The sequence below is a fragment of the Heloderma suspectum genome, chromosome 1, assembly GCF_057233095.1.
Source record: "Heloderma suspectum isolate Gila_16-S chromosome 1, 16-S_ref, whole genome shotgun sequence".
NCBI classification, from domain to species: Eukaryota; Metazoa; Chordata; class Lepidosauria; order Squamata; family Helodermatidae; genus Heloderma; species Heloderma suspectum.
Genome location: NC_139458.1, coordinates 133,392,639 through 133,520,879, shown reverse-complemented (window position 1 = coordinate 133,520,879; position 128,241 = coordinate 133,392,639). Strand labels below are relative to the sequence as shown.

The following is a 128,241-nucleotide window of genomic DNA, read 5'->3' as shown; positions in this document are numbered from 1 at the left end:
GAGACACAAGAAGGCCTTCTTAAATGAACAATGCAAAGAAATCGAGGAAAACAATAGAATGGGAAAGACTAGAGATCTCTTCAAGAAAATCGGAGATCTCAAGGGAACGTTTTGTGCAAAGACGGGCATGATAAAGGACAAAGAAGGCAGGGACCTAACAGAAGCAGATGAGATTAAGAAGAGGTGGAAAGAATACACAGAAGAACTATACAGGAAAGATCTTTATGTCCCTGATAGCCATGATAGTGCGGTCACTGAACTTGAGCCGGACATCCTCGAGAGTGAAATCAAGTGGGCCTTAGGAAGCATTACTAACAACAAAGCTAGCGGAGATTACAGTATTCCAGATGAGCTATTTAAAATCCTAAAAGATGATGCTGTTAAAGTGCTACACTCAATATGCCAACGAATTTGGAACACTCAACAGTGGCCACAAGACTGGAAAAGGTCAGTTTGCATTCCAGTTCCAAAGAAGGGCAATGCCAAAGAGTGTTCAAGCTACCGTACAATTGTGCTCATTTCACATGCCAGCAAGGTTATGCTCAAAATACTACAAGCTAAGCTTCAGCAGTATGTGAACCTAGAACTACCGGAAGTACAAGCTGGGTTCTGAAGAGGCAGAGGAACTAGAGATCAAATCGCCAACATTTGCTGGATCAATTTAAAAGCAAGAGAAAGAAAGCAAGAGAATTCCAGAAAAAATTCTATTTCTGCTTCATTGACTACGCTAAAGCCTTTGATTGTGTGGATCACAACAAACTCTGGCAAATTCTTAAAGAGATGGGAGTACCAGACCACCTTACTTGTCTCCTGAGAAACCTGTACGAGGGTCAAGAAGCAACAGTAAGAACCAGACATGGAACAACCAATGGGTTCAAAATTGGGAAAGGAGTACAACAAGGCTGTATATTGTTGCCCTGCTTATTTAATTTATATGCAGAGTACTTCATGAGAAATGCCAGGTTGGATGAATCACAGGTTGGAATTAAGATTGCCAGGAGAATTATCAACAACCTCAGATACGCAGATGATACCACCCTAATGGCAGAAAGCAAAGAGGATCTAAAGAGCCTCTTGTTGAGGGTGAAAGTGGAGAGTGTAAAAGCTGGTTTGAAACTCAGCATTAAAAAAATGAAGATCATGGCATCTGGCCCTATCACTTCCTGGCATATAGAAGGGGAAGAAATGGAAGCAGTGACAGATTTTATTTTCTTGGGCTCCAAGATCACCGCAGACAGTGACTGTAGCCATGAAATTAAAAGACGCTTGCTCCTTGGGAGGAAAGCTATGGCAAACCTATACAGCACAGTAAGAAACAGAGACATCACCTTTCTGACAAAGATTCATATAATCAAAGCTATGGTTTTCCCAGTAGCAACGTATGGCTGTGAGAGCTGGACTATAAGGAAGGCTGGGCACAGAAGAATTGATGCCTTCGAACTGTGGTGCTGGAGAAGACTCTTACGAGTCCCCTGGACTGCAAGGAGGTCAAATCAGTCCATCCTAAAGGAAGTCAACCCTGAGTGCTCATTGGAAGGACAGATACTGAAGCTGAAGCTCAAATATTTTGGCCACCTAATGCAAAGAGAAAAGTCAGTGGAAAAGACCCTGATGCTGGGAAAGATTGAAGGCAAAAGAAGAAGGGGACGGCAGAGGATGAGATGGCTAGATAGCATCATCGATGCAATGAATATGAATTTGAGCACACTCCGGGAGAGAGCGCAGGACAGGAAGGCCTGGCATGCTATGGTCCATGGGGTCACGAAGAGTCAGACACGACTTAACGACTGAACAACAACAACAACAACAAAACATTCAGGAAATGCCTCCTTAGAAAGCAGCAAATAAAAGGTGGGCAGATGGTGAAGAAGAGCCTCAGACCTTACAAGGCTTTCAAAGGCTTTGAGAAGCATATCGACAACAGGACAGAGAGCTGTGGTAAGTCAAATGGCTGCAGAGGCCTAACTAGCAATAGGGCTAGCCCAACAATAGCTAACAGCTGCTAGTTCACTGATAGTTAGTTAGTTGCTAGTCCAGTTGCATAGTTGCTAGTCCACCAAAAGTTGGGCAGCTGCTAGTCCAGCAATAGATGGATAGTTGGATAGTTGCTGGTCCAGTTGGATAGTTGCTGGTCCAGCAAAAGTTGGACAAGAGAGCGGTGGTAAGTCAAATGGCCTAACTAGCAGTAGGATGCCATGTTTACTCTTTACGGACAGAAATTTTGTCTCCTTTCCATGGGCACCGTAGCTTTGTGCTTACAATCCTAGCTATGTATGCAGGGAGGAGAAATTGGGTTCATAGCCGGTGGCTTCACCCTGAACCTCCATACATTGATGGGAACTAAAGAGGCCTACACATGTACTCCCTAACAGACATGGGCTCAACATAAAACCTCTACTTCCCATTTTTGCAGGGTATTTCATTTATTTATTGTATGTAATGCAGGGATGGGGAACTTCCACAGGCCAAAAATTGGCTTCCTTGGCCTCCAAGCCGTGCCCCCTAGGGAATCCCTGCTATTATTTCTGATCTCAGATTGGGGGGGGTCAGCACATGGGGGAACCCCCACTGTTATCTTCAATCTCAGAGTGGATGTGGTCGGCGGGGGAATTGGACAGTGCTGGGATAAGAAGGTCCTCCTGGCACTGCCTGAATCAATTCTCGCATTGCGCATCACCCAAACCGAGGACTTGCCCACATTGTGCCTTCCTCCACTGGGGGATTTTATATTTTCAAAAATGGAGGATTCAACATTTCCTCTGTTCTTTCTCCCAGCAGCCCTAGGGGCAGCTGCAAGTCCAACCAGTAACCACCACATGACCTGTAGTCTAATTTGCATGTCTGCAGACCCCTCCCCCCATTCCATCTTGGGACTCTGAACATGCTGACACTGACTTCACCATCTAGTAAATTTTCCCCCTCCTCTACCCTCCCATACTTCTTATAATATCTTGCCTAATGAAGAGATCTGAAGATCTCAAAAAGATGCACATTTTGGTGATGTTTTGGTTGGCCTGATAAAGGTGTTACACTAATGTGGGTTTTCCTCTACCTTTGCTTTCTGTATCAAATCTGCATTGATGACCCTCAACTATATATCTATATGTGTGTGTGTGTGTGTGTCCTGATTTGTGTTCCTCACCCTTTCCTTTCTTTTCTTTTCCTTTCCTTTCCCAGTTTGTTTCCTCTTGTTTCCCTATGGATTTTCTCAAGCTTAATTTGGCTAACAGTTTCTCACTTTGTCTTTTGTTCACACTTTGCCAGCTCCCCCATTTCATTGTCTGCTTTTGGTATTTCTGTTTCTTCCTTCTGCTCTGCTATAAATAGAGTGTGTGTTTTTGTTATTCTCTTTCTTTCTTTCTTTTCTCTCATGCGTAAGCACTGAATGTGCAATCTGCACCCTGTTAATTTGGACAATAAAGATCTTAGATATTATTTCTTAAATTGTAAGCTTTCAGACAAAGCCATGTTTTTAAAATAATTGAATCAAGTTATGAGATGATGATGATTTAATAATAATAATAATACATAAAATTCCCACTAGTTATCAGCTCTTTTTAACCTGCTCCAGTGTTTTTGATACCACTTCCAACTGCACACATTAGCACACATAATGCTTATGTCCATGCTTTGTGTCTGGCTTCACCTGCTAATTTCTGGAGCTGAAGTTCCTGATTAAAAGCACAGGAGCAGGACAAACTGGTTTTTGTTTGGTCAGTTGGCACCCTTAATTCCTACTGGTGGCTCAGTCTTCAAGGAGGATAAATAGGCTGAATGACTGTCCAGTATTGCACACTCATTGGATTATCAACATCTATAATGAATATTACATAAAGACCATCATGCATCTCAGTCAAACAGGAAACCTCCTCAGTAGGGACTAGGAGACCCACAATCCTCTGGTCGCCTTTGTCCCCCATGCCAGCTTACTTTGCTGCTCAGCCTCCTGCTATCTCTAGTGCATTACCGGCAAGTGCTTAAGGACAGGGACTACCACTGATAAGAGGCTGACAATATTTGGGCAACCTGGTGAGAGGGACTGCAATAAAGTATACACAGTTGAATGAGATTACTTTGCACCTTAGAAGTGAGTGAGGCATGGGGATCTCTGAATCCAATCTCATGAATGCAATCTGACCTAGCAAATGACCCAGGAGATCACAGAGAAGGAAACATGAAAGGGAGGGGACCTGGAGCCACGAGCAGTTCAGAAAGTTTCTTACAGGTCAGAAAGTAACATTGGAATCAGGATGGCAAGATCTCAGCTGAACGTCTCCAACCCAATGAGGCTTCCTGTGCGGCTGAGATACAATTATGGCCTTGTGGTCATGATGGAAGGGCTGCAGCTCAGCAGTAGAGCACATGCTTTGCATGCAGATGGTCCCATGTTCAATACCTGACATATCTCCAGGTAGTAAGGCTGGGAAAAGCCTCTGTCTGAAACCCTGGAGAGCTGCTGCTGGTTAGGGCTGAACAGACAATACCAAGTGAGATGGATTCCATATAAAGCAGTTTCCATTGATTTCATATTATGTCCATTACAGCAGCCTTCCCCAACATGGTACCCTCCAGATTTTTTGGACTACAACTCCGATTAGCCCCAGCCAGTATGGCCAGTGGTTAGGGATGATGTGAGTTGTGGTCCAAAATATCTGGAGGGTACTAGGTTGCCTACCCCTGCCTTAAGAGAATTGTGTGGCTGCATGATCTAAAGCAGGGCCCCCCAACCTCTTTGGATCTGTGGGTACATTTGGGAATTTGAGACCATGCTGTAGGCACCCCCAACAAAATACATAGTCAGTGGATTGCCACTTTGGTGTCTACCTGTCACGTCTATCGATATTAGGTTATGTCTTATTCAGCAAAAACGTTGGTTTCATATCTATTGGACACTGCAATTCTTTAATAAGGGGTTGTCTAATTTGTCTAATTGCTGGTGGTGCAATATAGCTAATGCTTCTTTTAAACTTATGTTTTGGCAATGCCCAGTAGTTGCTTCTTTTTTATGGGGAGATTATTACACAGAAAAATGTTGTCTTGGAACACTCTTTAATATTCACTAGCATACACGCTGTTTTAAATTATTTACCTGCTTCATGGAAATTAACAAACGGTCAGTGTAAATGGATTGTCTGTGTCCTTTTGACAGCTAAAAGACTGAAGGGTAAACGCTCGCCTTCTATAATGCACTGGATAGAGGACCTTACAACACTCTCAATATTTGAATGGGTGGCATATAGACGCCACCTTCGAATGGATACTTATTTGGATACTTGGTCTGCTTTTGTTGAACCCCATCTATAATTGCTAGAAAATTTTATGCACTTCATACAAATCCATGTATGTATAATAGAAAAATTGAAAAACAAAAATTGAAACAATTCGGGTGCCCACGGGTACCATGTTGGGGGACCATTCATGGGCACCATTGGAGGTGCCCATGGGTGTGGTGGCACCTGCAGGTGCCATGTTGGGGACCCCTGATCTAAAGAATATCATTATTTCTCGGCAGAATTGGAAGAATATTGCAGGCATACTTGCCCCTTCTGAGGGGATCAAGCTTGCCAAGTTTCAGATTTTATTGATTGATTTATTATTACATTTATATCTCGCCCTTTTTCCTCTTGAGGAACCCAAGGCGGCATACATAGTCCTCCTCCGTTTTATCCTCACAACAACAACCCTGTGAGGTGGGTCGGGCTGAGAGTCTGTGACTGGCCCAAAGTCACCCATGGCCGAGTGGGGACTAGAATCTGGATCTCCCGACTCCCAGTCCAACTCTCTAGCAACTACACCATGCTGGCTCTCGAATAGATGAATAGTTTAGTGGTGGGGGATTGCAAGAGCAGCTTTTACAGTTTGGGGATTTCCCAAAAAGGATGTGCTTGTCCCCATACATTCTTTGTGGGCTATCTTTATGAAAATGGCAGACACCATAGAGGTGTCCCTATGCAGGAAAATTGCAAAATTTCAGGATAGGCGCAGGGCTTTGGGAGTTACGATTAATGAAAACAGTTTAAGGCTTTATTGTTTTCTGCTCCATTGGCTCCAAAGTCACAGAAAGTGCAAGAGGACAGGGGTGGACGATGGATGTGGAGCATACAGTAGCAGCAGCAGAAGGACTTGACCATCCAACATTTTCCAAGCAAGCACCCAATGCTGCATCTTCCCAGGTCCCATGGACTCCAGCAAACCTCTTTCAATGTTCCTGCTCCTGGGAGAGAGAACTAGCAAAGAGCACTGAACACTGGATCAGACCTGTGATATATTACTTCAACATCCCTCCCACAAAGCACTGGGAATGGAGAGCCCTGCTAAAACCATTCACTGTGATTAGAAACTAGAGCCACCAGTCACAAAACTACAGCCCCTCCTCTCCCTCCTCCCTCTTTCCACCCTGGTATTTTCCTTATATATAGACCTTGGGGTGAAACGTATCAATCTCTGCAGACACACTGTCTGTGTCTCTGTGTCCCTACAAATCTCTAACAACGCTTGAGATGGGTTCAGATTCAGATTTGGTCCACTTTGGAGGAGCCCCACTTTAATTTGGTCATCTCCTGAATCTTTCCGAATCAGTTCAGTTTGGGTTTCATAAGAACATAAGAAGAGCCATGGAACAGACCAAGGGTCCATCTAGTCCCGCATTCTGTTCATACAGTGGCCAACCAGTGGCCCATAGGAAACCCATAAACAGGACATGAGTGCAACAGCACCCTCCTGCCCATGTTCCCCAGCAACTGGTTTACATAGGCATACTGTCCCTGATATTGGAGGTATCATATAGCCATCATGACCAGTAGCCACTGAGAGCCTTCTCCTCCATGAATTTGTCCAATCCCCTTTTAAAGCCATCCAAATTGGTGGTTATCACTACATCTTCTGGAAGTGAATTCCATAGTTTAATTATGCGCTGCATGAAGAAGTACTTCCTTTTATCTGTCCTGAATCTCCAACCAATCAATTTCACAGGATGACCCCAGATTCGAGTATTATGAGGAAGGAAGAAAAATGGCTCCCTACCCACATTCTCCACATCATGCATAATTTTGTATACCTTTGTCACGTCCCCCCTTACTTGGCTTTATTCTAAGCTAAACAATCCCAGATGTTGTTACCTTTCCTCATAGGGGAGTTGCCCCAGCCCCTTGATCATTTTAGTTGCCCTTTTCTGCCCCTTTTCCAACTCCACAGTATCCTTTTTTAGGTCCCTGGACCAGAACTGCACACAGTATTCCAGGTATGGTCACACCACAGATTTGTACAATGGGAGTATGATCTTGGCAGTTTTATTTTCAAATTCTTTTCTAATTATGCTCCAACATGGAATTTGCCACACATTGGGTTGAGATCTTCACTGAACTCTCCACCACAACCCCAAGATCTTTTTCTTAGTCACTCACAACTAGCTCAGATCCCATCAGTTTATTCTTGAAGTTGGGATTTTTTTGCTCCAACGTGTTTCATTTTACACTTGCTCACACTGAGCCACATTAATCTGGCGTTGTCAGCAGCACTTCACTGCTCACTCCTAATTCCAGATTATTTTTGATTCAGCCGAATCCAAAGCTGGCCCCACCCTGTTCTTTTGTCTCCTGGTTTTCTTTTCTTCATGCTTCTTTTCTTTTCTTTTCTTTTCTTTTCTTTTCTACTCCCCTCCCCTTTTTTTTTAGACTCTCCGGTGAGCTCTCTTCTAGAAACATTGGTTTCAGCATCTTATCTTTTCAGTACATACATCGCATTTTTAAATTATCCACGTTCATGTGCATATTTTAATTATGCATAAAATTAAGTTTCACATCAAGGGACTGATTGACCATTGTTGCCACTATTAACCTGTGTGTGTGTTCATTCCGCAGCACTCTGCAGTGGCTTTCCCAGTCCAAGTGATGGTACCTGGACTTGTGCCAATCTTGATTGCATCACTGCTCTCCTCCCACACCCATCTCACCCACCCAGGTAACCTACACTGTATTATTAATGCATTTGAGAGCTATATGTTCATATTGTTGCACTCCCCTCAATTCTCCAAGAAGTGAGAAATTTCAGGGTTTACCCAGTTTTGGTTTCCTTTGGAATGAGATCAGTGGAGGTTTATTGGTAATAAACCATGTGGGTTTGGGGTGGTTTGCTAATCATCTCAGCAAGCCACCCTCACTGGGTTTGGCTGAATCAAGAAGCCACACCTGGTGAAGATAATTATGTAAACTGGACCATCATGTCACCCTCACCTGCAGGTTAGTTAACAAGCCATCATGGCTCATTAACCACCCTCATCTCTTGCAAACTGGTCTGTGCCTCTTTCAGTCTCTTTCTGTCTGACTCAAACTGCCCATCTATTTTTCTTTACACAGACTACTCCTTACTTAAATCAACTCCAGCTTGAAGCAGGGAAGAAGAGGCAGCCCGTCTTTCTAGAACAATTTTTGCAGGGTTTTTTTTGCAGTTTTTGCCCATTCCTAATCACTATGGGCGATTTACCTGCAATCTCCATAACAAAGGAGATAGTCCTCAAGACCATTAATCTCCACCAGTCCTAATGGCTTGGCCAGTTTAGCAGATTCTACTCTTACATCACAGAATCACAGGGTTGGAAAGGATCCCAAAAGGCCATCCAGCCCAACCCACCAAACTCACAGCAACGTTCACCTCCAATCAAATACCCTGTGTTTTTTTTCAGATGCCCGTGTCAAATACCTGCAGTCCACTTCGATAACTGATAGGGCTGTGCAGGGACCCCGATTGCCTGGGCCCGATTGAGCCCAGGCAGATTCGGGGGACCCCGACCCGACTCAGCCCTGCAGTGGGATTCGGATGTTGAACCCCGTTTTGGGTCCCCACCTGATGCCCCTGCGCAAACCCCCTTACCTTGCCACCACCGCCTCCTCCACCGCCATCACCATCCTCGCCACCGCTGCTGCCGCCATCCTCGCTGTTGCAAACTCCTGAGGCCTGGACACGCGTGCCAACTCTTATTGCAGGGAGTCACCATTTTTGAAATGTCAACTTCCAGGAACTTCCTGGCAGCTGTGAGGGCGGTGGCAGCGGCGGACATGGCGGTGAGGGCGGTGGTGACAAGGATAGTGATGGTGGCGGTGGCGCTAGCGACGGAGGCGTCGTCGGAGGCTCAGGTAAGCACCTGGCGCAGCTGGGGCAGGGGTGTCAATGCTCCAAAGTACAGCGAGTACTTCAGAGAGCCCCTGACCTGCTCTGGGTTGCTTCGTGCCCCCTCCGCTTTGCTTCGGGGTTTAGGCCTCAGGCCGAAGCAGTGCACAGCCCTAATAACTGATACCCTGCAAAGATTTAGCACTGTTGGAACATTATTGTGGTTTATTTTTATGCAGCAGTTAAAAACAAAATTAATACACACACACACATATACACACACACATACAAAGCCCCCCCCCAACACACACACACAGTTTGTTTTTTTTAAAAGCCAGTCCAAAGATCCAAATCAGGAAAGGGCACAAGTCAAACGCAACCAGGGCTCAAATGCAAATAAGAGACTAAATCAAATGCAGATGGTAAAGGCCCATTGGGATTGAGTGGAACAATTAATTGTTAAAGTTCTGACAGAATAAAGTTCCGTTCAGTAGCCATCAGAAAATGGTGAGAAATGAAGCACAACAAGCCTCAAAAGAGAGGGAGTTCCAGGGTCTTGGCACCACTATCAAGAAGGCCCTGTCCATGTACCCACCTGCTTCACGTCAGCTGGTGATGGGCTGTGGAGCACAGTCTCCTGCAATGCCCTCAAAAGGGAGGCAGATTCATCTGGGAGTAAGCCGTCCTTCAGGTATCCTGAACCCAACTCGTGAAGTGCTTTAAAAGTAATAGCCAGCACCTTGATTTCGGCCCAGAAGCAGAATGTTTTGAATTAGGCCCTGGAAACACACATGGATGTCTTTTCATTTGGGGACTACTATTATTTTTTCCTCACCCTCAGAAAATGACAGCGAACCTGAAAGCCTATTGGTGAATGAGGCTCTGTCTGGCACGGGACAAGCAGCTGGTCTCCTTAGCTTACAATCGCTCTCGCAGCAGGTACGGATCCCCGGCGATGCAAGTGGCAGTGAGCGCCATGCAGTTTCCTTTCCCTGCTCGTGCACTTGCTGGGCGTGCTGTCTGTTCCTGCCCCCTACAACTGGGCCTGTGTCCCGGCCGGGCCTCATGGGATTTTTCGGCCTCTTGGTTTCAGCCATGCTCATCTTTCATTCTGTAAAACCACAGAGGGAAAACAGTGCTGACCAAGGGATCACTGAGTGCCAGTGACCTGCTGAGCCTGCTTAAGCACCCCGAGGCAGAGACCAATGTAGCTGTTCATGCAGCTGAGTTGATTGATGGACGCGGCGGTTGAGCTTGTCCGGCAGCTTGCTTACAGGCAGGAGAAGCGGCATGGCAACGTGTCAGGTGTTTGTCACATTCCCACCCCTCTGCAAACACAGTCCCAGTCTTCCGCTCCTGACTGCCTTGAGCAGCTCCTTTCCCCCTTTTCTTCTGCAAGGGGTCCTCAGTGGTCACGACCTCTCCGCCTTGGTGGACGTAACTGGCTGTTCTGCTCAGCTCCGGCCCATTGAATGCCCAGACACCTGTTTGACTGACAAGTACAGATCCATAGATGGGACATGCAACAACAGGTAATTCTGGCCCAGTCCTTGGACTTGTCGTGGGTAAAAACACTGGCCTTATTATATGGGGACTTCCAGAAGCCCCATTCGCCTGCCAGCTGCAAAGAAACGCAACCATATTTGGCAGCACCTTCTTTGCAACAGACCTAGCCGCTATGTAGTGCAGTAACTAGATAGAGCATAGAGATGGTTTCACATTCCCTGCCTTCTGCTAGCAACAGGAAGTTCCGGGGCATCTTTACACGGGCAAAACAGCACCTTCAACTTGTGCCACCTTCAAGACTAACACATTTATTGTGCTACAAGCTTTCATGGACCGCAGTCTTTTTCATCAGATGTATAGACTGTTACCCTCAGTTGGCAGGATCAACTGAGTGTACAGCGATGGTGGAGAACAGACAGCTGGGGGCCACATGTTGTCCATGGCCAACTCTCATATGGCCCATGTTGTTATCTGGAGCCATTCCTGAGCGGGGAAAGCAGAACACTTTGAAAGCAGGTTCTAACATTGGTTTGGGAGAGGAGAGGGAAAGGGCAGTAGCACAGAGAGAGAGAGAGAGAGAGAGAGAGCTGGCAGAAAGACAAAGAGCAGGGGTGGCAGAGAGGGAGGGAGGGGTGGCAGAAAGACAGAGAGCAGGGGTGAGTGAGAGAGAGAGGGGGCTGGCAGAAAGACAGAGGGAGGGAAGGAGGGAGGGAGGGGTGGCAGAAAGACAGAGAGCAGGGGTGGCAGAGGGAGGGGGTTGGTGGAAAGACAGAGATCAAGGGTGGCAGAGAGGGAGAGAGAGAAAAGGTTGGCAGAAAGACAGAAAGCAGCGGTGGCAGAGAGAGGGGGGGTTGGCAGAAAGACGGAGAGCAGGGGTGGCAGAGAGAAAGAGAGAGAGAGAGAGATGGGGCGGCTGCGGTTGCTGTCTTTTCCTGATGGTTATTGTCCCTTCATAGACAAAAGATTCTCTACCTCTGGTGTGGAGAAAATGTTATCAGTGAGTTCAGAGTGAAATAACAAGCTCAAATGTAAAAATAATTACTGCCAGCATTTACAAAGATAACACAAACATCCTGGCACTGGTAAGCTAATTAACACCTGTAGTCGATAAGAACCCACTATCTCGATTCAAAATACAGATGATAGAATTGAATTTCCTGCATTTTTCCCCACTGGTAAATGTTTACAGGGTCAGTTTCTTGGTAAAGAGAGAATACTGGAAACTCCTGGCATTTTTGTAATACCTGTTTATATACAAATAAGTACAGGTTGAGAAAAGGAGCAAGAGAGGACACAGACAGATAGTTTTGTGCTAATTTTAAAGCAGCATCAGACTCCAAAAGCAACAGCAGCAATCTTGCAACCAGATCCTGGTGCAAAAGACATGCCCTTAGAATTAAAGAATTCTCAGCCCAGGAATTTGTTCTGAGTATCAGAACTGAACAGAGTTCACAGTCCTTTGACACAAAAATCCCCTCCCGGTTACCCAGAGCATTCTTCACTTCAGGGGTATAATTTGAGGTGGGAGGGAAGAGTCATGTTGTTGTTGCTATAGGCAGCAAATGGATACAGTACAGCAAGGGTGGGGAACCAGATTGGTGCCGGGGGCCAGATTGCCTCCTGGGACCAGTCTGGAGAGCTGGATGACAACAGGGGGTGAGCCTCACACCTGGCATCTGCCACCCCCATTTTCTGGGCAGAGGGAGCCACAGAGCACAGAGGCACTCTCTGCACAGAGAAAAGGACCCTATAGAGTGACACTGGTTGAACGGGAGAGTCACTTCTCCAACTAGGGAAGGGGAAGGAGGAGTGAAACAGACTCAGACAGCTCCTGAAGGCAAGGGAGGAGCGACGCAGACTGAGCTGTGGCTTAGAGCTTCTCTACATTAAGGAAAAATCCCGCAAACTTACTGGGGCTTTGTCTTCTGGAGTGTTCGTGGGTTTACAATGGGCACAATACACACGCTTCCCCCCTTCCTTTGTTTTTCCTGGTCCCTTTGTGGGCACGTTCCATATGTTTCATTTATTCAAGCAGTAGATGGTGCTACAAGATTTCTAAAATATCGTGTGATTCTTTAATTACATCACCTCTTTGATGAGTTTTTTTATGTGTGTGTGGGGGGGTTGTTACTGCATTTTGGGTTTTTTTTTTAATGAACCCCCCAAAAATGAGGGAGGCACCAGAGGTTGATGACATCATGAAAAGGACCCGTGAACTTCCATGAGTGAACAATCATGAGCGCACAATAAATGCCTCTTGTAAAAACGCCCTTAGAACAGGGGTGGGCTGAAAGTAGATCTCCAGATGTTTTGGACTTCAGCTCCCAGTCTTCTTGACCATTGGCCATGCTGGCAGGGGCTTCAGGGAGTCTCAGACATCTGGAAATCTACTTTCTGCTCATCCCTATGCTAGAGAAACGCCCCTGAGGCTGTGGCACAGTTGCTCCCACCCCCTCTCCCTCCTCGGGGGCAGGGGCTCAGGGTTGGGGCTTCACCTGAGACCCTGCAAGCCAGAGGTTCCCCATCCCTGCACTACAGGAAGGTGTCTATTTGCTGTTATTTAGAAAACTCTCTATATCAAATGATACACTTGCCCTGCCTCTCCACTTAGGGTGAGTTCACACAGAAGTGGTGGTAAAACTGCTCCAGACCAGGACAGCTCCACTTGAGACTGGAAATGGGGGATGTCAGGGCTGAAAGTTTTCCCATTTAAAATAAATAAAAAAGAAAACGCCGCACATACAAAATAGAATATCAGGGTAAAGGCTAGAATCTTTTTTCTCCTTGGCATGTATATTTTCTATGAGTGGGAAGTTTTCGATATGGAGGACTATTCACTCATATGATACAACTCACCTGCACTCTCAAGTGGTATAATCAGTCATTTTTCTTCTTCACCCATTATTTATGTGAATTAAAATGCTATTTCCCCATTTTCTCCTGTTTCAGCTTATGAGATAATATTTTCCCCTTGCAGGAAAAACCCTCTTTGGGGAGCAGCAAACACAGCTTACACCTGCTGGCTCCCTGCAGACTATGAAGATGGGTTCTCTGTACCTAAAGGATGGAATGAATCAAAGACCTAAGATGGCTTCCCGTTCCCTTTGGTATGTGATAGTGCAGGGACACAGAACTCAGGAACATGGGCCAAATCTGGCCTGCCTGTAGTCCCAATCCAGTTCTCTAGGGTTCCCCAGATGGCCACGCTCCTTCCCTTGGCACCATCCCCTTTACCCTGATGGCTGGGGGGGGGGGGTTGTGCAGGGCTTGTTTTCCTTTCTCAAAGTTGAAATACCTCTTGCAAGGCTTAGTTACTGCTAGTAAAAGTGTTGAACTAAAGTATGCAGGTATATTTCATATTTTTGGCTCTTTCTGTTTTGCCTTTGGCTCCACTCACCACTGGAATGTGGTTCCAAGAGCTTCTCCAAAACTGAATTTGGCCCTTGGGCTGAAAGAGGTTCAACACCCCTGTGATAATGGGTAAGACACAGCCTTCTCTTGTGAATGGAGGTGATGGGGTTCAGACTGGGTTTAAGCGCACACCTACCTACCTACCTACCTAGAGAGTCTAATTACGCCAAAGCTTTCCTTTTCAAAGGAAAATTTAACACTGCATGAGCAGAACTTCTCCCCTTGAAGCCCCCACCATGTCTTCCCAACATCTTTGACCTGGCAACGGTCCTGTGGAGTAAGCCACTCGTGTTTTCATTTCACGTTTGGAGCACAGAATCTCCACAATAATATACTTCGATCCAGCACTGGGATCCATGGGCACCTGTGTTGGGAATAGCTTCCCCATTCATTTCAACTGAGGAAGCCAGCCCATTTGCTCATGCAGATAGGATTCCTCCATTAACATAGATGGGGGTTACCCGCATATACAGAGAGGGATCTCCCCAAAGTCACCCAGCAAGAGCTGGTCTATATGTTACAACCACACAGATGCCACTGGAAACAGCCTCCCTGCGCTTGCTGCAACATGAAATGCAACACACTAGTGCCGTGCCTAAAATTTCTCCCAATTTTTTTTCAACCATCCTCATTCAATTTGATAGGAAAAAAACTGCTTTTGAAAAGAAACTCAAAGGAGGAGAAAATTTCAGGTTATTGTGCTAACTTTACTTATGAGGTGGCTGAGGCATGTGAGCAAGGGCCCTGCCTTTCATTGGACAATCATCTCTCCAGCAAACAGTAGCCTCCTTGGCTTCCCGCACTTCAATTAAAGCCCAGGGGAAGACAAGAGGCAATTCCTCTCAGGGTGCTTTTTCATGTCAGAAAGTGCAGGCATCGTGGGAGGCTCCAGAGCAACGGAGAGACGTGTAATACAAAGAAAACACACAGCACCCTTGGCCACCTCGCAGTGATTAGATAAGCTCAAAAACACCAACAAAGTGTCATCAGTGTCATCAATATGTGGATGACACGCAGCTCTACCTCTCATTCAAATCTTCACCAAGGTTGGCCGTAGAATCCCTGTCCAAATGTCTGGAGACGGTGAGTGGCTGGATGGGGAGGAATAAGCTGAAGCTGAACCCTGACAAGACCGAGGTACTTTTGGTGGGAGACAAGAGGAGGCTGGGGGATGTTGACCTGGTGTTGAATGGGGTACGGCTACCCTTGAAAGGCCAGGTCCACAGCCTGGGGGTCATTTTGGACTCCCAGCTGTCCATGGAGGCTCAGGTGTCAGCTGTGAGCCAGACAGCGCTGTATCAACTCCATCTGATACGGCGGCTGCACCCCTTCCTTCCCGACCATCTGCTCCCATTGGTAGTACATGCCCTGGTCTCCTCTCATTTAGACTACTGTAATGCGCTCTACGTGGGGTTACCCTTGAAGACGGTTCGGAAGCTGCAGCTGGTACAGAACGTGGCGGCTCGCCTGATTAAAGGCAGCCACCGGCGAGATCACATCACTCCAGTGCTGAAGGAGTTGCACTGGTTACCAGTTGTTTTCAGGGCTAAATTCAAGGTGTTGGTTTTGACCTTTAAAACCCTATATGGTTCTGGCCCAGCCTATCTTAAGGAGCGCCTCCAGCAACACCAGACAGGCTGCTTAACAAGATCAGCCTCGGATGGCCTTCTCTCTGTCCCATCAGCCAGGACAGCTAGACTGGTGGGGACGAGGGAGAGGGCCTTTTCTGTGGTGGCCCCCACTCTGTGGAACTCCCTCCCTAGGGAACTCCGTCATGCCCCCTCTTTAATGAGCTTCCGTCGTGCATTAAAAACGTGGTTGTTCAGGCAGGCATTTGGGGTGGGTTAGGGTACTTTTAAAAAAAAATTATGGTAGAATTTTATTGTTTTAAATTGTTTTATGGTGTGTTGTACATCGCCCAGAGTGGCTGGGTGACCAGCCAGATGGGCGATTAATAAATTTAATAATAAATAAATAATAAAATAAACAAAAGAAATGTAAAATAAATTATAAAGCACCCTGAGATTGGGACAGAACAATGGAAGCCCCTTTCATGGGGGAGGAAAATTTTCAGGAAACTGGAGGACAGATTTTGGCACAGTACTAACTCCACCTCTTCCCAGAAGCTGGACACACAACAGTCCCCCCTCACACTTGCTAATGGGCTTTCAGAGAAGTGGCAGTAATATCAGTATCTGCATCAGAGACAAATTGTATCCACAATCACCCCCCAGAAATGTAAACTTTGGAAGACTCTGGGGAAGGTGCTGAACAATGATGACTAGAGCCAAGCAAAAATTTCTCAGAAGACATATTTCTCAGAGTTCTGAGATTTTTCTTTTCTTACCTTCCTAGAAATAAAAGGCCACTTTGCAGAATTTTCTCCAATTTTTCTTCACCATTTTTTTCCTAGTAGCCATCTTCCTCCCCCTCCCCCTCCAAAATGCCCCAGAATGATGCTAGCTATGGGGCATTGTGGAGGATGCAAAATCAGGGGCCCAAGTTGCCAACACAGTTGCTGTGGTTGCCACTTGCAGTGGCAGCACAATCCCCTCCCGTCCCGCCCCCAAATCCTCTTAGGAGTTAGGAAAAAAGCAAGAAGCTGTGCAACATGCCCTGCCAATGGGGAGCCCTACCTGTGAGAAACTGTTGGAGATTTTCTCCTCCCCAGGAGAAATTTGTTGAAATTGTCCCCCGCCCCGCCCCGTTTCTCTGCCCACAAGTAAAGTGGAGAATTAACTTCAATTGTTAAGTGAAGTGCAGGTGGAAATCACCTGGCAATATGCAATGCAGGCTTTTAAAATCCCACGATGCTTATGCCTGCACTCTGCTGTTCATTTCAGGGTTTTGTACTTGTTTTACTTTCCCTTCTCTTCTTACTGAGTTGAAGTGATGCATGAACATGGCTGATTCATTCCAATTAGCTCAAGCTGACTGAGATTGAATGCATACAAAGCCACGGCCGTGACTTGTCGCCTGTGCTCAAAGTACACCTTAGAAATGGTCCAGGCCTCTGATCACCATCACCTCTCTTCTTCAAGGTACACCAGGTATCCCATGAAATCTTGCACACATGGAATGAGAACATCTCCCTGGACAGTTCCTACACCCACATGCTGGTGGAGTGGGGCCAGTGGATTGACCACGACATGGATCTCACACCCCAGAGTGGCAGCACCATTTCCTTCATGGGTGGAGCAGAGTGCTCCCAAACTTGCAGCAACCAAAGCCTGTGCTTCCCCATCCAGGTAACAAAATGAAGCTGGAGGTCAACAAAGAAGAACTTATCCTTCAGCTAGGAAGCATATGAGAGCCAGTGTGGTCTAATGGTTAGAGTGTTGGACTAGGACCTGGGAGATCCAGGTTCTAGTCCCCACTCGTCCATGAAGCTTTGGGCCAGTCACTGACTCTCAGCCTAACCTACCTCACAGGATTGTTGTGAGGAGAAAATGGAGAGGAGGAGGAGAACCATGTAACCTGCCTTGGGTTCCTTGGAGGAAAACAGGCAGGATATAAACGTAGTAATAAATACATACATACATACATACATACTCATCAGGCAGTATCCAACGGGGCCACTCTGCCTCCATGGGTTCCATTGTGCTTATGGGATGCACCACTCGGTTGATGGGGAAGTGGCACTTCTAAAGAATAACCCTGGAAGTGAGTGGGAATGCTAGTTTCCAGAATGGGGCTGATCAGCAGAGCTCCCTTCTGCAAGCTCTGCAAGCTCTGCTAATCTGCATCCTTCTGGAAACAAACATTATGGCTAATTTCCAATGGCTTTGGGAACTCCTAGGCTCCCACTGCACTAACGGGAGGTTCTGCTAGTATGCAAGCAGCATTGGCTGCTGCCCATCATATTCAGCCTGGTTTATAGTAAGGGTTGTTGCCTCTTCCTTTGCCCAGTGGGCCTGCGGCCCGTAGAACAAGATGAAGCACATGGACTCCTGGGTAGACTGGGCTCACACCCAAGGGTGTTTCCAGATGAGGCTTTTATTGTGCAATCACCCTGCTTCATTCAAGGAACATTACGGGAGTTCCAGATAATGACTTCTTCCATTTGTAGCCCCCCTTTGTTTTCCCACTGCTTCTTCCACCTTTTTTTCTTGCCGGAGAAAAACAACGAATGGCTAAGGCAGAAAAGATGGAATAGCTGTACAGCCCCCTCCAGCTGGAAGGCAAGTGGTTGGTGAAATAGCTGCACAATGCCTTCCATCAACCCTCCATTTGGAGGCACTGCCAAATTGCACCGGAGGGGCCGTAGCTCGGTGTGATGGAGCACACGCTTTGCATGCAGACAGTCCCAGGTTCGGTCCCCGGCTTCTCCAGGTAGGGCAAGGGAAGAATCCCACCTGGAACCCTGGAGAGCCGCTGCTGCCAGTCAGTGTCGACAGCATTGGACTAGATGGGCCGGTGGTCTGACTCAGTGCAAGGCAGCTTCCTAGGCTCCAAATAGTTTGTTTCTGTGCACATGCCCCAGTTCTTGTGATGTCTCTCACACATTTTCAAGCTTGTAGAACTGAGGCATCAGCATATAGACAAAGAACCGAGAGGCACCAGCACAAATGCCCCCCTCCCCCAGGAGCCTGGCCATAAGCCTGGCTGGGGTAGGATGGGGGTGGGGTGCCTGGCCTCTGTCCTTGTTCCACCTCTGGCATAGTTTCAGTAATGGACGGGGGCCAGGGTGTGCATGCATTGGGGCTATGTGGCAGAGAAGCAGAAAAACGGCATGATTAGTCTAGGATGGGAGTGTGGCTGGTGAAAGGACTGGAAGTCTCCACCCCTTCCCTCTCTCTTACCTGTCACACACCTGACAGGCCTTGGTGAGCTAGTGATGTGGGAGCAGCAGCTGTGGGGCTCTCTTTGCTAGAGCTAAAAGCCCCAAGTCCAGGTCAGCCTCCAAACATGTTATCCCCCAAAGAATGGCCTTGGGGGAACATGACGAGGGCAGTAAGAAGCACCTTTGCTGTGCAAAACATTGAACAGAGCATCAGTAGGAGATGGGAAAACGGGCAATGAGTTGTCCACACCCAGTCCACCCCACCCCACCTCCCTCCTCCCTGAATGGAAATTTTGTTTAAAGGGAAAGATTCTAACCCATAGCTGCAATGTTGGAAGTCGGGACTTGCAGATGAATGGGATGGCAAGATATGGAGCATAGTCAATCACCCGTAGTCAGTCACCCCATGACCCCCTAGTTGCAATTTCAGCAGATTTCCATAGCTGCCAAATCTATACATTCTGCACAGTTTTTATCCTTATTTGCTCACTACATGCACCAGTTGCTGATGTTGAATTATTGGCCCCCGGGGTATGAGCCTTGGGCAAAAGACTGGGCTGCTATACTCAAGTGCCAGCTCTCTTGGGTTAGCAGAACCATTTGGAAGAAGGTGAACATAACAGCATAAGTAACCTTAATTGGCTTATTTCCAAACACTGGGCCTGGAGAAAGCAGTGGAGGCTGGTGGCTCCGATTTCAGTGGGGCTGTGAATCCATTCTGGGTTTCAGTCAGAACCAGCCAGAACTCTAAAGGAGCTAGCCAAGGTGCTGAGCCAAACTAGATCACCAAACTAGGTTCAGCACCTTGGACAGCTCCTTTAGAGTTCTGACTGAAACCCAGAATGGATCCACAGCCCCACTGATATCGGAGTCACCAGCCTCCACTGGGAGAAAGATAGTAGGTTTGAAGAAAACTGAAAGTGACCTGGGCATTTCCAGATGAGGCTTTTATCATGCAGTCACCCTCCCTCACTCATGGAATACCTTGCAAGAGGCCTGGAAGATATCACCCTCATCTCGTGACCCTCCCATGTTTCCCACCACTTCTCCCCTCTTTATTTCTTTCCACAAAAAAAGGTGTTACGGAGGAAAAGATGGAATAACTGCACAATGCCCTTTGACTGGTAGTGCTAAGAAGCACTCTGGAAGCACTCTGTCTGGAAGCACTCCTGATAAGGCCTTTATTTCCCATGGTTTGTCTACACCTGCCTTCTCCAACCTGGTGCCGTCCATCTGTTTTGGACTACAACTCCCAGCATTCCTTCCTGGCTTTTGGCATGCTGGCTGGGGTGATGGGAGCTCTGGTCCAAAACATCTGGAGAGCAGCTGGTTGGAAAAGACTGGTTTACACACTCATTTCTTTTGTCCCTCTGTCATTTCTGGGCAAACAGGTTTGATAGCTGTGGTGTAGTGGAGGCAGGGCTCGCAGGGACATAGCACCACCACTTTTTGGTCAGCAGGGATGGTGATGTCATCTGCCCCTCCCCTTAGGCTCCCCTGTTTCCCTCTGAGCTTAGCTACAATCCTCACACTAGCTGGGGGGGGGGGGGATTAATTTTCCCAGCAACAATATATTGTTCCTTGTAATGCAAAGGATTGTGGGGCGGCTTGGTCTTGAATGGGCCATTAAGACCCATGAGCTTTACCAAAGACCTGCTCCTGGTGGAGATGAAAAGTGCTACAAGTGGTTTGTTGATCTAGACCAACCCAGCTGCCTGCATTTTTTGATTCTCCTTGAGGGTGTGGCTATGGGGACTGTCATGACAAGCACCTGCACTTCACAATTTACCACTACACCCCTGTCTGACAGGCTTTTGAAGCACCGCAAAATTCTCTGGAGAAGGTAGTGGGCAGAGAGGTGCCAAGCACATCGTTGGCACCTGTCTATCAGGCCACCTTCAACTCTCGGGCAGGGCAGGGCGGTGGGGGACACACAACTACACTTGTTTGTCTTCAGCTTGTGATTCTATATCATCATCGCTTTGTCTTCAGCTTGTGATTCTATATGATAAGCTGCAGGAACGGGATAAAAGAACTTGATCTGTCACCTCCTCTCAATACGGAACAGGTTGTTTGGTCCCTCCTAGCATCTCTCTACACAGGCTTAGGCACCCGGACATCCAGCACTGTGCTTCTTCTGTGTGCCAGCAGATCCCTGCTGGTGACGTTGAGCTTTCCTCTGGGGCGGCTGGAGCCCCGGGAGCAGCTGAACAGTCTCACCTCCTTTGTGGATGGCAGCATGATCTATGGCAGCACCGCCTCCCTTGCCAGGAAACTCCGCAATTTCACCCAGGAGCTGGGGCTCCTGGCTGTCATCCAGGAGTTCTCCGATGGTGGCCTCCCCATCCTGCCCTTTGCCGTGAAGAGGTTCCCCAACCCGTGTGCTTTGACAAGGAATTCCTGTCTTGCCAATGCGCCTGACGTGCCCTGTTTTGTGGCAGGTAAGGGGAAGGTGTCTCAGGTGTGTTGGGAGAGATCCCCCCACTGGCTTTGCTGCATACTGTGACCAGGTGAAAAAGAAGACAGAGCGCGGATCCTTATTTAGCCATACTTAGAGCAGACCCATTGAAATCAATGGGACCTGCATTTGTCATGACTAAATCAACTCCTATTGATTCCAGTGGGTGTACTTTAGGTATGACTAAATGGATCCAGCCCCTGCACTCCTGTTTCTTTAACAGCAGGGAAGAATTTTGACATTGGTCGCTTTCCTTTCCCCTCTATGACGAGTTGTGCTTGCCAAAATTCTCCTCTGCTTTTTATTTATGTACTATTTACATCACTTGTACACAGGCCAATTAAATGTCCCCTGGTCAGTTAACAGCAAAAGCTAAAAATGATAAAAACAATCAACAGGAGCAAGCGTGATCAAGCGGAGGCAAACCAACCGCAGCATAAAACTAAACAGATAAATGAAACCAGCAACAGCAAAAACATGACATTTGCACAGCAGAGCTTTTTCTACGCAGCTATGAAAGATACAACAGCCCTGTCCAACTTTGAAATGGGTCCTCCTAGCTTTTTCTAAGGCTCTGTGTGATAACCGGTGGGACTGACCTGAACGGACCTCCTAGTGCAGACGGTTTCAGATCTGGGGTTCAGTGGTGTCACTAAGCCCCAGAGGGAGTTCATATTTTCTGTACTCTAGTCTAATAAATCAAATAGTGCCACCTAGTGGCTATGGCTGTAGAGGGTTTTTTTCCCCTTCAGCATTGACTCCAGCGTTGCCTACAAGGGAGTTTTGGAGGTAAATTGTCAGGATGCCTGGCACTGGTAATAAGGTGATAGAAAGGGCTGAGAAGAAGGGTGGCTTCTGCCTCAGGGCAAGAGGGAAACAACTGGAACCAAAGCAAAGCCAAAATCTCATCAGTGGGAAAGTATAATCTAAACATCCAGCAATGTCTCCTGGGCCCCATCCACATGGCACTGCTTTCCCCCTTCACCCCGTCGCAACTGCTCAGCATTTCAGCTTCGAATTAGCTTCTGCTGGGATACACTCGCGATTTACTGAGGGCTTCCCTAACAGACTCCACTGTGCCCTTTTCTCTTTTTTGCCATTATACTTTAATGCGCAGCTGTGCAGTCCCGTGGGGGTGCAACACTTCAGCTGCTGTATTTTAAGGGTTCTGTTGTGTCTTTCTGTCCCTTGTTAGGTAAAAAGTGGGTGTTCTGTGCTCCTTCATTTCCACACCATCTGTTTGTCAGTTCCCCAGCCTGAGACTCTCATGATGGTTCGTGCTCACCTACCCACCGCTCTGAAATGGTGGCCAGAGCAAAGCTGGTCCTCCTCCAAGACACACACACACCCCGACCCTTGGGCACTGAGTCCAAAAGCAACTGTTGCAAAGATACAAAGCTGCAAAAATGTGCAAAAGTGTGATTAAATAGATGAAAACGCCTCTCTGTGCCTCTGTAACTGCGCAGCTGTGAAGGGATGGGGGCATAAAGGGGTGTCACAGAGTGACACTACGCACACTTACAACATGCCCACTGCAAAATGCGAAGTCAGTTTCGCAATTGCGGGGAAGCCTGCAGCAAACGAGAAACATTGCAGCAAAATGCCTCCTTGGAAATCCGCATTTTCTGGGAGAAAACCATGGATGGCTGCGAAGTGGCAACTATGTCGTCTGTCCTGAGGGACCTCAACTTGAAGCTGCCCTGGAGTAAAAGGCACATGTAGACAGGGCCCCACTATGTCTCACTGCACTGAACGTGGGAAATCTTTTTTAAATGTTGAAGAACAATTAAGGTCTGCCAAAAGATTGTGGGTTTTCTCTCATTTATTCTGTCTTTTCCTTTCCAGGAGACTCACGGTTGAATGAGCATTTAGGGATACAAGCTTTGCATACAGTGTTCCTGAGGGAGAGCAACAGAATTGCTGCCACTCTCCACCAGCTCAACCCACAATGGAGCAGCGAAATTCTGTATCAGGAGACACGTAAAATCATTGGTGCATACCTCCAGGTCAGGGCATCAAGCATGGCATTGGTTCATTCCTGGAACCAAGGGCTCTCTTTCCCTCCAAGGGACAAACTATAATGATGTGGAAAGTGCATGCCTCCCACTGAAAATGGCAGCCATGTGTTTGGCTCTCCTCTCCCTTATGTAATATCTGGTTGAATACATTTTATTTATTTATTATTTTATTTTATTATTTTATTTCTATACCACCTAATAGCCAAAGATCTCTGGGTGATTTACAAAAGTTAGAAAACATAATATGAAAACTTTAACATACAAAATGTAAACAATTTTAACAGCTAGAAACAGTTACAATGAGATACTGGGATGAAACAACTGACATTACAATCCCATCATATGCCATCAAATGCTTGGGAGTAAAGCACAGTCTTAACCTGGTGCTGAAAAGATGCTAATGTTGGCTCCAGGCAGATGCAGTGGGGAGATCGGTCCACAATTGGGGGTCTACCACTGATAAGGCCCCTTCCCTTGTTGCCACTCTCCGAGCCTCCTGACACCATGACATTCTGCGTTCCCCACCAGTAGCCAATGATATGGAGCAGGGATGGGGAAGTACCCAACGGTTGTGATGTCAGGATATGAGTAAGTTTTACGACATGTTACGGAGAGGAAAAGGACCTAAACAAGCAGCTGGTGTTTTCTGCAGCAACCATGTGTTCCGTGTGACATCTGCTTTGACTCACACTGTGCTGCCTTGCTTTCCTTTGTGGAACCTGCTCTTATCGAATAAGAGCTGGTCATGCTGAAAACACTCAGCAGTGCTAATACACACAGAGGTGTTTGTACAAGAGCAGCTCCAATCTCTGGAGGCCTCTTGTGAAGATACGCAAGAACCGCAAGCTAGTGCCAGGGCCAGAGTGCAGCTGGCGAGAAGGCAGAAAAGCTCTCTAGCTTGCAAAGCACAGAACGCCCCGCTGGGGCTCCAGCGTCCTTCTGTGGGGACTGCAGCCGCTCAATATGAGGAATGGGGGACAGTGCAGTACGCCAAATATGACAGACTTCAAAGAGCTTAATGCTCTTAAAGCTTAAAACTCTTAAATTTGACAGAACCTAAAGAGCTTAAGGGAGCAATCCTGTGTCCACTAGATACTGTCTAGAGGGCCAAAGGATATGCTGTTTTCTGGGAACCGACCTCAGAACCCACGCTCCGAGGTCAGTTCCCGGAAAACTGACCTCCCCCCACGTCTGCGCTGCCTCGGAAGCAGCGCGGCGAAGCCCCATCCTCCATGCTTGGAAGAGGAGCACAGAGTGACTGAAAAGGGGTGGGGGTGCTCCAGGGAGGGGGGAGCGGACCTGCGTGTACGACACATCCTATGTGTCATACAGCCGCCTCCTCTCCTGGTCAGCCCCCCCCCCCCATGGCTAGACAGCCGAAAATGGCTGTCTAGCGGAAAATAGCAGGGCAAGAGAGGTGTGGAAGGAACGATTCTCCCCCCCCCCCCGCTTGCCTCTCCTGCCTTGCTTTTGATAGGCGGTCGCCTCCAAGTTCGGAGGCGGCTGCCTATCTTGATAGGATTGCGCCCTTAAGCTCTTAAAGCTTACCTTCAAAGAAGCATTTCAGCCTTTTAGAATGGGGAAGAACCTACACAAAAGCCAGGAAAACACACCATGATTGGTGGTTGCGGGAAAGGGGTGGGGTGGGGTCAGGGCCAGAGGAACCCCAGAAGGCTGGGTTGGGACCCCAAGAGGGCCAGATCTGGCCCCCAGGCTTGAATCCCCATCAATATGACATGTTATTATTTGAACAGTTCTACATCATCCTTCATCCCAGCAGATTCCGAGCCAATGCTGTAGAACAATAACACAACAGAGTAAAAGCAACATATCCTCAGACATAAAATCGAGAGACAACGGAACCATAAAACTCTAGACAGAGGCAATTAAACCAGTTTAAAATGCCTGGGCATAGAAGAATGTCTTGACCTGGGACCAAAAAGATTGCAATTGGTGCCAGTTGAACTTCCTTAGGGAAGGTATTGCTGAGTGCATTGCACTGGCTGAGGGGGCCCTTTACCCAATGTGCAATTTTCCAGCAAACCTCCATCTCTCATGGCACAACTCTGCACGTGAGCTGCCCTTTGGGGCTGCTCCTCTCCCACTTTAGCCTAAGCACAAATGAAGGGATTACTTGTTTGGCTGTTGCTATGGTTGAGCATCTGTGCCTAGCCCTCTTGACTGAGATTCTTGCTCTGACAACCGTCAGATCGGTAGCAGTGGGGCTGTGCTCAGGAAGGGACTCAAACTGGATATGCACAACTGTCTCACCACAGATCTGCACAGGTTGTGTGGTAATACTCTTGAAACAGGCACGCATTTTACCAAGCTGCTACATGTCATCCCTTACCTGCACCCAGAGAGTATGTTTGCACATCATGACAGCCCACCATGGCTTAATTTACCTGTGGGGGCTGTCGCATCATGCCAGATGCGTGTGGGCGCCATTTTTGCATGGCACCTGAGGGCGCCCGGCTTGCCACGACTTGTTGTGTCGTGTGAACCCAGGTGGCAGGGGTTGTTTGAGGGTTAGACGACGAGCTGCAGAAATGGCGCCCGCAGGCACCTGTCATGACGCTACGGCTCCTGTGGGTAAATCAAGACACGGTGGGCTGTTGTGTCATGCGAGCCAGCTCACTGTGGCAGAGAAGCCTTCTTTTTCCTTCATCTTCCCCATGCAGTGCTCTCTCACCTAATTTTTCAGCACAGTGCCAAGCAGGCTGAACTAGCTTTCATTGGTTTCACTGAATCAAGCCCACTGAACACAAACGATGGAATTCACTACTACAAGATGTAGTGATGGCCACCAATTTGGCGTTAAAAGAGGATTACACAAATTCATGGAGGATAAGGCTATCAACGGCTACTAGTCCTGATGGCTTCATATTACCTCCAGGATCAGAAGCAGTATCCCTGTGTACACCAGTTGCTGGGGAACATGGGTGGGAGGAGCCATGTCCTCCTTGTGGGTTTCCCACAGGCAGCTGGTTGACCACTGTGTGAACAGAATGCTGGACTAAACAGGCTTTTGGTCTGATCTGGCTTGGTTCTTCTTATTTTCTTAAGTATATTTCTCCTTTTTATGTTTGTTTGGTGTAGATTATAAAGTGGAGGGATTATGTCCCAAAGATCCTTGGCCCAGAAGCCACCAAGGCCTACCTGCCTCCATACTGTGGTTACAACGAGTCTGTTGACCCCCGTATCTCCCGTGTCTTTGCCACAGCTGCGTTTCGCTTTGCCCAGGTCACCATCAACCCTTCACCCTCCCGCCTGGGTGAAAACTATGAGGAGAATCCCCATGATCACCCTAGTCTCTCCCTTCATCAGTCATTCTTCTCCCCCTGGAGGATCACTGAGGAAGGTACAGAGCTGGCAACTTGGCTGGGGGGAGGGTGGGTGGGAAGGGCATGTCGACCTCAGTAACAGCAACTGACTGTTATCCAGGTTACCCTGTGTTACCCCCACTGAAACCAGTCGTACCCCAATGACCAGCAGCGCCTAAGAACTGTCACACAGAGATAGTGCTGTACTGCAGCCGTTTTTCAAATGCATCAATTCCAGAAAAGTAGCTGTATCATCTACTGCAGCAAAATCAACAAAGAGGTCCTGTAGATCTTAATAGTAATACATTTATTGAGACTTCAGTTCTTGCAGGCTAATTTACAGCTGATGTACAGCCAGTGGTGGCTGGTGGCTCCAATTTCAGTGGGACTGTCATTCCATTCTGGGTTTCGGTCAGAACGCTAAAGGAGCTTTTCAAGGTTGGTTCTGGCTGGCTCTGACTGAAATCCAGAATGGAATAACAGCCCCACCAAAATCAGACCCACCAGCCTCCACTGTGTACAGCTATGCTCAGGGCTAAGTGTCCAAGTGCCCTCCAGATGTTTTGAACTACAATTCCCACATTCCCTGACTGCTGACCATGCTGGCTGGGGTTTATAAGAGTTGTAATCTATAGCATGTGGAAGGTGCCAGGTGACCTACCCACTGCTATGGAAGCGCACGCCACAATGCATTTGTTAGTCATTAAGATCCCAGAGAAACACATTTTTGAACAGTTACCAGAGACCCACCACATGATAGGAGCCTGGCAAGTGTGTCACAAGGCTGTCATTCCACTTTTGTTTTCATTTCTGGGGAAAACAACAGCCCAAAGGAATAAGCGATTTAAATAGAGTCTGGGTATTTTTTTCATATATATATATATATATATATATATATATATATATATATATATATAAATAAATAAAAATAAAAAAGCCTCAGCTGTTGTTGTGGAGGAAAATGCAGCCCAGCCTGAGGAAAAGCTGTCAGGGCGCATGGGATTCCTGTCACAGGGCAGGACTGAGTATAAGCATACGCTGTGATAAAGACTCATTCCCGGGAATAGTACTTCGGAGAGGGTTGAGAGATCCCCCCAGCCCCGCCCCAGGTTACAACATTCAGGGATGATGTGAGGAAATGCGCACCGTCTGTGTCAGACGTTGACATCGCCAGGGATTCCACCTGCAGCCGAGCTGCTTCTGAATTCTGTGGGTGAATAGAGCCAACCATTTACCACGTGAGGCGTTCCCATGGTGTGCATTTCTGCCTAGGCCCCTTTCTCATGTCGCTGTAGTGTGGCTCCTCCCTGCACAGCAGCGGTCATGGCAAAGGCCTTGTGGGAGGAGCCCATGCTTGCGCCACCCTGTGGCTCCTCCCCATGTGACCGGTGTTCCTTCTAGAAACTGGGGCAAGTGGACATAGATTAAGGCCCTTACCTGGTAAGACGCTCATCATTCATGTCCTACCTTCAGACACAGCAGGCCACAAAACATCTGCAGGCTGTATCTGTCTGCTGCTGAGAAGGTGTAACAACGGATGCGGTAGACATTTGCTCTATCTGTTTTGTACCACGATAGCTGTGTCAGAATACCAAATGTTTTGTGAGAAGTCACTCTATGTTCTAGAGCAGACTTCCCCAACCTGGGGCTCTCCAGATGTGTTGGACTGCCAATCCCATCATCCATATCCAGCATACCAGTGCTGAGTGGAGATAATGGGAGTTGTAGTCCAACACATCCAGGGGCCCCCAGCTTAGGGAATGCTGTTGGAGAGCTTTGTCTCAATGATTGCCTCCAGCTCTGTTTTCACCGACTTCGGAGTTCCCTATCTCCCACTTTAGGAGGGATTGATCCTATCCTGCAGGGAGGGATCTTCAGCCTGGCCAAGATCCAAACGCCCACTCAGATGATGCCAGCTGAGCTGACAGAGAAGCTCTTTCATCCCAGGCAGGCTCTCTCCCTTGACCTGGCTGCTCTGAAGCTGCTGCAAAGAGGCCGGGACCATGGGTTGCAAGGTGTGTAACAGTGCCGGTGGGGTGGGGATGGGGGTATCACTGGCAGTGGCCACCACTCCCTAGAACTGACACTTGAGATGTCTTCAAAGGCCATTTTCTGGTGCAGGTTACAACTCCTGGAGGAGATTCTGTGGTCTCCCAGAGGCTCACACGTTCTCTGACTTACAGCACATCCTCAACAGCAGCTACCTGGCTCGCAAACTGCTCAAGCTGTATGGGACGCCTGAGAACATCGATGTCTGGATTGGTGCCATAGCGGAACCTCTCCCGCCTAGTGCCCGGGTGGGGGAACTGCTTGCTTGCCTGCTGGGAAGGCAGCTGCAGGCCCTGCGAGATGGCGACAGGTAGGGAGCCTGAGGGACCTGGTCTTTGCGAGTTCCTGTATGAGCATGCTTGGACTGCATCTCCCGGACTAATGTACAGATCAGAACTTAGTTATCCATTAACTCCGGCACTTCTTGAATGTTCCAGCACAATTCTCTGCTCAAGAGGGTATCAAAATATGTTTAGCAATACATTTGGGGGTGGTGGGGGTGGGATATGTTTAGAAATGCATATTTTAGTACATGTTTAAATGCAGATTTTTGAGCAGTTTGTTTATGTAAAAAAAAAAAAGAGCAAAAAACCAAAGCAGATTAATGAGGACACAGTGTGGAATGGACTTATGGGTGGTGAACACATGGGGAAGGGGCATGGATTGCAAATACAACTCATTGGCCCATCCCTAATGCCAGGTAGGGAAGAATGCAGTTGCCGAAAGTGGTTCCCCTGAAGTGACGGTTGTCAGGTCTGCCTTCAAACAGTTTACTGCTTTGCAAAGTAGTCTGGCCATTTGAAGCGGGGGTGCAGAAACTCAGGCCCAGGGGCCAAATCTGGCCCTCCTGGGATGCCAGTCTGGCTCTGTGGGGTTCCCCCAATGGTTCCACCCCTTTCCCCCTGACCACCGATTGTTTGGTGGTTTCCTGGCTTTCGTGCAGCTCCCCCCACCCACCCCCTTCTAGTAGGTTGAAATGCGCAGTTACTGGCAGTAAGCGCTTCAAGCTACAATAGGGTGGTATATTTGGCCCCGCCCCTTTTACCTTTGGCCCTGCCCACCACTGGAATGCAGCCCCCGAAAGCTTCTCCGAAATGGCATGCAGCCCTCGGGATGAAAGAGGTTCTGCGCTCCCTGGCATATTTGCTTGAAGGTGCTGGTATTGCGCTGGTTTGTTGCCTGACCTTGGCAGAGCACACCACAGAAAGGGGTCTCCGGAGCACGCCCACTTTACAATCCACAAGACTGACTTCCCAGCTCCAGAACGGAGGGGGCGAGGGAAAGGCCCTTCCCTATACGCTTCCCTCAACTTCTGCTATAGTGTAACAGCACTAAGCAGACAGTATGGAAAGCTGGCGCCACGGGGGGGCAGCAAGTAAGTACATTTGCCCAGGGGATGCGTTTGCGAACAGGCTCTTGTTTCCCGGTGGGTGTGTTTTCTTTTCTTCTGCATATTCTGGTGGGAGAATGAAGGAGTATTCATCCCTCGACAGAGAGGCGAGCTAGCAAAGGTGACCCTGTTCCGGATCCTCTGTGAGAACACCCGCCTCCAATGCCTGCCCGCAGACGTCTTCTCGACCAGTCACTTCCCGGACAACTTCGCACCCTGCAAGAGCCCCCAAATTCCAAGTGTGGATCTGACTGCGTGGAAGGAGGACCCAACAGGTAGCACCTGAAGTTCTTAGTTTGTGAACTAGAGGGAAAAGCCAATTCCCAGCAATATTCAGGCACTTGAGGGGTGTCTTGGAGGCAGGGAGGGGAGTGAAGGTAACCTAACATAATGTTGTAATTTTTTTTTAATTTTCTTTTATATAAACTGTCCTGGGGATTTTTAAGGAAGGGTGATATAAAAATATTTATAATAAACAACTTATGCCAGTCCAAGGACTTTTGTCAGTCAGTTTTTGTAAAGAATAATTTGGAAAAACTATTTTTTTAACAGTTGCCTTCAAACAAAGGCAGCGATTTTAAGTTTTTTGAATTGGCCACCAATTTGGATGGCTTTAAAAGGGGGTTAGACAATTTTCTGGAGGAGAAGGCTATCAATGGCTGCTAGTCCTGATGGCTACATGGCACCTCCAGTACCAGAGGCAGTGAGCCTATGTACACCAGTTGCTGGGGAACATGGGCTGGAGGGTGCTGTTGCACTCGTGTCCTGCTTGTGAGTTTCCCACAGGCAGCTGTTTGGCCACTGTGTCAGCAGAATGCTGGATGAGATGGACCGTTGGTCTCATCCAGCATGGCTTCTCTTATATTCTTATGGAGACACCTGTATGCCCTGCCTTCATCCCCCCGCCCCACCCTTCTTTCTTAATAGATTCAGCCATTCCCATTTCTGAACATATAACATAAGAAGCAAGCCTGCATTTGGGAATTAGTTCCAACACAGTGCAGCTTTCAAAGTGATGCATTTCCTGGTAAACCCCTTGGCCGTGTCCTTCTTTCTCCCCAGACACACCCTGTGGGCCCATCCCTCTGGTCGAGGGGCCCTACTTCGTCCACTGCAAGCCCTCCGTGTTCCTTGAGTGTTGGCCTGGCTGTGTGCTGGAGAGCCCTTCCTCTATAACCTGCCATGCCGATGGCAGAGAGTGGAGAACCTTGTTGCCTGTTTGCCAAGGTGAGGCCTGCTACAAGGAGAGCCTTGAGGGCCATCCATAAGGCATGTCACGCTTCTGAACACACTTCTGATTGGGTGGCCCCCCAATTATGGAATGATCTCCCCGACAAGGCCCACCAGGTGCCAACATTGTCATCTTTTCAGCACCAGGTTAGAACTGCCCTCTTCTCTCAGGGATTTGGCAGCATATAATGAGTTTTTAAATCAGGTCCTGGGTTGTTGTTTAAATTTTTTTTAGATATATGCTATCTCTGTGTGTGCTGCTGTTTATATGTTTTATGTAAATGGTTTTGCGTGTCATATAATGTATTTTAATGGTTTTTAATCTTTGTGAAACACTCAGAGAGCTTTGGCTATGTGGCTGTATAGAAATAAATATAATAAATCCACCCACAGTCCTTGCCCCTTTCCCATTCTTGCTTACTGTTTTGCTATCCCCTCCCCAGCACCCCTTGATGCCTTACCGACATTAGGGCAGCCCCCCCACCTAGTGTCTCCCAGATGTTTGGACTTCAACTCCCATCTGCCCCAGCCAGCATGACCAGTGGTCAGGAATGCTGCAAGTTGTCATCCAAAACATCTGGAAGGCACCAGGTTGGGGAAGGCTGGTTTAGGGACACGCTTCTTATCAAGAAAATGTAATGTAATGAGGAGATGGATGGGTGCTTTTGCAGTTGTGGGCCGCAGAGATGTTCTATTGGTGTAGCTTCTGCCCTTGCTGGAGCCTCCATCCAGCTCCTCCATGTCACACAGCTGTGAAAAATGCAGGAGTCCTCCTTTGGGGATGGTAGCAATCAAAAAGGCTCCAGCAATGCTATTCCAAGTCAGGAACTTTGGAGCTCTCCTTCCTTTTCATTTGGGCTGCCTTGCTTTTTATCAGCGCTCTGTGGCTTCCTCTCTGCCACCCACTCTGTCGTTTCAGACATTGATGAATGTGAGCCCAGCCGGGCAAATCCATGCCCCTCATTGCAGATTTGCATGGACCTGCCAGGGAGCTTTGAATGTGCTTGTGAGGGTTCTCTTACCCTGTCTCAGGATGGCACCACCTGCATGAGTAGGTCAGGGGGTCAAGGGGCCAGGCTGTGGGTAAGCCGGAAGGTTTTGCAAATGGGCCACCCTAACAGAACCCTAAACCTCGTTTTCTCAACCCGGGATGCCAGTTGGAAGGATTTGGATGTCGACATACTTAGTCAAGCTCTTCTTTCTGTTCCTTCTTTATTTGTGACATAACACTCCACGCCAGTGCTGCTCAAGACAACCATACTCTTGGCTCTGTAAAGGGCATCAGCAGTCAGCCATGCCTCACCATTGGTAGGACCTGCACTGCAAGAATTGCTAGACTGGTTGGTGGTTCAGCACTGACTGTTATGAAAACCTACAGCTAGAGAACGGCTTCACGCATTCACTTTGGGCTTATTTTGTCTCTGTGTGGAACATCTACAAAATAGGACACCAGGTTTATATTTATCAACATATTAACTTTTTATAATACCAGGGCTGAATCTACAAATAGCAGTTATACCGTTCTCATACCGTTCTCATAACTATTGGTGCCCACTGGTGTCATGTGTACCAATAGTTATGATAACGGTATAACTGCTATGTGTAGATTCAGCCCGGAAAGAAGTAGTGGTTGGGGCTTTGGTGGCAGGAGTTGTAATATTTATATTTCACCTTTCTGTCCTTTCAAACACCCAACATGACTCTCAGGAAATAAATTATATAGTATAAAAACATTTCCCAAATAGCCACGGATTATTTATTTATTTATTTATTTATTTATTTTACTGAGGATGACGCTACTGAAATTGGCACTGAAGGGCCTGCTACAACAGTAGTCATCACTGCCCTTCTAAGTGCAATTGTCTTAGAAGGCTGGTCCACAGTATGGGCCCTGCAATCAAAAAGGCCCTAACTCTTGTGCACTTCAGATGGTGGGATGATGGTGGACACAGAGAAAGGCCTCAGTAGCAGAGCAGGGTTGTCAGGCAAGCTCATATGGGACATGGCGGTTTCTGAAGTTCTATGGTCCCAGGCCCTTTAGGGCTTTAAATATCATGATCAGCACTTCATCATCATCATCCCAAATGTATATATATATATACCACTTTCCAACAAAATTATCAAACCAGTTAACATATCATAACAACAAAATATAATAAAATAATCCCTGCTCAGCATAACATTAAAAAAAAATGTTTTAACTCTTTTAACCACTGTTTTATTTTTTTATCATGTTGTTCACCGCTCTGAAATCTTCTGATATAGAAATATTGTAAGTAAGTAAGTAAGTAAGTAAAAAAATAAAAAATAAACTTTACTAGCTGCGCCACACCTCAGGGAAAGCCTGCATAAAGAGGTAGGTTTGAGCCCAGAACTGAACCCTTGAACTGAGCCCAGAAGCAGACTAACCAGTGAAGCTGAGAAAGGATTTTCTTAATATGATTCAAACTCCTGGCCCCAGACATAATTCTGGCAGCCACATTCTGGATCAATTGAAGCTTCCAGACTGTCTTCAAGGGGGTCACAACATAAACCATAAAACGGTAGTCCAACTTTGAGGTAGCCAGAGCATGAATGACTGAGGCTACATCTGATATTTCTACATAAGGAGGCAGCAGGCATACTACATGAATGGGTAAAGAACACCCTGGGTGTGCATCCAGGACCAAGGCCAAGTCTAGAAGAAATCCCACGCTACAGAGCTGCTGCTTCAGGGTGAGTGTAACCTCATCTAGAACAGGTTGTATCTACCCAAATGGTCCAGTCCACCAAAGAACAGTACCTCTGACTTATCTAGATGAAGCTTCAGTTTGCTCACCCTTGTCCAGTCCCAAACCACCCTCAAACAAGGATTCAGAGTTTCCACTGGCTCTCTAGGACTGCACAATGAGAGCTGGGTATCGTACTGATGGCACCCTAGCCCATTTTGCTTGGTAATTTCACCCAATGTAAACACCCCATATACCCGGGATGCAGAACAATTTGAGGGCGGGAGGCCAAACAGCCTCCTACCTGGCTGTAAATGGGCTGGCTGACATCAGTAACCACAACAACTAATGCCATCGCCACCAAGCTTTGCCCGTTGTACCTTTCTCTGTGCTGGTAGAGGTGCAAAGTTCCATGCCACCCTCAGCACAGAGAAAGGGTCGTGGCTGGTGCTGGGAGGAGCAGCCCCTCCTCCCAGTGCTGGCCGAGTCCCTGGCTTCATGCAGCACACATTCTCCATGTGGAGGCACTGCACCCAAGGACTCGGCCAGGCCCTGCCCCCTGGAGTAATCCAAGCAGGCCAGATGCAGAAACTCTGTGGGCCAGATTAGGCCCACAAGCAGGAGGTTTCACATCCCTGTCATATACTAAAAGCCATGGGCTGGAGTTGCAGTCCCCCAGCGCTTTTGAGCCCTATCCCTCCTAAAGGTCCAGAAGCACCATCAAGCAGCGCTCAGGTGCTTCCCAAGCCCAACCTGGAAGGATACCGTGGTCAGTGGTATCAAAAGCTGCTGGAGAGGTCCTCAATTGAATCAGCAGGGTTGTACTCCTCTGATCCATTGTCCAGCACAAGCCATCTACCAGGCAACCTGCTGGGTTGCTTTGTAGACTAAAGGTACTTTCAGTCAGATCCAACTCTACCAATCAGAAGTTATTGTGCAGCTATTCTCTTTCCCTCCTTAATGGCTATCTTATGGTAAGAAAAAGGGTGGAAGAAGCAGTGGGAAAGCACGAGAGGGTTACAAATGGAAGACACTGTCTAGACACACACACACACACACACACACACACACACACCCCAATAAAATTCCATGAATGAGGCAGGGCAATTGCGCAATAAAAGTCTTGTCTGGAAACATGTGATAGAGGAAATCTGTCTTTAGATGCACTATAAAAGGATCAACAGCTCTTTTAGGAACCCACTTTTCAATCAAGTGTAAACTCCCAGTATACCTCCACTATCTTTCTTGCAGTGACCTTAGGCTTACAGTAGGACAATGATATGTATACAACAGGACCCTTGGGGGTCCTAGCTGTTCCTGGATGTTTTTTTTTTTCTTTTGTATCTTGTGGACCTACAAAAAGTGCATCAGATCTGCCCTAAAAGTTCTGCTGTTCTCTGTTCTAGGGGGTAAAGTTTTCACTGCCACATCATTGGCTATATCTGCAGCTGTTGTAGCTGGAGCCCTTTCTCTCATCTCTGTACCTGTGACAGTACACCAACGGTATGATTGAATTTACCTCCGGAAATGTCTTCTCTTCTAAAAATTGTAGGTAGTCCTGTTGGTCCATTTGAAGAAGTCCAAAAGCCACAGCAGAAAACTACCCTTATTAGGGCCAACTTTGTGACACTTTAGATAATAAAGGTAATACAGGCAAATAAATGCCTACTGTAGCTTTTGAATTTCTTCTCTCTTACTCCTTCAGCCACTTCTTGCTCCAGTGACTTTCCTAGTGGAATCGACGGGCCTTGTCTGATGCTGCAGGGAACATGTGGGGTTTGTGCTTCCTCTCAGCTCCCTCAAAGGAAGAAATGTTGCCCCCACTGTGCATAAAGCCCAGGGCAGAGACGGGAAATGAATATTTCTGCAAAATGCATGCCCTTACATTGAGTCTTAAATCTTTTCCCAAAGTCGCACGGATGTCAGTGGGATGCATGTTTAACATGTTGCAACAGTCAGTCCAAATGTTACGAGGAACATGTCGCCGCCACATCTCCTCCCAGTCATCTTCCTGGTAACATTTACTTAGAGGAGACAGTTTCTACTATACCCCTGCTCCCTTTCATTGGCCGCTTCTTGCAAGAAATGGGGAAACTCTTGGCACAATGACACCATGTGCCTTTAATTTAATGGTATCATGGAGACATGGGGAGGAGTTGCAAGCCTCCTGCATGTTCCTCCTAACCTGCCGTTTGGACCAAAAAGAGAGAGGAGCAGAAATTGTATTTAGAAAGCCTCTGAATGTGACATCAGGAAGTTCTCTGGACTAACACAACATCATGCAGTGATGGTTCTGCTCCTGACACAGTGGAGTTCTTGTAATACTGCCAACAGGGGCAAACGTTAAGACATGCCACTGCTAATTCTTCCCTTACTTAAGCTGTGTAATGCAGAGCGACTCAAGTCAGTGGCTCACTATCAGAGCATTCCTTGCTTTGCATGAATACTTTTCCGATTCGGAAAATGGTGTGCTTGTATTGATGTTGCTGTTGGTTCTAAGTCATTGTTTCGATTTAATTTGATTTGTTTCCAGTCATTTATAGTGAGCTTTAACACTGCAAACTGCTTTACAATCCTGTACATGATTCCTCAGTAATAAGTTCCATTAATTTCAGCAAGATTTCCAAAAAAGTAATCCAATATATAGGATTGCAGCCCTAGGCTGGTTTTGCCCCTAATCCAACATCAACATGAAGGCCATTACTACTGTCTTTCCCTATGAGGAATGAATGGCCAATTCCCCCCTGCCCATCCACTTAGCACACGATAGGCACAAGAAAGCAGACTATGCCAGCTTCAGCCCATGGCAAGTTGCCCTGATTGCAGCATGCATTCGTGAGCTTAGTGCCTGACAAATTTCATGCAGGGACCTCCCAGAGTTTCTCTATTCAATCACTTACGGTTGAGTTTTTACAATCATGTATTTTCTCCCTTTGTGAGAAACTGTGTTTTGCAGTAGGCTACTTGAGCTGCCCTAAATCTGTAGTTGAGCTAGGGATTGAACAGAAATCCTGTTATTAGATCTCCAGGCCCCGTGCTACTCAAGCAGCCATCCCTCCCTTGCCCCTTCAGCACACAGGATAACTCACTTCACAATTTGTTTCCTAGGTGCTTCCGGAGCAGCAAGAAGAATGTGGCCTTTTCCAGAGAGAGTCGCTGTCCTCGGAGTTGCTCTAGCAAAGCCCAGAAGCCTGACTCAAGTTAACTTCCACTACATTGTCTTCCAGCTGCAACCTCTCAGGATTCTCGGAGGCCACCATTGCTCTGCATCTCGGATATCTATTTTTAAATTTTTTTAAAGAAACCTTAAATGTAGAGCTCCCATGTTTCTATATGGTTGCAAACAAGATTGGATAAACCTATGATCAGTTGTATACAAGAATAAATCAGATGGGTTGCAGGAACTCCCATATTATACCAGAAGTCTCTAAGTTTAGTAACGAGAGGAGATAAAATGGCAGGCTTTTCCAAGGAAGAACAGCTGTTCCCCATACATCACACTTCTTTCTTTCAAACTCAGCAGCTTGGACAACTACTCAGACAGAAAATAAGAAATAACCCTGGATGGGCTCATAAATGGTCAGAAGGAAAAAGGAGACACTAGCAACTAGGGAGGCAGAGATGGCTTTATTTTTAGTCCGCTTTGCATGTGTTCATTTATAAGTCCATTCGGTCCCATTTCTGCATTAATCTGTGATTTATTTCCTTTTAACCTACATGAAAAACCATATTGAAATATGCATTGAACTGTGTATTTGGGAACACATTTTCCTCACAAAATATGTATTTCTGAGCTTACTCTGTCTCAAAGGTACATATTTCTAAATGAATTTTATACTAAAAATTTTTTTTCATGTCCAACCATGGACTAAGCAAGGCAGAGGGCTCTGTTTGCAAGTTATGGACCCAACATGACTCTGATCTCCCCACTTGAGCCTGGCACAGCCCCTTCCCTTGGTTACTTGCTGCCTACTCAAGTCAAGCCCTAGGTGACACATAATCCAGACACCCAATGGGGATCTCAGCACATTGTGTGCTCAAGTGAATTCTGGCCACATCTCTGCTCTACAGGACACTAAATTCAAGTCTGAGGATTAATCCCTGCAAGGGGGGGTGGTATGAATATACAACAAATTCTGCTTTGAAAATGTGCTGTTTATTTTACAGCCAGAATACATGCAGGCTTCAAAAGGAATAAAACAGCCCAAAGGCAATAAGAACCAGCCTCACTGTCAGAACTGGAGTCTATTTATTAAATAGAGATCAGTATATTTTATTAAAATAGGAACATACAAGGAGGAGATAGTAGTAATGCACCCAAGAGAACAGCTTAACAGTTGCCCCTTCCACATCAGAGATAAAAAAGCAACACAAAGGAAGAGTAGTTGTGGGTGTTGATAGATGACTTAGAACGGGGAGGCAACCAGGTGCCCTCCAGATGTTTTGGACTATGAGTCCCACAATCCCAAGACAGAATGGCCAATGGTAAGGGATTACGGGAGCTGTAGATCAAAATATCTGGAGAGCACCAGCTAGCCCAGCCCTGGGAAAGCTAGTTCCTTGAGCAAATGTATCATTATTATACTTATTGACTGGACTCCTGCTTGCACTATCCGATTCACTCAATTGTGGCTGAAGATTAGAAATCTCTCCATTTTTCCTCCTGCGCTACCTGTCCAAACACTAATCTTACTGAACAAGGTTAGCCTTAAACATGCCCCATTTACCATTGGGAATTTTTTATTCCCATTCCAGCTCAAACACTGTCTGTAGTTGGTTTGATTTTGCTTGGGGGGGTGTCATTTCAGAAACTGCATTAGTGTGCTCACTTGTGCGCTGGGATTGCCATTCTTCAGGTTTCAACCCCTTCTCTGTCTCTCTTCAAGTTAAATCTCCAAGCAGACCTAGAAGCATTTGATCGCAGATACACAGGCACATCAGTGCAGGCACACGAGCTCTAAGGCATCACGTAGCCCTGCATGCAGCCTGCCATTTCACAAGCTGCAACCAGCAAGGCCATTTTGAACTATGAATTTTGGACATATCCGATCAGACCAGCTGTTAGTTGATTAAATGCAGCACACGGACTGCAGCCAAGAGCCTTCAGCCACGCATGATGGTGCTGGGGACCCTTGGGCACTGTACTTTGGAGTGAGAATAGGGTTATTGTTACAAGCACACAAAAGTGCCTGTTTTCCATCTGTGAGGTGTCAGAGCGCACACTCTTATTCAGAATCGTTAATTCGAGACTGAAAGGGATCCTAAATCCCTTGCTACTGGATAGGATACCTGTCCACAGGAACTGGAGGTACTTATTAAAATAAAGTCTCCCTCATCTACGTAGACTAGCTGTTCAAGTGGAACCCCATTGCCTTTCTTTTGTGGAGAGTCCCTTGCATTTGTTTTCTGAAGCAGTACCCCAATAGAGCCCTTGCTAGAATGGCTTTGGGCACCATAAACGGATCAGTTCTTATACCACCCTGCAGGCATCAAAACAGATGCCTGCTCACCAATGACAGCGTGACGACTAGGATTTCAAACCACCCCTGCCAATTTCCCCATGAAGTATTTACAAGATTCTGCTGCATGGGTGGGCGTCTCTTGTAGCGCTTCAGCAGCCTCCCTGAACCTGACACCCTCCAGATGTGTTGGACTACAACTCCTATCACCCCCAGCTATGAGGACGGGCGTTACGGTGTGCACACATGTGCCCTACAAATGCTCCTTCACACTCCCACACAAACCTAGCCTTAGTTCTAGGGATGCAATGAGAGAAAGGGCATAGTTACAGGCATCCTCTCTAAATGAAACAATTCTAAAGGACCTAGAATTTATTTTTCCATCGAAACCAACTGCAGAAAATTAAAAACCAAAGCAAACCAGCATTCCACCCAGGAAATTCAGAAATAGCACCTCAGCCTAAGGATTCTGTGATTTAAACATCTGCTGAACATTAACCAGCTGAGGACTTTGTCATCCCTGCAAGGGGGAGGAACAGAGCAGGAGTGGAGCCAGGATCCGCTTGGATTCCTATTGTCCTTTCACATACAGTAAGCCATGTTCAAAGCAGGAAGAGGCAAGTGTTGTTACAGCATGTTCTCCTGTAAGCGTATTTCCAATAATATTTTCTCCCAGATACACCCTTGGGGAGAAAAGCTTCTATTTTGTCTGTGTGTATATATATATATAGATAGATATACTATAATCCTTAGCATGCAAGTGCTACTACAAGTCATCAGGATGACACCAAGCCCTGGGGCAGCAGCCAGGGCTGCTGAGCAGCAAAGCAGCAGGGAGCCCACAATTCCCCTCCATCAAGTGGGCTCCCGCAAGACCGCCACGTACCTGTAATGCTAAGGAGAGACGTCCAAAAGAGTCATTGACTTCAAAACTACCCCAAAGTGTTCTCCATTGCACACAATCCCACTGTAGTACCAAAGGCGGGCAATTCTTTCCTATGAGAGAGAACGCCACTCCTCCAGGGAGTGGCACTGGGAATGCCAAGGGGCAGAGATTACACAGAACCAGGCCTATGGTGCAGGTGTCAAGAGACAAAGCCACAGACAATGCCAAGAGGCAGAGATTACACAGAGAATGCCAAGAGGCAGAGATTACACAGAACCAGGCCTATGGTGCAGGCGTCAAGAGACAAAGCCAGAGGTTTTTGCCCAGTGGAGCCAGAGGAGATGATAGTGGCTGAGATGGTTTAGTATAACTCATTCTACTGGGAGGCTTTGGCCATGGCTGTGCCAACATTCTCAGGGTTTACTGTCAAAGCCCTGCTCCCACTGCTAGAGCGCATCCCTGGAAGATGAAGTTGCAAGTGCTTTAGAGCATGTGCAGCGTGCTTACCCCTCACCACCAAGAAGCCACCAACCAGCCCCCCCCCCCAATTTGAGAATGCATGGGGGAATGGCTCACAGGGCAGAGGAGATGACTTCCAGATAAAGGCCAGAGCCAGCCCCTCTCATTTCAGAAGTCAAGCACAGTGTCCGAAAGTTTTTAAAACTTCCAGATCAGCATCTTTTCCACTTTTGACAGCCTTCGGCAGGGCTTCCAGATCTGCCATTTACAAATTCAGAATTGAGTCCAATTCCTCTTTATAGTACCCAAACCCGCTAATTTAGGGGCCAAAGTTTAGTTTTACCAATGAAATCTAACTCACTCCTACTTTTAAAAAATGCAACATTTACTCAAGGCTGACCATCTTGCCGGAAAATTCAAGATTTGAGGTCCATCTTGGCTCTGACGCGAACAAAGCAAGAAGAGTGAATGCCTAGCACTAGAGTTCGTCACGTTCTGCAGCGGTGTGGGAAGCAGAGCCAAAACATGTTGCACAGGACACTTCAGGAACATCATGGAAGTCAATCTCCAGCTGGTGCTTCCATTGCAGCAAAGCCCATGGGGAGGAGATGCTAGTTGTGGAGAGCCACTCCCTAGAGCAGCTCTCCCCAACCTGGTGCCCTCCAGATGATTTGTAGTCTAACACATCTGGAGGGCACCAGGTTGGGGAAGGCTGCCCAAGGGGGCTCTCTGTAATGTGTGGGTGGGGGAAACACCGACTTTGGGCTGCTGGCCTTGGCACAGTTGTGGGCCCCATTCAGTTATGTGATTTCCCCATCCTTGCATCATGACCGAGGTGCCAAGCCAAGAGTTTGGGCCTGGAATCCATGCCTGCCTTCATGGGGTGAGGGCCAGAATCTGTGCAACTCAACCAAAAGACAAACTCCTGAGCTAGAAACAGAATCAAAAGCAGTCTTTATGACCTAGCCTCCCTTGGCTGACTCTTTCAGGCTCCCCAGGAGGAGAGCTGCCTGGGGAATACTGGAAGAACATACCCTTTGCAGCTATCAAGCAAGGCCATTGTGTGGTGCTGGCATTTGGACAGCAAACCCCCCCCCCCAGTCCCCCAATAACTGCCAGAGCCAGCAGCTGGGCGGTGGAGTTCACATCCCTCTCTGTTGTGCAGAAATGCCCAGTTACGTTTCTGTTTCACAGCAGCAAGCAGATAATGATCCCAAGGGCCTGCCGAGGTCTCAGAACCTGCATAAGCAGATCTCTTAAGAATACTTGATGGATATGTGTGTATATACTGGCTGTGGAATGCATAGAGAAAAAGGAAGGAGTCCAGAGCTGTCCCCACAGGTGGGCCCTGGGCAAACAGCATAGGCCCTGTCCAGAAGTGCAGCAAATAATCCGAGGGGGAAAATCTGTGCTTCTGATCCCTCTAGTTTATATCAGGCAGCTTTCATCAAGCCCTCCGTGTGCCTGGCGGGTTAATCGTAGCGCATGAGCCCTGCAGAGCACCAGTCTCCAGCTACATCTCGCTGGGACAGAACCCCAGTTTAGCCATAGCCATTTCCTTTCTGAGCCGCATGATTTCCCAGTACATCAATTCCACTGCAAGGCAAAGAAAGAGACAGAGAGAGAGGCAAGTGAGAGACCCATGGGGCAAAAACAAAGCAAAAGCAAAAAACCCCAAGCCAGCTGGTGCTCTCCTGATGTGTTGGACTACAGCTCCCATCAGCCCTAGCCAACATGGCCAATGCTCAGGGATGACAGGGGCTGCAATCCAACAACATCCTGAGGACACCAGGTTTGGAAGGAGGTGCTCTACATCCTCCCTTTGGAAAAGCCATCGCATAATCCAACAGGAATTCTTCAGCCTAGGAGAGCCACAGGGTGGGCAGTCAACTAATCTTCTGTTGCTGCAGTGTCCCATTAACATGCAAAGCAGCACTGGCCAGACATAACTCCTGCCCCAGAGCTAATGAAGGAAAGTTACTTCCCTCAGGATCAGCTCTGTGAGGCCGCCTTTGCCTAACCATATGTTTTTCCATTTCTGCCACATCCTCACCCATTCACTGATCTGGAACTGACAGCAATTTTGATTAATAAATGTTCTTGGCTACAAATGGCCCCAATTCTATCACGATCAATACAGTGGACCGCCAATCTTTTCACCTGCACTTCCACCTCATCATCTCATTTGGACTATTCTCTCCACCACCACCACCTCACCCCTTCCATTCCATCTCACACTTTTTCATTCGGCTAGATTGGAAACATCATTCTTCTCCACCCTGTTGTGGGTTGGGATGTGCAACACCAGGAATTCCGTTCTAAGCCCAACTGGATTCTGGAGTGTTTCCATTCCTTAAGCAGTAGTGGACTGTAGCAGATGGTTGTTTTTTTTTTTTCAGATTCTGGTAATGTTCCTATTTTTTTGCGCACATTAAACAAATAGAAGCATTTTTTTCCAGGTCCCATGATTTGTGCAAATCGGATCGTGGGATTTACAATTATTTTTCAGGTCTTTACATTTGCCCAAATGGGATCATGGTTTGTTGTTTAATATTATTTTTCGGGTCTTTAAATTTGCGCAAATGGGGTTGTAATTTTAAAAAATATTTTCTTAATCCATGGCCTTTCGCAAGTCCACTTTTCTGTTATGTAGTCCCATGGCCAATATCCTTGTCAGTTTCATCCTCTCCACACACTACTTCATCAGCAGAGCCATATTTTGTACTTGTCAAAGAACATGTCAATTTCATCCCCCCACTTTGGCGCTGCCCCCTCCCCGCCCGCCTTCACTGGCAAAGTCACTGAATTAAAAGCTGTGAGCTCTGCTCCAATTCAGCAGCCCTCCACTACAGGCAATGGGTTCGTTTTGCAGCCTTTTGGGCTAGCTAATACAGAGCAGCCAAGCTCCCACATCCAAAAAGCAGAAGACCAATGGATTACTTACCATCTTGCCTCACCAGTCCCTGCTGGATGTAGCGTATATAAGTGAAGAAGTTGCATACTGCTGTAATCTGAAAGAGAAAAAGCCTTCTAGAGTATTTACACATATATTTATAAATACGTTTATAAATAAATATTTACAATATAGTGTGTGTGTGTGTGTGTGTGTGTGTGTGAGAGAGAGAGAGAGAGAGAGAGAGAGAGAGAGAGAGAGAGAGAGATTGAGATTTATGGAGCCTTTCCACTGACCGGGCTCAATACAGGGAGGAAGAGAAAGAGAGAGAATATAGGCAGGAAAGGGAGGCAAATCCTGCCCGACCAAGAAAGTTTCATGATGTTTAAAACAAAATGAAAAATATTTTAGAGAGACTCAGAGTTATGTTTTGGGGGAGAAACATTAACTATACATTTGTATAGTTGTTGTTGTTTTTTTTAAAAAAAGACAACTTCAAAAAGTTTCAGAGTTTTGGTCTTCAGAAGTGCGTTGTTTTTGTGCACTCTAAGTGAGGAACAGCATGCTCCCTGGCTTGTGTTTTATGCAAATATTCTAGTAAATGTTGTTAATGAAATATGGGGGCTGGGATTAGCAGGAAGACGAGTATCTCCTCAGGAAAAATTCACAGACTTCCACTGAAAAGGTAACAGAATCCAACATTAAAGAAGCCATTTATTTTATTATTTGCAACCAAATAATGAATTCCTTAAATGAATAAAGTGACGGTATGTATGCACAGTCTCTCTAACAGCAAACTCAGATGGTTAGTACGATAGAAATGGAGCAAAAAAGGGGCTACTGAGAAACAAATGGGAGGTACCAGCAAGCTCAGGGGAAACCCACAGTTTGCAGTAGCGTGTATACGTATATAAACGAAGGGGGCAAAGAACAGCCCCAAGAGGACCAAGAATGCTCAGAAATCACAGAATGCTGAGGATCACATGAGTACTAGAAAACTGGCCATGGGAGGGGAGTGCAATTCCATGCTTGAGCTCCTTACGGGTTAGAGAAGCCTCCTCCAACCTGATGTCCTCCAGAAGTTTTAGACTACAACACCCATAATTCCCAGCCAGCATGGCCAATGCTCAGGGATTGTGGGAGCTGTAGTCCAAAACATCTGGAGGGTTGCCAGTTTGGGGAAGGCTGGCTTAGAGTACCGTGGAGGAGGGTGTGACTGGCTGGCAGGAACAGGAGCGCCCTGTTCAGTTTCATTATTGTTTAATGTTTTATGTAGTTTAACATTCTATTGTAGACTTCACATTTTTATGCATACCACCCCAAGATCCATTTTTAGATCAGGTGTGGCTTATGCATCCTTAGTAACAAAATCAATACAGATTGCAACATTCAGTTGCAAGTCCCACTTGTATAATATCTAGGGTTGGCGGAGAATTTCTCCCCGAAACTTCGGGGGGCTGAGCGCCAACGTGTTCGGCCCCCCAAAGAAGTTTCAGGGAGAAATTCTCCGCACCCCCCGCACCCCGCACACACCCCCCGGGACGGGACTTACCTTTCCCGAATGTCCCTCCCGGCGGTGGGTCCCGGCGGCGGTTCGTCGGGTCTTCGTCAGGGGCGGGGGCGGCAGCCAATCTTTCGACCGGCTGCCGCCGTCGCCATTCCAATAAAACTAAAAAAACACAAACGCCCCCGTGATAGCCTACGTGACGATTAACGTAGCCTATCACGGCTAGATTTGCAAAGTCAGCCGTGATAGGCTACGTAAATCGTCACGTAGCCTATCACAGGTGACTTAAAAAAAAAAAGTGCGTACGGCTAATGGCGGCTCCCATAGGGAGCCGCCATTCGTGTTCCTTATTTGGTCGCTGTAGTCTACGTAAAGATTACGTAGACTACGGCGAAAATAAGGGCAACGCTATTTGCGTTGCCCTTATTTTCGCCGTAGTCTACATAAAGATTTACATAGACTACAGCGACCAAATAAGGAACGCGAATGGCGGCTCCCTATGGGGGCCTCCATTTGCGTACGCGCTTTTTTTTTTTTTAAGTCACCCGTGATAGGCTACGTGACGATTTACGTAGCCTATCATGGCTGACTTTGCAGATGTAGCCGTGATAGGCTACGTTAATCGTCACGTAGCCTATCACGGGGGCGTCTTTCTTTTTTTTTTTAACTTTTTATTTCGCGGCCGGGCGAGGCGAGGCGCCTCCTCCCCGGCCTGAATTTCAGCCGGGTGAGGCGGGAAGCCTCCCCCCCGGCCTGAATTTCGGCCGGGCGAGGCGGGAAGCCTCCCCCCCCCCGGCCTGAACTTCAGGAGGAGAGCAGCGAAGCGCCTCCCCCCCACCGCGAAAAGCTGCGAGACCAGGTAAGTGACTTTCGTGCACCCCTAATAATATCCAGTATCTTCGCTGCCTACTTAATGCATCTTGTGAAGTAAACTCTTGCCTAGAAAAAGCTCATGCTACAATAAACTTGTCAGTCTTCAAGATGCTACAGGACCTGTTGTTGTTTTTAGATGAGAGGTATGCACAAAGGCATGGGGTGCTGGAGAAGTCGCACCAGGACACCGCAGTCCAAGCCAAATGAAAGGCAGCCAAGCTGAACGTATCCCCAGCGCAAGCGTTAACTTCCACAGAGCCATGCTGAGGGTCGGACAGGTTCACTTGTGAGCCGCTACTCCTGCCCCTATGGAAATGTTCCCAAGCCTTCTGGAGACTTACCCTGGCCCTGCAGGAAGGTGAAATGTAGTAATAATTCCCAGAGTCCCCCAGTTTGATACGATGCCTGCAAGCTCGAGACAGGCCACTCAGAGCGCATTTCCTGTAAAAGGGGAGGTGAGAGTGGACAAAGCAGAGCCACACATCATCAGAAGACAGCGCCTCAGAAGAGAGGACAGGATGAAACCAAGCTATGCTGGCTACTCCAAGCCAAACCAAGAGCAAAGGCCTTCCCTTCCCAGTTTTAAGAAAAGAGTAAGCGATATTTTAGAGAATTTGTGTATAGAATTTCAGACTTGTTTTTCAAGATATATCATAGGCTGGTATTTCAGCCTCTTTCAGTTATGCATTGCACAAAGGGGATTATGCCTAGAAAAAAGAGGGGGAAATATATAAAGACAGCAATGCTAAGCACACTTATTAGAGAAGAAGTTCCACTCAACTCAGTAGGGCTTACTTCTGAGTAAACATGCTTAGGTTCAGTTTGTGTGTGACATGAAGGCTTTCCAGGCCGCTTGCAGTATCCAAGATTAGAAACTAAAAAAAGTTAGTGAAGCTTTAGCTATCGTTTGGGAAGTGACCAGCAACTTTGAAAGCCAAGGGAACTTAATGTCCCAGAAGAACGTTAAACATTATTAACCACAGAGGCCTCTCCAGGCTTTTATATCCAGCATCACAGAACGTCAGGCCATTGAAGGTTACAGATTGTGCCTTCAATGGGGTAACCATTAGAATTTTTATGGAGTTACTTGCTAGCTCCAACTTCAAAGCCATTAGTAACTAGGTGAGTTAGTGACTTATTAGGGGAGCAAACATCCTTTCATCATTGGCTTAAAAGGAACAACTTACGTTACAATTGGGGACCGGAACCCACTGCGAGAAAAAACAAGAGCAGGAAACCAATATCAGGATAAAAATGCAAGTTTCATTATTCTTGGGAAGAGGCTGGCATGCATGCAGAAAGCATGGCTGATACCAAAGAGAGATTAGGCTGAGTAATTTAGGCTGCTATCTGTTTTCCTGGGACTAAACCCCACTGAAATCTATGAGACTTACTTTTGAGACTTGCCTATACTGTCTATGTATAGGATTGCACTGTTACCAGCTTTCTTCTTTCTTTCCTTTCTTTTTTAATGTGAAGGGGAATCTACCATCTTTCAGACATGTCCTTGTATTGCAACACCATGGAAGGCAAGTTTTTAGCAGCATAAACTGTTGCCCAGAAATTGGAAAATTCATCCGGCCTTCTCCCAAAGTTTGGGATCAGTATCGGAGGCCCTGATCTCCATCCTGATGTTATGCAAGATCAGACAAGTAGGCACAAGCAACAGGGCCTTTTAGGTAGGGATGTACAGATTTTAAAAAAATCTGTTCCATCTGCATAAAAGTCATTCTGTCATCTGCTCATTGGCGGAATTGGGTTTTTTCCAATTTCCTGAATTTGTACAAATTTGCAACTGCACAAATTCACATTTGTGAAAATGTGCAACACCCCCAAAGGGGCAAATCCTTCCCAAAATTTTCATGCTTTAGCCTATGGGGGAAATGCACATTTTTGGCTGGTGGTTTTTTTGTTATTTTTTTTTTCTATGACATTCTAAAACACTTGCGTAATGTTTTAGAAAGAAAAAACTGGTCTGCAAGTCCACAGAATCCATGGGTCCTGGGAAAAGCCGGTCTACTGAGGAATCCATGGGTCAGATTCAAAGAAATCCAAACTCATTTGATTCCACTGCGGATTTCTCCAACATCCCTACTTTTCAGGAGTGACACCAACACCCTGGAATGCTCTCCCAGTGGAGATCTGGCAAGCTCCCTTGTTTTCTGTTTGGGGACATGTACTAAAGACATGTACGAATGTTGAATATTCTGTATTTATGTCTTGCTACTTATAGTTGGATATGTGATTTTAGTGCTATGATGACGACGACGGATATCATTTAAGAGCACGTCTTCTCCCTTACCACCCTGCCCAGTCACTGAGGTCCCTGGATGAGGTGCTCCTGGTGGTTCCTCATGCACCTGAAGTCCATCTAGAGCCCAATCAGAGTCAAGCTTTAAGTGTATTGGCTCCCTTTCTGTGGAATTCCCTGCTAGTTGATGGCAGGCAGGTGATGACATTGCTTTGTTTTTGGTGTCTACTAAAAGTATGTTTATTTAAACAAGCTTTTCCTGAGTGACCACCCATGGTTTGGTACAACTAAATTTTAAATATTTTTATTCTTTTGTATTTTTATTCTTTTTTCTTTAATGCTTACTGCTCAGGAACCATTCTGGGATCAGCACCTTGGATAGAACCTTTGGAGTTCTGGTTGGTTCTGACTAAAACCCACAGTGGAATCACTGCCCCTCCAAAACTGTCTACTCAGAAGTAAGTTCCATTGAATTCAATCAGACTTACACCTAAGTAAGTATGTATAGGGTTGTACCACAAGAGGGCCTTAAAACGTTTTATTTGTACTACAGAATTTCTTTAAGATAGACTAGGCACCAGGATGCTGGCATAGCCAATGGTCAAGGATTATGGGAGTTGTAATCCAAAACATCTGGAGGGCACCAGGTTTGCTACCCCTGGCTTAGGTCAACACCTTGTTTTAAGTGTCTTGGCCTTCTGAAGGTATGCTAGAGGAAGTGCAGAGCTTCCTCTGTGGTGGCACCATCCTTGAGGACCAGGGATGCCAGAGAAACCCGCAATGGAATCAGATGAGTTCAGTTTTTTATGAATCCAACCTATGGATTCCGTAGCGGACCGGCTTTTCATGAGTTGCAAGGATTGTGTGGACTTGTGGACAAGTTTTCCAAGTTTCCAGAATTGTGTGCAAATTTAGTAATAGAAAAATATGTTTAAAAACCCCTCCAGCTGAAAATGTACATTCCCCCACAGGCTATGGGGGAAATGTACATTTTGTGTTAAATGTGAAAATGTGCATTTTGGGGGGATTCGCGACTTTTCACAAGAGCAAATTTTCACAAACACGAATGTGTGCAATTGCGAATTCATGCAAATTCAGAAACTCAAAGAAAATCTGATTCTGTTGATGAGCAGAAGACAGAACAAAAGGCGCCTGACAATCTGCAAAACGGAACGGATCTTACACAGTTTGTACATCCCTATTTAGGACTCCCAGCAGGTTTGCTTATTTCATTGCCAATTTATTGACTTAGTTCCAATAACATCTTTATGTTTGTGCACCGTTGAGATTTTGTCTCCTCCCACTCCCCACTCCCTCCCCTTCCTTCCCCCTCCCACCAGTTATTGGGGTCTTCCCTTCTTTGGTTCCTCCATTTTGTTTTGTGAGCTGCACAGTACAAGCTGAAAGCCAGGACATAAAATGAATGAGTAGAACAATTGTGCTCCATGAACAGGCAAGTAGAAGGAATTGCCTCAGAAAGCAACTGCCACTGTAGCAGTGAAGGAGGCCAGATGTGCCTCTGTGGAGTTAAGAAGGGAGGGGAAGATGCAGAGACAGCTGATATGTCCTTACTTTGGTCCACCGCATTCAATGGCTGACACCTTCACTACAGGCAGTGCCTGGGTAGCCACTGGTTCAATGGTAAGTGTGTTCTGCTCCACAGCTGCCTGAACCAGTTCTGAGAGCTGCAGCAAACAAAAGAAATAGGTAAGAAACCCAAGTTAACCAGGCAAGGTGAGAAGGAAGGAACAGATGTTAGAACTAGAACTAGGCCTGCCATATCAAGTCTCTGAAATCTCAGCACAGCCCTTTTTAAAAACTCACCTCATGCTTGGTGAAGTCCAGACAAGGCCCCACATCTTCTTGGTAAATCCTCTCAAGGAAAGAACAGGATTTATCCAAAGTTGGCGACTCCTTCCAAGCCTGGAATTCTGCAAACAATATGGAATCTACCTGCAGTGACAGAGAAACATGAGATGGAGGCAGCAGAAGGTAAAAGGAAAACCCCCCACAAATTAGGCAGCAAGAGGTTACCTCAGAATAAGCAGTATTCATGGTACAACCTGTGAGGCGAACAAGCAGAGTAAGCGTGACCTGTGGGCCAAACACTGGAAAGACTCCAGACGTATAGCAGTTACTACAGAAGAAGAGAGGTCTGCGGCCGGGAGAACAGTGTCAGGAGACAGTGCATCTTCTATCCATTTTAACACCAGATTAATTTGAGCAAAGTCATTAGCCTGTGAAATGCCCAAAGCTAGTAGGAATCCACATACCATAAGGCATGTGCAAAATTAATTCCTTCTGTCATTAATTCCCAAATGAAAGACAGAAGAACGACAGTCAGAAAATGTGTGATTTCCACTGCCATCCCAAGAAAGGAAAGTGAGTGCCAGTCCATTGCCAGTTTAGTTGCCACCCGGCTTCACCAGAGAGAGTCCACTTCCCATCCCAGCAAACAAGGGTCACCTCACCAGAGTCCAGAAAAGAAACAAAAACATTTCATAAAAATCCTGTGAATATTCAGCGTACTGATCTCGGGCCCAGTTCCCCCAATTCCAGAACAATCCACAGCTGAAGCATTCTAGGTTTTGAAGATTATGCGACTTGAATGTCACCAGGCATACTGGGACAGAAAAGCAGGATGCAAGGAGACCTTATCACCCTTGAAGAACTTTTATGGGACATTTCAGCAAGGAATACAGGGACCAGGCTCACAAGACCAGATACCCATGGCTTGCACTTGCAGAGGAACAGAGAAGACATCCTTACTTGACTTTTGTGTGTATCCCATAAAAAGCATAAAAAGAGCCATACTGGATCAGATCAAAGACATGTCTAAGTTCAGTATCCTGCTGCCCACACTGGCCAACCAGATGCCTATGGGAAGCCCACAAGCAGGACATGAGCACAATAGCACCTTCCCACCCATGTTCCCCAGCAAATTATGTACATAGGGATACTGCCTCTGTTACTTGGAGGTAGCATACAGCCATCAGGACTAGTAGCCATTGATAAGCCTTATCCTCCATTAATTTGTCTAATCCCCTTTTAAAGCCAGACAAACTGGTGGCCATCACTCCATCTTGTGGTGGCAAATTCCATCGTTTGTGTTCAGTGAACTTGATCCAGTGGAACCAATGAAAGGTATTTCAGCTTGCTTGGTACTGTGCTGAAAATTAGGTGAGAGAGTCGGTGGCCATCACTACATCTTGTCATAAAATCTGTTCTCCATTTTGGTTTCTGGTTTCTGAGCTCTTACGCCTTTGCTCTGCAGAACTGTCATGTTCACAGCCATTTTTAAAATAGAAATTTCAAGATCCACATTCTTTCTCTTCAGACAGAAAGCCACCAACCTGCTTTCCTCAACTGTTCCCAGCATGCCCTGCTCTAAAAGACTTATGCCAGGTTTAGGAAATCCCAGAATAGGAGGCATCCTTCCCAGCAGCAGCAGCAACCAAGCTGTGCTGTATCCAGGTGCACCTTTAAAAAGGAGTGAGCAGGCTCCAAAATGGAATATTTAACAAGGAGGTGGGATGTTAACTCCTCCCCTGCTTCCACCATATTTTTCACACACACATACACACACACACACACTCACACACAGAGAGAGAGAGAGAGAGAGAGAACGCAACAGCGAATGAAGCTGCCCAGCCCCCAAGGAAAAGTCTGGACTGACAGCATACAAGCGCTATGCTACAGAGACTGCTCACCTGATACCAGGAGACAACTTCAGAGCCACAATATGGGAAACAAAAACAATTAGAGAAACAAAAACAAAAAAATGGGTATTAGTATTAAAGAAAGAACTAAAAGGGTGGGAGGTGTAAGAGGCTACTGCATCCAAACCTTACTGCTTTTCCCCACCTCAGTACCTCAACACCATCTAGGATGACCCAATGTGAAGGCGGACAGAGCCCTTTAGTGTCTGTGTACAAGAGTTTTCCTGATCCTGGCATGACCTACCCAGTCGAGGCTGGTGGTTCCGATGCGAAGCACCTTGGATAGCTCCTTGGGAGTTCTGACTGGTTGTGACGGAAACCTGGAGCGGGTTCAATGCCCCACTGACATCAGAGCCACCAGCCTCTGCTGGAACTACCAAAACCATCTCTTCAACACCGCTCATAAAAGGTACGTGAGCCCTGCCCTGGTAAGCACTGAGTCACGCTCTCGCCACCCCAAACTGAGAGAGATTACCTGCCGCGAGAGAGAAGAGGAGAAGGCAGAGTCTGTTGCCAGGGTCTGCCAACCTGGCTCATAGGTGATGTGGATGGCCTTCGCAGGGACGATACAGAGGAGCAGGGAGAGGAGGGTGGGCACCCCAGACTTTGAGGAACGGGAGGGTCAGACAGATTGGAGACGGGGAGGTAGAGAGACAGAAAAGACAAGGAGAGAAAGCAAAATGGTGTGAGAGGGAGAGAAGTTTTGGAAGAGGAAGACCTTGTTCATACTGGGCACGGAGCCCCTCCTAAGAAACTTTATAAAGGTGGCCTCAGCAAATAATGAAATCTTTCAGGTGCCTGCCTGCACTTCTGCTTAAGGTCCTCTCACCCACCCTCATGGTGTGCTTGCTGCTGATTCTACTGACTGGGTTTGCACCCTTAGCTGTCCTGTTTTCACGGGTTGCATGAGCCTGGCCAGGTTCCTTTGCTGCACCAGGCCAGAGTCAATGGGGCTGTTCACACAGTAATGGAGGGCAGGAAATAAACCATGGTGGCTTATTTCCCCTGCCACATATACTGGGGGTGGGGGGGATCTACAGAATTACCCTTGTGCGTAAGCATGTTCTGCAAACCCAGAGAGGGTGGGCGCATTGCTTTGGTTACCAAGCCACCCAGAACCCATGGGCTTCTTTCACTCTCCATGATCATGTGAATGGGCCCACTGACTCCGGCCTGGTGCAGCAAAGGAACCCGGCCAGGTTCACGCAACCAACGGAAACAGAGCAGTTAACGATGCCGCAGCGTTTTCTGTAATGGAGCAGCGAGCACGTTCAAGATCAAGGGAGCTTCCCCTCCAGCCCCTGATCTCATCCTGCCCCCGCACACAGGGAGGATGCCGGGGGTGGTCCACAGCCCCTCCTCCCAAGACGCCAAGGTCAAATGCCAGCCCGCACACTTCACCCACCTCTTTGAACTCGCTGCTGGCGGGCTCCGCGGGGGCGCGCGGGCTGGCGGCGGCGACAGTGCTGCTGGTGCTCTTGTTGCGCCCGTGCCCTTTCCTGAAGACAGCTTTGGTGGGGCTCTGGAGCTGTGGGTGCAGCTCCCGGTTGGGAGAGGAAGGAGTCGATGTGATCACCAGGGTCTTCAGGGCTGTCACCTCAGCCTGCAGCATGTCAATCTGGAGGGCAGGACACGAGGGAGGAGTCACCGATGATGCCATCCTCTGCATCAGAGCTGTGGAGCCTCTTTCAGCCCAAGGGCCAAATTCCATTTCAGACAAGATCTTGGTGGTGGGCGGGGCCAAAGGCAAGGGGCATGGCCAAAATACCAGCATGTTTTAGCTTCAAGCTCTTACAGATAGTAACTGAGCATTGCAACTTTAAAAGGGGGTGGGGGGAAGCCGGGAAACCACCAAACTGTCTGTGGTCAGGGAAATGGGGTGGGACCAGGGGAAAGGGGTGTAGCCATCTGGGGAACACCAGAGGAATGAGCTAGAATCCCAGGAGGGCTGGATTTGGCCCCTGGGCCTGAGCTTCTGAGCCCCTGCTCTGGACTCCATGCAGGAAGCTGATGCTCTGGATGTGATCCAGAGACTCATCTGACCACAGCTGTATCCTGGAGAACATTTAATAGTTCACCCAAACCCACTCAGTTCTCATCTCTCTGAGAGATCTGACTGAAGGGGTCAGGAGCTTCTAACTCTGCACTCCAAGCTTCTTGTTCCCATGTAGATGCAGAAATATATAATTGACAATGGATCCAGCATCTAGAGAATCCCATCGTTTATCTTTCTGAGACACATGTTTCTAGTCCTTATGGTCACATGCATGGTACTGCAAGTGCATGAGCAATGCTTGGCACAGTCTCATCTGCCAGAAATGGGTCAGGGCAAGGTTTGCAAAGGTCAGGTGCAATAGGCCTCAGTGACAAACCTCTTCACCCTACTCCATGACTAGCAGGAGCGGTGATAAATGAAACTCAGATACAGATTTGCAGCATGCATACTGGCTGCAAAAACATGCAGGCCTTCTGGGTCCAGAATTTTTATTTGTGAGGTGTATTCACAGCACTGCAAAATGGGATTTGCAGGGGAGGATGCACTTAGTCCTTCCTCCCTCCCATAAGGGATTAAGCAGCTACTCTTCACTGAGCTTTAAAATACTGAAAATAACTTGATAAGAAAGCTCTGTCTTCCAGCTGCCTAGTTTCCTGTCCTCCATCAACCATGTAGCACCTATACAGCCACAGCAAACTAATTTACAGGCTACCTTCCACAGGAACAGTCAAACCTATCTGCAGAGGCAGGAAAGTACACCTGCAAGACTAGTCAAAGTAGCCCATTGCCTACAAAAGCTCACGTCAGCCAGAGGCAGGCAGAAGTCAATCGGGATTTCCTGGTCAATCTCCAGGTGATTTGTAAGAGATCAGCAAGGGTTTCCAACTCTCAAAGATTTAACAGCAGTGACTATGTATGTATGTATGTAAAATGATTTCTAGGCTGTCTTTAAAGGCGGGAAGCTCCCAAGGCAGTGTACAAGATAAAAACCGGACAAAATAGGTACCATAAAAATTCAATAAATATGTAATCAGCAAAAGTTCCATAAAAAGAGTGACAACAAAGACTTTCCCCCGCCCCTCCTGAATTAGGCTGCTGAAATCAAGAAAGGCTGAGAATACGATTTGCATAGGAAAAGATCTGTGTGTGATCTCCAGTCGCGGTACTGAAAACAAATTCCTCAGCTGGGCATGTGCTCAGAAGAACCCTTGATCCTATTGCCTGCCTTCCAGAGCCACTATTTTGCACCTGGCTACAGTTGGTGAATCTCGGGATTCTGAAGAAAAAAAAAGTCGATCCTGCCAGCCTCACCCAGCCCTGATGTAAGCAAAGCATCCAGTTTTAGCTTCTCGTGGGTATCACAGCCCAAGTTGCCTCCTGCTGCTTTCACCTGAACTGACAACTCCACGGTGAATGTAGAGGTTTCTGTTTGGGTGAAACATCCAAGGAATTTCAGGGCAAGCAGAAAGAGTTCCTCCATAAGGCTACTAAGAGCTCCACACATCCCAACCCAGGACACACAGAAAATATTAACGTAGGGTGTAGTTAGTCAAGCTGTGGTGTTGGTGCTGCCATCTGCCTCTCACCAGCACTGGATGTGCTGTTAGAGGAGTCCAGGACTGGTAAAGAAACTCGCCATGCAATTTATTAGTCTTGGGTCCACAGCAGGCATCACATTTTGCCTACAGCACAGTTTCAAGGCAATGCTGGAGATGAATTCTGAAGGAAGCAAAAATAATGTAAGTGCGACTAGCAAAATGTATCTAGGACAAAGTCAGCTTACAAAAAAATCTAGTCAGTTCTGTGTCCAAGATAGTGGGAGCTAGTGGGATCCTGCCTCCCCGCCCCCCAGGAAAGATTAAAATGTCAAATAGCTCAAATGGGGCCATTCTCATGAGTCTGACTGAACGACTGAGTGAATACACCCCACAGTTCAGTTGTGTGAAGAGACACCTTTTGGGTGCTTTGCTTTAGCCCTATCAACAGATGGTGCTGGAGCCACATTACACTGGGATCTTTTTGTCACATTCTGGACTACTAGCTGTGGATGGGGGTGTACGAAAATTTCGACCGAGTTCACAAATCATTCAGACTTGCCTCACTCACAATCACAAACATGAACAGCAGTGTATTTTTCCAGGAAAAGTTTGCAAATTCCCACAATTATGATCGCATTTGGAAAATGTGTATTTTGAAAAATGTGCATTTAAAAAAGAAAATACACATTTTCATGCTTTAGTCAATGAGGGAAAAGTGCACACTTACACTTTTGAAAAACGTGCACAAAGATGCATTTCCATTTCAGAGTATGCACTTTTCCTGTTCGAATGAAAAGAAAAACTGGTCGCAAACGGGAATGGGAGCAAGATGAACCAAGCTACATAGTGGAATTTGGGGAATCTTAGCAAACTCAAGCAGCTCTGGCTCTCCCATCCCCAGCTACAGATCCCTTTCAGAAACCCTTATGCACCACCTCTGAGTTTTTGGACATATGAGAAGTTCTAGATAAGCTGATCCTACCCATTTTAGAATCAAGAAATGGATTGCAGAGACGGTTGTCTGAGCTAGGAATCTAGGAATTGCTAATCTTCAATGCCCACTCTCGCACACAAACTGGTTAGGCAAGACTCTTCAAATTCCTCAAGGGTTGTAACATGGAAGAGGGCAAAATACGTGTTCTTTGCTGCTCCAGCAGGCAGGACTAGATCTAAAGGGCTTAAGTTACAGGAAGGTAGGTTTCAGTTGAACATTAGGAGAAACCTCTTGACGGTAATGGTAGTTTAACAATGGGACCAATTACATAGAGGGGTCAGTGGGGGGGGGTCTCCCTTGCTGGAAGTTCTTCAAGCAGAGGCTGGGCAGCCACCTATTGAGGATGCTCGAGTGCTGAGCTTCCTGCACTGAGCAGGGGGTTGGTCTAGATGGCCTCCAAACACCCCTCCAGCTCTATGATTCTATGAGACCATGTCCCACAGCATTCACTTGTTTTTCACTTCTTGTGTGCACACATAGTTATCCACACAGTCCAAAGTTTAAGACAGGGATCTGGCATGCGCATTAGAGTGGAACCACTCTGTTATATTACTATTGTATTTTTATTATTAACACTGATGTACAGCTTTATTTGCTAAAAAGCCATCAAGGCACTGTACAACAATTTGAAGCAATAAAACCTTAAAACAATTACAACCAACACTGCTCAAGAACACTGAAACATTTAAACTACATCATTTAAAAGGCTCCCTTAAAAAGATGCACCTTCACATTCTGTCTAAAAGCCAAGAGAGTGAGGACCAATTGTCATTCTTGGGGAAGCACATTCCACAGTTTGGGAGTGACGTAGGGGAGTCATTCAGTCTCTGTATGTCCCACCCAGTATGCTCTGCAACCTCATCTCCATTTTAGCAAAAAAACATTTGCTGCCTTACACATGCTCTGTGCATCCTGACTGGAACTGAGACACAGAGATGCACCTCAGTTATTGGCCTTGCTTCATAGCTATTAAACGGCTTCCATCCTGGTTCCAAAAAGCCACTTGGAACTATGATTAAGGGCCAAACGAAATGTTCATGTAATCACGCATAGTTTACTTTCTTACTCTGCTGCATGTGCGCATGGCCCTGATTCAGATCAGGACTATGGAGCTCTGGGAAGTGGGGTTTTAAGCCTTCCCCATCCCTGCTTTTGGTCCTGAAATTCTACCCCTCACCCATAGGGATGTTTAAAAAATGGGGAGGACGACTCCATTGGAATCATGTCCATCAGGGCAGGACTTTGGGGCAGAAGTCCAAGGCCCCACTCAGTGGAATAAGCAGGGGGGCCCCCAAAGCAGCAGCAGCAGGGTTGGCTGGCCACATTTTGAAGGAAGTGAAGTAATAGACATTGCCATCTACAGAGAGGGTCCCCATATAGACCTTAAGTCCAGAGTCCAAAATTACCTACCTGTACCATTGAAGGTGACTTATGAAAAAGGCTATACCAGCCTTCCCCAACCTGGTGCCCTCCAGATGTATTGAACTACAATTCCCAGCATTCCTGGCCATTGGCTATGCTGGCTGAGCTGATGGGAATCAAAGCCCAAAACATCGTGAGGGGGCCAGTTTGCATAAGGCCGGGCTCTACTATGAAGGCGGTCAGGACTCACCTTCCCTCGGGCCTCCCTCAACTGTTTCTCGGACGCTGCCTGTTTGGTGTTTGCCTCCCGCACCATCTTATGGGCTTCCTGCGGCAGAGAGAAATACACCTTTAGACATGGCAGCCAGCCTCTCAAAATGACGTAATAAAAATGCTCCAAGCCCTAAGCTGCCAAAAACGTTACACAGAACAATTAAAAAGAAAGAAAAGAATAAAAGTCCAATTATTTAAACACCACAGTAGTCCTATTTCAAAACATTCACCAATATGGAAATATCAATCCGGGGGGGGGGGGGTTACATTTTACAAAGGTCAGCAGCATTAAGATAAGACTTTTTGGTAGTCTATGGCTATTTTTCTTTGATGGAAATATCTGCCATATGTTCTCAAGTGACATTCCCCCACCCCTTCTGTAGGGTGGGGTTTGGCTTATTATGGGGTTTGGCATCATCATCATTATGTATTTAGTTTTTAATTGTTTTTCTGAAACATTTTTTAAAACTCCCCTGAGAATATGATTAAAAGATGTGATAAAACTACTTAAAACAAATGAATAAACAGTGTTGACCACCTAGCATTTGGCTGAGCCCACACAGACGATCAAATGACCCCCTGGGTGAGCGCTCTAACCTTGGAGAGATTGCCAAAAGATAAGGAGAATTACCACCACACATCAGGTGCAGATGTGTGGTAAAACTGTTATCTGTAGTCACCCAGGGTCTCCTGCAGAGGGCAACACCACAACTCTCAAGCTTCCAAGGCTCCACACCAAAATAAATGTTGCATCTCCCTCTAACCCAGACCCGTGGAAAGGCAGCACTAGCGCATACTCATCCGAAGGATAGTCTTTCTAAAGAAGAATGGGACCCATCATAGCAACAAATACAAATAAGATATTCTCTATTAAGGCAGAGGTGGGCAACGTGTGGCCGTCCAGATGTCTTGGCCTACAACTCCCATCATGCCTCACCATTGACTATGCTTGCTAGGGCTGATGGGAGTTATAGGCCCAAACATCTGGAAGGCCACAAGTTTCTCACCACTGTATGAATGGAAGGAACCATGGTCACCATGCTAGCTGTGGAAGACAGATCTTCCTTCTGCAGAGTTCCTGTCAGAGCTGAGCTACACGATCACAAGAACAACACAGCACAGCTCTTCCTGGACTTGACCGCTTCATGACGGTTGGGAAATGCATGTTTCAGTGCTCTCACATTTAAAAAAAAAAATTGGACATAGAAAACTATGATGCCAGGAAGATATCTAGATTAGAATGTCTCCCTAACATGCTAGTTGTCTATATGCAGGGAATTTATTATGACAAAGCATTAAAGCATGTGATGCCCACACCTGTAGTCTGAAGTGGTGCAGTCCAGCAAGAGCTGCACTGTGCAGTTCTGCTGTTTGTGTAAACTTGGATCTCAGAAGTCTATCCTAGCACGGTTTGAGGGTGAAAAGGGATATGTGTACAGATGTGCACCTACAGACACACACCCCACGTGCAGGTGGATCACTTAAGGCCTTGAACTTGATTCCTAAAGTTCTATCACACCACCTTTGGGGTTCAAGCACAGATTTCAGCTTACGTACCTCAAACAAGCTTGCTGTTAACTCCTCCAGTTCCTGCTCCAGCTGCTCTCTGACTTTTGAAAGTCTCTCACATTCCTCATCTTTCAATTTCAACTCCTGCAGAGGGGGACACATGAGAAAGTGAAAGTTGCAGGCACGGGGCAAATGCTCCCCACAAACACTGTAGTCCACACATATAAGGAGCTGCCCAGGACCAAATCACAGCAATGGCCCATCCGCCCCAGTACTCTCCAGTCTAACTGGCAGCAGCCTTCCACAGCCTCAGCAAAAAAAGGTTTTTAGTGGGCCTGCTAAACAAAGACCTTCTTAACTGGAAGAAACCCAAGGACAGATCCTGCAATTTTATACATGGATGAGAAAGACTGTGTTCCGCCATGGAGCTCTGGCTAGGGATGTATGGATTTTGTAAGATCTGTTCTTACTGCATTTTGCAGATTGTCAGGTGCCTTTCATTCCATTATCTGTTCATTGATGGAACTGGATTTTTCCCAATTTCTCAAATTTGCACAAATTTGGACTTGTGCAAATTCGCAAATCCTCCCAAAACGTGCATTTTCATGCTTACCATATGGGTGAAATGTGCATTTTTGTCTGGTCTTAAAAAAATAAAAATACGTATTTTTCTACTCATAGAAAAATACTTGTGTAAACCTCTGGAAAGTTTTTTTTTTTTTAAGGTACACAAGTCCACAGAATCTGTGTGACTCAGGAAAAGCCAGTCTACTGTGGAATCCATGGGTCGGATTCATAGAAATCCAAACTCATTTGATTCCATTGTGGATTTCTCTGACATCCCTAGCTGTGGCCCCTCAACCCTACCACAACTAGGAACATAGGTATGCACATTCAGAGCTTATATGGAACAGAGGAAGCTGCCTTATACTGAGTCAGAGCATCACGCCATCTAACCCAGTATTGTCGACACTGACTGGCAGCGGCTCTCCAAGGTTTCAGGCAGAATTTTTTCCAGCAATCCCTGGAGATGCCAGGGATTGAACCTGAGCCTTTCAGCATGCAAAGCAAGTGCTCTGTTACTGAGCTATGGCCCTCTCCCCAAAGAATCAGGGGTTCAAAGATGGGGTCATCAAGAAAATAATACACACACAAAACAGCATGCCCCAATTTGGGCTTCTCTATATGCAGCCAAGGACAAAACAAAGATACTTAGCTGACCGCATTAGCTCTCCACCTCTGGCCTAGAGGCAGATCATAGAGATAGGTTTGTGTCTGTTAGAGGCCAGCCCCTCTTGTGCCCTTCTAAGGAGGTTTGTCGTACCCTGAATATCAGCTCTGACATTGTGTTATGGAAAACATCAGTGCTGGGGGGGGGGGGGGGCTGTTGGCTCTGCAGCATAAGACCAGACTAACTGGCAGCAGCTTTTCACCACCTAAGCAAAAAGGTTTTTTGCTGCCTTGCAGGATGAGATGAAGGTCTCATAGTGTTCCCACATAATCAATGCATATATATATATATATATATATATATATATATATATAATCAATAGGCATTCATAAAAGTATCTCCATGAATTTCCCCAATCCCTTTTAAAGAAACAAATCACACTTCATTACTGATAAGAAACAGTAAGAGGACAATCTGAAGAACAGCATCCCATACATTAAAAAAGTCCACGGCGAAAGGGGCTGAGCAGCCGGGGTCAGCCCCGCCCCCAAAGCCCCGCCACTCTTTTCACCCCCACTGCTGCTGGGCTCCCCATAATTCCTGAGGGGGGAGCGGGGAAGCTGTTGTACTTGTGGGGACTCCCCTGCAATTGAGAGCCTTGAATAATCCAGGGTCTGAACTGCCTTGGGCGCCTCCGCTGGTGCCAGAGGCTCCCCGCTGCAGCGGTTGGACTGAGCACAGTGAAAGGAGCAACAGGACTTTGGGGGTGGGGCTAAATCAGGGCCTGCCCAAGACATGTTGCTTAAGGCTAAGAAAAAGGAGGTGCCCCAATCCCAACCCACATACAAAAGTTGCCTGGCCTGGCCAATGAATCTGTCTTCAACGCTAACGATGGGGCAACAACCTCCTTTGTGCCTATAGGCAGCATGCTAACTTGGGGGGTGCAGGGCACACAGCTCTTTTGCCGCTGCCACCTCCCAGCATCTGCCGCCTAAAGCGACTGCCTCACCTGCCTCATGGTGGGGCCAGTCCCGAGCTAAATATGTGGCCACACGGCCCCTTTCACCATGGACACCCTATTCACAAGAATAACACATGAACAGGCCTTGAAAGGTAATTTGCATGCTCTTTATCCCCAGTGGTATCCTGGTGTCTTTCCCACTCAGCAACCACCAGGTTCATGAATCATGCATTAATGAGCTTTTGACAGGACAGAACCAATACAGGATACAAGAACCTGAAGGCAAGCAGGGTGGCTGACAAAACGTTTATTTTCCCTTTGAGTGGTTTCCTGACGTCTGTGAACAACTGCTTGTTGAGCAATTCAGGAGAACCGCATAGACTCACATCGCCACAGATGCTGGAGCCTATATGCTGCGTTCACCAACGCATTTATGTTTGGGGCTTGCTGCCAGGAGCGCCCTTGCTGCCTTCTGAAATCCTCAAGTAGCCAGAATCGACACGCAGATGATAGGGCACTTTTCCAAGGCTTTATTTCCATTCAACCTAATGACGCTTACAGATGCTAATTGCCTGAGCCTAATGAGGGAAACTTAAGAGAGCTGCCTACTAGAGGTTTCTAGCCTTAGTGAATCAGTTGGTCTCTGTTTGGAGGGAAAAGGCGGGAAGCCTCTGAACTTAAAGGCTAGGAGGCGAAAGTCCACTCCTTTCCCGTGGGGCATCGGGGTGCAGCTGTTGACGTCGTGCCAAGCGGGCTGAGCGCCTCCTCTTGACACCCTCCATCTCCCGCTTGACCCTGTGCCGGCACCTAGCGTCCCGAAGCTCCAGTTGTCCCTCCCCCTGCCTGCCAGGGTCGCTACCACTCTCAGGAATGTGAGCAGGGAGGGGCTCTCCCTCCGGCGGCACCTCTGAACAGCGCGCAGGTTCCTCTCCCACAGTTTCTATCTCTTCCTTGGAATCAGAACTGCTTTGGGGCTCTCTGGGCTCCGATCCAACCCTGACACTTATAGCGGCATTTGTATGGTACTTTGCTGTCCTTCCTTCTGGGCCAAAAATCTTACCTTCTGAGCTCTATGGAGCTCCTCTTTCAGAAACTCAGACCCCTTCTCACGGATCTCCACAGAGGAACTGCGCAAGCGAGAGACATTCAGCTGAGCCACAGACTGGTGCTCGTCCCCATCTCCCAGGCCCTTGACAGGAGGGTCCAGCTGCTGCAGCTCCTGTCCTCGGTTGGCTGGTGCAAGGGGCTTCCATTGTCCCACTACTGGCTGCTTTTGGAGCTGCTGCCTGGTCTCCTCAAACTGGGCCTGGCTATAGAAGAGAGACCCATGAGCTCCGGATGGCTAAAGAGGGTCATCAACATGTGGGAAACGTGTTCTCTTTGGCAAGGACTTCAAAAAAACACAGATGCATGTATCATGTACAACAAATGGCAGACAAGAGAATTTCCACATCTCTGAAAACACAGTCTGTAAAAAGTGTTATGTGTGAAAGTGAAAGAGAGAGAACTCCTAGCCCTCATTTCAGGGGGGAAATGTGAGAAGACAAGAATTGTGGACTACTTTGACCTATGCAACTCTCAGTAGGATCCAATGTTAGTCCTACTCAGAGTAGACCCATTGAAATGAGACTTAAGCTAGCCACAACTAACTTAAGTCTCATTCATTTCAATGGGTCTGCTCTAAGTAGGACTAACATTGGATACTAACCTCTTGGTTTCTAGTTGGTCTTTTGCCCTGTTCATGCCTATATACTCACTTGTAACATACTTCCTTTTCCTTGCCCTATTCTGAACTCTCTCTCTCTCTCTCTCTCAAATCACTTCAGATTTTGGTTGTGTGCATGTGCTGAAGCTTGCATCAGTAAGGCAACCTCTGAAAGTCTAAATTTAATGCTAAATTTGTATTCTGTCAGCACAGAGTTTATACTTATACTTTTCTTTTGACAGAATACTCCCAAAGCAAATTATCATCATCAACCACTTTTCTGTCTGTTCTAATCCATCATTAAGACGGCCTCCTCCTTCTCATGAGTGGACCATTTCCATTTGGTTGAGGGCACTGTTAGAAGAGAAGAACACATGTGTTCTATGCAGAAAGTCCCAGGTTCAATCCCAGGTATCTCCAGTTAAAAGGTCCAGTAGCAGATGATCGGAAAGGTCACTGCACATGACTCTGAAGAATCGTTACCAGTCAGAGTAGACTGGGGGGGGGGGGTAGATCTCCAGATGCTTTGGACTTCAACTCCCAGAAGCCCCTGCCAGCATGGCCAATGGTCAAGGATGCTGGGATTTGAAGTCCTAACACATTTGGAGATCTAATATCATAGAATAGTAGAGTTGGAAGGGGCCTATAAGATCACTGAGTCCAATCTACTTTCTGTCCACCCCCACTCTAGAACGTACAGTGATTTTTTCACAAAACATTTGGTATTTTGATACACATGTCTACTTTCTTCCCACCCTGGAGAAGACAATACTGGACTAGATGGAAGAGAAGTCTGATCTGCTGAGTGCACACATAAATCCAAAGCATATAAAAAACACTATAATGAAAATAATATCATAAAAGAGGTTGAAAAAAGCCTGGAATATTGAGAGAGGAAAACAGCGCCAGGAAAATAAGTCAGGGAGTGTGTCATGTGCCATGCAAGTGAGAGAGATGTTGCAATGCTGGGGGGGGGGGGAATTAATGGAGGTTAGCCCCTGGTAGGAGGTAGTTTTTAATATATTTTTTAGAGAATGAGTGGGCTTCACACACACACACCCCTCCAAGGCAATCGCTACAGCAATCCCCACATTCAGTTCGTAGTTATCAGACAACTGTTGCAAAAATAAGAACTAGGACTTCCATAGCATTAAGGGAAGAAGTCATGTTCATTGCTTGGAAAATGGGATCACCTCTGGACAAGCTGTTTGGAAGTCAAATTCCATTCTGGTTTCCAGAATAGGTACTGCAGAGGCTGTGTGCTCAGTATACATGCACCCCTGACCACTTTAGCACCCCTAGATCAGGGGTGGGGAACCCCAGGCCCAGGCGCCAAATCCAGCCCTTCCGTAGTCCCAATCTGGACCTCTGAGGTTCTCCAGATGACCCCGCCCCCTTCCCTCCAGTCACCCATAGGTTACTGGTTTCCTGGCTTTTGTGCAGTTTTCTCCCCATTATAAAAGGCTGAAATGCCTCTCCGAAGGTGTAGTTACTGGAGGAGGAGCTTTAAACTAAAGTATGCTGGCATTTGGGGGCCCTGCTCTTTGCCGTCAGCCCACCCATCTGGAATGCAGCCCCCAAGAGCTTCTCTGAAAATAAATTCAGCCCTTGGGCTAAGTGAAGTTCCCCACCCGGTATAGAGTCTCTCACAGTAGTCATAACAGCCTGTTATTTCTTCAGCCCAGGAGCTACTTGGGAGTCAGTACCCATTAACGAGCTTTCCATGCTTAACTTTGCATATGAATACAGCACACTGGTTCCTTCCTCTCCCCCACCCCATCCCCAAATCAGAATAGTGCATCCTTAATCAGAGAACTTAGAGAAAAACCCGTAATAGGGTGGCAGAGCATGTATTTTACGTGCAGAAGTTCCAAGTTTCAATCCATGGCTTCAGGTAGGGCCAGGAAAGGCTCCTGTCCAAGACTCTGGAAAGCCATTACCACTCATTTTAGACCAGGGGTGAGCAGACTTCGGGTTTTCAGGATCCACTTTGTTTTTGTGCTAGAACCCTGAGATCCACCAGGTGCAAAAGAGATGCACCTAGAATTACAGAATTCTGAGCTCAAGATTTTGTTTCAAGTGCCAGAATGGAATGGAGAACATAGCCCTTCCACACAGAAACCCACAGCTGATTATCCCAAGCTTTTTTTCCATTTCAGCAGTATAATTTTTTTTGCTGAGAGAAGAGAATTGTTTTGGTGTTGTCACTATAAACCTGGTTCACACATAACACCAATTCATGGGTTAAACAGCCAATGAACTGGAGGGGCTGCACAGGAGCACACGCACATCCTGCCTCCCACCCGATCACCACTTATGCTTTGCTAAACAATCCAGGTATGACCCATTCCTGTGTTGTTAGCCATGATGTCCAAACCCAACACTCTTGGTTGCTGAGGGTTAAACAACACAGACGTTTGAACCTACCGTTTGTTGTTGGGTTCAAGTTCTGGTTTGTTTAACCCTTGACAACCCAGGGTTCTGGTTTTGGACATTACAGCTAACACAGAAATGGGGCATTCCTGGGTTTAGCAAAGCAGAAGTGAAGCTGAAGTGGTGAGCAGGTGGAAGGCAGTGTGTTCTCTTGCACTTGGCCCTGACAACCTATGGGTTGAAGAACCCATAGGTCGTCATTACATGCAAACTTGTCCATTGTTTAACAACTGGAAATCACCCAGAGATCCCTATCTACCTTCTTCCCATCCCTGGTGTAGACAATAGATGGCGCTAGATGGGCCAATAGTCTGACTCAGTATAAGGCAGCTTCCTATGTTCCATATAAGCTCTGCATGCACATGCATACAGACCCCACTAGACAGGATGGGTGTCTCCTTAAAGTTTCCAGTGCTGTATTTAAGGCTGGAAACGATCCAAGTTCTGGAAAGCTCGCAAAACTTATGCAAGTGCCAAAAGCATATTAATATATCCTGGAAAGTCTCCTCAGTTAGTTGTATCTGCTCCTCTTTTCTAGGGAATGTGGGATAGTTTTATAATATTGTGTGAAGCTAGGGAGACAAGAACAAACAACTGACATGCACTCAATTGAAAGGAAACTACTGGATGAAATTCAGCATTATTTATTTGTCTCAGGCATTGCACTCTCCCATTTCTCCAGTGGGCAGGGCACTTGCGGCTCAGATATTTTAGGGAGTTATCCCAATGGGACGATGCCCAAGGACCAGAAGTGGCCTATGGAAGAAAAGGGTGCGCACATGCATCAGCAGAACTGACACATAATATCCCACACTGTAGGAAGATCTCTAACTCTCTTCTTTTATTCCCCTTCAAGAGCAGAAAATGTTTAAAGCAGGAGACAATAATAATTTGACCCTTGAACTGGAAACACAGTTATCCGAAAGCAATTCCCAGTTCTTAGACCTAGTTCTCAGAAACAGCAGATGAGGTGCTAAGCCTGTATTTGGGCTTTAACTACTTCATTCCACAGGGGCGGGGGAGCTCATAAGGATGCGGGGAGTAAGCAGGAAAGTCATAGGAGCTCCCTCTTGTAATCTGAACTGGTGCAGTTCAGACACAGGTTTATCATCTCATCTTTATGGTGGCCGTGTGTCCTACTTGACAGTGCTGTCCAGTCCAAGCCTGGTTGAAAAATAACGACCCATTAGAAGGGAGCGCCGGGGCCTTGAAGTTGCCTATCCAGAGTTATCACACTGCGCAGACACACAGATCACCCAACTGCGCTCTTCCCCACTATTGTATTGTATTTAAATGGTAATAGCTATTTCTACATTTACTTCTCTTCGTGTAAATTAGCATGTGCAAATGTTTATGTAACTGTCTCCTCTTTTGTGGCGGGTGGGCTGATGCTCCTCCTCTTTTTTGGCAATGGCCACCCTACATCTGCTGAAAGATGCTTCAGTAGACTTAGGATGTGTGGTCTCAATGGGGTGTCAGAAAGAATGGGTTGAAGGGAGAGAGAAAAATAGCTCCCCCCGCCAATCTGAAAATATTGGTCATAATAAGAAGCTTGAAAAGACAGATGTGGAAGAGACAGAAATAGGTCTGAACATTCCAGGAGTTGATAGAGAGCAAGCAGTTAGTTAAACAAGCATGCACAGCACAGAATATTTGTGCTGCAAGGAGGGGAGACACAGAGCAGATAATGAACACATGGCCTTTGCCAGCTCTGTGAGGAACAGATAAAGGCAGCCAAATAAATGTGCAGTACAATCCCATGCACGTTCGCTCGAATAAATGTCCTCTTGTCTTCAATGGAACTTACTAGTAAATGTGTTTAGGACTGTAGCTTTATGTGAGGAACACAGGGTTTGGACTTCATCTTGCTGCTATCAGCTTCCAAATGATACAAATGATAACAGGGGGAGGGCAGAGAGAGAATATTATGAAAGGGAGAAAGGAAGATGAGAAGAAAAATCAAGGAAGATGACAACATTTGAGCACCAGTCCAAAGAGACAGAGATGGCCATAAAGATGGAATGCTGGAGAGACTAGAGAGACCTAGAAATGAAATTCCTCCTTGGTCTTGGAAACCAAGCTCTCTCGGCCTCAAATGTCCATCTACAAACTTGGAATAATAATGGTCTCTTTTACAGGATGACTGCAAAGGCACACCTCAAAGATTTTGCAAAGCCCTTCGTATGATTTTTTTTAAGACAATTCCCTAAGCATCAATTATACATAGCAATACAATTATTGCAAAGAAAATATTCCTTGTGAGTGGGAAGATGACCCACAGGGAAAAGGTCTGAAGAGTAACAGAGAACATCACAGCTGCTATCCAGAGAACCTTGTGGGTTAACAATAGAAAATAACCCACTCAAAAACCAACCCTAAGAAAGTTCAAGCTGTGCTTTTGTCAAGTTGCGGTCAATATCATATTAGATCAGATCTTGAAAAGAGATCTGGAGTGAACAAGTATATGTTATCTATATTACCAGCTGTGTGACCTTACACTCCTCACAATCAGAGCAAACAGCAGAGAAATCTCCTCTGAATTCGTCAGTTTAAATGTATGCGACCTACATTTGAACACGTACAAGCCTGTCAAGCCCTATTGTATCAAAACAGATGTTGGTTTTTTTCAGAAATAAGTAAACAGATATCTTGGAAGACAAAGAGATAGACCTGGGCGATACTAACCGCACTACCGAGAGGTTGATAAATGGCAATTATGTTTTAAGACTGATATCAAGAACAATCATTAGATAGCAAAGGAAATCAACAGGGAACTAGTTTTGTTAAAAGGGGGGGGGGATACGATATTTAATTTGGCATTTCTTGCTCTACAATTGTAATTTTGATTCCAAGTAAAATAGTACCAAACAGCACAAGTAGGAAGACTGATGGAAGAGTTCCAACATATTTAGGCTCAAAATCTATGAGCTGTTGCTAAAAATGATAAAGCATCCAGATGGGTATGAGTCCTGAGTATCAATATTTTGGCACACACATATCAGGGCCTCAACCCTTAATTGTGGTTAAGAGACCAGCAGCAGGATCCTGTGCTTCCCTGAAACAAATCCCACTCCCCACTTTAACTGCTGTTAAAAGATACATCAACACTAACACTGACCAGTAAGCGTAACTAGAATTTATAAACAGACTTTGATGCAGGAGTTCTACCAAGGGGGACCTATGAGCATACATGCATAGGTGCTCCATGCAACCAGGAACCCCCATCTCACAGCCAGGATTCCCCATCACAGCTGTATGCACAGAGGTGCCCCTCGGAAGACATCCCATTGAACACACATTTCACCCCACCAAAAACACACACCCAGTATCAGACTTTATTCCCTGCTTCAACCTGTGTACCATCTCATGTGCTTTCTAAGACTTCTTATCTTGAACTCACTTTTGACTGAATCATCTTTAAAAGTAAATAGGCATGCATATGAAGAAGACAATGGTGGGGGTGGGTGGAAGAGATAATAATGGGCTTGTTGGCAATGGTCAGTTAAGTTTCTGAAAATTAAATAAATCAAGAACTGTTGAAAACATCACTTCAAAAGAAAACGAGGGGAAGGGGAGAACAGCCAAGAAATGAAGTGCAAGTCTGCCAGAAGAATGAAACGGATATGACTGAGAAGACAAATCCCAACACAGATAGAAGTCACATATTGGAAAGCATGCCCTGGATTAGGCACAAAGGAGATAGTCAACCAGATATGAACATTGCAATATGATTAGGTAACCCAATTTGGTGCTGCAAAGGCCTAATTCATTCTTAGTGAAGAAATAAACCTGGGCTGTACCACCTGAGAGTGCAGGCGGGGGTTCAAATACCCTCCATGTAGAAAACCATATGTTGGGGGAAAAGACTCTAGCTTAACCTTCTACCACACATCTAGTTTCCTATATGCAGGGCACTTTTTTGTATGAAAGAGCACTTGATCATGTGAGCCCCACTCCCTTCTGACCTGCAATCTCAAGTGTCAGATATGGGTTTACCAACTGTGATGAGCCCCTACTTCCAATATAGATTCACCGTGTCCCCTAGAGCTTCTGATTAGTGGCACCCTGCTGGGCTACCTGAAAAGTTTTATCTAGCCTTATCTCACTTCTTTGTCCTCCAAAATGCAAACAAAACCTTAATCCTTTTTCTTCAATAGGTTGACTGGTTCCAACTACCTTGGGCTTTTGAGATGTAAGTTACAGTCGTTAAGAAGGTGGGCCCAGCCACTAGGTAAATTTCTGATTTGCTGGCTAGACCACTGACATCAGAAATGGAAGCTATCACGTTATTGGACAGACCAACCATCGATCTCTGCAAAGGGGCTGGCTTTTACAAAACTGAGATCCCCATAAAAAGGGGTTCTTTCAGTCCTATTAGCACTTCCCATATACCATCTAGCTGGAGGCCAGATGCGCGCTCTCCCTCTCTCTCTCTGACCATCCTCTCTGCAATAAATTCTGCATAGGCTCTGGGACCCTACTGAAGTAGGCAATGTGACCAGATAGGTTAGACTGACATTTTTTTTAACTGGAATTCTGTGTATGTATCTGATTGTTGCCTTCCCTGGTTTTCCCCCCTTGTTTCTCTTCTTTTCCTAAATCAACTCCTTTTTATATTTGGACATTCGGCTGTGTTGTTCTAAAAGGGATTTCTCACTGAACTCTTCCCCATGTGAGAGACCACATGGCTAAAAAGCTACTGCTTGCATGTTAAGAATTTTTAAGGGCTTTGGTAAGCTCTCAGTTTGTGGGCTTTGGGAAGGTAAGTCCAAAGCACCCTGCTTTTTCTTTTTTCCTATGCCTGGGTGGACAGGAGGGGTCCTTGGCAATTGGGCTCAGAAATTCCCTAAGCAGCTGAACAGACTAGGGTGTGTCAGGATGTTCATTCTGACTGGTGGCAACCTATCAGACATTCTTTTCCTGGGGAACACACATAAAGAAGAGGTCCACCCGGAGGAAAAGTCATCTCCCCTCGCAGTCTTGTAACACCAACTCAGTGAAAACTAGGCTGCGGAATCATCATCATCTCCTAGGTGAGCTAAGTAATGGTTCTTTGGTTTTCATAGCACAAGTATTATCATTTTTCGTTCATTACTTGATTGCTTGAAACGTTATGAAGCAAATTTACAGAGAGATTAGTATGCGATGGGCACTATTAAAAGAACGGTTATATTCTACTTTTGATAAGTAGAAGTGTTCTAAAAAGATGGCAGATAATGGTAAACACAAATAAAAATGAAAAGACCTGGAGTAATTTATTAGATCATGCAAAAGAAAAAGCAGAATGGAATATTAGCAGTCCCAAACCTTGATTGGGTTTATGAAACCACCCAATTAGCATGGTTAAAGGCCTGATTTGATGCTGATAAATGAAGCTTGTGGTATAGATCTGACAACAAGATATTAAGAGTTCCATTAGAAAATATTTTACTGTTCAACAAGGGGGCATGGGAGGGGGTTGGGGAAAGAGAAGAGTGGGACAAGTTAACTCCATTTCAGTTTATGGAAGTATGGGGCAAATACAGCAAAATGGTCAGTGGAAGTCAGTCTTATCCCAAACTAGATATAATCATGGTCAACAATTAGGTGTTTTGTTTTTTTAACAAAACATGGATACAGCATAGGGCTTTTTGTTGGGATATAAGATTCTATGGAATGGTGAGTGAACACTAGAACATCTAAAAAGAACTGGGATAATTTTAATGGAAAATTTAGAATGAGTAAGACCAAGTTGGTTCCAGCATAGCTCTATAGAAAAAAGGCAGGATTGTACCAGAGACGAAGAAGCAAAAAGTTAGCTTTTCCCTCTTAGGAAAATTAAATTTGGTGGCTTGGATCCAGAGGAGCATCAATGGAAAGGGATTGGTGGAATGTGACTTTCCAGCCGCTCCTCCTCCCAGCAGCCCCCTCCCACCCCAAATCTTCTCCTCAGTGGGGTAGGCTGTGGCATGAGGGAGAGGCTAAGGAAGAAAAGGGGGATTGCTGAAAAATTGCTCATGTTAGGTGTCGCCACCCAACTTTCAGCAATCCCCTCACTTCCCCATCAGTCCTACACACCACAGCCCACTGCAGGAGGGCCCCCCAACCCTCAGGAGAGTTGTTGGGGGGTGTGGAAGGAAGAGGGAGCAGGAAAGTCACCTTCCACTGGTACTTTTCTAGACCCAAGCCAATATGCTTTGCACATTTCTATCTTGCCCAAAGTCTTGAGAAATGCAAGGAAAGCTCTGCCAAGTAATGAATTAGCAGCATGTAGCTTCACATCACACTTCCAGAATGACATGGAAACCATAAAGAAGAATTGATGAAGGAGCCCAGAAAACAGACAAAGAACAGCAAGGACATCCACAGAATTGACAAACATGCTTATGATGACCCACGTAATATATTTTTGTTAGGAGAATGAGAAACAAACATTACTTGCCCTCAGGGGCGTTGCTAGGATCTTAAAAGATCCGGGGAACAGGCCCATAACAAAAATTGGCATACACACACGTCTAAGCGCACATCTAATGTGTGTGTGTGTGTGTGTGTGTGTGGTGTGTGCAAGCGATGTGTATAGATTACATACATACATAGGAAGTGTGCACTGACCCCCCACCCCACTTCAACTCAGACCCAATTCAGCATTTTGGAAAACATCCCACTTCTGCTCTGGCCAATTTGTAGTCGGACCACTTCAGCTCAGCACCAAATCTGAGTCAATGCTTGGAAAAATGAGTCTTTATGCTTCCTGTTGACTACCATGGAAAATTAGAAAAAAAAACCTGTAACTTTTTTCTCTTGGTCAGAACTGGATAATTTCAGGCATAGTAGCCCCCTAGATGGGGATTACACCTGCCCAATGTCAGAAAAATAGGTGCAGGGTTTATATTTTCTTTAAAAGGGAACTGCCAATAACGTTTTTTATTCCTTGGAAGAACTGGATAAAAATTTCAGGATTCATTGCCCCATCAGAGGAGGTCATGTCATATACATGCATGCAAATTTAGAATGACTAGAATTTATTTACATTTCACCAATGTTAGCAGCAGGGGAACATGGGTGGGAACGTGCTACTGCACTCAAGTCCTGCTTGTGGGTTTCCTATGGGCATCTGGTTGGCCACTGTGTGAATGCTGGACTAGATAGACCTTGGTCTAATGCAGCACGGCTCTTCTTATGTTCTTAAATAGAGAGTACCTCTGAGCATGTGCAGAATGTTCTTCTTTCACCACTGAGCACTTGCATTCTCCCCCTACCAATTCTATTCCCCTCCATGCAACCATCCCTCCTCATCCCACCATCCTCCAGCAACTCGTCATAAAAACAGAGGTCTTGTTTTGTGCAACTCCTCTCTACCTCCTCCTTTTTACGCACAAGCTCTCACTGTATCTTCCTCCCCATAACTTCATTTGTGCCAAGACTTCACCAGGATCCAGCCAATGAGTCTGTTTTCAAAACTAGGGCTATGTTATGGAGGAACTCTGTGTCTTACACTAAGTGCCTTTCCCTCACCACTGAAGGTAGAGTTCAAGCAAAAAAAAAAACCCCAAACCCACAAATGACAAAACATGCATAGCACTGAGCTAAAAGAGTAGTCAATTCATTGGGTAAGCACTGTATTAAGCCTGCAGTACCATGCTCACAACTCAGGACTTATTTCTGAGTAAACATGCAGAACATCAAGGCACAAACCTCCCTGCAAAAGTATCTTGTGCTGGAATCCTATGCAGCCTTTCCTGAGGGTAAGCCTCATTAAACAGAATGGGACTTCTCAGTAGGCATACATAGGATTGCATAAATGAGCAGTATTTCTCTGCCCTCCACTTAAAAAACAAACCAAAAACTCCTATTTTTATTAAAGCTTTCTGTTCAGAGGAACATAGGAAGCTGCCTTGTCCCAAGTCAGACCCTGGGTCCATCTAGGGCAGAATTGTTGACACTGACTGACAGCAGCGGCTCTCCAGGGTTTCAGGCAGGGTTCTTTCCTAGCCCCCTCTGGAGATGCTGGGGATTGGACCTGGGACCTTCTGCAGGCCAAGCAGGTGCTCTGCCGCTGAGCTACGGCCCTTCCTATTGCTGGGTGAAGGCAACTGGCGAACAAAACAGCCCCAGATTTGTTTCTCTGCAATCATGAGAACCACTCTTCTCAAAGACTTGAGTGAGGAGAAAAAGAGAAACCAACCCTCTTGTCTGTTTGTATAAAGTCAAATACAGTTCAGAACTTTTCTTGCCCACCGAAGAGAATTCTCTTTAAGAATTCCCCAAGATATGCCCTGGGTGGAATAAAGAAGAGGAAGAAAGAACAGGATAGGGGAGGGAAGAAGAAAACAAGAATGGTGATTGGAAATGTGCACAGGGGTGGGGGGTAGAGAGAATTCCCTAAGCCAAGTGGCTCCTTTCAGAGAGGTAGTACTTCAGAGGAATTTAGGCGGCTGTGGAGGGTTTGTAAGGATTGCATGTGCTTAAATTAACTTCATGAGGTGAGGTGGCTGTGGGCTTTTTCTAGCTTTTTAAAAACTGTAGAACCTATTTAAAAGCCCCAGCAGTTTCTCGATCATGACGCCACATACTCCTAACCCTCCTTTTGGAATAATTTGAGTCCTACAGCTATTTCAGAGAAATTAAAGTGGAAGGGGAGAAAGAAGTTTGTGGAGACTGATTGGATCCTTTGCCATACTGAAGCTACTAAACTTCTGCAGAAGTCGAAGGTTCCAGTTTGGTGCAGTAAAATAAGATGCTGTGTGAAATACCAGTATTTCACATGGAGCTCTTTCTTCCCTTCCTTCTCCCTCTTCAAAATTTCATTGCAGGCAAGCTCACAACAGTGGACATGTAAGAGCAGAAAAGAAAAGTAGGGGGAGAGAAGTTTTTTGCACCTCAAAAAACCCCTACACCAGAGATTAGGGACAGTGACCTCCTAATGGTCATCTTAAACACCTTCTGATTAGGATCTCTAATCCCCTGGGTGACTTGACAGTTTTTACTTTTTGTTTTAGACTTTGAGAAAAGGAAACTTTACACATGGCTAGCGCAAAAGCCACTGGACCCAACTGTCTGAAATTTGGTGAGTTCAATCAGCTCCATAGGGCCTCCTAGGTCCCCAACTTCCATGAATTTATGTGGAAGCATAAAAAAAATATAGCTCTTTGCTTTGACACATTTTCTTGGAAAAAGCAAATTTTACCTGTGGCTAGCACAAAAGCCACTAGACATAACTGTCTGAACTTTGGCAGGCTCAGTCATCTCTATAGGGGCTTCCAGATCCCCAAATTCCATGCACATATGTGGAAGTACACAAAAAAATATAGCTCTTTGCTTTGACACATCCTCTTGAAAACAGCAAACTTTACCTGTGACTAACACAAAAATCACTGGACATAACTGCCTGATATTTGGCAGGCTCCATCAGCTCCATGGGGGCTGGCAGGTCCCCAAATTCCATGCATGTATGTGGAAGCACAAAAAAATATATAGCTCTTTGCTTTGACAGATTTTCTTGAAAATAGCAAATTTTACCTGTGACTAGCACAAAAGCCACCAAACCTAACTGCCTGAAATTTGGCATATCCAATCAGTTCCATGGGGGCTACCAAGCCTCCAAACTTCATGTATTTATCATACAAACTAAAAAGGTTACAGCCATTTTTGTTTTCCAATGCAAGTCAATGGGAAAATGTAAAAAAAAATGGCAATTAGGACAGCTCAAAAGTTTCAAGGTACAGCTCAAAAATATCCAGGGCCCATGCCCAGGTGGCGCCCTTCATAATGACACCTCTGCTTGCCCTTAACATTGGGTACATTTTAATAGCTGCTTGCATCCAATCTGCAATACAAATTGCTGAGCAACTAGCTTTTCTGTAAAATGATTAAAAGGTAATTTCAGAATAAACCTACCATAATCAATTATAGTCGATAAATGTTCTTTCAGAAATCCTACAAGGTAGACTTTATTCAGAAAGATTTCCATGTGGCAAGTTTAGCACAGTTACATTACAGAATAAATACAGAATGGAGGGAAAAGCCAACAAGTAACACTGGGTATAACTGCAATTGTCCCTTGCTTTGGATGATGCCTCGTGATCCTGGGAGAGTCTCGTCTGCCCCTTAGACTAGTTGAGATGAACCACCAAGTGTTGGTTCCTGTGAGGTTTACAGCTGTCAGACATGCTGAGTCAGTGTACTCAACACTAAAAAAACAATTCCCTCTTTTGGAAACACGCTTAGGTAATTATTATTTCAGTGTTAGGATGCAGCAGCAGAGCCTGCAACAGAGCATGCCCAAGGTCATCCAAGTGGTCTGTGGCGGAGCTGGAATTTGTACCTTGGCTTTCCAGGTTCAGGTGGTCCAAAGACCCTTTGGGGCAGTCTGCAGAGTTTCTTTTTCTCCTACACATGCTGCAGGATGGGTACAAAACTACTCATCTTTCAACCCTGAATCCCATGTGGCAGATTCCTTACTGAAGAGATTCCTAATTCTGGGCTCAGATCGTATCTAATAAGCTACATCAGAGCTATATATCGTGTCTAATTAACTCACACCATGGGCTCATTTTAAGTGAAAAGCACTTTAGAACTGGATTCACATTTGACCCACGCCCTTCACAGGCCCACAAGTACACTGATGTGTTCACAAAAAGAAACAAGAACAGCAACACCATTGCTTTTGCTAGCCTAGTTTAAAAGGGCCTCAGCCAGCAACAGTTTCCTGCAAAGAACTGCCAGCTGAGCAAAATAGCTCAAGTCCTAAATCACTTCCTAGAAAAGTGGTTCGTAGCAAAAAGCCTTCCTTCCATTCCCACCCAGGCTTCCTCACTGCCAATTCTCTGGGAATACTTAAGCACTGCTTCTTACCCTCCACTGCCTTATCCTCCACCCAGCCACTCTGCACGCATGCAATTACACGCCCATTCTCTCAAACGGAAACCAGGTGCTGCTCCACAAATATGCAGAGGATGAGTATCTGGTTCGAAAGAGTTTTTTCAACTAACAAATTCACACAGGTGGGCAGAAGGCTGATCTCCAGGTGTTTTGGACTTCAACTCCCAGAAGCCTCTGCCAGCATGGCCAATGGTCAGGAATGCTGGGAGTTGAAGTCCAAAACATCTGGAGAGCTACTTTCTGCCCACCCCATAGAAAAGCAGAAGTCTGAAAGCACTGTCCTAGTGAGCTTCTTTTACGTTAAGCTTTTCCTCGTGTGCTAATAAAATACGAACGCTATGAACTTTGCTTTTGTTTGAGGCAGCAAACTGAAGATTTTAAAAACAGGTTTTTGGTAACCTATTTAGGAGAACCTGGTGTAAATGAAAACCACCAAACAAACTTTCACAAGTACATGGGAGTCAATGTTTTTTAAGTAATAAGGAGCACCCCTGGCAATAATGTTAAGAAGTGTTCATGTACCTTCAGAAAGGTTTACCTTCTTTTCCCTCTCTTTCTGATGATCTGACCTTCCTTCACTCCCCTTGTACCTTGATCATTGCCTTTCATACCCTCCTTATACTTAGGACACTTGGGAGGCAATCCTATGCACGTTTAGATAGAAAAAAGAGTACAACTCCCAGCATTCCCCAGCCAGCATGACTGACTGGAGAATGCTGGGAGTTGGAGGTCTTTTTTCTGTCTAAACATGCATAGGATTGCACCTTTGGAAAGCTAAGTTGTCTCCCCTCACACACAAGGCCATGGGTCCATCCAGATCAGTATTTGCTGCTCTTACTCTCCAGGTCTCCAGACAGGACCCTTTCCCATCCCTACTTGGAGGTGCCAGGAATTGAACCCGGGACCCTCTGCATGCAAAGCAGGTGCTCTGCCAACATGAGGCAAGTGGAACAAATCCATCCTACTGTGCCGCCTATCAGCTGCAACGCCTTGGTGTCAGTCCCAAGGTATATATGACTTTTCTGCCATTCAGTGTCCATGGATGGAATGTTATCCAGGCACTCCTGTCCCTGCCCGTTACTGCTCCTGACCCATTTCTCAGACCCTTGCTTGGATCAGCTGACTGTAGCAGGCTTCCATGCGACTTCCACCAACTGGAAGCAACCAGACTAAAGATGAGGATTCACAACAGTGTGCTGTTGTTGTTAGTTGGGGATGAGCGTTGCCACCTGCTCCTTTGTTCAAGGAACTGTTCCTTATTTAGCATTAAAATGGAGTGCTCCATTGCAAGAAGATGCACCCCGAATTGCAAAATACAACTTAAAATGTAATAGATTACAGTTTATTTATTAGATTTGTATAGCACCCAACTGGTGAATACCCTCGGGGTGATTTACAATCATAAAACCAAACAGTGACAAAATAATCCCCCAATAAATAAATAAATAAATAAAGTATCAAAATAATACAATATTAAACAGTAAAAACGAGTATTAAAAACATTGAGGAGACACAGTAAAACTAATAAAGCAATAAATTAAAGGTTGAATGCTTGCTTAAAGAGGAAGGTTTTAACCCGGCACCTAAACGTATACGAAGAGAGCATATTATATTAGAGTTCTGTTCATGTTCTGACACATGTAATATCTCATTTTCTTATGGTCTTACAAATGTGTCCTTTATTTTGAAATTCTTGAAGTAGCAACTCTAGTCTGGTTGCAGCCTTCATTCAGGGATGCTGTAGAGGCATCCCATGTCACTGATCATGCACTGAGCAGGGGACTGGATGTACTTTCCAGTTCCTCAGCTCAGTCTAAAAATTTAGTTTGGGAGGCCGGAGTGCATCATCGAATCTCTTCACAATGGGGAACATTAGCTAGTCATTTTTCTGTTTAGTTTTTAAAGCCAGATTCTGCCAAAATAGGGATAGGGGAAGGAAAACATGCAGGATCTGCACTTTTACCAGAGGACTATGCCAATTTCCTGTGGAGCTGATCTGACAGGGCGGTTTCCTGTATGAAATGCCTGTGGGTCACTTTCAGCAGAATTTTGCAAGTACTGGAATCTGCAGTGACACCATAAAGTCAGAAACAATGGTATTCCCCTTGTCAAGGCAAGAGACAAGCCTGCCTGCCTTTGCCATGCTGCTATCCCTTTGCACCCCGGAACAACAGGCTCAATCTATACGTCAGTGTGCAATACATTTCCTTCTTACATTTACCGGGAGAGACACTTAGTAGCTGGGAAACTGCGCGGCATCATCATCATCTGCCTGATACAAATGCACAAAGATTCACTGAAGCCATCTGAATACCAAAACGTATTACAGTAATAGCACCAATTGTAGTACAGGAATAACGTCTGTATAGATACACTGTTGTGGCTCTCTGCTTTGCTTTAATCAGGTAATCGTATTCCTTCTCAACCTTCTGTTCTTACACATTCAGCATCTTTCTCGTACAGATGTTATACATGCCACCAATTTGATTCAAATGTTTAGAAGAGCCTTCCCCAACCTGGTGCCCTCCGGATGTGTTGGACTACAAATCCCACCATCCTCAGCCAGCATGCTGGGTGAGGATGGTGGGATTTGTAGTCCAACACATCCAGAGGGCACCAGGTTGGGGACGACTGGTTTAGAACAAAAACAGGCCTTTGAATGGGAATTTTTCAGCACCTTAACTAAAGCTAGCACTGGGATGACGGGGGTGGGGGGTGGGAATGAATAGATGCATAAAATGAATTGGATACGAGTCCCCCACCCTCATCAATACTGCTCATTTTTTCCTTTCCCTGGGGCAAGTAAAATGTGTATGCCAGCCAGACTATGCCACAAATTATCCTAATGTATGGAATCCTCACCCTTCTAAACAACCATTGCTTCATACTACATCCTCTGGCATAGGAATCCTGAAATAAGCTACCCAGTCCTTGGCAGCACAGCCCACAATATCTGGCTGTCATAAGATACGGGGTCTAGAGACTTCACAGGCATGGCGACAATTAAACTCAGGTCATGTCACAGTTTTGATGTACCTTTTGCACTTGCCAATCCCAAAGGTTTTCAGAGTGGGGAAGTACAATCCTCTCTCCTAGTGATCATCTTTCTGCAGCAAACCTGAGGCTGCTGTCCCCTATCCTAGTTGGAAGGCAGGGGACAGACAAGAATAGAAGCAAGTCTCTGGGATCCAAAGGTGAAAAGACAGATACTCAGAATCGTCCATTTCCTTCCTGGAAGCAGAATAACCAGTTTTAGCTCTCCCTGTGCAATCCTGAATGTGTGTATGAGTGTGCCAAAGCTCTTTGCTCCCAGGAGAAAACAGCATCCTGCATACTGTGAAATCTTGTCATCTGTGTGCTGGCCATTCTGTCCCTTAAGAGAACAGAACCTGGTCCACCTCCCCTGCCAAAAGAGCCCTTGTGCAAGCTATTCTTGAACACAGACCTCAGGAACACTGCTAAAATCCTAACGTGGTTCAGACGAAGACCATTTGTACAGAGGGATGCTTATAAAGTGCCTTTCAGGGCACGATCCTATGCATGCTCAGACAAAAAAAAGTCCTACAGTTCCCAGCATTCCCCAGCCAGGCTGGCTGGCTAGGGAGTGCTGGGAGCTGTAGGACTTTTTGCTTTCTAAACATGCACAGGATTGTGCTGTTAACTTCTCAGATACCCTAGTTGTGCCACATGTGAAATGAATCTTGTCAATCTTTCATAAAATGCAGAAGAACCATCGAATGTACTCCCTGATTTAAGCAGCAAATGTGTGGAAATGCCCTCAAGCAAAAATCAGTAGCACATACAGCCAGGGCTTTCTTCAACTTGGGATCGAAGTCGAGCCATTTCCTTTCCTCAGAGCGGCAACCCAATTGTCAGCAGCTTCTTTGGAGAACTCTCAAGTGCACCTTTCCCGAGCCTGGTCCCCTGTAGATGTGCTGGGCTACAAGACGGGTACAGAACCCCCGGCCCATGGGAAATCTGGCCCCCAACCACATAAAAGTTTTGCACCCCTAGATGACAACTCCCATCATCCAGTCAGGCTGGCAGCTGTACTGATAGGCATTGTAGTCCAACACATCTGGAGGGCCCCATGTTGAGGATGGCTGGTCTAGCGTAAAGGTGGAGAATTCTGTTAAGGGCTGGATTCCTTTGGACATAATTGGGGGCAGGGGGCGTGCCAGGGGTGAATGGGGCTATAGACAAGGCCAGACCCAAAAGTGAGCAGGGCCTCCCCTTTTCACTCTTTCTGCCACTCCTTTCTCTCCCCCCACCCCCGCAACACACCCCTATCTCCCTTCCTCCTGGCCTGCAGGAACTCACAAAACCCAGCTGAGCTCTCACGGGATCTCACAATACCGCTTTTTCTGGATGTGTGGCTCTCGCTGAGAGCAACAGATGGCTGGTGAAGCTCTCTGGGGCACCCGCTGGAGCAGTGGCGGGCCCTCCTGGATGGTGCAGGGGGAAGCGGCACAATTTGCCGCTCCACCGCCTGATGCGGGCACGTGAGCCCACGTAATGATAGGACCAGCTCTGCTTGCCAGAGGTCTGAACTGAGTGTTTGCAGAGGGATTTGGAAATTTAATCGGGAACCACATGGAATTACACCAAGGCGCTGCATGTCGCCCACCCTTGGTCTAGTGTGTTGGTGGAAGACCTGGGCTGCTAGGATATGAAGGGCCCCATGGATCAGATTGCCTAACTGGCTCCAACCTTCCCAGTTCTATTTTTTCAACCCCAACCTCTCCCTCTCTCATTTTCTCCTCCTCCTCCTCTTCAAAAACAAAACAGCAAAAACAAAACAAGCCCTTTAAAAAACAGAAAAGTCATGGTAGAGTCCCTGCTGTGACCCACCACCTCAAGCTGGGCTGTGACTCGTTTAAGACCAATCTGCCAGCCTCATTGGGACAGGATACAGACCTCACACATCCCCAATAAATTCCGGTCCCGATTTTGAGGAAGTACCCATGATTCAGTATGGCACTCCTCATCCACAATTGAAAGGAAGCCCAAGCGCAGGTCACTGCATTACTCGCATTCATCCTTCTCCAACATGGAAAAAGTATAGTTGGCTCAGAGAAAGAAGTCCCAATTCTGCAGGAAGGCGATGCCTTTATCAGTACTAGCATTTGGTCGCTATCTTGTGACCCTTTGGTTGGTCATGGAATAAAGGTATGGCTTTACTGTAGCTTTCACATTAACCCTATTAGCTTTTTTTGAATTGCAAGCTCCTTGGGGCTACAACCTGTCTTTTCTTTGGCTTACTCTCCTCTGTAAAATGCCACATGTACCCTGTTGGGTTCTGCTATTTGAGTAACTGCTACATAAGCAGAATTACCCTGTCAGCTTTAACTATAGAAATACCTCTACCCAAGGCCTTCAGAAAGCCACTGCAGATCAGCTAGTGGGCAGGTTGGTAAGCAGTTTCTCAGTAGGAGGCAGCTCCTCAAATCCTCTCCACCCTGCTGGTCTTCAAAGAGGAGGTCTCCATAGCCTCCCTCAGCTTCTCCAACCTGGCATCCTCTGGATGCATTTGACTACACTTCCTATCATCCACAGCCAATTGCAGTGCTGGTTGGGGATAATGGGAGCTGAGCCAACAGATCTGGAGGGCACCAGGTTGGGGAAGGATTACTTTTCCTATCATTGGGAGCTTCCTCCTAATACAGAATCTAATGGTGCCTTCCCATAGTTTAAACCCAGTTTCTCCTGTCCTATCCTCGGTGGCCACGGATGAACAATCAATCAGTCCAGTTCAGCCAAGGATTCATCTTGGACAGTCCATTTCTCCTCTCAGCCACACGAGTTCTTCTCTGTAAAATGGGGATAACAATAAATAACCTTGCAGGATTCTTGGAAAGGTAAAGGATCGCGAGGCGGGGCGGGGGTTAAATTAAAAAAGTTAGAAACATCAGCGTAGGGATTCAGGCTTCTGGAGAGAGGATTCTCAATCCCCTCGTGCTGCTGCTATCCCAACCCAGCACCTCATCTATAGCACTACCTTATTCACCTCCCCGTACACCCTCCCCATTTCTGGCCAGCGGCATCATGCGTGTCCTGGAGAAAGTTTGTGCCTGAAGCGAGGCAGGCAGGCAGGCAGGCGGGCGGGCGGGCGGCTGGAAGGAGCAGGGGGCAAAAAAGCCAAGGCTGGAGACACACGGAGTCCCTCGCCCCCCACAGACGCTCTTCTCGGTCCGCGCCAGCGCTGGGGACTCTCGATCTCCGCGAGATCCCCCCCCCGGGGGGCCGCAGTCTCCTTGGCGCTCCGTGGGACGAGCGGGGCGCGCTCCCCGCGAACGGGATCGGGCTGCCAGCTCCGGCGCGGGCCCCCTCCGGCCCCAGCCTTACCCAACCGCGGCGCAAAACCAGCCTGGCGAAAAGACGCGCGAAGTGTCCCGGCGGGGACTCCGCCCGCATCACCTACCCCCGCCACATGCTGGCTCCGCGGCGGCGCCGAGGACGTGGCTCAGCGCGCCTCCCGAGGAGCAGGGCGCGCGGCGGCCGGCGGCCTCATCTCGGCTCAGCGCGAGGCTCCGACGCGGCGGCGGCGGCCTCTCCCTTCCCCTTTCCGTCGAGCCCCGCTGCGGCAGACGCTGGACGCCCTCCCAGCCAGCTGCGCTCGGCTGTCTCCGCAGCTGGGGGGGCGGGGGAGCCGGAGAGGTCACGTGACCCCTCCGAAGGCTCCCCCCCCCACGGCCAGGATGCACGTGCACATCCAGCGCGGCGGCGGGTCACGTGATCCCCCTCCCCTTCACGTCCATTCTGCGCAGCGCCCGAGTGCGGACCGGTCCGAACCTTCCTCCGCGACGCGTTTGAGCTGGGTGGGAGTTGGCAACCTGGCGCCCTCCAGATGTTCCAGGGCCGGCAGCCGGCGTCAATTCCACACGCGCGGAAGTGACCCCTGAGCTGGGACAGGGCTTCATCCCCCGATTGCCCTCCGGCCAGGGATTCTGGCAAAGAGCCCCCCCCCCCCCGTACCTTTTATTAAGGAGTCGGAGTAGCGGAGGAGGAGGAGCTCGCGTAACGTTGGCGCTGTTCTGCAGCGATCAGTAGGGCTCGTTCTCAATTTAAAAGAAATCTTTTCTACGCGACTGAAGCCCTTTTAGAAACTCTGGGCAGGCACTTGGTAGCCCTTGTCGATAAATCGGGCCGGGGGAGGGGGTGTTATTGCTAGGTGCATTTCAATGATGGGATAATGGGGGGGGGGCTAAAATTCACTGAGCCCCACTCCCTGACTTTGCCTCAGTTTTAGCCAAATCTTCTCCACCCCCACCACAGCCTTTGAAGAGCAGCTAAGGGAGCCATCACAAAAGCCCCGGTAACTTGAGCACTTTTAAAAGCAGAAGATACATTGCTTTTACGTGGTCCCAGATCTCTAGCCTTCAGGAACTGGTTGGGCGAGCAGTAGGGCTGTGCACTGCTTCAGCTCGAACCCCGAGTTGAAGCGGGCTGCTTTGGATCACGATGCGCCTCTTCCGAGGCAAAGCGGAGGGGGCACGAAGCGACCCAGAGTGGTTCGGGAGCTCTCCGAAGCACTCGGTGTGCTTCGGAGCTTCGGCACCCCAGCCCAGCCGCCGCCGCCACTGTTGCCGCCGCTGCCCTTGCCATCTTCTCTGCCACCTTCCTTGTTGCCGCCAACTCCCAAGGCCTGGACATGTGTGGTGACTCTTACTGCAGGGAGTTTTTGAAATGGGAACTCCCTGCAGTAAGAGTCGGCGCATGCATCCAGGCCTCAGGAGTTGGTGGCAGTGAAGGCGGCGGCGGAGGTGGCGGCGAGGTAAGGGGGCTTGCGTGGGGGTTTTGGGGGGGACCCAAAGCGGGGTCCAACATCCGAATTCAGATTCAGGGACGAGTCGGGCGGCCCTCGAATCTGCCTGAGCCAAATCGTGCCCGACTCAGAAGCCACAAAGTGGCTTCTGAGTCGTCGGACCGGGGTGTATGTGTGTCCTGCACAGCCCTAGTTAGCAGACCAATCGTATGTGTGTTTACTCAGAAACAAGCCCCCCAGACATCAATAGGGCTTACTCCAAGTGCACTTTAAACCAATCGTGATGAACAAATGTATGCAATCAGATTTCAAGCCCCTATTCTGTAAATTCACAACCCACACTTGGCATTTTTACTTGGAAGCAAGCAAGCTTGATTTCACCAGGAGCAGCTTCTAAGTCAGTGTGCTTAGGATCACAGCTTGAGTGCTGAGGTTCAGCAGCCTGTCTGCAGGTCCATGCCCCAGTCCAACAGGCTTCTGAGTAAACAGGCTTCTTATCCCTGATCCAGGACGTGCAGGGTCTCGGGTGTGGCAAAGCACTCTGCACCTGCACTTGCCTTCCATAACGGTGCCACAGGTTCCCTATGACACTGTATTGCAACAAAAGCATGCATTTCTCACAGAGTTCGACAGGACTTGAATAAAAAGACGTATTATTTTCCTGTCCTTCCCAACACCAAGAGGGAGATCTGTTTATTTTGCTTAAAGAACTCTGTAAGATGCAGTGCGGCTGATTATTTTGTGGTGGTGATGATGATAGTTCCCTCCATTGCCCTTGAATGTTGTGATAACAAAGAGGAGCAAGCAGAGAGCAAAGCCCTGGGTATTGCTAAGTAAGCAGCAGATTGTCTTTGGTGTATCAAGATGTCCTTGAGGGTAGTGTAATGCAGGAGAGTGGGTAATGTTGATGCTTTGTCCAGATGTAGTTCCATGGGAAGCCAGAAGCAAATGAAAACTGACAGGGAACTGTCTCCCTCCCCTCCCACATTTAATTCATAGCTGACTGAGCTTCTTGCAAGTCACTCCCATTCACTCACACTGGACAAATTCTATGCACTATTGATAATAAGGCTCATGCTTCCCCACTCCTTTAAATTCATGCTCTTAAAAAACAAAGTTCAGATTGCTTTTGCACAGACATTAAATGAAGCCATTTCAGCCAATCCACCATATGGCAAGGATGGAAATGAAAACCAAGGATTCATAAGAGTAAAAAAAAAAAAAGTTTTATTTCCATGTGATTTTGGAACAATCTTCTGCAAGCTTTTTACAGAACTAAATCCTGTTTAATTTTGTGAGACTTAGGCTGCAATCCTATATGCACTTACCTGGAAGTATATCCCATTGAACTCGATGGGATTTGTTTCCCAACAGACATCCAAAGGGTTGCACTGTCAATCCCATGAAAATCTTGTAGGATTCCGCCTGAGGTTGTAATTCTGCGGAACTGACTGGAACTTACTTTTGAGTAAATATGGAAAGGAGCATGTTGTAAGTCTTGTTTTATCTCTATCACAGACGATCCACCCTTTCCATTTTAATTTGTTAATTATATATGAAATGTAATTTAATAAACTGTGCCAACTAGGTTTACACAGAATAATTAAACTAAACCCCTGTAAATAAATGGAAATGATTTACAAGTGATCAAAATACATATACAGCAGTATCAGTCATTAAGCCAAGAATTCTAACAGGCTACAAACCTCTAAACATATTTATACAATTAAGCATGGTGTGGTGAAAGTGTATAGAGAGCGCTCTCTCTCTCTTCACCCTACCCCCTCAAAAGTATATTGCAGGGTTGGAAAAACTGCAGAAAATTATAAGGGGCTGGAGCATCTCCTCTGTGAGGGAAGGTTGAAGCAGCTGGGATTGTTTAGCTTAGAAAAAAAAAAGGCTAGGAATGTGGGGCATGACAGAGGTGAACAAAATTATCATGGTTTGGAGAAAGTGGATAGGGAGACATTTTTCTCCTCTCATAAGACTAGAACCCGGGGTCAGCCCATGAAGCTGACTGGTGGGAGGGTCAGGACAGTTAAAAGGAAGTACTTCTTCACACAGAGCATAGTTAAACTATGGAATTCACTTACACAAGAGGTTGTGATGGCCACCAATTTGGATGGCTTTAAAAGGGGAGTGGGCAAATTCCTGGAGGAAAAGGCTATCAATGGCTACTAGTCCTGATGGCTATGTGCTACCTCCAGTACCTGAGGCAGTATGCCTATGTACACCAGTTGCTGGGGAACATAGGGGCAGGGAGGATGGTGTTGCACTCATGTCCTGCTTGTAGTTTTCTGGCCGACAGCTGGTTGGCTACTGTGTGAACAGAATGCTGGACTAGATGGACCCTTGGTCTGATCCAGCAGGGCTCTGCTTATGTTCATGTTCTTATGTTCTTATGTTCTCTCTCCCTCTCTCTTAATACTAGAACTAGGGCTGTGAATTACTTCGGTGCCGAAACCAAACCCCGAACCGAATTGGGGTGCTTTGTGGGTGCCTCAGTGTGATCCAAAGCAAATCAGACCAGCACCAGGGCACTCTGAAGTGAAGCGGGTTGCCACTGAAGCACCTCGGTCCGTCTTGGAGGTTCGGAGCTATTCTGATGCCTTCTGAAGCCCAGACAGTCTGTCTCCAAAATGTATCAACGTGAGAAAGATCAGGGAGGGGCAAAGGAGGAGGAGGGAGTGGGAAATGGTGAGCCTTGGCGAATGGCAACTCTGGTTGCCAAATTAGGGTTGAACGTAACCCAGCAGTCTCCAATCAGGGACAGTGGTGGAGGAGGGGGCAGGGTGAGAATACTGGATATATTGGAGATCATCCTGTGTTTGTTTCATTGTGAGAGAGATGGTGGTTACAGTTAGAGAGAGCTGTGTAGGGCTGTACGGGTTCCCCACCGTCTGATCCAGTGGGGAATCTGGGGGGGGGGGGAGGCGATCCATTCCTCCCCCCCCGGAATCCTCCGGAGCGGCTCTGCTCCGCGAGGGTTCCGTGGGGGGGGGGAACGGCTTGTGGGGGGTTACTTTCCATGGGGGGGGGGACGGCTACTTTCCCTCCGGCCAGCCAGAGCCGTTCGCCTCCTCCCTGTCCCTGCCGATTGCCATATCTTTTCTTTAAAAAAAAAAAAAAGCGATCGGCAGGATGTGCTCATAGACTTAGATGCAAATAGAGTCATGAATCTTGCGTCTAAGTCTATGTGTCCATGTGACACCAGAACCCCAAGGTCCACCAGCTGGATCCAGGAGCAGAAGAGATGCTGGGGGACGAGTGAGCCTGATGCAAAATGGTGGCTCAGGGGGAAAAGCCAGCGACCTACAATGACTTACAGGAGTTTGGCGACCTGATGCCCTCGAGTTGCTTAAGACTACAGCAGCCATAAGCCCCAGTCGGCATGGCCAGTGGTGAGGGTTGATGGGAACTGTAGTCAAATACATCTGAAGGGTACCAGCTTGCCTACCCCTGGACTGGGATGCCAGTCCTCTACACATCTATACATTCAAGCACCTACATCTGTGTGGCTTCAGATCAGGGATCTAAACAAATGGTCAGACTGGCCATCAGGGCTGCATAACAGCCTCTGCTCCAAAGCAGCCCATTAATCTTGCTGTTTTACAGGCAAGAAACACTGAGGCAGAGATATAAGCAACAGGCACAGCAGATCGTTTTTGTTGGGAGTCAGAAACCTTTGTGGAGTTTGTCCCAACCAACCTTTTGCCTGCCCGTGGCAGAGGCTGGCCACTGTCTGTTGGAAACAGGACTAGACTGGCCTTTGCTCTGATCCGGCAGGGCTCTTCTTGTGCTCATGTATTCAATAGCAACTATATTCATATGAAAATCCCAATTTATTCTAATGCAACATAACCATACACTACTTTAGCAAGTCAACAACATCCACTACACTCAAGTTTTAATCCCCTTTTTTTAAAAAAAGAAAAAAGCATGACCTGCCTTACTGGGACATCCAGCCCAGTATCCTTACGTAGTACTTTCAGACAGGAGATTCTAAGTCAGGGGTGCAGAACACCCACCCCATAGGTCTAATCCAGCCCGTGAAACCCCCCATATTTCCCCCAGAGCCTTCCAGGAGTCCCTCCCCCCCACAGGGAATCTCCACTGTTACCTCTGATCAGAGTTAACAGCAGGGATGCCTCTGCATGCCGCTGTCCTCTCCCACACTGACTGACTATCTGGCCCGCAGAGGGCCTCGGGGCGGGGGCAATCTGGCCTACTGAGGGCCTCAGGGCAATGTGGCCGCAGAGGGTCTGGGCGGGCAGTCTGCCCCCCACAACAATGTTCTGCAGCCCTGTTCTATGGGGACCCCATTTTCCTGCCTCCAGCTTCATAGCAACATAAGAAGCAGCCTTGTTCTGAGGCAGACCATTGGCCCATCTAGCCAAGTGCTGTCGACACTGACTGGCAGCCCCTCTCCAGGGCTTCAGGCAGGATTCTTTCTTCGCCCTACCTGGAGAAGCTGGGGACCGAACCTGGGACCTTCTGCGTGCAAAGCGTGTGCTCCGTCACACCGAGCTACGGCCCCTCTGTCCTCCTCTTGTGTGTCATTTACAAATGACTAAGGGATAGGGTGTCATTTTGCTTTTTCACTTCCAGACCAAAACTGTGTCTGGCTGCCACAAGTCTGAGGGGCACAGCGGATTGCTGTGTCTCTTGCTTGCCATCGCACACACATTATGCTCATGACTGTAGAGCTCGGAAATGACAGCCACACTCATGACGGAAGCACAGTGTTGGTCGTCTCTTCCAACGCCTTGGCCCCAAAAGCATCACCCAGCAGATGCCTTGAGGGAAAATGATCTGCAGCCTGACCTTAGGCATGTTTACAAAGAAGTAAACCTCTGCGTACAATGAGGTTTATTTCCAAGTAAGTGCATATAGACAGAACTGAAGCCTGGCAGACGGGGCGATTCCAGAGGCGTGTATCATGCCACCGCCCAACCTCATTCATGGAATTGTATGGGGGTGATGACGTCTTCCACTTGTAATCCTCCCATGTTTTCCCACGGCTTCATCCACCATTTTTCTTACCACAAAAAGAATCTGTTAAGGAAGGAAAGACGGAACAGCTGTACAATGCCTCTTGACTGGTAGCACTTGGAGCCCCCCTTCTGGAAGCATCTCTTGCATTTTAGTTTGCAATGGCTGCAATTCAGGGAGCCCTTTTATGCCTGCATAGAGATGGATTTGAGTACAGAGGTGCTTTTGCCTTTCTTTTCCAATTGGATCTCACTGGAGGACTATATAAAGCAGTTGACAGTGCGGCAACACAGGGGAGAAAGAAGCTGTCCTGAGGGTGTGGATCCAGCCCTGCTCTTCTCCGAATTAGGGCCTCTGCGTCTTATCCTACCATCAGCTTATCTGGTGAACAATTGTTTCTCTTTCTTTCTGACATCCATATAAATATTTTGAAAGCTGTAAATGGATTTCTCGGACTTCTTTTTTTGGTAGGCAAAAACATACCAAGTTTGTGCAATGTTTGCTCATCTGATTGGTCTTTTAGGCCTTTTATTATCCTCATAACTCTGCCCAGAATCCATTCCAATTTGTCAACATCCTTCTTGAATTGTAATTCCTGGAACTGAACATCATATGCCAGATAAGGTCTTTCCGCGGTTGAATGTATCAAGGATGTTAAGCATTGTGCGATGACAACTGAAGCCAACCAAAAAAACACACACAAATGCCTTGTCTTAACTAGCCAAGGGAAAGGTACACATGTTGAGACTGTTAGGGTCAGTTTGCATGTTAGTAAATCTAGCAATTCCAATATGTTCAGAGAGACAAAGGCCCGCACATGAGTTCACCAGCATATTTAGAAGCAGAACATGAGCCTGTGTGGTGTAGTGGTTAGAGTGTTGGATTGGGACTCAGGAGGTCCAGGTTCTAGTCCCCAGTCAGTCATGAAGCTCACTGGGTGACTCTGGGCCAGTCAGTGTCTCTCAGCTGAACCTACCTCACAGGGTTGTTGTGAGGATAAAATGGAGAGGAGGAGGACCATGCAAGCTGCCTTGGGCTCCTTGCAAGAGGAAAAAAAGTTGGGATATAAATGTAATAATAAATGAATGCACATGTGAATCAGACACATGTGTGAACATCTGGATGCATGATAACCAATCCCTATGATCCTCCCCTGTTAAGAGGAGGCAGAAGGATTATGGAAATAAAGGCAACATATATGTGTGCACATGTATGCCCAACTCACACATCACTTCTACTAAAGAAGGGTGGAACTGCTCAGTTTCATTGTGGAATTACATCACTGGGAGAATGGGATTTTTCCATCCAGAGTCTGGCTGGCATCCATTTCAAACTGCAAACCAAAATTGCTATTCTGGCCTCCAAAATGGAACAGTCACAGGTTTTTCCCCACATATACAGAGGGGCCTGTTATGCTTAGGGCATGTCTGCATCATTGACCAACATCATCGTAAGAGGTCTTTGCATATGCACAGGGGCCTCTTGCACAAAGCACAAAAGTGTGTGTGTGCCTTTTCTAGAACCACCATCAGATTCCATTGCCAGTCTATTGGAGAATCTGTCAAAGCAGGAGAATTTGCTACCTAATTCCAGTATATACAGAATTTGGTAATATTTCTATTTCTGTATGTCACAATGGTCATGTATGCTGGGCTGGGCACATGGAAAATTGCCAGATCTGAAATAGCCATCAGAGCCTCATTTTAAAGTGGAGAACTATGATAACAGCTTTGCTAGTGACCCAGTACCAGTTGGGGGGGGGGGGTGTCCACCCATGCCATTAAAAAAAAGAAACTTTGAGCTCATCTTACTTTATTTGTGTGCATATATAAATCTTTTACAAATGAGGGCAACAGGGCAAGTCTAGTTACTGAAGATAAGATGTATACAGAAATTGATGTTATTAATGCAGGGTAGAAAGCACAAGAGTAATTTTTATATACAATATAGACAATCTAGCCAGTTTTGGTTTTACATTTGCATTACAGAAATTGAGGGTGGGAGAGAAATGCTTTTAGTGTATCTTATGAAAAGATGCCAGCTAGTTCCTGAACCAGCACCTTATATTCCCAAAACCACCTTAATAATTCAAACAACAACCCAAAACTTAGGAATGGTGACACATAAAACAGATCTGCTGTAAGCAAGAAAGCAAGGAAATTATAGTTGAGGGGAAAGGAGTCTGCAGATGGAAGAACTTCCAGAAGGGCAGCCGTGTTAAGCCTGTTGTTTGTAGCAAAAACAACAAAGAGTCTTGTAACCCCTTGAAGACTAACACGATTATTAGGGCATAAGCCTTCCTGGCACCCTCCAGATGGACTGGAATACTACAGCTCCCGTCATCCCCAGCCAGTACACCCATTGCCTTTGCTGGTTGGGGATGATGGGGCCTGTAGTCCAATCCATTTGAAGGGTGCCAGGTTGGGGAAGACTGTGATTAGTAGACCAGAGAGTCCACTTCATCAAATACTAATGGAAGAAAGGCTTCTCAATGGCCAATACTGGGCAGAAAAGGGAAAGGTCCCTTTACTGTGAAAGTCACTTTGTAAAAGCCAACTTTGCTCCAGCACAGTTACAACTGCAGAGCTGGAGGCACCCATGGATTGTAATAACATATGGCTGGGGATTTCCGTTGGCACCACCAGATCCTGTGGCTCCCCCCCCCTCCTCAAACGCAGCACTGTCTGGAATGCAGGATCCCCTCTGCCGAGTGCTCAGACAGCTTGAATTGGCTCAGCAGGCAAGACTGGAGTTCAGAGAACTATAATAGCACACCAGAAACAGACAGAGGGAAGAGGCAGGGCTGGGACAGGAATCTTCTGGTGGAGCTGAGATTGCGGAGAGTGATTTCAGACCTTTGGGACACGTGGGCTTTATAGAAACCTGGAAAGCCCGCATGCTCAAGAGGCAGAGAAATGGCAGATGAATTCACCAGACCTGCCTACTTTGCTGTGTGCCATGGCCCAGAGAATTATCTGAAGGCACTTGATAAGGTTCAACTGCTAAAGCTACGCTTGGGTGTAGCCCCGTGCAGCACCTGGATGCAAGGCTGCAGGTGGAGGTCTCTCTCTGAGCTCCTTGCAGGACCTCCGATATTTTGCTCTTACCTGCAGCCTGGCTTCTGGATGTGATTTTTTGTTTAATTCAGGGGTGTAGAACCTCAGGCCTGGGGGCCAAATCCAGATCTTCCGAGTTTCCAACCTGGCCATCCAGGGTTCCTCAGATGGTCATACCCCTTTCCCTGGACCACTAATGGGTCATTTTTCAGCTTTTGAACAGTGCCCCCCCCCCAACATTTATTTGTTTGTTTGTTTATTTATTTATTTTATTACTCGCCCATCTGGCTGGTCACCAGCTACTCTGGGCGATGTACAATAATAAAAGCAGTTTAAAACAATAAAATTCTACATTAAAAACATCATATTTCTAAAAATACCCTAACCCACCCCAAATGCCTGCCTGAACAACCACGTTTTCAATGCGTGGTGGAAGCTCATTAAAGAGTGGGCATGGCAAAGTTCCCTAGGGAGGGAGTTCCACAGAGTGGGGGCCACCACAGAGAAGGCCCTCTCCCTCGTCCTCACCAGCCAAGCTGCCCTGGCTGATGGGACAGAGAGAAGGCCATCCAAGGCTGATCTTGTTGAGCGGCCTGTCTGGTGTTGCTAGAAGGTTAAAATGCCTCTCCTATGGCTCAGTTACCAGCAGTAAGAGCTTTATGCTAAAATATGCTGGTATTTTGGCCACACCCCTTTTGCCTTTGGCCCCACCCACCACTGGAATGTGGCCCCTGAGAGCTTCTCTGAAATGGAATTCGGCCCTCGGGCTGAGAGAAGTTCCCCACCCCTGCACTGAACTCATCATAAAGCGCAGGGAGAATGCAAAACATCGAACAGCCATTATTGCAACAAAATCTATCCAATCCCTCTAGCATTTCTTTTTGTATATACACACAGCAGATGTCTTCCAACTCAGCAGCCATTTATTATAACTTACAGAATGAGCTTGTAACTGGTATAGTTGTATAGGCCCAGGATTGCCCTGACCTCTCAGGAGATTGTGCAGGCCCAAGAGCTCCTAGGAACACAGGAAGCTGCCTTATACTGAGTCAGACCATTGGCCCATCTATCCCAGGATTGTCAACACTGACTGGCAGCAGGTCTCCAGGGTTCCAGGCAGAATTCTTTCCTTACCCTACCTGGAGAAGCCGGGGATCGAACCTGGAACCTTCTGCATACGAAGCAGGGGCTCTGTCACACTGCGCTATGGCCCCTCCTAGTGGCTTCTACCATGTCCTACAAACATTGAGTTCACAATAATTTCTAAAACCAATTAACAGGAAAGCTGAAAAGGGCACTATCCATGCAAAGCCAGCCCTCCCTTGTACTGTAGAAAATCTGCCGATGTATCCTCCCCATCTTTTTTTGTGGGCACAATCAAATGCTGCAGAACGGTAATTGTTTCTGGTTGACTGCTACTAAAGGTTGCAACTTCATTTTTAAGCCAGCCTCTGCATCAATCTAGAGCAGTTTGGGAACAATTTCATTGTCCAGAATTTACCAGTGGATGCTAATGGGGACAGTTTCCGTGTTTCGTACCTGCCGAGTAGAATCCACACCCCTCAGTCGTGTGTCTGATCATTTGCAAATATTACTGCCTTGAAATGGATGCATAGTTAACTGTATTGGCTGATGGACATTGACGTTGTGCTTAAAATAATGACTGAGATACAACAGGAACTTGCCAGCAACTGCATGATCACTGGCAGTGTGGTGATGTGAAACTGGCTGTCAAAGAACAGCTGTCCCCATATACAGATTCCTTGTCACTTAAAACACAACAGCTACTGAAGAAAGACAAACTAGGACGTGATCAGCTTATCACCCAATTACTCCCACTGCAATTGGGAAAACATCTTAAAACTCACCATAGTTTATAAGGCATTAGTTGGCTTCAAAGTGTGTGGGGTGGGGGAGCATGGCTGCTAGGACTCCAATGAGCTTATTACTCAGATACAAGCGTGTGCATCATGTGCTGGAGTCACACTCTGAGGGCCACAGCTGTGGGGTGTATGGTTCCCACCTGCCTGCCAAGAGTCACAACCAAACATACTTTAAAAGGCCATAATGTTTTCCTCCCAAGACTTTCTGCTTCCCCAGATTTTTTGCATTCTAACTATAATCTGAAACAGTTCTCTTCTCTGTGCTGCCTTCTGCTTTCCTTAATTTTCCTCCCCCTATACACACCACACCTGTTTCTAGGTTGGTTCTGGCATAGAGCACCACCTTGTTTCAAGGGTGTAAAACAAGGTTGTCATCTGGGCCTGCTGAATCGGGGTATGCATCAAAAGATACATCCAGGTTCAAGAGGGCCAAGGTGAGCATCATGATGTGGAGGTAGATGCACATTCAGATCTGCATCAGGTGCTTCCCCACAGATGAATCAGAAGGACTCCAATTTTTGCTACCTCCAAGGCTAAAAAGAAATGAAATGAATCATCAGCACAGAGGGCATTCCTGTCATTTATTAGTCCTTGTAATAATCAACTACAGGTCTTAGCTACCAGGATGGAAGATCCTGGAGCTTGCAAGGGCAGAAAATTAAAAATTAGCAGAGAGAGAGAGAGAGAGAGAGAGAGAGAGAGGCAAGCTGTAGATGTTTAGGTAATTCAGCTGTCATAAAAGTGTTGGCGACTACTGAGGTTCCACAAAAGCTTCAAATAGGGTGGAAACAATATGGAAATAATGGAAATGAAAACATCCATGTGGATTTGATAATTTGGTGGGGAATCTATGGGGGATGCTTGGCATTCAAGGTGTTGAGCCACTCGGAAAAGATAATGATACAGCCTTGTCTGTTGCTCCTTTGCAAATGGTAATGTAGGTGGCATCCCTATTGTAAAAGCAAAATGCAAATGTCAAGAAAGCTACCACTCTGGGAAGTCCTCAGTCTGCCACTTTTTTCCTGGCAGAGGGTGTGTACCATTAACAACTATATGATAGGCATAACCAGTAAGTGCTGTTTTTCTCCATTGCTTCAGCGTAAATTTTTCTCCACCATGTGCTAGGTTCTAAGTATATGTAATGGAAACAACCACAAATTCCTTCCCTCTTTATCCCAGCCTCCCCTTCCCCCCCCCTTCTGTTGTCTCCCCTGGGTTTAAATTGTAAGCTCCCTGGGGCAGGGGCCTGTCCTGTTGCCCTCTGTAAAGCACCACGGGTGTGCTAATTCTTCTAAATTGGGTGGAACTGCACATGACATCTACTACAATGTGCCCAAACCTGTAACACACATGCAGGGGTGGTGGCAGGCATGTTACAGGGGAGGGTCGGTGGACAGGAAAGGGTACTTTACCCTTCCCATTCATGATGATTCCCACCTAGCAATGCCCCCTGGCAGTTTTCTCCCAGTTGGTATTTTTGGCCTTGAAGACCAGCTGGCAGGGGTGGTGGTGGTGGAGAACAGATGGGGACATTTGTAGGAGAGAATCAGGAGCCAGCCCCTTCATGGATCACTGCCTTGTTGTGGCGAAGGGGCTTGTGTAACTCAGTGAAGCCATAAGCTATGCCATGCAGGGCCACCCAAGACAGACAGGTCATGGCGGAGAGTTCTGACAAAATGTGGTCCACTGGAGAAGGAAATGGCAACCCACTCCAGTATTCCTGCCAAGAAAACCCCATGGAACGTATTACAAGGCTAAAAGATATGACGCCGGAAGATGAGCCCCTCAGGTTGGAAGGTGTCCAACATACTACTGGGGAAGAGCAGAGGGAATTTCCAAGTAGCGCCAGAAAGAATGAAGTGGCTGGGCCAAAGCCGAAAGGACACTCAGCTGTGGATGTGTCTGGTGGTGAAAAGAAAGTCCGATGCTGTAAAGAACAATATTGTTTAGGAACCTGGAATGTAAGATCAATGAATCAAGGTAAGCTGGAGGTGGTCAAACATGAGATGGCAAGATTGAACATCGACATCTTGGGAATCAGCGAACTAAAATGGACAGGCATGGGCGAATTTAATTCAGGTGACCATCATATCTACTACTGTGGGCAAGAATCCCTTAGAAGAAATGGAGTAGCACTCATGGTCAACAAAAGGGTGGGAAAAGCAATACTGGGGTACAATCTCAAAAACAATAGAATGATCTCAGTACGAATCCAAGGCAAACCATTCAACATCACAGTAATTCAAGTCTATGCCCCAACCACTGAGGCCGAAGAAGCTGAGGTTGATCGGTTCTATGAAGACCTACAACACCTTCTAGAACTAACACCAAAAAAAGATGTCCTCTTCATCATAGGGGATTGGAATGCTAAAGTAGGAAGTCAAGAAATCACCGGGATAACAGGCAAGCATGGCCTTGGTGTACAAAACGAAGCAGGACAAAGGCTAATAGAGTTTTGCCAAGAGAACACACTGATCATAGCAAACACTCTTTTCCAACAGCACAAGAGGTGACTCTACACATGGACATCACCAGATGGTCAATATCAAAATCAGATTGATTATGTCCTTTGCAGCCAAAGATGGAGAAGCTCTATACAGTCAGTCAAAACAAGACCTGGAGCTGACTGTGGCTCAGATCATGAGCTGCTTCTTGCAAAATTTCGGCTGAAATTGAAGAATGTCGGGAAAACCACTAAACCATTCAGGTATGACCTAAATCATATCCCTTATGAATATACAGTGGAGGTGATGAATAGATTTAAGGGATTAGACCTGACAGACAGAGTGCCTGAGGAACTATGGACAGAGGTCCATAACATTGTTCAGGAGGCAGCAATGAAATCCATCCCAAAGAAAAAGAAATGCAAGAAAGCAAAGTGGCTGTCTGATGAGACTTTACAATTAGCTGAGCAAAGAAGGAAAGCGAAAAGCAAGGGAGAAAGGGGAAGATATATCCAACTGAATGCAGAGTTCCAGAGAATAGCAAGGAGAGACAAGAAGGCCTTCTTAAATGAACAATGCAAAGAAATCGAAGAAAACAATAGAATGGGAAACACTAGAGATCTCTTCAAGAAAATTGGAGATCTCAAGGGAATGTTTTGTGCAAAGACGGGCATGATAAAGGACAAAGAAGGCAGGGACCTAACAGAAGCAGATGAGATTAAGAAGAGGTGGCAAGAATACACAGAAGAACTATACAGGAAAGATCTGAATGTCCCTGATAGCCATGATAGTGTGGCCACTGAAGTTGAGCCAGACATCCTCGAGAGTGAAATCAAGTGGGCCTTAGGAAGCATTAGTAACAACAAAGCTAGCGAAGATGACAGTATTCCAGCTGAGCTATTTAAGATCCTAAAAGATGATGCTGTTAAAGTGCTGCACTCAATATGCCAACAAATTTGGAACACTCATCAATGGCCACAAGACTGGAAAAGGTCAGTTTACATTCCAATTCCAAAGAAGGGCAATGCCAAAGAGTGTTCAAACTACCGTACAATTGTGCTCATTTCACATGCAAGCAAGGTTATGCTCAAAATCCTACAAGCTAGGCTTCAGCAGCATGCGAACTGAGAACTATCGGAAGTACAAGCTGGGTTTCGAAGAGGCAGAGGAACTAGAGATCAAATCACCAATATTTGATGGATCATGGAGAAAGCAAGAGAATTCCAGAAAAACATCTATTTCTGCTTCATTGACTACACTAAAGCCTTTGATTGTGTGGATCACAACAAACTGTGGCAAATTCTTAAAGAGATGGGAGTACCAGGCCACCTTACCTGTCTCCTGAGAAACCTGTACGAGGGTCAAGAAGCAACATTAAGCACCGGACATGGAACAACCTATTGGTTCAAAATTGGGAAAGGAGTACGACAAGGCTGCATATTGTCGCCCTGCTTATTTAATTTATATACACAATATATCATGAGAAACACCGGGTTGGATGAATCACAGGTCGGAATTAAGATTGCCGGGAGAATTATCAACAACCTCAGATACGCAGACGATACCACCCTAATGGCAGAAAGTGAAGAGGATCTAAAGTGCCTCTTGCTGAGGGTGAAAGTGGAGAGTGCAAAAGCTGGTTTGAAACTCAACATTAAAAAAACGAAGATCATGGCATCTGGCCCCATCACTTCCTGGCATATAGAAGGGGAAGAAATGGAAGCAGTGACAGATTTTATTTTCTTGGGCTCCAAGATCACCGCAGATGGTGACTGTAGCTATGAAATTAAAAGATGCTTGCTCCTTGGGAGGAAAGCTATGGCAAACCTAGACAGCATAGTAAGAAGCAGAGACATCACCATGCCGACAAAGGTTCATACAATCAAAGCTATGGTTTTCCCAGTAGTAACGTATGGCTGTGAGAGCTGGACTATAAGGAAGGCTGAGCGCCGAAGAACTGATGCTTTCGAACTGTGGTGCTGGAGAAGACTCTTACGAGTCCCCTGGACTGCAAGGAGGTCAAATCAGTCCATCCTAAAGGAAATCAACCCTGACTGCTCATTGGAAGGACAGATACTGAAGCTGAAGCTCAGATATTTTGGCCACCTAATGCGAAGAGAAAACTCCCTGGAAAAGACCCCGAAGCTGGGAAAGACTGAAGGCAAAAGGAGAAGGGGACGGCAGAGGATGAGATGGCTAGATAGCATCACCGATGCAATAAATATGGACTTGAGCACGCTCTGGGAGAGAGCGCAGGACAGGAAGGCCTGGCATGCTATGGTCCATGGGGTCATGAAGAGTCGGACATGACTGAACGACTGAACAACAACAACATCAGGAGCCAGGGTAAAGATGAAAGGTCCCCCCTCCCATCTGCCAGTTCTCTCCTACAAATCCCCTCCCCCCTGGTCGCCTCCACACTAGCATTGTGAGGCAAACCCAGGCTTCAGGGACTCGGGGCCTACCTCACAATGTGGAGCTCTGGCCTTAGAGGCTGTACAGGCACACACGTAACCCAGGCAAAGCATAAATGTGGCTGATGCAAAACAGAATCTTGGCACCTTCTCTGTTGCTTCTTCTCGTTTTCCAGATTTTAGCTTGTCATAAGCACAAGTCTACAGCCGCCAATGTTTATAAAAATGTGCTTACTCCAATTTCTCTAACAGCAGGGGGCTTCCAACTCCCCACCTCCACTCTCCAATGGAACAGACAGCAAGTCAAGATCCATGGATTTGCTTCAGAAGACTATTGGAGAGTCTTGCTTTTTGTTCTAGCGGCAGTAAGAGCAGCTGGCAGTGCCAGGACACACTGCCTGACACCCTGGCTGCTGATCTGAAGCCAGGGAGAACTTGGCCTTCAGAACCTGCTGCATTTTTTCCCCTGCCGCACTGCCTTCTCATATTAAAGCTTGCAGGAAACTCAGACTCAAAAATAGAGTTTGGAACCTACTGCTGCAAGAGCCCTGATTCAGGTCTGCAGATGTGAATTGTGTCCCCAATGTTGTTTTTTTTTAAGTCTCTGAGAGGGTAGGATTGCCAAAACGAAATAAGAGAACAAAAACAAGAGCCTTGGAAACGCAGGTTCCTACCGCCCACATGCTCCCCTCATCCAGCTGTGTGGAATGTTTTCACATCTGGATGGAATGTTTTCATGGAGAGTCCCCCTGGAATCCCTTGAATCTAAGATCTCATTTCAAAGACGGGGTACAAAGGAAGGAAGACAGCATTATGTCCTAGTCAGCACTAAGCACTTTACTTTCACTACAAAATAACTGCTGAAGCAGGGAAAAGAGACGTGCTAGAACTGGGAAGTGGAAGAGGAAGAGAGGTGAAAATGGGCTAGACATGGTCCCATCAGATCATCTGGAAAGCAGAGATGGGAGAGGAAACTGCCCAACTGGGAATAGGAGGGGAGAGATGGTGAGCCTAGAAGTACATAACAGTATTTAAAAGAGTTGGAACAGGGCAATTATCACCCTTCACATGCATACAGGCCAGTGTGGTGTAGTGGTTACAGTGTTAGACAGGGACTTGAGAAATGCAGGTTCTAGTCCCCACTTGGCCATGAAGCTCACTGGGTGACTTTGAACCAGTCACTGATTCTCAGCCAAACCTACCTCACAGGGTTGTTGTGAGGATAAAATGGAGAGGAGCAGGGCCATGTAAGCCGCCTTGGGTTCCTGGCAAAAGGAAAAAAGGTGGGATATAAATGTAATAATAAAGACATCTCTATTTTGGCCCATCTGTATCTATCATCAAAAACAGGCATCGCATATTTTTTAAATACTAAAACAAAAAAGAAAACCCTTTGCAGAACCAGATGATAGTGGTGGAATGGGTATGCAGCCATACCACTTTCAATATTCTGGGCGGGGGGGGGGGGATGATGGTCTGACTCCAGTTTCTCTCTGCCCCATCCCTGTCCTCACTCAGCAATGGTTCTTATTGTCACAGAGCCAAATGGAGACCTTAATTCGATCGTGGGCTAGGGTTTGCCAGCTTTTCACTGGCCTTGCCTACATGTTTTTCCATGCCAGGAAAAGCTTCGCTTGCTCAATTTCTGCATGCCGTGCTGCTGCTAAAGGCACAGAAGCCCGTGAATGAGGAATGGGTTTGCACATAGAAGGTGGTAGCAACCCTATATAGAAATTGGGCTTGTATTAATCTGCAGTCCTACACACACAGTGGAGCCCCACTGAAATTGGAGCCACCAGCCTCCACTGCATGTGCACATGTTGGAGTGGACCCCGCTGAACACAGCAGGTCTGACTTCTGAGAAGACATGAACAGGATTGTGCTGTAGAGGTTATCCAAAACTTGTTTTCATATGGCTTACCTCTGGAGCGTAAGGAATAACTAATAAAAGTCTGTCTCTGTGCATGTGCAAAGAGCATGACTGGATGCAAAAGATGTAGGGCTGCCATGCATTCAATAGGTGTTTAGATGAGGGAACTGTGGAAAGCGCAGCTTGTCATGCAAGGATGAGAAAAGCTCTCACCTCTTTTCTACACTATGAGAGCTGGAGTAGTTTAGTGGCTAAGGGACTGGGCTATGAATCAGGACATCCCTGGTTTGAATCTTGCCTCTGTCATGAACTCATTCAGTGGCCTTAGGCAAGCCGCTCCCCCTTTCTCAGCCTCAGTCCCCCCCCATCTGTATTAGGGGGGATAATAATACAGATTTACCTTACAGGGTTGTTGTAACGATTATCACCAGATAATAAATGTGAAAAGCTCTGAACACTTGAAAGTGCTATCCAAATGTTAAATGGTCTATACTGATGTTTTAGCTGTTTTATTATATTTTTCATGGAAATTGTTTTTAGCTATTTTATATTTTGCATGTTTTCTTAATTTTGTGGCAAGTTGGCTTGGGTCTTTTGAAAGAGAAAGGCGAATGAGAAAGCAATCCTATGGTCCCTGGGCAAGAACCATAGGATGGCTCGGGAAACCCCTCCGAGGTCGGAGACAGTGCTCTAACCTTGGAACGGGGAGTCAGAGCTCTGGCCCCTGACCCCTCCCCCTCACAGCTGGCTTGGGAAGAACTGTGCCAGCTGCTTCTCTGAGGCCAGAAAAGCGACCTTGGAGGAGGAGGAAAGGGGCGTTCTGGTGGGTGGGGAGGGGAGGAGACCAGAGAGGCCAGGTTAAAAGTTACCCTGAGCCTCCTCCAGCCTCCTTCCCTCCCCTTCTGAAGTGCCCTCGCTCGACTGGCTGAAAAGCCCTTCTGGTGAAAATACAGGAGATCAGAGGACAGGGAGTCAAAGAGTGCCTCCGCCACTCCTCCTACCCTGCTGGTTTTAACCCATTAGGGGATAAGAATCTCGGAAGCCCCTGTGTTTGGAGGCTTCCAAATGGCGAGGGCACAGTCCATAGGAGGGATAAGAATGGTCCTTTCATTGTGCTGCCTGTGGGCAGGAGGAGTCAAGGGAATTGTTTTTTCAAAGAGGCATCCTGAGCTAATACAGGATATAAAACTAAATAAAACACCTACATAAAATGAAATACATCATACATTTGTTCCCACTCAGAATTGCAGACTGTTTGCCAAGTTTTTCCCAGAAGGGGGCAGCAATCTGCCCTTGAATTCAGTACTTGGTGTAAAAGCAGGGATGTAAGAGAATTTCCTTTCTGTTTGCAAAACATCGGAACAAGCCCCATTTGCTACCCTGAATGCAAACGTGCACAAATTTTCAGAAAAAATATTCGCATGTTTTCAAAGTTGTGAGCCCATTGGAAAAATGTGCATTTTTAATTCTTTACTGAATGGGGAAGAGTGTGCATTTTGGGTGCGTACTTTTAAAAATATGCATTCTTCCCACCCCCCCACCCCAAAGATGCATTTGGGAATGTGAACAAGGTGAACGGCGCTTCAAGGAGGAATTCAGAGAACCTTGACTAGCTCAAACATCGTATGTTCACCCATAAAAAGTGACACCTGCCTAGCTTATTTCCTTTGCATAGAGAAACAGAACATCCTGGCTCCCCTGATTTCCATCAACTTAGAACAACACACACACTCCTTGTTAACGATAATCACTTCCATATTCATGATCACTAACGCAGATTAGAATTCCCACTTCGTCCACAAGTGTGCATGGCAAGAGTGGGAAAGAATCCATTGTGGGCACAGCAGTGTGGTTAAAAGTGAGTTAATGGGTAACAAGGGATGGATTTGTACACAGAGATTCCTATTTTTTAATGTCCGCAATGCTTCCCACTGGGCATACAAAATTTTATCTGAAGGGGGTCATTTCCAGGAACGCAATTACTGGTGGGCCATCTGGGAGGTAACTTGGCAAAGGGACGCAGCTCCACTTTTCCTACTTTGGTTCCTAAAACACATAAATGGAATAGATAGGAAATGTCCCGTCTTGCAACGTCCAGAGAGATGGTATTAAAACTCAGAGCCATTTACTGTTCGTTAAGCCCCCTTTTTACCATGGCAGAACAGGACTTACTCTCAGGGAATCCATGAAGCTCAGGGAACGAACCGCATTGCAATGACCTGTTCCCCTGCATGTGAGAGCTGAACTATATGCTCAGAACTATCACATGGTACGGTCCTCCTAGGCAAGGCCAGCATCAAGGGTAGGCATGGTCGGGCGCCTGCCAAGGGCCCACACCCCATCAGGGGCCCACTGAAAATTGCCCACCCCCATGGGGTTGCTCATTCTCTTCATCATAGTAATCTGCTTGTTCACCTAGCTCAGGCAATGGGGTTGGTGAGAAGGAGGAGCAGTAGATGCCTCCTTGCTCACGGGCTCTCTGCCTATCAAGCAAGCAAGTGGTAGTGATGATGAGAAACAGGAGAAGGACCAATAGCAGCTAATGACAATGGTGGTGAGATTCGCTGATGGAGGTGGCTCACTGAGGGTATTTTGCCCAAGGGCCCTCAAAAACTTGGAGCCCGCAGTGCTCCTAGGGCACTGTGCCATTTCAAATTTCAGCTGGGGAATCACAGGTTTAAATGCTCCCCACACCTGCCGCTCCCTGGATGTGGAAAGCTAACATGTCAGGGGAGAATTGTCACTTCCCAAGAAAATCCATACAGTTGCCTCCAGTAGATTCCACCACCCACCCCTAAGAAAGTGCTAGTATGGGGTTGCTTGTGCTTGTAGGACGTCACGTGTGTGTGTCAAAGTATACAGAGTTTTTAATATGGCTTTTAAGAAGTGACTGTTACATGCACACTGGGCCATGCATGATGCTATGTTACCTGACATGCTGTTGTAGGATCACAAGGCTGCCTCTACTGTGCAAGGTTTTGCTATGGATGCCATGCATGGCAGCTGGCTTTTCAGACACATATTCCAACTTTAAAAAATGCTGTGGTACCACGGGAGGGAGGATTTTCTGGCCATCCTGGGATATTACTGAGATTGTCCTACCTGTAGAGGGAACTTGTAGCCCTGCAGATGTTGTCAGCCACAAACTCCCATCAGCCCCAGACAGCACAGCCAATGGGATTTGTAGTCCAACAACATCTGGAGGGCCACTCGTTCCCCATCCCTGACCTACCTGATGGCACCATGGATATTTAGCTCTTACTCAAAAAGGCATCTTACCTATGGCAGGCCTTTCCACAGCTGAACATCAGCACAGCAGGGAGGTAAGGAGAAGGGGTCATGGCTCTCCTCCACCCTGCTCAGTCCAGCACCAGATGCCACTAGGCAAAAGGACTGAGAGCCTCCAATCATAATGCAGTATATACTACTTCACAGTGGCTCCTTGGAAGCTCAGGCTGAAGTCTGCGCTGGTCATTGCGCACAGTAAGAGAACATAAGAAGAGCCGTGCTGGATGAGACCAAAGACCTGCATAGTCCAGCTCCCTTTTCCCACAGTTGTAAACCAGAAGCCTATGGGAAGCCCAAACACAGCACATGGGGCCAATAGCCCTCTACCGCTGTTGCTCCCCTGCAGCAAGTAGCATGCAGTGGAATACTGCCTCTGATCCTGGAATTAGCATATAGCCATCAGGACTATTAGCCACTGACAGCTAATAGCAAAGAATTTGTCTAATCCCCTTTTAAAACTGTCTAAGTTGGTGGCCATCACCACATCTACTGAAAAGTGACGGCTGCACAACAGTGAATATCTGACCTACCCTAGTTCTAGTCTCAGCCTCGTCTGACGCTGGGGCTGCACTGAGGCGTGGGGATGCAAGGATGCCGCTGCCCTCTGGCCCAGCCAGCGCAGGTATTCCTGTTCCTTGCTGCAACCATCTGCGATCATGCTTTGGAGCCTCCTGGTGGTACATCTGCTGCATGCAATCTGTACATGTAGTGCTTTAGCTGTGCTCAGGCAAACATTTCAGTGAAGTGACGGGGGCCATGTCTCCCTTCCTGCTGCTTTTGCACAGCCAGAGATCAGTAGCTCAAAAACTATTGAAAAATGTATGGGGTGGGGGCTTGCTGCAGGGGAAACCAGTTGGTTCTGTTTTCCTAATTGCACTCCTTCCCCTGGTCTAGGGATAGGCAACTGGAAGCCCAGCAGTCATATTCAACCCCCAAAGACTTTCTGTCTGGCCCCTATCACCAGGGATGGGCGTCTAGAGAATGTCGTCATCCACTTGTAACCGTCCTGTGTTTCCCCAGCACGTCTTCTGTCTTTACTGTTACTGCAGAAAATCCATTGGAGCCTCTGATAAAACAGGCCCTGGCGTTAGAAGATGGACCAGAGTGTCTACAAGAGGAGGCCCAATGCCCTCCCTCTGTCGTCCCTTCTTCCATCCTCCACCCCCGGTTCAGCAGGTATAGAGAAGCGAACGTTACAGATGTTATTTATTTGTTTTTTGCAGGAAACATTCACAAAAAATATCCGTGTCTCCCACAACTCCAAAATGTGAGTCGCGAACAAAGCCTCATTCTGGGCAGGTTTAGTTCTGCTGCCTTTGGAGGGAAGCCTGCTTTGACTCAGGAAGTAACAGAACTGGGCCAAAGCATCTCATCCTACTCCGGCTTCAGGCTTTGTCTGAAACAAAGGCACATCCCTAGTAGGTACCCGGCATTCCATATGCTAACAGAAAATAAGAAATAATTAACATTTAAAATGGCTAGAAACAGTTCCAAGCCGGCTTCAGCTGTGTGTGCGTGTGTTTACTTTTATGGGGTTTATTCAAATATGCCCACAACAGCCACACCCAAACATTCACACACATTGCAACAGTACTGGCCATGCTTCTGAAAGTTAAACGGTGGCTTGTCCGGGTTATATATTAAAGTAAAACATGAAAAAATTGTTTGGCTTGAGACTGGGGCAGCATATACACACATACAAAGGAACATATGTACCAAGGACAATAGCTCTGCCACTTACAAATCTCTGGGAACTTGTTGTCTGTTCACAGCTAGGGATGCTGGAGAAATTTGAGACGGATTAAAATGAGCTTGGATTTCTAAGAATCCAACCTGTGGAATCTACTGCAAACTGACCCAGGCCCCAGGCCACACAAAGTCCGTGGACCTTCAGATCTTTTTTTTTACTTTCCCGAAATTTCTGCATATTTATCCAAAGTGGGGTTACACTGTATGTGAAAAATACATATCTCTACACAGAAATACAGGAGGAGGAGCTTGGTAGCCCCATCGAGAGCATCTGGGTTGAAATAAATGGAGCAAAGAATAAAAGGAACCTGGTGGTCAGAGTCTACTACCGGCCACCCAATCAAGGAGAAGACAAGGATGAAACTTTTGAAAAGCATATAGCCAATGTTTTAAGGAAGCATGATGTAGTAGTAATGGGGGACTTCAATTTGTTGGGAGACAAATTCTGCAAAACATGGCCCCTCCAGGAAATTCCTGACTTGTGTGGTGGATAACTTCCTCCTACAGAAAGTAGAGGAAGGAACTAGAGGATCGGCTATCCTTGACTTGATCCTAACCAACAGAGATGACTTAGTGGATAAAGTAGCAGTTACAGGAACCCTGGGGGAAAGCGACCATGTTGTACTTGAGTTCTTGGTTCTAAGGGAAGCAAAAGCTGAGTGTAGTTAAACGCGTACCCTGGATTTTAGGAAAGCTGATTTTAATAAACTCAGAACAATGATCAGTAAGGTCCCATGGCAAGCGATGCTAACGAGAAAAGGAGTCCAAGATGGGTGGGAGCTTTTAAAAAAGGAAATTATCAAGGCACAATCACAAACAATTCCAACAAGAAGAAAAGGTGGAAGACAACAGAAGAAGCCAATGTGGCTTCACAGAAAGCTTAGGGATGACCTGAAAACAAAAAAGGACACATATAGGAAGTGGAAAGAAGGCCAAGTAACAAAGGAAGAGTACAGGGAGATAGCACAGAATTGCAGGGATGGCGTCAGGAAGGCTAAAGCTGAGAATGAGCTGAGGTTAGCAAGGGATGCTAAAAACAACAAAAAGGCTTTCTTCAGCTACGTGCATAGTAAAAGGCTGAGGAAAGAAATGGTGGTTCAGCTATTAAATAAGGATGGCAAAATGATAACAGATGACAAAGAAAAGGCAGAGGTGCTCAATTCTTCTCCCAAAAGAGGGTCTATGACCCCCCTGGCAAAGGCAAAGTACAGGCTGAAGGGGCAGGATTGCAGCTTGAGATTGATAGGCATATAGTCAAGGAACACCTCATTACTTTGAATGAGTTCAAATCTCCAGGGCCAGATGAACTGCATCCTAGAGTCATAAAGGAACTGGCAGAAGAACTCTCAGAACTATTCTCTTTGAGCAATCATGGAGGACGGGGGAAGTGCCAGATGACTGGAGGAGGGCCAACGTTGTCCCTATCTTCAAAAAGGGTAAAAAGGAGGAACCTGGGAACTACAGACCAGTCAGTCCGATATCAATCCCTGGGAAAATTCTGGAGCAGATCATAAAGCAATCCATCTGGAAGCACCTTGACAACAATGCCGTGATTACTCGAAGCCAACATGGATTTGTCAAAAACAAGTCCTGCCAGACAAATCTGATCTCATTTTTTGATCAGGTAACCTCCCTTGTAGACCGTGGGAATGCTGTAGACATCATATACCTCGACTTTAGCAAAGCTTTCGACAAAGTGCCCCATGATATCCTGATGAGCAAACTAGCTCAAAGTGGGCTAGATGAAACAACGATCCGGTGGATCCAGAGTTGGCTACAGAATCGGACTCAAAGAGTGCTTATCTATGGGACCTTCTCAAACTGGGGAGAGGTAACGAGTGGGGTACCGCAGGGCTCAGTCCTGGGCCCAGTGCTCTTCAACATTTTTATTAATGACTTGGAGGAGGAGGTGCAGGGAATGCTGATCAAATTTGCAGATGACACCAAATTGGGCGGGATAGCTAATACTTTGGAAGACAGAAACAAAATTCAAAGTGATCTGGATAGACTGGAGCGCTGGGCAGAAAACAACAGAATGACATTTAATAGGGATAAATGCCAAGTTCTGCACCTAGGAAAAAGAAACCAAATGCACAGTTACAAGATGGGGATACGTGGCTCAACCACACTACAAGCAAGAAGGATCTTGGAATTGTTGTCGATCACAAGCTGAATATGAGCCAACAATGTGATGTGGCTGCAAAAAAGGCAAATGCTCTTTTGGGCTGCATTAATAGAAGCATAGTTTCCAAATCCCGGGAAGTACTAGTTCCCCTCTACTCAGCACTGGTTAGGCCTCATCTGGAGTACTGCGTCCAGTTCTGGGCACCACACTTTAAGAAGGATGCAGACAAACTGGAGAGGGTTCAGAGAGGGCAACAAAGATGATCAGGGGACTGGAAACAAAGCCCTATGAAGAGAGACTGAAAGAACTGGGCATGTTGAGCCTTGAGAAGAGAAGACTGAGGGGAGATATGATAGCACTCTTCAAGTACTTGAAAGGTTGTCACAGAGAAGAAGGCCAGGATCTCTTCTTGATCATCCCAGAGTGCAGGACACGGAATAATGGGCTCAAGTTACAGGAAGCCAGATTCCGGCTGAACATCAGGAAAAACTTCCTGACTGTAAGAGCAATACGACAATGGAACCAATTACCTGGGGAGGTGGTGGGCTCCCCCACACTGGAGGCCTTCAAGACGAGGCTAGACAGCCATTTGTCACGGATGCTCTGACTTGGATTCCTGCATTGAGCAGGGGGTTGGACTCGATGGCCTTGTGGGCCCCTTCCAACCCTACTATTCTATGATTCTATGAAAGGAAAATACGCAAGTTTCTGCTGAGACTGGTAAATGTATGCAGGGAAAAGTTAAATGGAATGGGGGATAATATGCTAAATGTTATGTACTAAAGTAAATTATTTGAGAACCCTCTTACGGAGTTATGTGTGTATTTTTCCACATAACAAAAAAGAAAAATTCTAATTCGGCTGTAAACAGACAATGGAACAAAAGGTGCTTGACAATCCCCTAAACTAAGACGGAGCAGTTTTCACAGAATCCATATATCCCTATTCACAGCCTATGGGGAAGGTCTTTATAGGAATGTATGGATCCCCTTACCTGGGGTCCGTGGGGTGGGGAGGCGATCTGGTCCTCCCCCCAGAATCCTCCCCAGCCGGCCCCACTCTGCGGGGAGTCCGCAGAGCTACCGGCCGACTTCAGCCACTGCTGGACTTCTGGCCACGGCCGGTCTGCAGAAGCAAATGGCGTCCAGTGTAGGGGATGCCATTTGCATCCCTGCCCTTGCCCATGATTGGCTATGTAAATATTTACGTAGCCTATCACAGCCAACAGCAGGGACGCAAATGGCGTAGCGGGTGCCTTCCCAGTTCTGAAGAGCAAGCCGTGGGAATGTGAGGACTTTCTCAGTCATGGCACCTGCCTTCTGGAATTGCCTGTCTCAGGTGCTCGGACCCCTCTCTGATGACATTTTGTCACCATCTGAGTTACTTTTTAAAAATGCACCAGCCTTTGGGCCTTAATGCTGGTATGTGCTGTTTCTCGTCTTTTGTTACAGTTCTTTATGTCTATAATGCTATGTGCTGCTCCTTTGCTTAGGTTATTACTATGTTTTTGTGATCGCCTTTTTAATCTCTTTATATGAGCTGCCTTGAGTGTTTCGAGTGTGTAACTAGAAAGACGGGATATACATATTCCATATTATATTATGTTGTATCATTAATATAATATACTGCAAGTCATAGAATCATGGAATAGTAGGGTTGGAAGGGGCCTATAAGACCATCGAGTCCAACCCCCTGCTCAATGCATTCAGTACATGAGAAGTGTGGGGCATTGTCACTGAAGACTCCATCTGGAATACCTTGCCTGGCAAAGATCCCTTTCAGGCTGGCGATCCCTGATTTACTGCTGGTACTTTGCAATGTGCATATTTCTCGATAGAGAGAGTAATAGTCTGTGACTATTAAGCAATGCTTGGAATGCCATGTGAATAAGTCAGTTCCTGCTTCCTGGTAGCCTCTTTGGGAACAGGATAGAATCATAGAATCATAGAACAGTAGGGCTGGAAGACCATCAAGTCCACCCCCTTGCTCAAGTCATTGCACAGCTCAACCCATGTCCTATTCTGATTGGTGTTACACTTTGTATTTTAATATAAATTGTAGAACTTCATTAAACATGATGAATGATGAACCTCATGTTCCTTCAGACAAATATAACGTATTGCAGAGTGTCACTCATCCTCCCTTCGCTATAATAATTTCTTTTTCTTTTAAAACAAATAATTCCTAGATTTGTTAAGTAACTGCCATTTGATAAGTAAACCATTTTCTTAATGTGTATCACTAAATAATGAGAGTTTATTATTAAGATTGTAAAGACACTTGGCTAGGGTTCACATCAGCAAGGTTTTGTGTCCACTGTCACTTTTTCTCTGACACACTAGCTTTGCTTTCCATACGCAGGGAGAGAAACATTAAGTGATAGAAACATGTGGATATGCAGTCCCGAATGTACCGTCTGAAGTGGTACACTCCAGGGAGGGCTGCACAATTTGCTGTTTCTGCATGTCAAAATCGGTCAGTACTTGATATTTGTCCTCACTCCAAATCCCCAAAACATTGGTCTACAGGTTCCTATCGCGAGGGAAAACTGGAGCAAAAATGCCCATTCTATATGCTTTTCTTTTTATCTCCAGATCCCCATCCATCTTCCTTGGAAGCAAAATGCCTCTGAGATCAGCATTCCACATCTGAATTCCTCATTTCCTTCTAGTGGTCTAGAAACATGCTTTAATAAAATAACATAACATAAAGGGTGCTGCATATTATGTATTTCCTACATGAAGTTTCTCTCTCCCTAGAAAGAAACGTGTGTGGAATCAGTTCCACCTTTCCTTCTATACATGCACACACAGGTTGTCCTTCCATTGTGTTGTTCAGTCGTTCAGTCGTGTCCGACTCTTCGTGACCCCATGGACCATAGCACGCCAGGCCTTCCTGTCCTGCGCTCTCTCCTGGAGTGTGCTCAAGTTCATACTCATTGCATCGGTGATGCTATCTAGCCATCTCATCCTCTGTCGTCCCCTTCTCCTTTTGCCTTCAGTCTTTCCCAGCATCAGGGTCTTTTCCAGAGAGTTTTCTCTTCGCATTAGGTGGCCAAAATATTTCAGCTTCAGCTTCAGTATCTGTCCTTCCAATGAGCACTCAGGGTTGATTTCCTTTAGGATGGACTGATTTGACCTCCTTGCAGTCCAGCGGACTCGTAAGAGTCTTCTCCAGCACCACAGTTCGAAAGCATCAATTCTTCGGCGCTCAGCCTTCCTTATAGTCCAGCTCTCACAGCCATACATTACTACTGGGAAAACCATAGCTTTGATTAGACAGACCTTTGTCGGCAAGGTGACGTCTCTGCTTCTTACTATGCTGTCTAGGTTTGCCATAGCTTTCCTCCCAAGGAGCAAGCGTCTTTTAATTTCATGGCTACAGTCACCGTCTGGGGTGATCTTGGAGCCCAAGAAAGTAAAATCTGTTACTGCTTCCATTTCTTCCCCTTCTATATGCCAGGAAGTGATGGGGCCAGATGCCATGATCTTCGTTTTTTTAATGTTGAGTTTCAAACCAGCTTTTGCACTCTCCTCTTTCACCCTCAACAAGAGGCTCTTGAGATCCTCTTCACTTTCTGCCATTAGGGTGGTATCGTCTGCATATCGGAGGTTGTTGATAATTCTCCCAGCAATCTTAATTCTGACCTGTGATTCATCCAACCCGGCGTTTCTCATGATGTACTCTGCATATAAGTTAAATAAGCAGGGTGACAATATGCAGCCTTGTCGTATTCCTTTCCCAATTTTGAACCACTCGGTTGTTCCATGTCTGGTTCTTACTGTTGCTTCTTGACCCTCGTACAGGTTTCTCAGGAGACAGGTAAGGTGGTCTGGTACTCCCATCAATTTAAGAATTTGCCACAGTTTGTTGTGATCCACATAATCAAAGGCTTTAGCGTAGTCAATGATGCAGAAATAGACGTTTTTCTGGAATTCTCTTGCTTTCTCCATGATCCAGCGAATGTTGGCAATTTGATCTCTAGTTCCTCTGCCTTTTCGAAACCCAGCTTGTACTTCTGGTAGTTCTCAGTTCGCATACTGCTGAAGCTTAGCTTGTAGGATTTTGAGCATCACCTTGCTGGCATGTGAAATGAGCGCAATTGTGCGGTAGTTTGAACACTCTTTGGCGTTGCCCTTCTTTGGAATTGGAATGTAAACTGACCTTTTCCAGTCTTGTGGACACTGTTGGGTGTTCCAGATTTGTTGGCATATTGAATGCAGCACTTTAACAGCATCATCTTTTAGGATTTTAAATAGCTCAGCTGGAATACTGTCATCTCCGCTAGCTTTGTTGTTACTAATGCTTCCTAAGGCCCACTTGACTTCACTCTCGAGGATGTCCGGCTCAAGTTCAGTGACCGCACTATCATGGCTATCAGGGACATTCAGATCTTTCCTGTATAGTTCTTCTGTGTATTCTTGCCACCTCTTCTTAATCTCATCTGCTTCTGTTAGGTCCCTGCCTTCTTTGTCCTTTATCATGCCCATCTTTGCACAAAACGTTCCCTTGAGATCTCCAATTTTCTTGAAGAGATCTCTAGTCTTTCCCATTCTGTTGTTTTCCTCGATTTCTTTGCATTGTTCATTTAAGAAGGCCTTCTTGTCTCTCCTTGCTATTCTCTGGAACTCTGCATTCAGTTGGATATATCTTCCCCTTTCTCCCTTGTTTTTCGCTTCCCTTCTTTCTTCAGCTACTTGTAAAGCCTCATCAGACAGCCACTTGGCTTTCTTGCATTTCTTTTTCTTTGGGATGGATTGAGTTGCTGCCTCCTGAACAATGTTACGGACCGCTGTCCATAGTTTCTCAGGGACTCTGTCTATCAGGTCTAATCCCTGAAATCTATTCCTCACCTCCACGGTATATTCATAAGGGATATGATTTAGGTCATACCTGAATGGTTTAGTGGTTTTCCCTACAGTCTTCAATTTAAGCTGAAATTTTGCAACAAGAAGCTCATGATCTGAGCCACAGTCAGCTCCAGGTCTTGTTTTGACTGACTGTATAGAGCTTCTCCGTCTTTGGCTGCAAAGGACATAATCAATCTGATTTCGATATTGACCATCTGGTGATGTCCATGTGTAGAGTCACCTCTTGTGCTGTTGGAAAAGAGTGTTTGCTATGGTCAGCGTGTTCTGCTGGCAACTGCTCTCTGGGCAGTTCACAACAATTCACAAAATAAAATACTGAACGACTGAACAACAACAACAACAAGGAACCCTCTATGAATGACACCACAAATTCTATGTCAGGCAGGATATAAATATATTAAATAAAATTTTTGTTCAGTCGTTAAGTCGTGTCTGACTCTTCGTGACCCCATGGACCATAGCACGCCAGGCCTTCCTGTCCTCTGCTCTCTCCCAGAGCGTGCTCAAATTCATATTCATTGCATCGGTGATGCTATCTAGCCATCTCATCCTCTGCCGTCCCCTTCTCCTTTTGCCTTAAATCTTTCCCAGCATCAGGGTCTTTTCCAGGGAGTTTTCTCTTCGCATTAGGTAGCCAAAATATTTGAGCTTCAGCTTCAATATCTGTCCCTCCAATGAGCAGTCAGGGTTGATTTCCTTTAGGATGGACTGATTTGACCTCCTTGCAGTCCAGGGGACTCGTAAGAGTCTTCTCCAGCACCACAATTAAATAAAATACATATTACATTTTTGCTACATGGTGGAAATCTCTGCCAAGGAAGAAATATGTACACCTTTTATGTGACTGGTTTGGGACTGGAAGATGAGGAACCGTGCTTCACCACAAAGAGTGAAATGGAGAGAAGAAAAGCAACAGAGATAATCAGGAAGACAACACCGGCGAGGGGTGGGAACCAGATTAAGCAGGCATAGCTACAGCCATATTGGATGAAAGGCAGAGGAGATAAGCCCATTCAGAGAGTGTAGCTAAAAAATAAAAATAAAAACACTAGAGGGGCCACAGTAAAGCAGAAGGCAAGAGAATGAGGATAGGTCTATCATCGCAGCTACCTCAGCAATAGATAGAAGTGAGGAAAATTCAGCCTTTCATCTGCTTCAGCCCCTGGAGAGATGGTTGTGTGCATCAGCCTTCCTCAACTTGGTGGACCATGCTGGCTGGGAGATGGTGGGAGTTGTAATCCAACACATCTCAGGGGCACCAGGTTGGGGAAGCCTGGTCTACACTCAGCCCAGGCTTTTGGCCCACCATTGCACATACAATGTAGGCCCCAAGGTCTTAGGTGTATGTGATGGGGATGGGACTAAGTTCGAAATCCTACTCTGCTATGAAACTCACTGGATAGCCTTGGGCTAATCACTGTATTTGAGCCTAACCTACCTCACAGGGGTTTTTGAGATTAAAATCTAGCTTTGAACTGCTTGGAGGATGGGACAGTAATATAAGAATCACGTCCTCTAATACTGAACTCAGGTGCTGAGCACAATGGCTATGTAGACAAAATGGGGCCACTGCAAAACAAGAGCAAGGCATGCTTGAGGGGACCCCAAGGTTTGCAGAAGTATAGCAAAACAAGACTGGGGAAACATAGGGGGCAACAATGAACAAATCCCAAAGCATCCCAATGGGGACTGAGCATGCTCATTGGTCATAGAATGATGATCGTTGGTTGGGAAAGAAATGCAAAAAACTGGCAGGGAGGGGGAATGGAATGAAATATCCCTGGCTGGAACCCTGCACTAGAGCATTCTGCACAGCAGCATTTTGTTGCCAGCCCTATTTGTAATAAATAACGAACAGATAGAAATAATAATAGTAATTATGGAAGCTAGGATGTGACTTAAATGGGGCTGTCTAGGTGCCGAGAGCCACTGCATATGTTACTGCAGCTGGCTTATCTCTGTAAATAACTGTTGGTGTGACTGGTCTACTCACCTGAGCTATGTAACGTTGACAGAGTAAACTCACACAACATCAAGGCTCCTCTTCCATGAATACAAAAATTGCGATTTGCCATTTTTCCATTCATAGAAGGGTAGTGGGATCTTGTATGAGTTTACTCTTCCTACATTATGTGGCTTACTTGATCAATTATTTGCAAACGCAAGCCAGGTGCAGTAAGTGACATCTGCACTGGCTCTCAGGGTCAGTTCACACACGTATGGTCAACCCTTAATGACTACAGCATCACACGCATGCAGGGTTGCCAAATTTTGAACCTACCTTTGCAGCCTTGCCTTGAATTGCAGCTTCCTGTACAGTCACCTGCAGATGATCACATTTCTCTCTATGCAGTGAAAACTTCACCTGCTAATTTCTTCAGATCAAATGGCTGTGAAAAGCCAATCAGTTGGCATCCCACACTGATGATAGTTGGTGGCCCAGCTGCGCCCCTTTCTGGACAGGGATAACCTGGTTTCAGTCATCTATGCTCTGGTAACCTCCAGGTTAGGTTACTGCAATGCTCTTTATGTGGGGCTGCCCTTGATCACTGTTCAGAAGCTGCAGCTTCTGCAAAATGCAGCAGCCGGATTAATACCTGGGACCAAAACGTCTGAGCATATAAGACCAATTCCAGACCACTTGCATTGGCTGCCTGTATGTTTCCAAGCCCGATTCAAGGTGCTTGTTTTAACCTATAAAGCCTTACATGGCCTGGGACTGCAATACCTGATGGAGCGCCTCCCCCAACCTGAATCTGCCTGGACACTATGGTGAACATCTGGGGCCTTCATCTGAGTGCCACCTCAAAGGGAGGCTCGGACATTGGCAACAAAAGGAGAGGGTCTTTTCAGTGGTGGCCCCCCAATTGTGGAATGATCTTCACATTGAAGCCTGCCTGGTGCCAACATTGTCATCTTTTCAGTGCCAGGTTAAGACTGTTCCCTACTCCCAGGCATTTAATGGCATATGATGCAGCATTTATGCCAGTTGTTTGAACAGGTCTAGTATTTCATTAAACTTGTTTTAAGCTGTTTAGATTGTTCTAAATTTTGTATATTTACATTTTTATGGTGTATTTTATTTTGTGAATTGTTGTGAACTGCCCAGAGAGCAGTTGCCAGCAGAACACGCTGACCATAGCAAACACTCTTTTCCAACAGCACAAGAGGTGACTCTACACATGGACATCGCCAGATGGTCAATATCGAAATCAGATTGATTATGTCCTTTGCAATCAAAGATGGAGAAGCTCTATACAGTCAGTAAAAACAAGACCTGGAGCTGACTGTGGCTCAGATCATGAGCTTCTTGTTACAAAATTTCAGCTTAAATTGAAGAACGTAGGGAAAACCACTAAACCATTCAGGTATGGCCTAAATCATATCCCTTATGAATATACCGTGGAGGTGAGGAATAGATTTCAGGGATTAGACCTGATAGACAGAGTCCCTGAGGAACTATGGACGGAGGTCCATAACATTGTTCAGGAGGCAGCAACTCAATCCATCCCAAAGAAAAAGAAATGCAAGAAAGCCAAGTGGCTGTCTGATGAGGCTTTACAAGTAGCTGAGGAAAGAAGGGAAGCGAAAAGCAAGGGAGAAAGGGGAAGATATATCCAACTGAATGCAGAGTTCCAGAGAATAGCAAGGAGAGACAAGAAGGCCTTCTTAAATGAACAATGCAAAGAAATCGAGGAAAACAACAGAATGGGAAAGACTAGAGATCTCTTCAAGAAAATTGGAGATCTCAAGGGAATGTTTTGTGCAAAGACGGGCATGATAAAGGACAAAGAAGGCAGGGACCTAACAGAAGCAGATGAGATTAAGAAGAGGTGGAAAGAATACACAGAAGAACTATACAGGAAAGATCTGAATGTCCCTGATAGCCATGATAGTGTGGCCACTGAACTTGAGCCGGACATCCTCGAGAGTGAAGTCAAGTGGGCCTTAGGAAGCATTAGTAACAACAAAGCTAGCGGAGATGACAGTATTCCAGCTGAGCTATTTAAAATCCTAAAAGATGATGCTGTTAAAGTGCTGCATTCAATATGCCAACAAATCTGGAACACTCAACAGTGGCCACAAGACTGGAAAAGGTCAGTTTACATTCCAATTCCAAAGAAGGGCAACGCCAAAGAGTGTTCAAACTACCGCACAATTGCGCTCATTTCACATGCCAGCAAGGTGATGCTCAAAATCCTACAAGCTAGGCTTCAGCAGTATGCGAACTGAGAACTACCGGAAGTACAAGCTGGGTTTCGAAGAGGCAGAGGAACTAGAGATCAAATCGCCAACATTCGCTGGATCATGGAAAAAGCAAGAGAATTCCAGAAAAACGTCTATTTCTGCATCATTGACTACGCTAATGCCTTTGATTGTGTGGATCACAACAAACTGTGGCAAATTCTTAAAGAGATGGGAGTACCAGACCACCTTACCTGTCTCCTGAGAAACCTGTACGAGGGTCAAGAAGCAACAGTAAGAACCAGAGATGGAACAACCGAGTGGTTCAAAATTGGGAAAGGAGTACGACAAGGCTGCATATTGTCACCCTGCTTATTTAACTTATATGCAGAGTACATCATGAGAAACGCCGGGTTGGATGAATCACAGGTCGGAATTAAGATTGCCGGGAGAATTATCAACAACCTCCGATATGCAGACGATACCACCCTAATGGCAGAAAGTGAAGAGGATCTCAAGAGCCTCTTGTTGAGGGTGAAAGAGGAGAGTGCAAAAGCTGGTTTGAAACTCAACATTAAAAAAACGAAGATCATGGCATCTGGCCCCATCACTTCCTGGCATATAGAAGGGGAAGAAATGGAAGCAGTAACAGATTTTACTTTCTTGGGCTCCAAGATCACCCCAGACGGTGACTGTAGCCATGAAATTAAAAGACACTTGCTCCTTGGGAGGAAAGCTATGGCCAACCTAGACAGCATAGTAAAAAGCAGAGACGTCACCTTGCCGACAAAGGTCTGCTAATCAAAGCTATGGTTTTCCCAGTAGTAATGTATGGCTGTGAGAGCTGGACTATAAGGAAGGCTGAGCGCCGAAGAATTGATGCTTTCGAACTGTGGTGCTGGAGAAGACTCTTACGAGTCCGCTGGACTGCAAGGAGGTCAAATCAGTCCATCCTAAAGGAAATCAACCCTGAGTGCTCATTGGAAGGACAGATACTGAAGCTGAAGCTGAAATATTTTGGCCACCTAATGCGAAGAGAAAACTCTCTGGAAAAGACCCTGATGCTGGGAAAGACTGAAGGCAAAAGGAGAAGGGGACGACAGAGGATGAGATGGCTAGATAGCATCACCGATGCAATGAATATGAACTTGAGCACACTCCGGGAGAGAGCGCAGGACAGGAAGGCCTGGCGTGCTATGGTCCATGGGGTCACGAAGAGTCGGACACGACTGAACAACTGAATAACAAGCCCAGAGAGCTTTGGCTATTCGGCAGTATAGCAATGAAACAAATAAATAATATGCAGAAGAAAGAGACATTGTACACTAAATATCACAAAGAGAGCTGCCATATCACCTCAAACACAGTCCTTCTCAGGACTGTGCTGGGAATATTTTCCCCGGAGAAAAAATGGTTAAGAGGAGACCTGATAGCTGTCGCTAGATACCTGAAGGGCTGTCACACAGAAGATGGAGCAGACTTGTTCTCTTTTGCTCCAGACTATGGATGCTTCCAGATGAAGGGCTCCTAGTGCTACCAGTGAGAAGGCATTGTGCAGCTATTCCATCTTTTCTTCCTTAACAGATTTTCTCTGGCTAGAAAAAAATGGAATAAATGGTGAGAAAACATGGGAGGGTTACGAGCGGAAGATGACATTGTGTGGATCCCCCTAACATTTCATGAATAAAGCAGGGCAATGGCACCATAAAAGCCTCATCTGGAAGCACCCTATATGAATGGGGGAAACTGCAGGAAAGCAGATGTTGGCTAAACATTAGAAGTCTGGTAATGGTCAGAGCTGTTCAACAGTGGAACAGGCTGTCTCATGAAATGGTGGGCTCTCCTTTACTGGACGTATTTAAGCAGAAGGGACAACCATCTGGCAAGGATACTGCTGTTGCAAGATTCCTGCACTGAACAGGGGGTTGGACTAGATGACCTCCAAGGTGGTTCCTTCCAATGCTACGATTCTATGATTCAGTAGAGCAATTCACATGTTCTATGGCAAACCATCAGGCACCGAGCTATCAAGTGAGACAATGCATAGAACATGTGTGAATCAGGCCCGGGTGCAGGTACTTGGAGGCCTCAGCATCCCAGCGCACAGCAAACCACAATTTGGGTGCATGGAACAAGGCCTGTGTGGGTTGTGCTCGGCCCAGCATGACAAACCCCTTATAAACTTGGTGGAAAATTCCAGCCCCACTTAATCCCTGGGGTTTCTGGGGAAAAAACAACCCATTGGTGATATTTCAGAAAAGATCCAAACAGGAAAGAATTAGCAGGAGAAATGCCTTTCTTCTTGCGGCCGCCACGGCTGTGCCAGGACTAAGCAAGCAGGAGCGGCGGCAGCTGAGGGGCCACCCCCACCCCCGTTTCCCCTCCCCTGGGCTGCCTCTCTAAACACGTAGGGCTTACTCAGGAAGATTAGGAGAGAACACAGCAAAAGACCACAGAGATCCTTTTGTAATGGGACTGGGATTAAGGCATCAAGTGACCGGTTGCAGCTCCCAAGTGGGATTCGGGCTTCTTAGAGCGCCGGGTCACTGTCAGGTTCAATCACCCACAAGCCACAGAGGTGGGAAGTGGTGGAGTGTGGAGAGTGCCAACAAAGGACCTTGCCAGACTGCATGCAAGGCCAAACGTCTCAAGCTCCAGGTGCAGTGCTGGAGCCTGCTTCTGTAAGTACCTCCTCGATCCATGCTGCCGTTATCCTCTGTGCTAGATTTCCTTTTCCTTTAGAAATTTCTTCTGCATCGTCTTTGGTTTTGACAGTTATGTTTCCACCTTTTGTAGTCGGGCAACTTTATCTGTCTCTGGTGGGCAGCCTGTTCCGTGGGGGTAGGGTAGTTCATCATCCTAAGAAGCATGACTTGAAAAAAGAATACGGCTCATACCATGTTCAGGGGTAGGCAACCTGGTGCCCTTCAGATGTTTTGAGCTGCAACCCCCATCATCCCTGAACATTGGCCATGCTGGCTGGGGCTGATGGGAGTTTTCATCAAAAACATCTAGAGGGCACCAGGTTGCCTATCTCTGTTCCAGGTAAACAGCTGCAGAGGAAGACAGAGCTGCTCCTGTATCTTTTGCAGGTGCTCAAAAGAGGGACTTTCAGCAGGTGCAGCCTGCAGGTCAAGCTGCACCGACCTGTCACAATTCCATCCTGTACCCAAGGACACCAGCCCTGTCTTCCTTTGTAGCTGGCCTTCCCTGTGAAGCATAAGGATGCTCCTGTAAAATGCATATATTGGCATTCTCATGCTTTTATCAGGCCCCTCCAACTGAAGGATTCAAAGTTGCTAAATTCTTGAGAGCTGTCGTCTGCCCAACCCACCCTCAAATCATAAGCATTAGCATAGTCCTTTTTTTAATGTATACATCCTAGTATGTATTGTTCTAACATCTACAGGGCATCCTGACGATAAAGGCTTATATATGGGATCACACTTTTTTATTCTAAATTGATGAATCTGAAATAACCACCACTAAAATCACCATCATTCCATGTGAGTTATGATCAGGGTTCAATGCAGAGGCATCCATACAATGATAAAATAGGAAAATCCACCTTTAACTGCATTACCCATGTTTACTCAGTCATAAGTCTCACTGAGTTCCAATGGGCTTACTTCCAAGTAGGTGTGCACACATAGGATTGCAGCCATAGCCAGTCTAATGGAAAGAACAAGGGGGTGTTTAAAGTGTGTTAAAAGGAAGCTGATCCATGTTACGTGGCCTTGGATATGGATCCTTCCCTTTGTTATGGGAGACACCAGACTGTCTGCCTGTATATTAGATTTTATAGGATCATTTAGCATCTGTCTCTCATATTACATTTATCAGCTTCTAAACCAGAGGAGTTTTAATTGTTGAGTACCAGGGAAAAGGTTGGCAGGGAAAAAATAAGCATATCACTACAACTGTATAATATGAGAATGTCTGTCTGTCTGTCTGTCTGTCTGTCTGTCTGTCTGTCTGTCTGTCTATCTATCTATCTATCTATCTAATCTGTCTTCCCACCTGTTTATTCTCAGTGATAGATTCTTCCTAACAGGGTTATTATGAACATCTCCTTGTCATTCATCTCTCTCTGCTGTTCACACTTAACGACACCCCACCGCTTTAAAAAACCAATGGGCTGTGAGGGATGCTCCATGCACCCACCTCTTCTGCTTTACTCAGCAACCCACAATCAGCTCAGCATCCCACAATCGGCTCCTGCTGAGTGTGGCGTCCAAACCCAGGCTGCTGGGTTGTTTCCTGGCTAAACAACCCAGCAGTTAATCCATGGGTTAACCACTGGGTTGTTTAGCCCCTAAACAACCCAGTGGCCTGGGTTTGGATATCACACTCAGCAGGAGCCGATTGTGGGCTGCTGAGCTGATTGTGGGGTGCTGAGTAAAAGTGGAACCGGCAGGTGTGCTGCAGGCAGTGCACCTGCTCTCCTGTTTGTGCATGACAACGCATTGGTTTTTTTATGGGTTGTTGTTACTTGCAAACTGGGTCTCTCTCTCTCTCTCTCTCTGTTACGGTGGTTGTTGGGCAGGGGAGGGGGGCTACACAAACTCTTCACAAAGGAGGAGTGAGTTGGTGGGTGATTGTCTCTCCCTCCCTAGGCCCCAGCATTTCAGGTGCATTTAAAGGATGCCCTAGATATCAGTGGACAGTGGTGCAGGTAGGGCTAGACCTTGAGGTCAAAGTCCAGAACCCAGCAGCCCAGGGGGCCTCCAAAGGACCACCCAGAGAGCAACAGATGATGAGGGCATCAGGCCAGCAGAAGCCAACTCCATTTTATTGCTGTAGTCATGATGGTGCTATAACTTAAGTGAGCTTCAGTGCAAAACTGCACATGCTCTGTGTGTGTGTGTGTATCAGTGTGTATCAGGGATTGCAAACATTCTAACATATCAGGAATGTAGAAGCAGTTGCAAAGCATGGAATGGTGGTTGATGGCAGGAGGGAGGGGGAAAGTTAATTGTGTGCTTCTCAACTGAAATAATACACAAGACTGTCTATGCTGGGTGGGGGAGGGGGCAATAAGACCATTAAGTCCAGGGTCTAAAAATACCAAGCTGCACCACTGTCTGTGGAATGCCTCTATTTCAAAGCACCCTGGCATCATGTCATACAGGGCAGCTTTCCCCAACCTGGTACCCTCCAGACATGTTACACTACAATCCCCATCATCCCCAGCCAGCACAGCCAATGTCTTGTTGGCTGGGGATATAGGAAGTTGTAGTCCAGCACATCTAGAGGGCACCAGATTGGGGAAAGCTGATAAAGAGAATGTTCTTTAGCTACACTGAATTCCATAGAAGAGGCACTCTAGTTTTAGAACGTGTTCGCCTGTCTGCTTCTAGAAAACTGATCTGACAATGTTAACTTCCCACTTTCCCCCTGCAATGAGCAATTGGGCAGGAAAACCATCCTAGATTAGGAGGCAAAGGCACAGGAGGATGCCTTGGCCTTTATATATACTGTAAATGAATTCACAAGTATTATTTACACAGACAAGACTTGGAGTTTTCCATGTTTGGTAAAGATGTCTATTCTGCATTTGAGTTGCATGAGAAAAAATTCTACCTGGGGGCAGCAGAGGCAGAAAAGAAGTTCCCATAATAAAACACCCACCCACACAATCCAGTAATATCTGTAAACAGTCCTTACATGACCAATGCATGCACGTGGTCATTTCCTGTAGCTATTGCACACTTGTGGAACTGATGGAACATTAAGCCACAGTATCCCAGCTCAGACAGAGCCTTATAGTCACGGAATACACAGAAGCTGACATACATACTGGGCCCTCGGAAAATGTCAGGAATATGTAGCTAGGATTACAGGGTGAGGTACAGACCAAGACTCTACACCCAAATGCAATTTTTAGAACAACTTTAGAGTGATAGAGTGATCGATTCAATCCATTCACACTTTCCACATTCACTCAGATAGTTACCAAATGTGGGATCAAGAGAAGCTGATGGCTAGCCAGGTCATGTCCTCAGAAACAGGAGGTGTGCAGCATGCCGCTGTTTCTTTGGTGTTCCGATCTTTCCTCAGAGTTCTGCTGACTTGGGGATATCTTAAATACTCTTTGTCCCAAGTCTTTGCACAATGTGGAAAAAACACCTGTTGACTATGTGTCCTGGGCTAGGTCTACACTAGTGCATTTTAGTGTACTGATAACTGTAGGAGCACATTAGGCAGTCCACATGCTGCTTTTCTAGCATTATTTCCCACTTTTTGTTCCATATTATCCAAAATACCACAACAGATGTTGTTGTGTGTGCTACAAGGTATAAATGCACAAGAGGGATATAGTGTCACCATCATGGGATTGTATCAATATGACACAAGGTGGCCCTGGTTGCACATTAATTGGGCTTTTTGGAAACTCTGCTGTTATTATATAACTTTTGCCTCAGGTTTTTGGCCTATCTTGGAAGTCTTAGGCCCTGTTCAGACGCACACTACAGAAGTTTGCTTAGGCTAACCATGGTGCATGGTGGTTACCACTAACCACTGCGAATGCTACTGCCACACATGCAGGTAACCATGTTCCATAACGTGGTTAGACTAACCATTCTCTAACCACCCTCCCTCCCACAGGAACCCACAGTCCTTTGGATGGATGGCCATGCATCCCAAAGGTCTTTGCACTGTCGGCCATTTTGGTCCTCAGTGTCTATTCCTTCTTTGGCCCCTCTTGCTGCAGAGCTCTATGGCAGCTGTCAATTAACCATGGAGGCTGTTCAGGCATCACACTAAGCCATGGTAGAGCCCACTAACCATCTTGCAGCAAGTGGTTAGTGAATGTGGTTAGTCCGTGGTTAATAAACTACCATGGTTGGAACAGATGCTTGTTCAGACATCATGCTAAGCCAACATGGTTAGCTCAAAACTCCTAACCATCATGGACAACCTCTTTGTGCAGTGGTTTTCCCCAAACTGCTAATTACATGCATCTTGTTGTTCATGTTTCCCGGTCAACTTTACATGTACGCACACCTTGTTTGTCCCAATTCTTTGGCCTTTACCACACATTCCTTCTGGTAACTTTCCTTTATTCAGACTTCTTGAACCCTTTTACTCAATGAAGGGGACCACTGTATGATTTTGAGTGACAAAAAGAACAATGGTTCTTACACAATTTCAGGCTATGCAGGTGCCAGATGAAAAAACACATAACTTTTATTTGCACACGCACCTTCTACAGTTATCGTAGTTCCAGGCAGTGACTTTGCCCAGAATAACCTGGCACATTCACTTTAAAGCAGGGGGGGTACAAGTAGAAAAGATACATCATCTCTCCACAGAATAACCCACACTGCAGGGAGCTAGTTGGGGAGGGAAGGAGAAAGAGAGCAGGAATTAACTGGGTCATCCATCAAGATGTTCAGCTCCAGATACCTCATGCAAGTAAGCCAAGCTACATGCTACAGAGTAAGAGTAAGAGAAGAACCCAGAATTATTAACCAGTTCTATATGCCTGCATGGTTTTGAACAACATTTCTACAATTTGTTATTTAATGCATTGATGAGGAATTGGTTCCAGCTGCCAAAATGTCTGACCCCTTCTGATGACATTTATTTGGCTTTAGGAAGGTGTGGCAAGAGTTCTGGACCATTATCTGGGAATGCTTGCATTTATAAAATTGTTCTCAGTTCAGTAAAAGACTGTCTGGACCGCAACCAAAACAATCACCCTTGGAATAGCTCCAGGTGTTACTGTCAAATGTCAACATCATGTCAGGGGAGACCCCTCAGGGATTTCAAAATAAGCATACTTACTTGGAGGAATAAAAGCCAACTGAAGTTAATGGAGTATACTTCCAAGTAAATAGTGCATCTGTGGGGAGGGCGGGGGAAGCTTGGTGGGCAACTTGGTTGGTATTCACACATTGCTGAAAATATTCTCCATTTCAAACTTTTAATTGTGACGAAATCTGAAATCCTGTTGTTGCTGTAATTCCAAGTATACTCAAATACTATAGTCATTAGATATCCCCTTTTCTTGTAAAAATGTGCTCCTGGAATCCAGGGCATAAATCCCTAAGCATAGAGTCTAAGAGTAGGAAGGCACCAAAAGACCATGCAGTCCAAGCCACTGTCAAAAGGCAGGACCAGCCCCGGATCCCACATGGGCAGTCCAGGCCACCATACACCATAGTCACAGGGCAGCTGTACCTAAGAAGGTGCCTTCCAGGGCAAACAACAGCAGAGTTCATCTCACTGCAGTGCCTGATTTGTTTTTTGTATATGCAGGAGGGATAGTCAGGGATGCAGATTTTCTGTATGGCTGCCAGTTATTTTTGTTGCAACATTTTCTGCAACATTAATCATTTTGGAAAACAAACCATTTCCTCAATATTATAATCAGCTTGAAAGTAATTCAACAACTTGCGTGACTGACACCAAATCAATTGTCTGCTGTAGTCCCACGCGGCAGCTTTCCTTACACCAGCCTTCTCCAACCTGGCACCCTCCAGATGTGTTGGACTACAACTCTCATCATCCTTGGCAACCATTGGCATGGAAGGATGCTTGCTGGGGTGATGGAAGTTGTAGTCCAACACATCTGGAGGGTGCTGGGTTGGGGAAGGCTACCTTACACAAACAGGCCTTCGGCTCCCCAGTGCCCTGTCCTATTGTGAGAGGTGCTGACCTGGCTAATCTGTGCACGTCCTCCAGTCGCATGGCATGTCTAGAAGAATGGAACATCCTGCTAGCTAGACCCAGACATTAAGACTGTCTCCTTAGGCCCAAGAGAACCTGCTCTAAATTAGTTAGGGCTCAGACAGAACCCCATTCAATTCCTAGACTAAATTGGGCTGAGCTCTTCTCACAGGGATGGGGAAAGAAGACTAGAGAACATCTGAAGATCAAATGCCAGGGCTACCTCCAGACACAGGGCCAATACGATGTGCAGTCCAAATAGGGTGGCCCTGTGTCCTGCCTTACAGAGGAAAGTCCTCTATTTGAAGAGGGATGTCAGAGGACAGTGCCTTATTTGAAAGCACCCTCTATTTGAAAGCTTGTCCAGCCCAAGTCCAGTTTAAAGATAAAGAACCATCAGAATGAAGAGCAGCAGGGGCCTTGAAGTTGCCCATCAATAGTTAACACCTGGACAGGGGACTGAGCAGGCTCACAGGTCACCTGGTCACAGTCTTCCCCACATATGGTGAGATGTATTGCATTTCTCTTTACATTGTAATAATTATTGCTAAAATTGCACCTATACATCTAAATTCGCATATGCAAATGTCATGCGAGTCAATCAGCTGCCACACCACATTTTTATGCTTTCAGCATGACATGTCAGAATAATCTCCAAGCTGCCTCCAGCCAACACATGGGCAGAAACACAAGAATATAAACACTGGAGGTTTCTGAGGATAATCCATCATGTTGAGCAACTCCAGGCGATGATGTAGCTGAGCCAGGAAATCCACCTCACAGAGATATTATGAAATCTACAAAAGCAGAGAAGTTGTGCCATAGACAGTAGTCCGTTGTTGTGTTTCTGCTTTAATGCTCTCTCTTTGGGAGAAGTACTTTCTGCATCTCTTGGGAGCATGGACAGCAGATGTAGAAAGCCTCTCCCACCTTTTACTGTGCCTTATTTCTACCCATTTCTCCATCACCCCTCCAAATCATGTTCATCCAAGCATGGCAGTCCAGAGCAAAGTTATGGATGCTCTGGGGTGGGGTAGGAGAGGCCCTTCTGAGGATCAACATGCTTTAATGTTCCCTTTAATGTGTAAACTTTCTCCTGGGCTGCGGTCCAAACCAGCACTACAATCCTGTTTAATAAACTGCTTCTATGACATTGCCTTTTTGATGCCCGTGCTCCGATTCTTCCTTCCCATAGACTTCCCCATATTTCTTTCTCTTATTTCCACTGTTACCTCTCTGTTACTACATTTGTCTCCCCAAAGTTATTCTTCAACTTCCTTCCCTGTCCATAAACAAACCCCCCTGAAGTCTGTTTGTTGTTCTTTTTTAAAGTGTACATGTGGGCTCCATCCACAGTAACAGCAGCTCTGGATTTCTGAAGCAGCACAAAGACATCCTGATTTGGTACTGGTTGGGGGGGGGGGTTGTGACTGCTCCAAAATGCCTTATATGTGCATCTATAATCTGAACTCCACATTTTTTGTAACAGACTTTATTTGTGACACCAAGGAGACACCCCTGGAGTCCCTTTAAACAATATACTTTTCTTATATAGACAGTACCCCCATATAAGAAACAGCATGCAAGCCAAATGTAGATCATCATGCATGATGACGGAACACACATTTCTTTTCCTGCTCAGCATGTGCAGTAATCCAGGGGTAGGCAACCTGGTGTACTCTCCAGATGTTAGGGACTACAATGCTCATAAACCCCAGCCAGCATGGCCAATGGTCAGGATTGCTGGGAGTTGTAGTCCCAAATAACTGGAGGGCACCAAGTTGGAGAAAGCCTGCAATACTCTACATAAGGCAGGAGTGGGGAACATTTTTTTCTGTCAAGGGCTGCATTCCCTCTGAGGCGTTCATGAGGGGGGGGCAAAGACCCAGTAGTGGGTGGAGCCAGAGCCAAAAATGGGCAGGACCACCCTTTTCTTTCTTTCTGCCACATCTTCTCTCTCTCTCTCCTCTTACTCTTTCTGCCACCCCCTTCTCCCTTTCCCCCCATGCTCAGTGGGCTGCTGGAGGAGGGAGAGATCACTCTTGCAAGAGGTTTGGATTAATCGCTTCCCAAGGGCCTTTGAAATTAGACCA

At 46.5% G+C, this 128,241-nt stretch overlaps 2 protein-coding genes across 6 annotated transcripts; one reads left to right on the top strand and one right to left on the bottom strand.

The window, feature by feature from the left end:
• The first annotated feature begins 9,053 nt into the window (after positions 1-9,053).
• LOC146357916 (myeloperoxidase-like) lies at positions 9,054-38,942 on the top strand. The gene is made up of 22 exons (XM_084829602.1): positions 9,054-9,131; positions 10,045-10,072; positions 10,505-10,637; positions 11,568-11,608; positions 13,589-13,718; positions 14,837-14,930; positions 17,064-17,270; positions 20,616-20,727; positions 20,893-21,246; positions 23,109-23,269; positions 26,381-26,642; positions 28,446-28,619; positions 28,726-28,963; positions 30,107-30,318; positions 31,106-31,270; positions 32,193-32,324; positions 33,937-33,988; positions 34,380-34,576; positions 34,688-34,750; positions 35,388-35,484; positions 35,703-35,757; positions 38,868-38,942. Exons 1-22 carry the CDS (start codon positions 9,054-9,056, stop codon positions 38,940-38,942), a joined length of 3,060 nt encoding a protein of 1,019 aa, XP_084685728.1.
• RAB3IL1 (RAB3A interacting protein like 1) lies at positions 31,761-83,759 on the bottom strand. Of its 5 annotated transcripts, none has more exons than XM_084858534.1 (13): positions 83,252-83,759; positions 62,893-63,142; positions 59,749-59,844; positions 58,169-58,246; positions 53,434-53,646; positions 52,504-52,632; positions 50,134-50,262; positions 49,882-49,994; positions 47,246-47,269; positions 46,400-46,499; positions 45,231-45,347; positions 43,730-43,796; positions 31,761-42,381 (listed from the first exon to the last, which is right to left on the bottom strand). In XM_084858534.1, exons 1-13 carry the CDS (start codon positions 83,260-83,262, stop codon positions 42,299-42,301), a joined length of 1,410 nt encoding a protein of 469 aa, XP_084714660.1. In that variant the 5' UTR covers positions 83,263-83,759; the 3' UTR covers positions 31,761-42,298. The 5 variants fall into 5 exon arrangements, with proteins under 5 accessions (XP_084714660.1, XP_084714670.1, XP_084714681.1 ...); XM_084858544.1 differs by having other exon boundaries at positions 52,504-52,581; XM_084858555.1 differs by lacking the exon at positions 45,231-45,347 and having other exon boundaries at positions 83,252-83,757.
• Between the last annotated feature and the right edge of the window lie 44,482 nt (positions 83,760-128,241).

Bases quoted from the DNA above. Each gene is read 5' to 3' on its own strand.
- LOC146357916 (XM_084829602.1), top strand. From the start codon at position 9,054: ATGGCGGTGAGGGCGGTGGTGACAAGGATAGTGATGGTGGCGGTGGCG. The intron at 9,132-10,044 runs GTAAGCACCTGG...CTCTCGCAGCAG, and splicing joins AGGCGTCGTCGGAGGCTCAG to GTACGGATCCCCGGCGATGC. The intron at 34,577-34,687 runs GTGGGCCAGATT...TCCCTCCTAAAG, and splicing joins AGGCCAGATGCAGAAACTCT to GTCCAGAAGCACCATCAAGC.
- RAB3IL1 (XM_084858534.1), bottom strand. The intron at 58,247-59,748 runs GTACGTAAGCTG...TCTCTGCCGCAG, and splicing joins TAACAGCAAGCTTGTTTGAG to GAAGCCCATAAGATGGTGCG. The intron at 52,633-53,433 runs GTGGGTGAAGTG...CGTTCCTCAAAG, and splicing joins CCAGCAGCGAGTTCAAAGAG to TCTGGGGTGCCCACCCTCCT.